The sequence below is a fragment of the Haematobia irritans genome, chromosome 2 (assembly GCF_050003625.1).
Source record: "Haematobia irritans isolate KBUSLIRL chromosome 2, ASM5000362v1, whole genome shotgun sequence".
Taxonomy (NCBI): domain Eukaryota; kingdom Metazoa; phylum Arthropoda; class Insecta; order Diptera; family Muscidae; genus Haematobia; species Haematobia irritans.
This window is the reverse complement of record NC_134398.1, coordinates 60,361,779-60,505,957: the sequence shown is the minus strand read 5'-3', so window position 1 is coordinate 60,505,957 and position 144,179 is coordinate 60,361,779. Positions and strand designations below refer to the sequence as shown.

The 144,179-nt window shown below is 34.2% G+C and overlaps 6 protein-coding genes, 6 long non-coding RNA genes and 4 other non-coding genes across 17 annotated transcripts; 10 read left to right on the top strand and 6 right to left on the bottom strand.

The window, feature by feature from the left end:
* The first annotated feature begins 22,507 nt into the window (after positions 1-22,507).
* LOC142227576 (uncharacterized) lies at positions 22,508-23,009 on the top strand. Its single transcript, XR_012719910.1, has 2 exons — positions 22,508-22,738; positions 22,796-23,009. It is a non-coding gene; the product is annotated as an uncharacterized LOC142227576 (long non-coding RNA).
* A 20,747-nt stretch (positions 23,010-43,756) lies between these two features.
* LOC142227574 (uncharacterized) lies at positions 43,757-44,403 on the top strand. Its single transcript, XR_012719909.1, has 2 exons — positions 43,757-43,800; positions 43,866-44,403. It is a non-coding gene; the product is annotated as an uncharacterized LOC142227574 (long non-coding RNA).
* Positions 44,404-53,648: 9,245 nt separating this feature from the next.
* Positions 53,649-54,909, top strand: LOC142227573 (uncharacterized). Its single transcript, XR_012719908.1, has 2 exons — positions 53,649-54,000; positions 54,505-54,909. It is a non-coding gene; the product is annotated as an uncharacterized LOC142227573 (long non-coding RNA).
* A 1,844-nt stretch (positions 54,910-56,753) lies between these two features.
* Positions 56,754-63,190, bottom strand: LOC142224692 (uncharacterized). The gene is made up of 3 exons (XR_012719189.1): positions 63,054-63,190; positions 62,400-62,987; positions 56,754-56,971 (listed from the first exon to the last, which is right to left on the bottom strand). It is a non-coding gene; the product is annotated as an uncharacterized LOC142224692 (long non-coding RNA).
* Positions 63,191-68,560: 5,370 nt separating this feature from the next.
* Positions 68,561-73,139, bottom strand: LOC142224689 (transcription factor grauzone-like). The gene is made up of 4 exons (XM_075294472.1): positions 72,948-73,139; positions 69,355-70,280; positions 68,904-69,285; positions 68,561-68,851 (listed from the first exon to the last, which is right to left on the bottom strand). The coding sequence occupies exons 1-4, from the start codon at positions 73,068-73,070 to the stop codon at positions 68,615-68,617; spliced, it is 1,668 nt and encodes a 555-aa protein (XP_075150587.1). The 5' UTR covers positions 73,071-73,139; the 3' UTR covers positions 68,561-68,614.
* An 845-nt stretch (positions 73,140-73,984) lies between these two features.
* LOC142224686 (uncharacterized) lies at positions 73,985-76,305 on the bottom strand. Its single transcript, XR_012719188.1, has 5 exons — positions 75,716-76,305; positions 75,546-75,651; positions 74,975-75,480; positions 74,546-74,909; positions 73,985-74,481 (listed from the first exon to the last, which is right to left on the bottom strand). It is a non-coding gene; the product is annotated as an uncharacterized LOC142224686 (long non-coding RNA).
* A 16,449-nt stretch (positions 76,306-92,754) lies between these two features.
* On the bottom strand, positions 92,755-96,084 carry LOC142224688 (uncharacterized). Of its 2 annotated transcripts, none has more exons than XM_075294470.1 (4): positions 95,877-96,084; positions 93,549-94,495; positions 93,098-93,479; positions 92,755-93,045 (listed from the first exon to the last, which is right to left on the bottom strand). In XM_075294470.1, exons 1-4 carry the CDS (start codon positions 95,997-95,999, stop codon positions 92,809-92,811), a joined length of 1,689 nt encoding a protein of 562 aa, XP_075150585.1. In that variant the 5' UTR covers positions 96,000-96,084; the 3' UTR covers positions 92,755-92,808. The 2 variants fall into 2 exon arrangements, with proteins under 2 accessions (XP_075150585.1, XP_075150586.1); XM_075294471.1 differs by lacking the exon at positions 95,877-96,084 and adding an exon at positions 94,714-94,939.
* A 3,753-nt stretch (positions 96,085-99,837) lies between these two features.
* Positions 99,838-101,245, bottom strand: Tap42 (immunoglobulin binding protein Tap42). The gene is made up of 3 exons (XM_075294460.1): positions 101,034-101,245; positions 100,759-100,967; positions 99,838-100,701 (listed from the first exon to the last, which is right to left on the bottom strand). The coding sequence occupies exons 1-3, from the start codon at positions 101,160-101,162 to the stop codon at positions 99,903-99,905; spliced, it is 1,137 nt and encodes a 378-aa protein (XP_075150575.1). The 5' UTR covers positions 101,163-101,245; the 3' UTR covers positions 99,838-99,902.
* A 326-nt stretch (positions 101,246-101,571) lies between these two features.
* Positions 101,572-102,447, top strand: Ankrd49 (ankyrin repeat domain-containing protein 49). Its single transcript, XM_075294461.1, has 2 exons — positions 101,572-101,813; positions 101,876-102,447. The coding sequence occupies exons 1-2, from the start codon at positions 101,678-101,680 to the stop codon at positions 102,385-102,387; spliced, it is 648 nt and encodes a 215-aa protein (XP_075150576.1). The 5' UTR covers positions 101,572-101,677; the 3' UTR covers positions 102,388-102,447.
* On the bottom strand, positions 102,388-103,307 carry DCTN5-p25 (Dynactin 5, p25 subunit). The gene is made up of 3 exons (XM_075294462.1): positions 103,085-103,307; positions 102,730-103,029; positions 102,388-102,676 (listed from the first exon to the last, which is right to left on the bottom strand). Exons 1-3 carry the CDS (start codon positions 103,130-103,132, stop codon positions 102,458-102,460), a joined length of 567 nt encoding a protein of 188 aa, XP_075150577.1. The 5' UTR covers positions 103,133-103,307; the 3' UTR covers positions 102,388-102,457.
* A 1,033-nt stretch (positions 103,308-104,340) lies between these two features.
* On the top strand, positions 104,341-104,832 carry LOC142227606 (uncharacterized). Its single transcript, XR_012719923.1, has 2 exons — positions 104,341-104,561; positions 104,619-104,832. It is a non-coding gene; the product is annotated as an uncharacterized LOC142227606 (long non-coding RNA).
* A 2,667-nt stretch (positions 104,833-107,499) lies between these two features.
* Positions 107,500-115,351, top strand: LOC142224586 (uncharacterized). The gene is made up of 4 exons (XM_075294369.1): positions 107,500-107,949; positions 111,916-112,495; positions 113,215-113,333; positions 115,295-115,351. Exons 2-4 carry the CDS (start codon positions 112,153-112,155, stop codon positions 115,349-115,351), a joined length of 519 nt encoding a protein of 172 aa, XP_075150484.1. The 5' UTR covers positions 107,500-107,949; positions 111,916-112,152.
* Positions 115,352-125,914: 10,563 nt separating this feature from the next.
* On the top strand, positions 125,915-126,042 carry TRNAL-CAA (transfer RNA leucine (anticodon CAA)). The gene is made up of 2 exons: positions 125,915-125,952; positions 125,998-126,042. It is a non-coding gene; the product is annotated as a tRNA-Leu (tRNA).
* Positions 126,043-128,178: 2,136 nt separating this feature from the next.
* TRNAL-CAA (transfer RNA leucine (anticodon CAA)) lies at positions 128,179-128,302 on the top strand. Its single transcript has 2 exons — positions 128,179-128,216; positions 128,258-128,302. It is a non-coding gene; the product is annotated as a tRNA-Leu (tRNA).
* A 182-nt stretch (positions 128,303-128,484) lies between these two features.
* Positions 128,485-128,610, top strand: TRNAL-CAA (transfer RNA leucine (anticodon CAA)). The gene is made up of 2 exons: positions 128,485-128,522; positions 128,566-128,610. It is a non-coding gene; the product is annotated as a tRNA-Leu (tRNA).
* Positions 128,611-128,781: 171 nt separating this feature from the next.
* On the top strand, positions 128,782-128,907 carry TRNAL-CAA (transfer RNA leucine (anticodon CAA)). Its single transcript has 2 exons — positions 128,782-128,819; positions 128,863-128,907. It is a non-coding gene; the product is annotated as a tRNA-Leu (tRNA).
* Positions 128,908-144,179: the final 15,272 nt, after the last annotated feature.

The window sequence follows — 144,179 nt, the reverse complement described above, 5'->3', positions numbered from 1 at the left end:
AAAAGACAGTTTATTATCAATGATAACACCTAAACATTTCATGTTATCTACAAAAGTAATTCTTGTGCCACGTATCATGACTGATATATCAACGCTTTCACATCTTCCAAAAAACATAGCTCTTGTCTTGTCAACATTAACAGACAAGGCGTTGGAACTCATCCATGTCTCTATCCTGTCCGTTGTGGATTTCAGTATATGCTCCATCATTTTAATGGAAATGGGCCTGTAAGATTCGAGATTCTCTGCATTCTTTTTCCTAATAGGTATTATTTTTGCACTTTTCCACAGTACTGGAAAAGTTGAAGTGGTAATGATAGTGTTTAAAAGATGTAGGACATAGTCAGATATATAATGAAAAATTATTCTCAGAAAGCGCATTGTAAACCCATCGCTGCCAACAGCATTTGATTCAATCTTATCGAATGCATCAATCATATCACATCGATCAGCAATCCTAGGTTAGGTTAAAGTGGCAGCCCGATTAAGTTTCAGGCTCACTTAGACTATTCAGTCCATTGTGATCCCACATTCAACTAAAAGTACCTATTACATATGGGCACTTCTAGTTTTAATTACTGAACCTTCTCTATTATTTTCTATTGTTGAACCAACCAGATTGTTCCAAAAACATTACGAGACTGCTTAAGTTAACGTTTTCCAGGTCCGCCAGTAATCTAAAGCTATATGCTCCTAAAATTCGCTTACGCCTTACACAAAATGCAGGACACTCACATAAGAGGTGTTTAATTGATTCCTTTTCATCCGCATCATGACAGCTCAGACAGTAGTCATTATTTTTTTTGCAAATTCGCCATCAGGCAGCGACCCGTTATAGCAGATATCAGGGGTGATATCTGACGTCTTGAGAACACTAGCATATCTAGTGTGCGGTTCAAGTTTAAATGGGACCATATTTGCTTAGTGTCGTTGCAATTCTCCCATCACACATTTGCCATCATGACAGCCTTCTCACGCAGTAAGAGTTTGCGTTGCGTTGAGAGATTTGCGGCAGTTGATGGCCGTTTTCGAATTAAGGAACACAGAGTCCAAGGATTTTTTTGCAGGTTGACTGTCTTTATTATTATTATTTATTGCATCGACATTAGCATCCAGAATGTCATTAGTAGCAGAACTAATGCCATTCTTATTCAAAATTGACCATATGTCCTTATTTGTCTTATTCTCAAATACCTTGCCATGATAAGACCTCTTAACTTTCCTAATTGCATTCTTGGCCCGGTTTCTGCATTTGCAATAAATCTTCCAGTTCTCCTCACTTCTGTTAGAGATAAAGGCTCTATAAGCTAAATCACGTATGGACAGCTGATAATCCACTTCTGGGGTACTGAACCAACTGTTTTTTGATGCCATCGACACGTATTTTTTTCTAACAGGAATTTTCGAATGAATGTATTGCAGGCAACTATGCGCAGCTGCTCATCAACATCAGAAGTGTTATATATGGCCCCCAAATCACACACAGAGATAGCTTCTAACAGATCCTCATGACCAATGCCATCGTAGTCATAATATTCATAGACTTGACGCCTTGACGGAAAAGGGATTGCTAGATAGATAAAAATGAAGGAATGTTGAGAAATACCAACAATCCTAAATTGCTTTAATGCTTTTATTAACTCAGGGTTCGATAAAAGGAAATAGTCGATTACAGACGCTGAATTATGTGCAATATCGTAGTGCGTTGGGAGAGAATTATGAAATATTGATAGATTTTATCTCGCACCTCTCGTTCCTCATTGCATTCGATTTATAGACGTCATGTAGGTTCATGTTGAAATCCCCCATGATTACTAAATCAGTGTATCTAACCACTAAGTCTGCAATTTCGTGCTCAAAAACATTAACGTCCCCCCTAGGTAGGTAAACTACACCAACTAGAACCTTTCTAGCATCAAGAGTCAGTTTAACAAAAAGACATTCTGAAATCCCAAAACTACTGCCAACGAAGATCTTATATCTGATTTGTTTAGAAATATAAATTACTACACCACCCCCTCTAGCGATCGGACGATCACTACGCAAACAAGTATACCGCGGAATATCAATAAGCTTTTTTGAAATATATGGGTTGAGCAATGTCTCGGTAATTCCAATTACATCAAGATAGTTTGCCATCTGAAACGTTTTTAATTTCACCTAATTTCGTTGAATTTCCAATTGGTTTAAAACTTTGGCAATTAAAATGCCCAATGTTTAAATTTCGCTTCATATTAAAGAGTTGTGACTTAAGAAAAGAATTATCATGAACAACATTTGCATTATTCATAGAATTTTCCTCAGAAATTATCTCATGGGAGTTCTTGAAAAATTCACTAAATCTTGATTGTATAAATAACCTATTAAAATTAACAATTTTATTATAAACTACTAAATACAAATATATTATCTGTAGTGTGGCAACGCTTTTGCAAAGAACTCATCCCGCGGATCTAATAGCTCTGCACATTGGTTGATATCCAGAACTTGGACTGAGCCGTCAAGCCCAGTAACGACACCCTCACAAAAAATCGCTTCTGTAACATATACTCCCAAACATATTTTGCTTCAAACATATACATTTTTGGGTATTGCCCAAACATTTATATGTTTGATCTCTACCAATATATAATATGTTTGAAAGCATATTGGTCTAAACAATATATGTTTGGGTAGTCTAAGTTCCAAACATTTTGTATTTTTGCATCCAAATTCAATAATGTTGTCTTCTAAAAAACAATATGTTATTATGTGAACATATAATATGTTTGGAAGCATTTTGTACCCAAAAATATTATATGCTTAAAAAAAAATTCTCCCAAATAATATTGTGCTCAGAATTTTATTTATTTATTTATTTATTTACTATCATAATGAATTATGAAAATAAACAGGTAATATAGGTGCTAACAACATAGGTTTTCGACCTGAATGCTCAAAATTTTGTTTCTGCCTAATTGTATATTCCCCCACATCTTTCTCACTTCCACGAGATTTTTTAGTTCTTAGCACCTTTTTCTGTAATACAAACATTGTAGAAGAAATTATTCAATTTTATGATTTTTATTTTATTTTAATTTTACCTTTTGCCGGACGAGGATTCGAACAGCGGACAACACAGTTTGTAAGGATCAAAGAAGTAGCTGATCAATTGCCCAAGGAAAAATAAAATGTTAATTTTGTAATAACAAGCAACAACCACCAACTTAATTCAATATCGCTCCCTGTTAAATAGCGCTCCAAGCTACTAAACACATATATGTTTATAGGCTATTTCTAAATTAATATATGTTTGCATCCAAGCATATTATATTTACAAACATTTTATGTCCCAAACATAATATGTTCTAATATATTAACATATATGTCCCAAACATGTTTATGAACATTATATGCTTGCACTCAAAAATATTGTGTTTAAAAATTTGTGTTCCAAACATATAATGTTTATAGCCAAACATATGCAAAACAGTCCTTTTCATCCGTGTAGAGAGTACTTTTTACTCTCTCATTTTACATATTAAAAGCAATGAAAGGGAATTAGGTATATGTGTGCAAATATAACCATAGCGATGGGAGGATAGATGAATATAAATATAACGCTAGAAGAAAAAAGAAATGTTAATGCTACCGAATATGTTCGCAAATCATTCATATGCCTACAAGCTAAACTTAAGGAAATTGCACAGTTGTACCAGGAATATAACCACATTCCACATTAGAAAAGGTTCACTGGAAAAGAACACCAAAAAAATTAAACAGAAATTTAACAAAAACATCCAATTTCAAAAACTTATTAAACAGCAATTATTAATAAAAATTTTGCAAAGAAAATTAGAACACAAAAAAACCAAAAATTATTTTTTAAAATGATCTAATGAAAATAACACCCAGAAAAATTTAAGAGAAATTAAAAAAAATATATTCACCCATCTTTTTCAGGAAAATTAAAAAGCGCTACGTTGTTTTAAAATTCAATGATATTCACGACAACACCACCACCGTGGAGCCACCGTGATGCAATGGTTAGCATGCCCACCTTGCATACACAAGGTCGTGGGTTCGAATCCTGCAACGACCGAACACCAAAAAGTTTTTCAGCGGTGGATTATCCCACCTCAGTAATGCTGGTGACATTTCTGAGGGTTTCAAAACTGCTCTAATTGGTTTCACTGCAATGTGGAACGCCGTTCGGACTCGGCTATAAAAAGGAGGTCCCTTGTCATTGAGCTTAACATGGAATCGGGCAGTGATAAAAGAGAAGTTCACCACTGTGATATCACAATGGACTGAATAGTCTAAGTGAGCCTGATACATCGGGCTGCCACATAACCTAACCTAACCTACGGACAACATATAAAATTATATAGCATTCTAAAATTAACCAAAATTTTCCTTCCTCGTCGGGTAGTTGTTTTCTGAGTGCACTCATTTCTTTTTTAAAGATTCGGTCTCGTCATAGCTGAATAAGGAGGTTGAATCACGGTAACAAAAACAACAAATTTCAATATGTTGTTTACAATTTTAAGAAGTCAAAATCAGCTGATAAAAGAATCGTATGGCATTGGTAAAAGTGGCAATTATTTATTCTTTCAATTGTCCTGAAAAAATAATTCAAATCCAGAGAAAAATAAAGGTTCAAATTTAATTGCGTCACCTATGAGTGATTGTGAAGTGTATAATTCATCCGAGGAACGCCGATATGAGACAAATAAGACTATAATACCCACCAAAGTTAAGAATGAAAGTCAGTCAAATGGATCTTCGCCATCTATTAACAAAACCAGTTTATGATGCAGTTTAACAACGGATGTGCTTGGTATTTTGGGTCTGGAATATGTTATCAAGATACTCAAGTCATCTTTGAACAATTCTCCAGCTATGAATGCGCGAGTTTGATTGAGATGAATTTGCTATGCAGTGTCATTTGGAGAGCTGCAATCACCATAAACATATGATTTTGACAACTTAAAATTTTGTCGAAATAAAAAAATTGTAATCATATGGGCCCATGATTTAACCTTCTTGTTCAGCCATGGTACATGCGTTTTTTTGCGTGAAGTATTTTAAAATCATTTTCTGTGCTTTAGGATTTATTCATTTATATAATCAGATTTGAAATCTCGTAATCGACCATTGTTCTAACTTAGCAGAATTATTTGTGTATAACTACAATAAATATATTTAAATCTAAACTTATTTCTATCTGGGCTAAGGATTTCAACATATATCGCACCAGTCTTATGGAACCAAAAGACGCATGACCTTATTAAATCATTTTGAGACAAATAAATTCTTTTTGAGTAAGTTGATATATTAACATACATGAATTAATTTTGAATTCCTCCTTCACTGAATCGCAAGGAGTTGAATATCCTTTCGAAATCTTCTTGCTGATGGATGCATCACATGTGAATATACATAATCGTAGATTTGACTCATATTGAATGCGAAAGGTCTGACGTTTTTATGCCCTCAGAAGTGCTGATGACATCTCCCTTATGACATGGTATTCTTATAACAAACAGGTAGTTTTCAACTTCTTTGCAAATTTTGTTCACAACGCCCTCACTTAAATTCTATTGAGACTAGGACATGAACATCTATTGCGGCGCTGTAAAAATAATCCGCTGTCTGCAATTTCCTGTTGGAAACTAGTCACTTGTTAACTTCAAAGCGACACTGTTCCTAATGAGTGAGGAGCGCTCATTTTACGGTAAGTAAGTAAAAGCGAATTGGTGTCTCGCCAACAATGGATTGTGCCATTATCATTAGAGGTTAATTTCATACACCTATGTAGTCCGTATTTGAGACATTAGAATATGATATGTGGTTCCTTTTTGGATTCCGTGATTTGAGATGGATTTTAGTGTTTGAAGCAGGAACCTTACCAAATTAAAATACACAGCAAACATTTTTAAACTTAGTGTCAATAATTACTCATTAGACACTTCGAGATGGTGCTTTTTAGAAAGAATTGTATTAAACCTCTTTAGAAATAGTGTATTTCTTTATATGTGCCGCTTATATGGGGAAAGGAAATTAAAACAGTGAAAAATACATACAATTTATACACTTTTTAGAGGTTACAGCAATAGTGAATAATAATGCATTTCATTGTTCATTTATTTATGTACAACGGCTTCAAAACAAGTCGAGACAGTACACACAAAAAAATGATTCTGATTCAATTAGAAATTAATTGATCCAATTAATTTTTTAATTGGAATGTCTTCAATCACAGAAATGATGATAAATTAAAAATTTTTGTGATTGATTTTTGTTTCAATTAAAAAAATTGTTGAATCAAATAAATTTTTAATTGACTACTTTTTAAAACTCAATTAAGAATTTAATTGGCAAAATTTTCGTGAATTTTTTTTCTGTGTAAAATGAAAATTTTTAAAAAGTTTAGTTCTTTTTTATTAATATGGAGATCAAGAGGAGTTGGCGGAAACATAAATGTAAACATTAAATAAGGTACAATATTATTCGTTAATAAAAATATACACATTCATTTATGTATTTTGAATGTAATCAAAAAGGTGGATTGGAAAAATTATTGCTTAGGATTGAAAAATAATGTACTTTTAAATGGTCATAGATAGAAAACTATTAATGTTTATACTCGCTTTCTTACAAAAAAGTTATGATATTAGTAAGAATACAATTTTGTTAAGAGAAAATGCTTCCAAGCATATCGTACTTATTCCAAACTTATTATATATTCACATACATTATAATATTTGGGCCATATGCACAAATACATATATGTGCTTCCTGCAAAATATTTTTTAATAATATATATGAGAGAATCGATATATAAATGGGATGATATATTAAAAAAATAAATATATGCACAATTAAAAAATAATAATATGCACAAATACATATATGTTCTTCCTGCAAAATAGGTTTGAATAATATATATGAGAGAATCGATATATAAATGGGATGATATATCAAAAAAAAAAAACTATAAAAACAAAAAATTATAAATGGGTCTTAAATAATATCAAATTTCTGGCAAATTGTGGCTCTTCGGTGGATCGGTCTATATAGGGTTAGGTTAGGTGGCAGCCCAATGTATCAGGCTCACTTAGACTATTCAGTCTATTGTGATACCACAGTGGTGAACTTCTCTCTTATCACAACGGACTGAATAGTCTAAGTGAGCCTGATACATGACCTTGTCTTCCGAGTTTGAATATAAATTTAACTGTATCAATTAATTTTTTAATAACTTACTTAATTAACATTATGTTTCTATCTGTATTAAAAAGTTAATTGTATCAATTAATTTACTAATTAAAAAATTGTCAACTTCAATCAACTTTTTAATTGGAAATAATCTGGTGATATTTTTTCTGAGTAGGAAAAACAAAAATTTCGGTGAAAGAACTGTATGTTTTTATCACATTATAGGTACAAGCATAAAATGTTCATAAACTAGTATAACATACCAATAGTTGTTGAATTTCACGGCACTTCTGTATGTATTTCATGTTTTATCCTTAAGACACATGTATTAAGTTAGCAGTATCGGGCGAAAATAGTAATTTGTTCATGGTTAGTTTTCCTTAATATTTCAAAGAAATATTAATATTTCAAGAAAAAAACTTGATATACGAGGGCAGTTCGGAAACTTCTTAGCCTAGCACAAAAAGCGCGCTATAAACAGAAAAAAGTTAAGTGTTTTGGAAACTTCCATCTCTGTTATGAACACATGTTAAATTTTGTTTCGACCTGGCAACTCCTTCATATAGAAACAGGTGTTCAAAAAAGACGCATCCGCAATTTTTTTACAATGGAAAAATTAGAAATGAGAGCTCTCATTAAATATTTACATAAAAAATGTTTATCGGGAGAAGTGCTCCTTCATATGCAACAGTAAAAAATTGGGTTGCTGAATTTAAACGTGGTCGTACAAGCATTGAAGATGAACCACGTAGTGGACGTCCAAAAACAGCAACAACAACAGAAATTGTAGCCAAAGTGCATGATATGGTATTAAATGATTGACGAATAAAAGTGCGTGAAATTGCTAATATCATGGGCATCTCAAATGAACGAGTCCATTTAATTTTGCATTAAGAACTATAGATGAAAAAGCTTTCTGCAAGATGGGTGCAGCATTTGTTAACAGTCGATCAAAAACGCATAAGAATGAACATTTCTCAAGCTTATTTGGATCGTTTTAAGCGAAATAAAATGGATTTTAAGTATCGTTTCATAACTGTTGATGAGACATGGATACACCACTATACTCCAGAGACAAAAGAACAATCCAAACAATGGACTGAAGCTGGAGGAAGTGCCCCAAAGAAGGCAAAAACAATTCAATCGGCTGGTAAGGTTATGGCAAGGGTTTTTTGGGACTTCAAAGGTATTTTATTGATTGACTATCTGCAAAAGGGCAAAACAATAAATTCAGAGTACTATGTACAAATTCGAGAAAAACGTCCTGGCTTACAATACAAAAAAAAATATTTTTCATTAAGACAACGCACTAACGCACAATAGCGTTTTAACAATGGCTAAAATCAACTAATTAAAGTACGAGTTGCTTGACCACCCACCTTATTCTCCTGATTTAGCTCCCAGTGACTTTTACTTGTTCGCAAATATAAAAAAATTGCTTGCTGGCAAGTGTTTTACAAATGAAGATGGAATTACAGTTGTAAACCACTATTTTGAAGACCTTGAGGAAAAATATTCTAATCAAGGGATAGAATTGCTAGAAAAGCGTTGGACTAAGTGTATTGAAGTTTCCGGAGATTATATTGAAAAATAAAAATATTTTTGAAAAACTAACTATTATCTTTCATTGATAGGCTAAGAAGTTTTCGAACCGCCCTCGTACATGGATGAAAACTTGGCGTCATTTCCCTTTCAAGTTATAGTAAAATATGTCAAATACATATAATTTATTCTGTTTTTACTAATTCATTTTTTGTTTTAGCTGATAAACTCGAACTTAATACCCTTCTTTATCCCTGCCAGCATTTCAATGTTCCATTTCATCCTCATCGCTACCACAGACTCGTAAGTGACACTGCAACAATCGTCAACTGTGATAGTATTTTGCCATCACTATTCGCATGAAAGTATTTTGCCATCACTATTGTTACAAGAGTCATTTTATATTTTGTGAAACACCAAGCGCAACTGGCTTATTATAATTTATTTCAATGAAAACGAAAATAAAGTGCTGAAAACATAGTTATTACGGTTAAAATTGTGAAAAGTAAATTGGTGAACAATTTTTGACTTTCCAAATGGAATAAAGTGATAGTTTTCCAAATATTTTTCCAGACACGCTGCCTCCATTGGGAATAAAAGTACTGGCTGATAGACGCTACAACATTTAACTTACAACTTGTAAGTCAACATCAATCTCTTATTAATGCATAAAAATGTGTTAAATGTGATGTGATAGTCGTATAAATGTTATATTTATGAGAATTTATAAACGTTTCATAAAATTAATAAACATCTAAACAATCGTGTTTTACTTGACCACAATGATTCTTTAACAACTATCTTAAAATGCACTTTGTCTGATTGTTTGAAGGGGCTCTTATTGGCGTCTTTCTAAATGTATCCAGAAGGGCTCCTAATAATTGCACTCATGCGATACTTTTTGTAGTAACTTAGCGTGGTACAACTTCTCAATAGTGACGGCGCTTTTCCGAGGAGTTTTGGATATCGTATACGACTGTTTTCGAGGTAGTGGGGATTCTCAGAAGCGCCCCCAAATTCAAAAAATGTTGGCAGGGATGTTATAGTTTTCCCTATAGGGAAAACTACAACACTCAATAAAGTGAACCCTGCAGGGCATTAAAGCCAATTTAACTCTATTTAACACGTCATTCACATTACACATCCAAAATTCGTTTTAACGGGATTTCAACGGGATTTCCCTTATAAAAAAGGGATTTCAAACCCACTTTCAGTAGATTTCCAACCTACTGTGAATGGGCTCGAAATCTATTATTATCATAGACCAATTAAAATAGACACATACTTTGATAATTCACCATGGTTTTGTTTATTTGCAGTGCGCAGTCATTCCACTCAATTCATAGACCTTGGTCTATGCTCAATTGCGCAGCCAAGTGATTCAATTTCTTTTTGGAAAACGAGAATTACCGTACAAATCAGCCAATTCGCATTACAAAAATGGTGTGGATGGATAAAATTTTATAAGTTTTTAAAATATTTTGTCTTTCATCAAGTGAACAAAGGTAAGAAAACAAAAATAAAGCCAAATTAAAAAATCACTCAATTGCAGACCAAAAAGAGCCCTCTACGGTGTGCAGACAAACTACAGCGCTGTGAATTCACTTGAGGTGTCTTATATTTCCTTGGTCTATGGTTATTATGTTTTAGCAAAAATTTGCAATATGAAAAAGTTTATTACAAACATATGTTTTTATTTGTATTCCAACACAATCAAATTTAACTGCCTGTTCATGGAATTTTCGTTCGCCTCTTGACGAACGATTCGTAAAAAATCCCATATTGATATTTCGAAAACCAGAGTCTGTGGAATACCAATTGTTTCGGTGTTCGATAGTAAATCATTAATAATGAGTTAACGACAAAATCCAGCATTTTCTAGCAAATATATCTAAAGTTATTTTAGTTTCAATCTAGACGAACGATTCGTCTCGAGTCGATTGTGTGTTTCATGAACAGGCAGTAAAACTTTTTGCTGCAAGCAAACAAATGGAATTAATTATTTGGGTTCTTAAAAAATGTGAAACATAAAATATTTGCACAATACTAACAATTTTTTGTTTGAACAAATTTTGAAAATATATATGCTTGAAGCAGAATATGTTACAAAGGCGATTTTTATTTAGAATTAGAGATATGGACATCAATACTGGATGCCCGTTCATGGTTCATATGGGCCGTACTACCTTCCGACTTATGGTACTATCCAGGGATCCGGAGCGGTCCATTTTTTTCGCTCCGCTCCGCTCCCGCTCCGGAGAAAAAAAAACCGCTCCGCTCCGTGAAAAAAAAATCGTTCCGCTCCGCTCCGCTCCTCTTCGAGAAGATTATAGTACAAACATTGTATTATTTGTTCAATTGAGTTTTATTTTATTTAGAAAAATCGGGCGGTACATATATGGGAGCTATAGCTAAATCTGAACCGATTTCGATGATTTTTTGCACATATAGTTAGTGCTATAGAAGATTACATTTCGCCACCTTTGAGTAAGATCGGTTGATAAATAAGGGTTTATGACCTAATTTGACAAAATCGGGCGATACATATATATGGGACCTATATCTAAATCTGAACCGATTTCGATGAAATTTTCAGACTGAAAGGGTGATACAGAAGATTATTTTGTGCTAAATTTGACGACGATCGGTTAGTAAAAAAAGTGCAAAGTGACCCCATTTGTCGAAATCGGGCAATACATATATATGGGAGCTATATCTAAATTTGATCCGATTTCTTCCAAATTCAATAACGTTCGTCCTTGTGCCCAAAAAAACTCCCAGTACCAAATTTCATCAAAATCGGTTAATAATTGCGACCGAAATCCTGTGAACAACAAATACATGGACAGACGGACGAATGGACGGACGGACGCCAAGCGCTAGATCGACTCGGGAGGTGATTCTGAGTCGATCGGTATATATTTTATGGGGTCTAAAATCAATATTTCTTGTAGGCACATTTTTTGGCAGATCAAACTTGTTATACCCTAACCACTATGTGGTTTAGGGTATAATGACTTTAAAACAATGTGTTGAAATATTTTATTAATTTTGAAGATTTTTTCAGAAATATTAAATCCATTTTGACTTCATTAAAGGAAGCATTCTAGGAAGCATATGTTAATTTTTCATTTTTTTAGATTTTTTTCGTCAGTTGTTATCAAAATCCTTTAAAAACGAGTTAACGAGTTATTTTTTTTTCCATATTAAGACTCGACTTCCAGTAGAAATTATGCTATGTTTCAAGTAAAAAGCGTCTTTAAAATAAAGTGTTGAAAAACATGTCTTATTTTTTAACGATTTTTTGCTTTGTAGGCAAGATGCAAAAAGGAAACAAATTTAAAGACAATTTTATTAATTTTAAAGAATTTTTCTTAATTTTCAAGTCACGTTGACCTTACCTCAAAAATTTTATCTTTCATGTTATGATACACATTTTTAAGTAAAATCACTTAATTATAAGGACATTACAACTTCATTCAAAAGTTTATTGCCTTTTGGACAAGAAAACAAGTATATACAGCACTAAGTTCGGCCGGGCCGAACCTTAAATACCCACCACCATGAACCAAATATTAGGGTTTCCTTTGAAATTTTAGGAAGGCTTGAGGACTTGAGGACACTTCCCGAAGATAAATTTAAAGATTTCACCTATGAGGACTATATCAGATTCTGGATTTATAAGAACCATTTTTGTTTGAGTTTTAGAGGAATCATTAACATCTCTTGTAAGTGTGCAAGAAAATTATAAAATAGCGTCTTGATTTGAAATCTTAAATATGTAGAAGTAAAATCTGGAAATTTTACATTGAGTTTCAAGCAATTCAAGTGAAGACGGTCTATATGGAGGCATTACCAAATGGACCGAGCCTAAAATACCAGAATATTTACAATTTCAGGCAAATCAGATAAAAATTACGGTTTCTAGAAACCCAAGGAGTTAAATCGGGAGATCGTTCTTATGGGGGATATACTAAAACATGGACCGCTACTCACCGTTTTCGGCACACCTCTTTATGACCCGAAAATACGTCTAGATTTCCAATTTCAGGCAAATAGGATAAAAACTTCGGATTCTAGAAGCCCAAGAAGTAAAATCGGGAAATCGGTCTATATGGGGGCTATACCAAAATATGGACCGATACTCACCATTTTTGGCACACCTCTTTATGGTCCGAAAATACCCCTAGATTTCCAATTTCAGACAAATTGGATAAAAAATACGCTTTCTATAAGCCCAAGACCCCAAATCGGGAGGTCGTTTTATATGGGGACCATACCAAAACATGGACCGATACTCACAATTTTTGGCACACGTATTTGTGGTCCTACAATACCTCTAGATTTCCAATTTCAGGTAAATTGAATAAAAACTGCGGTTTCTATAAGCCCAAGAAGTAAAATCGGGAGATCGGTCTATATGGGGGCTATACCAAAATATGGACCGTATTTGTGGTCCTACAATACCTCTAGATTTCCAATTTCAGGTAAATTGAATAAAAACTGCGGTTTCTATAAGCCCAAGAAGTAAAATCGGGAGATCGGTCTATATGGGGGCTATACCAAAACATGGACCGATACTCACCATTTTTGGCACACCTCTTTACGGTCATAAAATACCTCCAGATTTCAAATTTCAGGCAAATTGGATAAAAAATACGATTTATATAAGCCCAAGACCCCAAATCGGGAGGTCGGTTTATATGGGGACTATATCAAAACCTGGACCGATATAACCCATCTTCGAATTTGACCCGCCTGCGGACAAAAGACGAGGTTGTGCAAAATTTCAGCACGATTGCTTCATTATTGAAGACTGTAGCGTGATTACAACAGACAGACAGACGGACATCGTTATATCGTCTTAGAATTTCTCCCTGATCAAGAATATATATACTTTACATAGTCGGAAATCGATATTTCGATGTGTTACAAACGGAATGACAAACGTATTATACCCCCGTCACCATTCTAAGGTGATGGGTATAAAAAACTTTATTTTAGAGAAATGCGTCTTCCATGTTAAGCAAAATTTGCATTCTTATTCTAAGGACATGGAATCTTTGACTTCACGACAATATTTTTTTCAGTGTAGAAAACTAAAAAATTGAATATAAATAAGATCGTTTAATTGCATTTATTTGACGTTCATTACAAACATCTTTGTAGTAATACGGGATGAAATTGATCGAAAGTACTGTTGTTACTTTTACAACACATACTACATATATATTTTGACATTTGCCTTTTTTGAAAACAATTACTAAAAAACACGTTGTGTTTTCCCCAATGTACGTACGTACAAAAATACATATCGTACATTTTAAACGTTTACTCACACTACGCTAAGTACTAGCTAAATTTGAAATTACCTACACAGTGTAATTTCAAAGTTACACATTTCATTCAAGTAATATTTTATTCGGAGCGGAGCGGTTTTTCATTTGGAAACCGCTCCGCTCCGGATTTTAGAAATGCCGCTCCCGCTCCGCTCCCGCTCCGGCAAAAAAGGGCTTGCTCCGCTCCGCTCCGGATCCCTGGTACTATCCATTAGCTCCGTCAATACATAACTCGTATAATCTACTTCGATTCTTTCCCATCCATTGTACTTAAATTAAAAAAAAAATTGTACTTAAAATTTTTTACATCGAATATTTGTATATTTTGAAATTCATTGGCTAAGTTATGGTTTAACAAAAATGTTTTACATTTTATAACAGAAATTAACTACGTTTGGTCTCTGAAGAAGTTTAGAACTCTCCAAAAGTATTCATATCACATCACTTCTTGGTCGTCACTGAGAAGTTTAGAACTCTCCAAAAGTATCCATATCACATCGCCTCTTGGTCTTCATTACTCCTCTTCTCGGTCTTCACGACAACAGCTTACAAAGTTAGGAGCCGCATGGCCTTGTTAATAAATTTATATTCATGTTTCTTCTTCGCTTTCTGGGATTTTTCGCACAAATTCTTCTTGAAAGCAGCTTCTTCATCACACCCATCTTTGCACATAGCTTTAGCTTCAATTTGTTCACCAATTGTTGTAGATGACAGTATGTCGATGGTTGGCTCTTGGACTTTTCCAAGTTTCTTCTTTTTGATAAGAGAAAGTAATCGAGATTTCAAAGATTTGCTTTTAGAATAAGAAACCATCTTCGAACGTGGATATAATGGAGGTATATTCTCATATAAATGACTGGCAGAAATATTCTCATTGACAAATATTCCAGAATCGACAGAATCCGATGTGCTGCTATTATCTGAATTCAAATTCAAATTGCTGTAAACAGCTGTACTTTGTCCTTGCACTGGAAGACCAAAATAAATGTCATCACAAATATTTTCCGATGAAGATGAGATATCGCTAAAACTGCATAATTCATCATCATGTATGCTGCTGCAGGTTGAGGAATCCAAACATGTCACTTGACGTTTTTTCTGCTTGATTTGTGGACTTTTCGTAGCTTTTTGGGGTTTCTGTTTACGCTTGGATTGTTCCAAGCGGGTAATGGTTTCCAGGCTGTCGACAAACATCTGCAGGTCATAGGGCGAAAATTGTGATGTATTTACTCCAATTTCAGATTTCTTCTCTTCAGCAAATGTTATTGAAGATTTTACATTCATTTCGTATATGTGGATATTGTCGTAAATTCCAGACATTTTACAAAATTTCTACGTTGTTATCCTTCAAATGCTTTCACAACAGTGATGTTCTCTTTCTGATATTCCATACCTTAAATAGCTTGACTGCAAGAGCAGGTATTTTCTCTCAAGACGTATCTTAGATTGGCACCCCATCATATAAGACTTGCTAATCCTTACCTCCTGTTGTGTACTCATCATTTCCTACCTGTCTCCTTAGGTGAATTAACTTATGGCAGTAAGAAATTTGACCCTATTGTAGATTTGTACAGGTACTTTACCACATTTTATAACTACGGTAATTCCCACCTGTGGTTTGATGGTACCATGAAATGTTGTTACTCGAATTCTGGGAAATATCCAAAAAATCAAATGGAAAATTTCAGAGGTTTGCAAAATTTTAAGATAATCATATTAGACTTGGCTAACGCGACAAATGTTTATGTAAATGGTCATCATGCGATTCAAATTTAAAAGAAACATGACGACAGACTTTCAGATTACCGACAAAGATTCAAACGTTAACAGAAGACACGTGTCACATTAGGTGTGATTTCAGACTGTGCCCGTTTAGCGTTTGATAGGACGTGACTTAAACACAATTTCGAATGTTATCTCCCATAATCGAACCAGCAAATTGAAAACACATTGTGTTGGCCTGTTCATGTTAAATTTTTGTCAAATCAAAGAGGCTGCGGCGACATACATACACTTGAGGATTTGCAGACATCTGTTACACTTTCACCACCTAGGTAATTCTAAAATCGTTGCACTAGGCGGCCTTTTCTTCTTAATTTGTCTGTATGTCGCTACGTCTGTATGTTTTCTTTTAGGGAATGTCAATATGAGTTTATTGAAAGATTATAATCGTTGAAACGACCCAAATATGTCGCGATTGGTTGAGTCTAGCCAATATATACATTTATGAATGTACACTGGCGGTTTAACGATTCAGGATGACAAAATTACAATTTTGATCAGCTATATTTCAAAATATTTCATTCAATTCACCAATGCTTAGAAATAATTAGTTACTTAAAAACAATAAATATCTGTTACCAATGCAAAGTTTTCACGATTACTCAGAATACAGTTTTTTCTGATTAAATCACGTAATTGATTGATCCAACTTATTAGAAATAAGCAAGTAAGGGGTGTCTAAAGTCAGGCTGGCCGTGTATGCACTATGAACATATGAATTCGTATATTTTTAAAAATTTATGGACTCTTTCATGAAATAGATGTACGGTTGCGTATTACGTTACTAAATTTTTAATAATTCGCATGGATTCTTTCATAAAATTAATGAAACTTTACATAATATATCCAAAAATACGGGGTTGAAAATACGGGGGGAGAAATGGTTGATTGCAATTCGATCATTACAATAAGGAGATGATAACAGTAACGTATTTTTTGTTACAAGAACAATTTTTTAATTATTTCTCCCATTATATATCCAATACAACTGTAAAACAGTTCACAATATCAAATAGGAATTCCCATAACTATTCAATTGGTTACAATAACCAATGCCGATCAATTTCGTTTTATGTTGTTGAGCTAACCACCAGCATAGTGCGACCTACAGCATGGGAATCAACAAATGGTTGAGTATACTAAAAGAATTTTAGTTCAATCATGGGACGCACGTAAGGTAGTTGTTGCAACAAGTAAATAGTAGGTTAGGTTAGGTTAAAGTGGCAGCCCGATTAAATTTCAGGTTCACTTAGACTATTCAGTCCATTGTGATACCACATTTAACTAAAAGTACCTATTACATATGGGCACTTCTAGTCTTAACCACTGAACCTTCTCTATTATTTACTTTTGTGGAACCAACCAGATTGCTCCAAAAACATTAACAAACTGCTTAAGTTAACGTTTTCCAGGTCCGCCAGTAATCTATATGCTCCTAAAATTCGCTTCGCAGTTCCCCGGTATGTTCCTATGGCCAGTCACCCATATTAGGTGAATATTGTACTGCTCAGCCATCTCGTTGAGAGATTTGCGGCAGTCTATGACCGTTTTCGAGTTAAGGAACACAGAGTCCAAGGATTTTATTGCAGGTTGACTGTCTGAGTATATATTAATGCCAATATTTGTTGGAACATTACTTCTCAGCCAATTCACCACCTCTCTTATTGCCAATATTTCAGCCTGAAAAACACTACAGTGATTAGGTAATCTTTTCGCTATTCGAATTTCCAGATCTATAGAATACAATCCGAACCCCACTTGTCCATTCAATTTCGAGCCATCAGTATAGAAATCTATATAAATAGTAATATCAACAATGACAATTTAGATGGTATGATGCTAAAAAATTTACAAAACGGGGAACAGCGTCACTAAATTTACTTTTTAATAGTCCGCAATAAATTGAATAATAATGTTCGCATTACCAAGTGTAGAATTTGGCTTAAGGTAAGTATAGTATCGACTTTGTAAAAACATAATATTATAAAAGATTCCATAAAAATTTCAGCTTCATACACCAACATACACAAATACTTTTTACGGAAAGCGAGCTTTTTTATTGTATTAAGCACATAGGACGAGTCAACGGCGGTTCTAAGTCGATCTATATTTATATCTAGCGGCTTAGGAGGGAAATTTCTGGCAAGTATATATTGAAGTAGGTTCTGTAGTTTGACCACATAATAACAATCTAATAACCATCTGTCATTGGTGTACAAAAGTATCCCATAAAAATAGACAAACATTATTTCATCCCTTTGTAAATTGATCTCACATACAGATCAAAATCCTTTGATGTTAGCACCCTTTGTATTTATTTTCGTAGTTTATTATGATTGTAAATCGTGTAATGAATTAATAAAATCTCAATATAATCTGCCCTTTCTAATTATACAATTATTTTTCGAGCTTTATGGACAGATAGATTAAGGAACATGGTTAATAGAACCATTGAAAAGAAAACGCCAGATACAAATCTATACACGCCTGGACTGTACATGTTTCGGTTCGGGCGAATGAACCTTTCCACAGCCTTTAGTATAGATCTGGCTGGGAGAGATAACTCAATTTTGGACCCTTTATGCTAACTCCTTATGGAGAAAACATTTGGGAAATTTCCTCTTACAAATTGAATCATTCATTTAATATTGGAATTTGGTTAGGATAATAATAAAGAACATCGAGAGCGGTTGCACCAACAAACCAAACAATTAACATGAGATTGCGACAACCAATGCAAAGTTGATCCAACATACTACCATGCAGTTACAATTGCCAAATGTTAGTTGTGCTGACAGATATCATTGATAGTTAATGGAACCACCTGTTTTCGGTTGGCAAATAATTCGGTTGAGACAACGAATTTGTTTTCTGGGTGTATGTATACAATGTAAGCATATACTACAAGACAAAAAACCAAACATAACGTTTTTTAAGGCAGCACGTGGCTTTGATGTGTTTGGTTTTTTAAGTTCAGTTTGAGGCGCCGTCGCGATTCGAAGATTATTTATGGCCGAAAAAGGTTGACGAAATATGTTATTAATTAACTGGAAGCGTTGGTGTTCATATTTATATGTAAGTAATATAACATATTCTAAAATATTTTTAATAAATGGGTTCATACATTTTGACAAATTATGCAGGCATTAAGAATTAGGGGAAAAAGTCGAAAAGAAAAGTTACATATAATGAATGCATGATGTTTTTAGTATATTATGTAAAAATACACATTTTTTAATGTCAAAAATTATTTATAATATTAAAATTTTCATTAACGTTATACACCCAAAAAATTTTGTTACTCATAATAGCAAAAATGTTTGCTAAAACAGCAGTTTTTGTTTGCTGAAAAAGGGACAGCAGTAGCATGTAGTTGTTTCAGCAAACATTCGTTAGTTGAAACAGCAAACATTTTTTACAGCTACAATAGCAAACAAATGCTGCTGAATTAGCAAACGTGTTTGCTAAAAGTTTTTGACAAACATCGCTGCTAAAGGCCGGTACTCTGTTCGGTTTTCGCGTTGAAACTCCATACAAAACCAAAAAATGCGAAAAATTTGCGAATTTTTTTCCATTTGTGATACTTTGTTTTTTCGTGTTGAAAAACCGACGTTTATAGCACGGCGCCATTTGCAATGTGAATTAAGAAATTATTTATTTATTAAAAACTATTTGTGCGGGTTTATAAATCAAACACGGACCATATTTTTGTTCCGAAACTATACAAAGGATGAAAGGAATAGCAGATCAATTGCCCAAGGAAAAATAAAATGTTATTTTGTAAAAACAAGCAACAACCACCAACTTAATCCAATTACGCTCCCTGTAAAATAGCGCTCCAAGCTACCTAAAAAAACGCCGCTTTCTATGTGCGAAATAATGGTTTCCATAAAAATTTTTCGCAAGAATGAACATAGTACCGGCCTTAAAGTAGCAAACTGCGTTAGTTGAAATAGCTAACATTTTTACTGCTATAACAACTACAAATGTTTGTTGTCCCAGCAACAATATGTTGAAATGAAACCCGTAAATCATTTAATACTATAATTTCTACATTTATTAAATGTGTGAAATACATTGAATTCCGTCAATGTATTGGAAGTTGAGTTGGATTGTTGTCCAGGATTTATTTACTTTGTTTTTCTTCTTTGGCCTTATACACGCGGATAAAACTTTACAATGTTAAGACAATCTGTAATGAAAAGTAAAAAAAAATAGTAATTACGCTAGTTTACACTAAAATTTACATTTGATGAGAGTTTGCTTTTTATGTATTTTCAACTCCTGAATTCGAAAATAGAGGTTAAAAATTTTGTAATAAAGCGGTTTCTGAGATATCCTTATATTTTTATAAGGATATCTCAGAAACATGACATAACAAAAATTTTTTTTTGTAAACTATTTTTATTTATAGGAATTATATTGAACGATGTCATCAAAGTTGACCAATAGTATAGGTGCTTTTAGCAAAAAATCAAATTGATTCATACTAAAAGCATACATTATTTTCTTAAGGCCGTGGCATTATTTTGCTAAACTAGCAACGTTGTAATGTTATCCTGGTTTTAATACTCACATTTAAGGTGAACTTTGCCAATTGTGGCGGCCCGTTATTTTAGGCTCCCTTTGAGTATTGAGTCCATTATTATACAGCAGTGTTGAACTTCTTTCTTGTCACTGAGTGCTTCCCGATTCTATGTTTAGGTCAAAGACAAGGAATCTCCTTTTTATAGCCGAGCCTGAACACCATTTCCGATTTTTAGAGTAGCTTTGAAACACTCAGAAATGTCACTAGCATATGGTGTTTGATCGAAACTAGGATTGAATCCATAACCGTTTGTCTGCACAGCGGGTATGAACCATTGTACGACGGATTTACTTTATTATACCCACCACCATAGAATGGTGTCATTCCGTTTGTAACACATCGAAATATCGATTTCCGACTATATAAAGTATATATATTCTTGATCAGGGAAAAATTCTAAGACGATATAACGATGTCCGTCTGTTGTAATCACGCTACAGTCTTCAATAATGAAGCAATCGTGCTGAAATTTTGCACAAACTCGTCTTTTGTCTGCAGGCAGGTCAAGTTCGAAGATGGGCTATATCGGTCCAGGTTTTGATATAGTCCCCATATAAACCGACCTCCCGATTTGGGGTCTTGGGCTTATAGAAATCGTAGTTTTTATCCAATTTGCCTGAAATTTGAAATCTAGAGGTATTTTATGACCATAAAGAAGTGTGCCAAAAATGGTGAGTATCGGTCCATGTTTTGGTATAGCCCCCATATAGACCGATCTCCCGATTTTACTTCTTGGGCTTATAGAAACCGCAGTTTTTATTCAATTTACCTGAAATTGGAAATCTAAAGGTATTGTAGGACCACAAATACGTGTGCCAAAAATTGTGAGTATCGGTCCATATTTTGGTATAGCCCCCATATAGACCGATCTCCCGATTTTACTTCTTGGGCTTCTGGGTACTGATCATGAAAATAGCTTGAAACTCAATGTAAAATTTCCAGATTTTACTTCTACAGATTTAAGATTTCAAATCAAGACGTTATTTTATAATTTTCTTGCACACTTACAAGAGATGTTAATGATTCCTCTAAAACTCAAACAAAAATGGTTCTCATAGGTGAAATCTTTAAATTTATCTTCGGGAAGTGTCCTCAAGTCCTCAAGCCCTCCTGAAATTTCAAAGGAAACCCTAATATTTGGTTCATGGTGCTGGGGATTTAAGATTCGGCCCGGCCGAACTTAGTGCTGTATATACTTGTTTTTTTAATAAAATCACTATGTACAACAATAAAGCAGTTTTAAAGCAGTTTTAAAGCAGTTTTCTTCGAAATTGGAAATTTGGTCCGCTTGAGGGAATTTTGGTCCGATTATGGAAAAATGTTGGTCCAAAATAAAAATTCGTTGTGGCAACGCTGATATGGGCACCAGGATTGCCATATCTAGACCCAATGAAAAAATCCCCCTTTCTTATAAAGTATTTCCTTTTAGAGAAAATATGTCAGAATTTATGATAAGTGATTCAACAATTATCTCTAAGATGTTCTATTTGTTTTTAAAATCTGAAATTTTGTTCCTCAGAAAAGAAAACTCTTCGGTCAGAATGGTACACCCATAGAAAAATTATTACCATACGGGTTCAAATCGATACCGAACGTTATTGATAGTTAGCCAACCCCGTATGGTACAATATCAATATGGAACGGTACAGGCGGTAAACAAATGATGAAAGTACCTTACGGTATTATTAAAGTACAAATATGGTATTGAAAAAAATACCTAAGCGGTATTAATATTTATACCATAAAGGTATTGATGTATAAACAGCGCGGTATTACCAAATAATACAAAAACGGTGTTGGGTTTATTACAATCGCGGTATTTATTGTTGTAATACATATTTAGATTATTAAAACACACGTAACAAATACTTTTTTTATGAATTTAAATACTGTTTTTAAGGCATTTAATACATATCATATGTACATGCACCTCATAATTTTTCCATGAAAAGCTTTTCTACCAATTAAGTTATATCCCATCGCAGGCACTGCAACCATCAATTTGTGTGGTGGGGAAAGATTGATTGTGTATGCCACTTATGCATCTACCCTGCCAGCATTTCAAAGTTCCATTTCAACCTCATCGTTACCACAGACTCGTAAATGTCACTTCAACCATCATGAAAAGGTACATCAAAAAGTACATGCAAGTAATTTGCCATCCCTACTGTTAAAAAAGCCATTTTTTTTGTGAAACGCCAAGCGCAACCAGCTTGTTATATTTTAATTAAATAAAAACGAATATAAAGTTCTGAAAACATAGATTATACGCTTAAAATTGTGAAAGGTATATTGGTGAACAATTTGGTGATTTTCCAAATGGAATAAAGTGATTGTTTTTCAGATATTTTACAGACACGCTGCCTCCATGGAATAAAAACACTGGTTGATAGACGCAGCAACATGTAACTCACTACTTGTAACTCAACATAATCATTAATGCCAAAAATTATGTTAAATGTAATGTGATAGTGGTACAAATGTTATATTTTTAAGAATTTGTAAATGTTTAATCAAATTAATAAATATCTAAACAAACGTGTTTTACTCGACCACAATGATTCTTTTACAACTATCTTAAAATGCACTTTTTCTGATTGTTTGGAGGGTCCCTTATTGGCGTCGTTCTAAATTGATCTATAAAGGCACCTAATAATTGCACTCATGCGAAACATTTTTGTAGTAACTTGGCGTGGTACAACTTCTCAATAGTGACGGCGCTTTTCCGACGAGTTTTTGATGTCGTATATGATTGTTTTCGACGTAGTGGGGATTCTCAAAAGAGTCCCCAAATTCAAAAAATGTTGGCAGGGTAATGAAAGAATGCTTGCATTAGTAAATATTAATAATGATAAAAATACTACACTTAGCTATAACATACTTCACTATATTCACACAATTTTTTTGTCGTAATAATTTTTCGTTTGCATTATGTGAAAAAAACAAACTACCAAGGCGACCAACTAGTTTTCAGCAACGGCTACATATCGTTATCGTTTGATAGTTAATACCATAATAATACCGGATGGTAATAATTTGATCTAAAGCGGTATCGAAATTAAATGGTAACGTAAGTCAACCTATTAATTCCAAACAGTAATGGCAAATTTTTTCTACCAGTGTAGTTACAACCTCCTAGTGCCTCTTATTTTGTAACATTTTGTCGACTACGTTTCGGGAGGAGACACGACCGATCTCGTTCTCTCCATTGGCTACATTTGAAAAAAGTGTGTTCTGCATCGTGGACAATCTCCTCTTTCTCGTATAGACACGTATATTTACGAAAATAGCCGTGGCCTGATAGCATCTGGTTTATGTAACCTCTCTCTGTGTTCCTCAACTCGAACACGGCATTCTCTGTGTTCCTCAACTCGAACACGGCAATCGACTGCCGCAAATCTCTCAATGAGATGGCTGAGCAATACAATATTCACCTAATATGGGTGCCTGGCCATAGGAACATACCGGGGAACTGCGTCGAAAATCAATTCACAACCCTCTTGTTTATAAGCTCATCGTAGATGGAGCATTTTCTTTTCTAAAATAGTAATTTTTTAAATTCGATTTTAATTTGTTTTCTGTTTCTACTTCTTTTGAAAAAAAAACATGATATAAAATGCTGCCCGTTATTACTTTTTTAATACAATTAAAAAAAACAATCACTTTCTTAGATTGATAATGTTTACGTTATCTCAATTTACATTTTAATAAAATTATAAAATAAGTCCAATTAGAAATAAAGGGTGATTCTTTTGAGGTTAGGATTTTCATGCATTAGTATTTGACAGATCACGTGGGATTTCAGACATGGTGTCAAAGAGAAAGATGCTCAGTATGCTTTGACATTTCATCATGAATAGACTTACGATCTGCCACAACATCGAATTTTCAGTGAATGGGCCCTAGAAAAGTTGGCAGAAAATCCGCTTTTTTATCGACAAATTTTGTTCAGCGATGAGGCTCATTTCTGGTTGAATGGCTACGTAAATAAGCAAAATTGCCGCATTTGGAGTGAAGAGCAACCAGAAGCCGTTCAAGAACTGCCCATGCATCCCGAAAAATGCACTGTTTGGTGTGGTTTGTACGCTGGTGGAATCATTGGACCGTATTTTTTCAAAGATGCTGTTGGACGCAACGTTACGGTGAATGGCGATCGCTATCGTTCGATGCTAACAAACTTTTTGTTGCCAAAAATGGAAGAACTGAACTTGGTTGACATGTGGTTTCAACAAGATGGCGCTACATGCCACACAGCTCGCGATTCTATGGCCATTTTGAGGGAAAACTTCGGAGAACAATTCATCTCAAGAAATGGACCGGTAAGTTGGCCACCAAGATCATGCGATTTGACGCCTTTAGACTATTTTTTGTGGGGCTACGTCAAGTCTAAAGTCTACAGAAATAAGCCAGCAACTATTCCAGCTTCACCACTGTGGTATCACAATGGACTGAATAGTCTAAGTGAGCCTGATACATCGGGCTGCCACATAACCTAACCTAACCTAACTATTCCAGCTTTGGAAGACAACATTTCCGAAGAAATTCGGGCTATTCCGGCCGAAATGCTCGAAAAAGTTGCCCAAAATTGGACTTTCCGAATGGACCACCTAAGACGCAGCCGCGGTCAACATTTAAATGAAATTATCTTCAAAAAGTAAATGTCATGGACCAATCTAACGTTTCAAATAAAGAACCGATGAGATTTTGCAAATTTTATGCGTTTTTTTTTTTTTTAAAAAGTTATCAAGCTCTTAACAAATCACCCTTTATTACTGAACGTTTGTTAATTGATGCATTTACTCAAAACCCAACAAAAAATCCATTATAATTATAACCTAACCTATCTGGGTTATGTAACCCAGATGCTATCAGGCACCGTGGTGCAATGGTTAGCGTGCCCGCCTTGCATACACAAGGTCGTGGGTTCGATTCCTGCTTCGACCGAACACCAAGAAGTTTTTCAGCGGTGTATTATCCCACCTCGGTAATGCTGGTGACATTTCTGAGGGTGTCAAAGCTTCTCTAAGTGGTTTCACTGCAATGTGAAACGCCGTTCGGACTCGGCTATAAAAAGGAGGTCCCTTGTCATTGAGCTTAACATGGAATCGGGCAACACTCAGTGATAAGAGAGAAGTTCACCAATGTGGTATCACAATGGACTGAATAGTCTAAGTGAGCCTGATACATCGGGCTGCCATCTAACCTAACCTAACCTATATATAACTATATGTAGGCAGTAGCGTAGCTAGACAATTTCCCTAGGGGGGGGGGCTATAGCCCCCCTAGCTAAAAATTAATAGACTGAAGTTATAGATTCACTTAACCCTCTAATGCCCAATCCTGCCTTTAGATGGGCTTCGTTATATGAGGAAGCCTTTAGTAAAACACTCCTTAAGCCAACAAAACTGGGTAAAATAAAAAGAAAATTTCGTTAAAACTGTTCAAGAGGCTTTGCAGCATATACTGAATTTTACCGTATAAATTTTTCTTGTGTCGTTTTCTTGAGTTTGTATCGTTAACATTGAGTTTTAGTCAGCTGGCAAAAAAATTGGGGCATTAGAGGGTTAATATTTTATTTTATAAAAAGGAACATAACTAGACAATTAATTTATAATAAAGCAACTAATAGTTCCATAATTTTTCCCAGCACAAGAAATTGGAAGTTGTTCTAAAGACACAATTTTATGGTAAAAGCACTTCCAAAAATGTCCTCATTAAGATGCTGATTGTTTTTGCTATGCAGGAAGTTTTTAAATCCAATTTCTATAACTTTTTTAATGGGTATTTTTTTCTAGAAATATCGATAATTTTTGGAAATGTTCGAGGTCAAACGTTTCGGTGTAAGAATGCATTAAACAAATAAAAATTATTTATTTGGAAAAATATCACACAAACTTTTAATTCACATTCAAAACACTGAATCAGATCACACCCTAAAAAGTGATTCAAATTCAGTGCAACAGCTGTTGAAATGGTGGACATCCGTCCTATTTAAATTCATAACTTCTGCGCCAATTTTCCACCACTTCCGGATCCAAATATAACATTTTCACTACTTTTTTGGTAACGCTTTTTTGCTGGATATATAAAAACAATGGAACATCGTAAATAGGTTTTCAAATTCTGGGGGGGGATAAAATTTTTCTGGAGGGGTCTAAGCCCCCTGCCCAGAGGCCTTCCTAAGCTTATGTATGTAGGAGTTATATATAACTACTTCAGATGAAATAATTTACTGGTAATTTTATAAGAGTTCGTACGATTGAAATGAAGTTCCCGATTATAATTATAATGGATTTTTTGTTGGGTTTTGAGTAAATGCATCAATTAAAAAATGTTCAGTAATATTTCTAATTGTACTTATTTTATAATTTTATTAAAATGTAAATTAAGATAATTAATATTTTAATTAAAAACGTAAACATTATCAATCTATGAATGTGATTGAAAACTGTTTTTTTATACCCTCCATCATAGGATGGGGGTATATTAAATTTGTCATTCCGTTTGTAACACATCGAAATATTGCTCTAAGACCCCATAAAGTATATATATTCTGGGTCGTGGTGAAATTCTGAGTCGATCTAAGCATGTCCGTCCGTCCGTCTGTTGAAATCACGCTAACTTCCGAACGAAACAAGCTATCGACTTGAAACTTGGCACAAGTAGTTGTTATCGATGTAGGTCGGATTGTATTGAAATGCGCCATATCGGTCCACTTTTACGTATAGCCCCCATATAAAGGGACCCTCAGATTTGGCTTGTGGAGTCTCTAACAGAATCATATTTCATCCGATCCGGCTGAAATTTGGTACATGGTGTTGGTATATGGTCTCTAACAATCATGCAAAAATTGGTCCATATCGGTCCTTAATTATATATAGCCCCCATATAAACCGATCCCCAGATTTGGCTTGTGGAGCCTCAAAGAGAAGCAAATTTCATCCGATCCGGCTGAAATTCGGTACATGATGTTGGTATATGGTCTCTAACAACCATGCAAAAATTGGTCCACATCGGTCCATAATTATATATAGACCCCATATAACCCGATCTCCAGATTTGGCTTGCGAAGCGTCAAAGAGAAGCAAATTGCATCCGATCCGTCTGAAATTTGGTACATGATATTGGTATATGGTCTCTAACAACCATGCAAAAATTGGTCCACATCGGTTCATAATTATATATAGCCCCCATACAAACCGATCCCCATATTTGGCTTGCGAAGTCTCCAAGAGAAGCAAATTTCATCCAATCCGGTTGTAATTTGGAACATAGTGTTAGTATATGATCTTTAACAACCGTGCCAGAATTTGTCCATATCGGTCCATAATTATATATAGCCCCCATATAAAACATTCTCCAGATTTGACCTCCGGAGCCTCTTGGAGGAGCAAAATTCATCCGATCCGGTTCAAATTAGTATATGGTCGCTAACAACCATACCAAAATTGGTCCAATCACACAAAAATTGGTCCATATCGGTTCATAATCATGGTTGCCACTAGAGCCAAAATAATCTACCAAAATTTTATTTCTATAGAAAATTTTGTCAAAATTTTATTTCTAGAGAAAATTTTGTTAAAATTTTATTCGGTTCATAATAAAATGTTCATCATTGTCAAAATTTTATTTCTATAGAAAATTTTATCAAAATTTTATTTCTATAGAAAATTTTGTTCAAATTTGATTCGGTTCATAATAATGGTTGCCACTCGAGCCAAAAATAATCTACCAAGATTTTATTTCTATAGAACATTTTGTCAAAAGTTTATTTCTATAGAAAATTTTGTTAAAATTTTATTTCTGTAGAAATTTTTGTCAAAATTTTCTTTCTAAAGAAAATTTTGTCAAAATTTTTATTTCTATAGAAAATTTTGTGAAAATTTTATTTCTATAGAAAATTTTGTTAAAATTTTATTTCTGTAGAAAATTTTGTCAAAATTTTATGTCTACTTTGTCAAACTGAATTATATACGTATTGGATCGATCTTTTTTGATTTAATATATACCACGTATGGACTTACATACAATTTAGAAGATGGTGTTAGGAGGTTTTAAGATACCTTGCCATCGGCAAGCGTTACCGCAACTTAAGTAATTCGATTGTGGATGGCAGTATTTAAATGAAGTTTCTACGCAATCCATGATGGAGGGTACATAAGCTTCGGCCTGGCCGAATTTACGGCCGTACATACTTGTTTTTTTTTTTTTTTTAATTTTATTAAAAAAGTAATAACGGGCAGCATTTTATATCATGTTTTTTTTTTCAAAAGAAGTAGAAACAGAAAACAAATTAAAATCGAATTTAAAAAATTACTATTTTAGAAAAGAAAATGCTCCATCTACGATGAGCTTATAAACAAGAGGGTTGTGAATTGGTTTTAGACGCAGTTCCCCGGTATGTTCCTATGGCCATCTCATTGAGAGATTTGCGGCAGTCGATTGCCGTGTTCGAGTTGAGGAACACAGAGTCCAAGGATTTTATTGCAGGTTAACTGTCTGAGTATATATTAATGTCCACATTTTTTGATTTTAGACGTCTATTCCTTTCTTGTTGTAAACCACGAAAAGGAATATAGTCACCTCAAACATTCGAGCCTGTTCCTATATCGCTTTCGTTAGGTGTCACACTTAAGAGGTCTTCTTGAATACACAGACCTGAAAATGTACACGAATATGTTTTCTGTGTAGGGCAAGTGTACAGCTATCGTATGCAAAGTTAAAACATTTTTAAGACAAATAAATATATGGCAAAAAATATGATTTAAAAAACCCGACTAAATTTGAACAACTGGTGCATATCTTTTGGGGTGCACTCGTAAAAAAAAGACTGCTGTTAATAACAAACACTGACTGCTATTTTTCAGCAAGATACTGCTTTTTTAGCAGCATAATAAAGAATATGAACTTTGTGAAAAGTTTCTTTGGGGTATTCCCCAAAGTAATCAAATTTGCATGAAGAGGTATAATTTTATACTGTTTTTTCTAGAACTTACTACCCACCTTCAAATCTAAGAAAAGCACGGGTTCGTTAAATTTAAACCACATACCTTAAGTGATTGTCCCTGGGTTTTGTTGATCGTCATGGCAAATGCTTACCTAATAGTAAATTGCAGTCTTTTGAAATCAGTTGGGATAACTGGAATGCGGGGAATGAGGTTATCGTTTCCTTTATAATTTCCTGTTATAATTGTTCCCTCTATTAAATTATTATGCAGCTTTTTAACTGCTAGTCGGGTTCCGGTGCAAAGGCGAGGTGGGTCAATATTCCTCAGCAAAATTATTGGAACACCTACCTTAAGTTTCAATATATGAGGCGGGAATCCGGGTAAATCCAATCAGTTTAGAAATTCAACAGGATAGTTGACTATGTCATCTTCAAATGTAATTGTATCTATTGATTTATAAGTAGGTTATGTTAAGGTTAGGTTAAAGTGGCAGCCCGATTAAGATTTAGGCTCACGTAGACTATTCAGTCCATTGTGATACCACATTAACTAAAAGTACCTATTACATATGGGCACTTCTAGTTTTAACCGCTGAACCTTCCTGATTATTTTTCGTTGTTGAACCAACCAGATTGTTCCAAAAACATTAGCAGACTGCTTAAGTTAACGTTATCCAGATCCGCCAGTAATCTGAAGCTATATGCTCCTAAAAGTTGCTTGCGCTTTACACAAAATGCAAAACACTCACACAGAGTCACACAGAGGTGTTTAATTGATTCCTTTTCCTCCGCATCATGACAGCTCATACAATAGTCATTATACTTCGCGCCTATAGTTTTTGCAAAATGGCCTATCAGGCAGCGACCCGTTATAGCAGATATCAGGAGTGATATCTGACGTCTCGAGAACACTAGCATATCTAGTGTGCGGTTTAAGTTTAAATGGGGCCATATTTGCTTGGTGTCGTTACAGCCCTTGCAATTCTCCCGTCGAACATTTGCCATCATAACAGCCTTCTCACGCAGCATGAGCTTGCAGGTAGCCAGGGGCATACCAACAGATTCTAGTTCCCCTGGAATATGTAAGGTAGTCCCTAGCCTTGCCAACTCATCTGCTTCGCAGTTCCCCGGTATGTTCCTATGACCAGGCACCCATATTAGGTGAATATTGTATTGCTCAGCCATCTCATTGAGAGATTTGCGGAAGTCGATGGCCGTGTTCGAGTTAAGGAACACAGAGTCCAAGGATTTTATTGCAGGTTGACTGTCTGAGTATTTATTATCTCTACATTTTTTGGAACACTTCTCAGCCAATCCGCCACCTCTCTTATTGCTAATATTTCAGCCTGAAAAACTCTACAGTGATTAGGTAATCTTTTCGCTATTCGAAGTTCCAGATCATTAGAATATACTCCGAAACCCAATTGTCCATCCAAATTGGAGCCATCAGTGTACAAATCTATATATTCTTTATTCCCCGGGGTCTGTGTGCACCACGTCTCACTGTTGGGGATTAGAGTCTCAAACTTTTTGTCGAAAAGTGGACTCGCCAAAGTGTAATCCACTACGTTAGGCACATCTGGCATTATTTTGAGGACCGAACTGTGACCGTAACTTTTTTCCGACCACAGCGATAGCTCGCGCAACCGCACAGCCGTTGTTGCAGCTGACTGTTTGGCCAAAATGTCTAAAGGCAATAGATGCAGTATGACATTAAGGGAGTTTGTTCCTGTCTTGCTGAATGCACCTGAGATACACAAACACGCCATACGCTGAACTTTGTCTAAACTTGTCGGCTGGTGAAGTGCCGGCCACCAGACTACAACACCATATAGCATTGTAGGTCTAACCACTGCCGTGTATAGCCAAGGCACAATTTTTGGTTTTAGTCCCCACTTTTTCCCTATTGCCTTTTTGCACGAGTATAAAGCTATTGTTGCTTTCCTCGCCCTTTCTTCATTATTAAGCTTAAAGTTCAGCTTCCTGTCCAAAATAACGCCAAGGTATTTTGCACACTCACTAAAGGGAATTTCAATACCCCCTAAGGAAATGGGCCTAAACGTGGGAGTTTTGCGATCTTTGCAGTACATGACTAGTTCTGTCTTAGCAGGATTTACCCCAAGACCATTATCTTTCGCCCATTTCTCAGTCATCCGGAGGGCTCTCTGTATAATACCTCCAACTGTTGATGGGAATTTTCCCCTGACTGCTAGCGCCACATCATCTGCGTATGCCACCACTTGCATCCTTTCTTTTTCTAGGGAAACCAGAAGGTCGTTTATAGCAACATTCCAAAGAAGAGGTGATACAACTCCCGCTTTAGGTATGAAAACGACTTTTGTTTCCCTCCACTTTCCTGGAATATATGATAAGTTGATACATCCTTTATATATCGCCGACAACCAGGGGATAATTTTGTCAGTCACTGCTTGTAACTCCGCCGGAGTAATTCCATCAGGTCCGGGGGATTTGAATGGTCCAAAGCTGTTTAACGCCCATCTTATTCTAGATTCCGATACAATTTCCGCGATAGGACACGACCGCTGAGCCACTGTGACACCGCCAGAACCTGATTTCCAGGAAAATGTGTGACCAATAGTACCTCCAGCGTCTCCTCACTGGGCGTTGTCCAAATGCCCTCCGATGTTTTTATGAAACCTGGAGCGGAGTTGGTGGATGCTAGAACCTTCCGTAGTCTGGAAGCCTCGGACGTATTCTCAATACTGCTGCAGTAATCATTCCAAGAGTTATGCTGAGCATTTCTCAGTTCTCACTTGTATCCTCTCAGATTCTTCTTGTAAGCGTCCCAATCCTCAGGGGCTCTAGTGGACTTTGCCTTGTTAACCCTTTCACTACTGATGTCCACTTAGAAGGACATTCGAAAAAGACACCAAATTCTATTTTCCCACTTAGTTTCGATTTATTTCTCGATGTTATTTTAAAGTAGAGGCTTACATCTAAATAAGCTATAAATATTGTCCATATTGGTGAGGTCTAAAATACATTTTTATAAACTACTTTAACAAGAAACGAAAAATACGAAAATTCGAGACCATTTTTGTACTGCATGTTTCTAGTAAATGGACATTTATACAAAAACTATAGCTGATATTTTTACGGGTTCTTTTTTGTATTTTTTTCTCACACTTTGAAATATATTATAGGCCAAATGACGCTTATTTTCGTAAGGCCATTTGGTCACAATTCAAGAATCAAGTTTTCAGAACAAGCTCATATAGCTCTTGAAGTAATTGAGGTAGGTTTTCAAAATGACAATTTTTGTTCTACATGCTGTTAGTACAAGTAAAAATAGAAGAAATATAAAAGTTTTTATCATTAGGTTTATTTCGGTAGTGAAAAGGTTAAAGAGCTTCATGAAGGATTTCCTCATATTACTTAATTCCGTAGACCACCATGGTGGTCGATTTTTCCCCCTTCCCAATAAACACAAGCATTGGAGAAACGCTTATATTCAATACGCTTTCAAACATTATTTTAAAGAATTACCTTAGAATTCAATTTGAGAAATTGTTGAGAAAATCGCGTTCTCAACAAAAAACAGACATTACCCTCAACAGTAGAATTCAACACGTTAGCAACAATTTCTCAACATATTTGCAACAACTTTTCAAACTAATTTTTATTTTAATGCTTCAAACCTATTGGAAAATTTGTTGAAGACAAGAAATTTGAAAGACCATTTGAAGTAATCCGCCCACTGCGTGTTCGATATCTTGCACATTTCTCATATTTGTCTCTGTTATTTCCGGTATCATCATATTGAACGATTCCCTATACCTATTCCAGTCAGCTTTCCTAACATTTGGCGGAAATATGGTGTTGGTGGTATGAACATCAAATTTGAAACTGATGTAGCGATGATCTGAGAAGCTGTGTTCACTTCAAACCTGCCACTCAGATATCATTTCATTCAGTTCTTGCGAGGCCAAGGTGATGTCCAAAACCTCTTGCCTGTTTTTAGTGACAAAGGTTGGGGCATGTCCCTTGTTGCAAACTACCAGATTAGTACGCAAAATAAACTCTATTAGCGACTCTCCCCTTGCATTAGTATCACTACTTCCCCATATACTATGATGCTCATTCGCATCGCATCCCATAATGAGTTCCGTCTTTGTTTTCAGTGACTCCTCAACTAAGGTCTTAACGGCACATGGAGGCATCTCCCTGTCATGTCCCATGTAGACCGAAGATACCCAATATTTGCATTTGGCTATTTCTAAATTGGCAACGACAGTGTCATAAACATATGGTTCTTGAATAAGAACTATGTCTATGTCCCCTTTCATCAGGAGAACTTTTAAGGCAGCACATGCAGCCTTACAATGATGAAGATTTATCTGGAGGATCCGTAGGACCATCGAGATTTTCAACAACCGTCACATCAGCCGCTTCAATTGAGTCATTAAGATCATCTCGGTGACTCTCGCTATAACCATAGGTTCAACTTTGGTGAGTTCTCACGCATACGGTATCTATCCATGTCTTCAACTTTGGTATCTCCCTCGACTTCGCAAGAGGATCCGCTTACTTCTGATTCTGACAGAGGGTTGTCCATTTCTGAATCCTTTAGCTGATCACCTGTGAGTAGACGACAGAAAGAGCATTCTCAATTGCCCCCATTTTTGCTTTGGAACCATACCGTCCAATGCTCCTTTATTAATGATAGCCATCACAAGGCTGTCTTTAGCAACTGAGGCAAACGATCTTTGATCCCTTTTGGAGGATTGCAGCTCATCCGGCGATCGTTCCCTTTTTCCAGTCTCAAGAATTCCTTGAGCCCATTTTAAGGAATCGCTTTGTTTAGCCGACAGCGTGCTTGGGTGCTTCTTTAGGATAAACAAAGCATTTCTGCGTTCCTTGAATCTCTTTCATGAGGGATTGCCTCCTTTTGATGTCGTTACCTTAGAAAAAGTTCGACTTGTCAGAGTGTCGCCACCCGTCGACCCGTCTACAGGTCGACTAATTGGGCATAACTCTTGGTCATTGCCCAGATTTATAACTCCAGTCGATACCCGTCCACTGGGCCCTGAAGTTAGCAATCCAGTGGATGACTTTGAATTTCGCTGCATGATGGCTTAATATCCCACCACACATGAAATTCTTAGTAGGTACCTATTACGATGAGTTTATCCGCTATTGAAAAAACACGTCCGTTTCGTTCGACGGTTGAATAGGTATTTTTATAAGTAATAACACCTCCAGGAATTTTTTGCAAAACTTTGCTGTTGGTAATATTAACATCGACATTTTTCGCCGCTAGTATTGCTCTTGTAAAAAATCTTGATTTTTTTAGTTAGTTTGAACATACGCTTGTTATTAGATCTTCTAATGATTCCACCATTTTGCAAAAATGTGGAGGAAATGATATGCAGTTCGTTGAGGGTTCCATAGGAATTTTCCCATTGCCTACATTTAAAATCGCTTTTTTAAAATTGAGCAGCAGAGGCATCATTTTGAAGTTGAAACCTTATATTTGTTGTCAATCGCAAAAATTTAACGTGTCCCCAGAGAAATGAGGATTTCAGGCATTCGTCGCAGGAGTTGATCGGGGAACTACTGGCAATGTCTGGCGAAAGTCGCCTGCTAGTAACAAAAGCGCTATCCCAAATATTTGCCCATTGCTTCTGAAGTCTTTTGATGTCATATCCAGGGCCTCCAATGAATTTTTATGGGCCATATTTTACACTCATCCCACACAATTATCTTGCAAGGTTGTAGGACTTTCCCCATAGAAGAATCTTTCCGTATGTTACTTGTATGAGTTTCGGTAAATTGAATGTTTAGAGGTACTTTGAGTGCAGAATGTGCTGTTCTACCGCCATCCAGAAGTATTGCTGCAATTCCAGAAGATGCTATGCCCAAAGCAATATAGCCTTCAGCACGAATTTTCGCGAGAATAAGAGATATCAAAAAAATTTTTCCAGCGCCACCAGGAGTCAGCCAAATTAATATATAAGCATGGGGAAGGCCTCGCTTCTGCCGTTCAACGGAGTACATCCAATATCTCGTTTCACCAAAAAGGTTTAGGTTAGGTTAAGGGCACCTTATACGGTGGGATGAACCCTGCGACACAACACGTTGCGGCGACAAATCCGATAGTATAAGGTCGTGTTCGGCTGTCGCGGGAACGTGTTGGCATAAAATCAAAACAACTTTGATTTTTTCTGGTTGGGTGGTACAAATCATTATGTGTAAGGGGATGTTCGACAAACATTATCAAAGACAAATTTATTTCTACATTAAAAACAGGCATTTCTGCAATGAAATTAATGATGGATCGCCAATTCTGGTTGAAAATTAAAGAAATATATAAATCTAAACCAGTATTGTGGCAAAAACGTGGAAAAATTCCATTTCCAATCAATGGGAAACCAGGCGACAAGTATTTTGAAATTCATCAAGTAATTTAATAATATATTAAATGTGGATTACTTCAGGAATCATTGCTTTGACACATGTACCAGGATTTTTTTTTATTATTTCTTCCATTTTTTCAGTAAAAAATAGTTTCACCCATAAATTTTCGTACAACTTCATTGTTTGTTTATGCTTCTTCTTATTTTTTCATGTTGTCATCACATTTGTTCGTGCAGTGTAAAGGCCGGTATGCACCTCTAGCGAAAAATTTCATTCCCATAAGAAATGCATTGCTATTTATGCTAACGAAATTTTCGGTAGCGTTCAATTTCGTAAGCTGGTACGCACCTCTAATGAAAATAACAGGGTTGTCAAAAGCATATTTTGGCAGCAAACGTTTAATTTATTACAATCATTGTGTGCGTAAAAGTTTTAAAAGGTCTGTAAATAATAAACAATTTATTTGAGGAATATTTGGAACATATATTAACAATTTTTAAAAGCGATTAGCTGGTTTAAAATTTGTGTACACAGCCCTGATTTTTTGTTGTAGACTTAAATAATTTTTTGCTACCGAAAATTTCGCTAGAGGTGCATACCGGCCTTAAGGGCAAAACTTGAACGAACACACAACAAATAGACGAACCTCTGTCGGAGTGTTTATCCGACCGTCTAAGGACCGCTTTAGGTGGCAGCCCGATGTTACAGACTCACCTAGACTATTCAGTCCATTGTGATACCACATTGGTGAACTTCTCTCTTAAATGTTATGAACAAATCTGGACGGCCATAACATCTAACATACGTCTTGCAATCCTGAGGATATTCGTTGTATCAGGCTCACTTAGACTATTCCCCTGCCAACATTTTTTGAATTTGGGGGCGCTTCAGAGAATCCCCACTACGTCGAAAACAGTCGTATACGATATCCAAAACTCCTCGGAAAAGCGCCGTCACTATTGAGAAGTTGTACCACGCCAAGTTACTACAAAAAAGTATCGCATGAGTGTAATTATTAGGAGCCCTTCTCGATACATTTAGAAGGACGCCAATAAGAGCCCCTTCAAACAATCAGACAAAGTGCATTTTAAGGTAGTTGTAAAAGAATCATTGTGGTCAAGTACAACACGATTGTTTGGATGTTTATTAATTTTATGAAACATTTATAAATTCTCATAAATATAACATTTATACGGCTATCACATCACATTTAACACATTTTTATGCATTAATAAGAGATTGATGTTGAGTTACAAGTTGTAAGTTAAATGTTGTAGCGTCTATCATCCAGTACTTTTATTCCCAATGGAGGCAGCGTGTCTGGAAAAATATTTGGAAAACTATCACTTTATTCCATTTGGAAAGTCAAAAATTGTTCACCAATTTACTTTTCACAATTTTAACCGTAATAACTATGTTTTCAGCACTTTATTTTCGTTTTCATTGAAATAAATTATAATAAGCCAGTTGCGCTTGGTGTTTCACAAAATATAAAATGGCTCTTGTAACAATAGTGATGGCAAATACTTTCATGCGAATAGTGATGGCAAAATACTATCACAGTTGGGGATTGTTGCAGTGTCACTTACGAGTCTGTGGTAGCGATGAGGATGAAATGGAACATTGAAATGCTGGCAGGGTCAGTCCATTGTGATACCACATTGGTGAACTTCTCTCTTATCACTGAGTGCTGCCCTCCTTTTTATAGCCGAGTCCGAACGGCGTTCCATATTGCAGTGAAACCACTTAGAGAAGCTTTGAAACCCTCAGAAATGTCACCAGCATTACTGAGGTGGGATAATCCACCGCTGAAAAACTGTTTGGTGTTCGGTCGAAGCAGGAATCGAACCCACGACCTTGTGTATGCAAGGCGGGCATGCAATGGTACCACGGTGGCTCCCTCGCAATATGGTTGATCGAAGTCTTTGTGATTGGATTCTGATTTCGTGTTTTTAATGTGTTTCTGCTAGAGGTGTGCACGTGAGTAATATTTTGCTCACACTCATGACGGAAAAATCTTATTCACGCACACTCACGCACCATATTTTTTGGTAGGACTCACGCTCATGCACGCTCACGAAAAGAATATTTGTACTTACGCACGAAAATCTTTTAAATGTCGTGACTCACGAAAAATATCGTGACTCACGAAAAATGTCGTGACTCGCGAAAAACCGCGTGACTCACGAAAAATTTTATGAGTAATTTACCTACAGAACCTCACTGAAAACATGAGTATGATTAAAATCGAGAGCGTTATAAAACTTTTAACACTTAGGATATCACAACAATTTTAAATGAATTCAACTCCTAAGCATTTTATGTTCGTAAGCGGGACTATTTTCGTGAGCGTGTTTTTCCGTAATTCGTTACTCTCGAAGGGCAAAAAGCACCAAAAATATAGTACAAATTCTAACATACCACCTCCCTCCACAAACACTACTAAAGCCAGCTAAAATTCAATTCTCTACTAAAAAAAATAACTTCCAAAGATGTATTATAGAACTTTTATGTATTGATTTGAAGCATTTTTAATTTTATTAAATTATGAACCTCTATTCAAGTGTACACCTTGATCAGTTCCTTTCATCCAATTCATTTCGATCAGTAATGTCTTTCAAATTGCAAAATATTTTTTTTTTTTTTTTAGTGGAGAAAACCTTTTTTTGACATTAAATTTGGAAATATTAATATTTAGTTATGAGTGCTTTTGTGAACTTACTACAAACGTTTTTACACTCAGAAAATTTAACGTCCTAACTACAAGTAAATTCCATAATATTGAGTAGTTCAAAATTTTACTCACTGTTAGTTAAATTTAACTATTGATGAACAAAGTTAACTCAGTGGAAGTATATTGAACTTACGGCCATTACCAGCAAAATGGTTAAGAACTCCCAATGAGTTCGTAAATGGACTGAAGCAAATATAATAACAGGGAATACGAATTTTCTCGAACGTACGAAGAAGTTTCTCAGCGTTACTGAACTTTTACTGTGCAATACTACGAAGTCTAGTTGGACACGAAATTTCCATTTTTAGTATAAATAAACTAACGATGAATGTCAATTCTAACTACCGTTGAGTGAATCTACTTCTAGGCAAAAGTTTGTCTCCGAAACATGTGCTGGTGTGGTGTTTCTAAAAATAGACACCCTTGACTGTATGTGTTAATGAATACATGCAGCCAAGCAAGAAAAGAATAATCAAAATCACATTTAGTTGTTGATAAGTGTAAGAGCTAAGTGGCCCAGTGGATTAGTGTGTTTAGTTAGAAAAATGATGGTACGCGGTTAGATCCTCCGTCCGGACAAAAGGTAAAATTTTATAAAACGATAAAAATAAAATCTGATAAATGATTCTAAAGGATTTGTACCACCACAGAAGAGTAAGTGATTTGTACTAATATAATATGACACGTAGAAATTGGGATCCTTCCCCTTGAGGTCTCCTTGCTCCAAGTCACCAGGTGGTCTAGAAAATGCGAAATATTATTTTTTCCGTTTTCAAAAAATGTATTATTTAGTTAATTTTTTACTTCTGAACAGTTAAATTTGAACTTGACAAAAGTTAAAACAAATTACTAACGTATAGGAAAATGTTGAACTTACTTTTACTTACTCTTTAGCGACATACGAAGTTCAATATTAACACTGGTTAGTTAAAAATAACTCGCTAATGGGTTCACTCTTCTCTGAGTGTAATGATATCTTTATCAAGTTCAGAAATTCGAAATACCAATGATTTAAAAAAGAATCAAATCCACCAGTAAGTGATTAAGCCATGCAGGAAAAAAAGAGTATCAATGTTCTTTCTATACTGATATATAAAAACCATTTCAGGAATTGTGTTGAGGTTATCTCTATCACTAAAATGAACATACTCCATCGAAAAACCGACGAAAAAGGGGGTTTAATACCCATCAAAAACTCTCATTAACCGGTAATGTTGTTGGCAAGTCTAATTAAAAAGTATTAACCACTTATTAATTGGCATCGATCCGGATTACATTACGTATGTCGTAGTAGGAAAGTACTTCACCCCCTGGATACCTTCGACCATGAAATAAATAGTGTATAAAGAGTTATTCATTATAACTCATCGCAATGTAACACAATGAGTTATGAGAGTTTTACTTTCGGTAATGTTAATTGTAATGAGTTGTAGTTTTTGCTGGTAGGTTCGCAATAGAAGAGCCATGTTTTATGGCGGTTTCAATTGGTAACAAGTATATACGGCCGTAAGTTCGGCCAGGCCGAATCTTATGTACCCTCCACCATGGATTGCGTAGGAACTTCTACTAAAGGCTGTCATCCACAATCGAATTACTTGGGTTGCGATAACACTTGCCGATGACAAGGTATCGCAAAACTTTTTAACACTGTCTTCTAAATTGTAAGTTAGTCCATAAGGGGTATATATTAAACAAAAAACAAAAGGCCGATTAAATACGTATATAATTCAGTTTGACAAAATTTTCTATAGAAATAAAATTTTGACAAAATTTTCTATAGAAATAAAAACTTGACAAAATTTTCTATAGAAATAAAATGTTGACAAAATTTTCTATGGAAGTAAAATGTTGACAAAATTTTCTATAGAAATAAAATGTTGACAAAATTGTCTATAGAAATAAAATGTTGACAAAATTTTCTACAGAAATAATTTTTTTACAAAATTTTCTATAGAAATAAAATTTTGACAAAATTTTCTATAGAAATAAAATGTTGACAAACATTGCTATAGAAATAAACTTTTTACAAAACTTTCTATAGAAATGAAATTTTGACAAAACTTTCTATAGTAATAAAATTTGACAATTTTTACATGGGTGTTAGAGGCCATATACTAACGAAATGTACCAAATTTCAACCGCATCGGATGACTTTTGCTCCTCCAAGAGGCTCCGGAGGTCAAATCTGGGGATCGGTTTATATGGGAGCTATATATAATTATGGACCGATATGGACCAATTTTTGCATGGTTGATAGAGACCATATACTAACACCACGTACTAAATTTCAATTGGATTGGATGAATTTTGCTCATCCAAGAGGCTCCAGAGTTCAAATCTGGGGATCGGTTTATATGGGAGCTATATATAATTATGTACCGATATGGACCAATTTTTGCATGCTTGTTAGAGACCGTATACTAACATCAGGTACCCAATTTCAAACGGATCGGATGAATTTTGCCCCTCCAAGAGGCTCCGGAGGTCAAATCTGGGGATCGGTTTATATGGGAGCTATGTATAATTATGGACCGATATGGACCAGTTTTTGCATGGTTGTTAGAGACCATATACTAACACCACGTACCAAATTTCAATCGGGTAGGATGAAGTTTGCTCCTCCAAGAGGCTCCGGAGGTCAAATCTGGGGATCGGTTTATATGGGAGCTATATATATTTATGGACCGATATGGACCAATTTTTGCATGGTTCTTAGAGACCGTATACTAACATCAGGTACCAAATTTCAACTGGATCGGATGAATTTTGCCCATCCAAGAGGCTCCGGAGGTCAAATCTGGGGATCGGTTTATATGGGGGCTATATATAATTATGGACCGATATGGACCAATTTTTGCATGATTGTTAGAGACCGTATACTTAGACCACGTACCAAATTTCAACCGGATCGGATGAATTTTGCTGCTCCGGAAGGCTCCGCAAGCCAAATTTGGGGATCGGTTTATATGGGGGCTATACGTAAACGTGGGCCGATATGGCCCATTTTCAATACCATCCGACCTACATCAATAACAACTACTTGTGCCAAGTTTCAAGTGGATAGCTAGTTTCGTTCGGAAGTTAGCGTGATTTCCACAGACGGACGGACAGCCGGACAGACGGACAGACGGACGGACGGACGGACATGCTTAGATCGACTCAGAATTTCACCACGACCCAGAATATATATACTTTATGGGGTCTTAGAGCAATATTTCGATGTGTTACAAACGGAATGACAAAGTTAATATACCCCCATCCTATGGTGGAGGGTATAAAAAAGGTGGAACATTCTCGAAATTGATTGCAAATATGAAGGACACTGACATAGCTTTAGCGTCCTGTATTCCTCAGAATATTATGAATTAACAATAACTTTGCTAGGGGTTTATATACCGAGATATGACGATTTCGAATGTTCTCTCTAATTGGCCTACAACCTTCTAGATTAATCTACTACTATCTGGTACGCGCATATTTATCGGCTTATGTTCATTCCCAACAAACACAAGGATGAGTATTTTTCACATGTAACCATATCAATTTGATAGTGAATCCCATATTCAACATTAATTCAGATGGCCTTGCAAATTGATTGCCTTCAACAAATTTTCCAATAGGGTTGAAGCATTAAAATGAAATTTAGTTTGAAAAGTTGTTGGTAATATGTTGAGAATTCTACTGTTGAGGGTAATGTCTGTTTTTTGTTGAGAACGCGATTTTCTCAACAATTTCTCAAATCGAATTTTAAGGTAATTCTTTGAAAAAATGTTTGAAACCGTATTGAATAAAGGGTGATTCTTTTGAGGTTAGGATTTTCATGCATTAGTATTTGACAGATCACGTGGGATTTCAGACATGGTGTCAAAGAGAAAGATGCTCAGTATGCTTTGACATTTCATCATGAATAGACTTACTAACGAGCCACAACGTCGAATTTTCAGTGAATGGGCCCTAGAAAAGTTGGCAGAAAATCCGCTTTTTTATCGACAAATTTTGTTCAGCGATGAGGCTCATTTCTGGTTGAATGGCTACGTAAATAAGCAAAATTGCCGCATTTGGAGTGAAGAGCAACCAGAAGCCGTTCAAGAACTGCCCATGCATCCCGAAAAATGCACTGTTTGGTGTGGTTTGTACGCTGGTGGAATCATTGGACCGTATTTTTTCAAAGATGCTGTTGGACGCAACGTTACGGTGAATGGCGATCGCTATCGTTCGATGCTAACAAACTTTTTGTTGCCAAAAATGGAAGAACTGAACTTGGTTGACATGTGGTTTCAACAAGATGGCGCTACATGCCACACAGCTCGCGATTCTATGGCCATTTTGAGGGAAAACTTCGGAGAACAATTCATCTCAAGAAATGGACCGGTAAGTTGGCCACCAAGATCATGCGATTTGACGCCTTTAGACTATTTTTTGTGGGGCTACGTCAAGTCTAAAGTCTACAGAAATAAGCCAGCAACTATTCCAGCTTTGGAAGACAACATTTCCGAAGAAATTCGGGCTATTCCGGCCGAAATGCTCGAAAAAGTTGCCCAAAATTGGACTTTCCGAATGGACCACCTAAGACGCAGCCGCGGTCAACATTTAAATGAAATTATCTTCAAAAAGTAAATGTCATGGACCAATCTAACGTTTCAAATAAAGAACCGATGAGATTTTGCAAATTTTATGCGTTTTTTTTTTAAAAAAAAGTTATCAAGCTCTTAACAAATCACCCTTTATAAGCATTTCTCCAATGCTTGTTCACATTCAACATTGGGTTGTCTTGGCTATCTACCCAATAAACACAGGATGAGCGTTTTTCAAATGCAACAACTTTTCAGTTTGAGGGTAAATATAATTTTCAACATAAATTCAACTTGACTTGAAATAGCTCATCTTCAATACATCTTCAAATTGTTTGCGAATTACTTCCAATTTGTCAAAATGTTGACGAAATCTTTGAAAAGGTGTTGAAGATAATATGAGAAAACTTTGACAAAACACTACCCTAAAATGCAACGAAAAAACCATGTGGTTTTCAATACTTATTTGTGCAACGAAGTTCGTGGTCAATTGCAAGAAATAAAAAAATGGAAAATTTTAGACAAATAACCAAATAGTTTATAAAAATAGGTAAGTGAAAATAAAAAATGAAATAAAACTTTAAGGAAGTCACTAAATGTATATCTCCTTGCAGAAAACTAAAATTATGGATTCTACGTTCTTGAAAACATTAAAAAGCTGACCATTGAAAAATGGTGGACAATTAACTGGAACTGCTTCAAATAGTTTATAATAATTGGTACGTCAATATGAAAAATTAAATCAACACTTTAAAGAAGTCACTAAATTTAAATCTATTTGCAGAAAACTAAAATCTTTGGATGCTACATTCTTGCAAACAATAAGAAGCTGACCAATGAAAAATGAGTGGCTTATCACAAGAAAAAGTTTCCAGAAACATTACAAGTGCAACCAATTAAAATTGTTAAAAACAATAAATTGTTGAAATCAACAACTTCTGGATGAAAATGTGCATCACATCGTCAGTTTAATTCATATGCTATTATAAGTTTAAAATGGATATTTTGTGAATTCCTTCTGCTGGAAATCAATTCTAACACGCGGTCCAGTACGTTCCTAATTTCAAATTGCCCGCATGTTAATAAATTTTAATGCTGTTTTATGACACCAAAAGGAAGGAAATCGAATTATCAATGCAAAAGTGTTTACTAATAATGTTTAAGATATTTAAAGTTTTGTTGTTTTTTTTTTGTTCTTATTTGTTGATATGTTTAATAAGATTATTATTTATCATTTGTTATTGTAGTGTATTATGTAGTGTAGTGTATTATTATATATTTTATTTTGATAAAAATAAATAAATTATACAAAATTCATAGAATTTTGGCTTTGACTTTCAATTTGAAGTGGGGATATCATTCATACAAATTTAGGTTGAAAAGTATTTGCAACGATGTTAATTTTGAATTTGACTCGCATCGAAAATTGTTTGACAAATTATTGAGTAGCGATGCATTTCAATTTGAGGATAACACTTGAGATATTATTGCTAATGTGTTGAATTTCACTGTTGAGGGTAATGTCTGTTGTTTGTTGAGAACGCGATTTTCTCAACAACTTCTCAACTTGAATATTACCCTAATCCTTTGAAAAAATGTTTGAAAAATTGTTGAAATTTAGCATTTTTCAAACGTTTGTGTTTATTGGGTAGAACTTTCTATCGGGCGTTATTGTGAATGTGATATGACACACATACTTTGGCTTATGCTAGAGTAGGCTTATGCTAATAATCTAGTGCATTCTACTATCTGGTAGATGTCGTGCAGGCATAACATAAGTGATTATGGTCATATTACTACAATTATTTATAAGTAAAACAAAAGGCGTTACTTTTACAATGAACGATTGGAAAACTAAGAACACAAAAGATGTTTAGGAAAATACTAGAAAATAAAGAAATGACTCTTAACAAGTTATGACGTAATTTTATCGTTACAATTTGAAATTTAAATTAACGGAAACTAATTTAAATAAACTTAAATCTAGAAATATCACATTCGTAACAATATATATGCTTTCTGTTTTCAAGAGTCAGTAATAAATTTGTGCTAAAGGAGAAAAGCTTTTTATTACTAAAATATTTTTTGCGAAACGAAAACACCGTTAGTCTTCTCCATAATGCGGCCTTTTTCGGAAACACAATTTTGCGCTACATGTACTGCACAACACATTCAAGATTCATGTGTCCCGCACAAATATAAAGTGTGGTTAAATTGTAAGGGCCGATGTTGAATGTGAGCCACACCTAAACGCCAAGTTTTTTTCCGAATTTTATTTGACATTTCTCTATTTCAGACTTACTCAATTTGAACCGTGGAGAGATACACAATCCAACAACGTGTTAAATGCTTTCAAGAAATGGCAACAGCGGATGATCAATTTTCGAAGAAAATCATCTTCAGTGATGAGGCACATTTTCACATCAGTGGATTCGTCAATAAACAGAATTGCCGCATTTGGGCGAATGAGAATCCAAGAGTGATTGTCGAAAAACCAATGCACCCACAAAGAGTGACTGTGTGGTGCGGTTTATGGGCTGGCGGCATCATCGGGCCGTATTTTTTCCAAAATGAGTCCGGTCAGGCAGTTACTGTGAATGGTGTTCGCTATCGTGAGATGATAACGAACTTTTTATGGTCCGAATTGGAAGATATGGATGTGGACGATATGTGGTTTCAGCAGGACGGTGCCACTTGCCACACAGCTAACGAAACAATAGCTCTTTTGCGCATCAAATTCAATGGCCGCGTTATCTCACGTAATGGCGATGTCAATTGGCCGCCAAGATCATGGGATTTGACACCGTTGGACTTTTTTCTTTGGGATTATTTGAAAGAAAAGGTATACGTCGATAAGCCAGCAACAATTCAAGAGCTATGGGATGAGATAATTCGGCACATTAACGGCATAGAACCTCCATTATGCCTCAGCGTCGTCGACAATTTGGACCATCGGATGAAGGTGTGCCACCGAGGTCGCGGCGCCCATTTGGCCGATATTTTGTTCCATACATAATTGAGCTATACCAATATATCACAATGAAATAAAATTACAATAATTTCCTAAATAGTTTGTGTTTTATTCAAAATCAACATCGGCCCTTGAAATTTTAACCACCCTTTACTTTAGATACTTTAGAAGATGGGAAATTGGCCTACGTCACACCAAATGTTGCATTGACGGTTGTAGTTCCATACATGTTTGTAATTTTTATAATTTTTATAAGTTAGTGCATATGTTTGTAACACCCAGAAGGAGGCGAGATAGACACATGGTGTCTTTGGCAATAATGCCTAGGGTGGATCCCTGAGTCGATATAACCATGTCCGTCCGTCCGTCTGTCTGTGAACACATTTTTGTGATCAAAGTCTAGGCCGCAATTTAAGTCCAATCGCCTTCAAATTTGGCACATGTTCCTAATTTGGGTCAGAATAGAACCCTATTGATTTTGGAAGAAATCGTTTCAGATTAGATATAGCCCCTATATATATCTTTCGCCCGATATGCACTAATATGGACCCAGCAGCCAGAGTTTTATACCGATTTGCTTGAAATTTTGTACAAACATAACACTTAGTCGTATAGTCAAGTGTGCAAATTTGATTGAAATTGGTTCAGATTTAGATATAGCTCCCATATATATCTTTCGCCCGATATGGACTTATATGGCCCCAGAAGCCAGAGTTTTGGCCCAATTTGGTTGAAATTTTGCACACGGAGTAGATTTGGCATTGTAGCTATGGGTGCCAAATTTGGTGGAAATCGATTCAGATTTAGATATAGCACCCACATATATCTTTCGCCCGATATGCACTTATATGGACCCAGAAGCCAGAGTTTTATCCCGATTAGCTTGAAATTTTACACAAGGAGTACAATTGGTAGTATAGTGATGTGTGCCAAATTTGATTGAAATCGGTTCAGATTTAGATATAGCTTCCATATATATTTTTCGCCCGATATGGACTTATATGGCCCCAGAAGCCAGAGATATTATTGCTAATGTGTTGAATTTCACTGTTGAGGGTAATGTCTGTTTTTTGTTGAGAACGCGATTTTCTCAACAATTTCTCAACTTGAATATTACCCTAATCCTTTGAAAAAATGTTTGAAAAATTGTTGAAATTTAGCATTTTTCAAACGTTTGTGTTTATTGGGTAGAACTTTCTATCGGGCGTTATTGTGAATGTGATATGACACACATACTTTGGCTTATGCTAGAGTAGGCTTATGCTAATAATCTAGTGCATTCTACTATCTGGTAGATGTCGTGCAGGCATAACATAAGTGATTATGGGTCATATTACTACAATTATTTATAAGTAAAACAAAAGGCGTTACTTTTACAATGAACGATTGGAAAACTAAGAACACAAAAGATGTTTAGGAAAATACTAGAAAATAAAGAAATGACTCTTAACAAGTTATGACGTAATTTTATCGTTACAATTTGAAATTTAAATTAACGGAAACTAATTTAAATAAACTTAAATCTAGAAATATCACATTCGTAACAATATATATGCTTTCTGTTTTCAAGAGTCAGTAATAAATTTGTGCTAAAGGAGAAAAGCTTTTTATTACTAAAATATTTTTTGCGAAACGAAAACACCGTTAGTCTTCTCCATAATGCGGCCTTTTTCGGAAACACAATTTTGCGCTACATGTACTGCACAACACATTCAAGATTCATGTGTCCCGCACAAATATAAAGTGTGGTTAAATTGTAAGGGCCGATGTTGAATGTGAACCACACCTAAACGCCAAGTTTTTTTCCGAATTTTATTTGACATTTCTCTATTTCAGACTTACTCAATTTGAACCGTGGAGAGATACACAATCCAACAACGTGTTAAATGGTTTCAAGAAATGGCAACAGCGGATGATCAATTTTCGAAGAAAATCATCTTCAGTAATGAGGCACATTTTCACATCAGTGGATTCGTCAATAAACAGAATTGCCGCATTTGGGCGAATGAGAATCCAAGAGTGATTGTCGAAAAACCAATGCACCCACAAAGAGTGACTGTGTGGTGCGGTTTATGGGCTGGCGGCATCATCGGGCCGTATTTTTTCCAAAATGAGTCCGGTCAGGCAGTTACTGTGAATGGTGTTCGCTATCGTGAGATGATAACGAACTTTTTATGGTCCGAATTGGAAGATATGGATGTGGACGATATGTGGTTTCAGCAGGACGGTGCCACTTGCCACACAGCTAACGAAACAATAGCTCTTTTGCGCATCAAATTCAATGGCCGCGTTATCTCACGTAATGGCGATGTCAATTGGCCGCCAAGATCATGGGATTTGACACCGTTGGACTTTTTTCTTTGGGATTATTTGAAAGAAAAGGTATACGTCGATAAGCCAGCAACAATTCAAGAGCTATGGGATGAGATAATTCGGCACATTAACGGCATAGAACCTCCATTATGCCTCAGCGTCGTCGACAATTTGGACCATCGGATGAAGGTGTGCCACCGAGGTCGCGGCGCCCATTTGGCCGATATTTTGTTCCATACATAATTGAGCTATACCAATATATCACAATGAAATAAAATTACAATAATTTCCTAAATAGTTTGTGTTTTATTCAAAATCAACATCGGCCCTTGAAATTTTAACCACCCTTTACTTTAGATACTTTAGAAGATGGGAAATTGGCCTACGTCACACCAAATGTTGCATTGACGGTTGTAGTTCCATACATGTTTGTAATTTTTATAATTTTTATAAGTTAGTGCATATGTTTGTAACACCCAGAAGGAGGCGAGATAGACACATGGTGTCTTTGGCAATAATGCCTAGGGTGGATCCCTGAGTCGATATAACCATGTCCGTCCGTCCGTCTGTCTGTGAACACATTTTTGTGATCAAAGTCTAGGCCGCAATTTAAGTCCAATCGCCTTCAAATTTGGCACATGTTCCTAATTTGGGTCAGAATAGAACCCTATTGATTTTGGAAGAAATCGTTTCAGATTAGATATAGCCCCTATATATATCTTTCGCCCGATATGCACTAATATGGACCCAGCAGCCAGAGTTTTATACCGATTTGCTTGAAATTTTGTACAAACATAACACTTAGTCGTATAGTCAAGTGTGCAAATTTGATTGAAATTGGTTCAGATTTAGATATAGCTCCCATATATATCTTTCGCCCGATATGGACTTATATGGCCCCAGAAGCCAGAGTTTTGGCCCAATTTGGTTGAAATTTTGCACACGGAGTAGATTTGGCATTGTAGCTATGGGTGCCAAATTTGGTGGAAATCGATTCAGATTTAGATATAGCACCCACATATATCTTTCGCCCGATATGCACTTATATGGACCCAGAAGCCAGAGTTTTATCCCGATTAGCTTGAAATTTTACACAAGGAGTACAATTGGTAGTATAGTGATGTGTGCCAAATTTGATTGAAATCGGTTCAGATTTAGATATAGCTTCCATATATATTTTTCGCCCGATATGGACTTATATGGCCCCAGAAGCCAGAGATATTATTGCTAATGTGTTGAATTTCACTGTTGAGGGTAATGTCTGTTTTTTGTTGAGAACGCGATTTTCTCAACAATTTCTCAACTTGAATATTACCCTAATCCTTTGAAAAAATGTTTGAAAAATTGTTGAAATTTAGCATTTTTCAAACGTTTGTGTTTATTGGGTAGAACTTTCTATCGGGCGTTATTGTGAATGTGATATGACACACATACTTTGGCTTATGCTAGAGTAGGCTTATGCTAATAATCTAGTGCATTCTACTATCTGGTAGATGTCGTGCAGGCATAACATAAGTGATTATGGGTCATATTACTACAATTATTTATAAGTAAAACAAAAGGCGTTACTTTTACAATGAACGATTGGAAAACTAAGAACACAAAAGATGTTTAGGAAAATACTAGAAAATAAAGAAATGACTCTTAACAAGTTATGACGTAATTTTATCGTTACAATTTGAAATTTAAATTAACGGAAACTAATTTAAATAAACTTAAATCTAGAAATATCACATTCGTAACAATATATATGCTTTCTGTTTTCAAGAGTCAGTAATAAATTTGTGCTAAAGGAGAAAAGCTTTTTATTACTAAAATATTTTTTGCGAAACGAAAACACCGTTAGTCTTCTCCATAATGCGGCCTTTTTCGGAAACACAATTTTGCGCTACATGTACTGCACAACACATTCAAGATTCATGTGTCCCGCACAAATATAAAGTGTGGTTAAATTGTAAGGGCCGATGTTGAATGTGAACCACACCTAAACGCCAAGTTTTTTTCCGAATTTTATTTGACATTTCTCTATTTCAGACTTACTCAATTTGAACCGTGGAGAGATACACAATCCAACAACGTGTTAAATGGTTTCAAGAAATGGCAACAGCGGATGATCAATTTTCGAAGAAAATCATCTTCAGTAATGAGGCACATTTTCACATCAGTGGATTCGTCAATAAACAGAATTGCCGCATTTGGGCGAATGAGAATCCAAGAGTGATTGTCGAAAAACCAATGCACCCACAAAGAGTGACTGTGTGGTGCGGTTTATGGGCTGGCGGCATCATCGGGCCGTATTTTTTCCAAAATGAGTCCGGTCAGGCAGTTACTGTGAATGGTGTTCGCTATCGTGAGATGATAACGAACTTTTTATGGTCCGAATTGGAAGATATGGATGTGGACGATATGTGGTTTCAGCAGGACGGTGCCACTTGCCACACAGCTAACGAAACAATAGCTCTTTTGCGCATCAAATTCAATGGCCGCGTTATCTCACGTAATGGCGATGTCAATTGGCCGCCAAGATCATGGGATTTGACACCGTTGGACTTTTTTCTTTGGGATTATTTGAAAGAAAAGGTATACGTCGATAAGCCAGCAACAATTCAAGAGCTATGGGATGAGATAATTCGGCACATTAACGGCATAGAACCTCCATTATGCCTCAGCGTCGTCGACAATTTGGACCATCGGATGAAGGTGTGCCACCGAGGTCGCGGCGCCCATTTGGCCGATATTTTGTTCCATACATAATTGAGCTATACCAATATATCACAATGAAATAAAATTACAATAATTTCCTAAATAGTTTGTGTTTTATTCAAAATCAACATCGGCCCTTGAAATTTTAACCACCCTTTACTTTAGATACTTTAGAAGATGGGAAATTGGCCTACGTCACACCAAATGTTGCATTGACGGTTGTAGTTCCATACATGTTTGTAATTTTTATAATTTTTATAAGTTAGTGCATATGTTTGTAACACCCAGAAGGAGGCGAGATAGACACATGGTGTCTTTGGCAATAATGCCTAGGGTGGATCCCTGAGTCGATATAACCATGTCCGTCCGTCCGTCTGTCTGTGAACACATTTTTGTGATCAAAGTCTAGGCCGCAATTTAAGTCCAATCGCCTTCAAATTTGGCACATGTTCCTAATTTGGGTCAGAATAGAACCCTATTGATTTTGGAAGAAATCGTTTCAGATTAGATATAGCCCCTATATATATCTTTCGCCCGATATGCACTAATATGGACCCAGCAGCCAGAGTTTTATACCGATTTGCTTGAAATTTTGTACAAACATAACACTTAGTCGTATAGTCAAGTGTGCAAATTTGATTGAAATTGGTTCAGATTTAGATATAGCTCCCATATATATCTTTCGCCCGATATGGACTTATATGGCCCCAGAAGCCAGAGTTTTGGCCCAATTTGGTTGAAATTTTGCACACGGAGTAGATTTGGCATTGTAGCTATGGGTGCCAAATTTGGTGGAAATCGATTCAGATTTAGATATAGCACCCACATATATCTTTCGCCCGATATGCACTTATATGGACCCAGAAGCCAGAGTTTTATCCCGATTAGCTTGAAATTTTACACAAGGAGTACAATTGGTAGTATAGTGATGTGTGCCAAATTTGATTGAAATCGGTTCAGATTTAGATATAGCTTCCATATATATTTTTCGCCCGATATGGACTTATATGGCCCCAGAAGCCAGAGTTTTGGCCCAATTTGGTTGAAATTTTGCACTAGGAGTACAATTAGTAATATAGTCATGTGTGCCAAATTTGATTGAAATCGGTTCAGATTTAGATATAGCTCCCACATATATGTTTTTCTGATTTCGAAAAAAATGGTCAAAATACCAACATTTTCCTTGTTAAATCGCTACTGCTTAGTCGAAAAGTTGTAAAAATGACTCTAATTTTCCTAAACTTTTAATACATACATATCGAGCGATAAATCATAAATAAACTTTTGCGAAGTTTCCTTAAGAGTGCTTCAGATTTAAATGTTTCCCATATTTTTTACTATCATTGTGTTCCACCCTAGTGCATTAGCCGACTTAAATTTTGAGTCTATAGATTTTGTAGAAGTCTATCAAATTCTGTCCAGATCGAGTGATATTTAAATGTGTGTATTTGGGACAAACCTTTATATATAGCACCCAACACATTTGACGGATGTGATACGGTATCGAAATTTTAGATCTACAAAGTGGTGCAGGGTATAATATAGTCGGCCCCGCCCGACTTTAGACTTCCCTTACTTGTTTTATTTGTGTTTTATTTTGTTAAATGAACAACTTAATTTTCTTAAAGAAACAATGTTAAATTTTAGGCAAACAACAAAATAATTACATTTTCTCGTTTAGGAAATTTATTTCCTGCACTTAATTTATTTTTATTTGCAGTTTAAGTCATCCAATACACTTAGTGGGTTCTTGCTTAGTAGCATTGCTTTGTTTAATTAAAGGGTGATTCTTTTGAGGTTAGGATTTTCATGCATTAGTATTTGACAGATCACGTGGGATTTCAGACATGGTGTCAAAGAGAAAGATGCTCAGTATGCTTTGACATTTCATCATGAATAGACTTACTAACGAGCCACAACGTCGAATTTTCAGTGAATGGGCCCTAGAAAAGTTGGCAGAAAATCCGCTTTTTTATCGACAAATTTTGTTCAGCGATGAGGCTCATTTCTGGTTGAATGGCTACGTAAATAAGCAAAATTGCCGCATTTGGAGTGAAGAGCAACCAGAAGCCGTTCAAGAACTGCCCATGCATCCCGAAAAATGCACTGTTTGGTGTGGTTTGTACGCTGGTGGAATCATTGGACCGTATTTTTTCAAAGATGCTGTTGGACGCAACGTTACGGTGAATGGCGATCGCTATCGTTCGATGCTAACAAACTTTTTGTTGCCAAAAATGGAAGAACTGAACTTGGTTGACATGTGGTTTCAACAAGATGGCGCTACATGCCACACAGCTCGCGATTCTATGGCCATTTTGAGGGAAAACTTCGGAGAACAATTCATCTCAAGAAATGGACCGGTAAGTTGGCCACCAAGATCATGCGATTTGACGCCTTTAGACTATTTTTTGTGGGGCTACGTCAAGTCTAAAGTCTACAGAAATAAGCCAGCAACTATTCCAGCTTTGGAAGACAACATTTCCGAAGAAATTCGGGCTATTCCGGCCGAAATGCTCGAAAAAGTTGCCCAAAGTTGGACTTTCCGAATGGACCACCTAAGACGCAGCCGCGGTTGTGACATCTGCCCATTTTCGAACGTTTAATTTGCTATTCATTCTGTGTTCTCGCTACATTTTTTATTGCCAGTTAACGACAAATGTGTATTTTTCCATTGAACGATAAATCGCATGGTGTCGGGCTGTTCAATGTCAGCTGTTGTGTGACGGCGATAACATGTTAAGCCTCCGGACTACCGAAAGGTGAGCTTTGGAAGGGGGAGCTTGGGCCAATTCATACATGTGTCATTCATAAAACGTGCTTTTGAGTAGCGACATCTTATATTAACAAATAGTGTCTGCAAAAAGTTCAAATTGAGTCTCCACATTTTTTATATGGAAAAGTCTTTTGAATTTTTTTTTGATATAATATAAAGGTAAATATAAAATAGTTATTTATTAAATAATTTAGGAAATAAATTAACTATATTTTTGACATTCCACGGGAAATGTAGCAGACGTAAATGTGTAGAGATCGTATGGGAAATTGTTACATGAATTAAACCAATGGTGATACTAAAATGATTTGTAATAATTAACTAATTTTGTGTATATTTGACTATTGACAGAAGATGTGGTATAAATAACACAGATAAGTTTACAAAATCGATTAATAGTCTACGTTTTTTTGTACATTAATAAGTGTTGATGGATATTGCATCAAATTGGTTAAATACATGTGGCAAATCGTTTGGGGCATCTCCCCAAATATATTTTCTATGGGATTTCAAAAATTACAAGGAGTGAAATCCGATAAAAATTATATAGAATTTTAGAGAAAATATAATTTCACTACGATCTCAGCATTTAAGGGTTGTATTTTCATAACTTTGTCTGTAGTTTCATCTTAGGTTGATAATTCGTTTATTTTATTCGAATAGGACAAATGAATAGGAAACCACGCCATCTTCACACCAGCATGTACCCCACGTGTTGAAGTGACGAAAACACGTGGAGGCAGATTTCAGAATTAGATGGCTGGCAAGTCGCTCGAAAGCTCCACTGGTAAATTGAGCTTGGAAATAACAGAAGCTTTTTTGATACATGCAGGTTTTGTGATAAATGCTGTTAAATTGTATGAAAGAAAAATAAGGTAAAGAAAACTAACATATTTTAAGGCTGAACAAAAAAAAAAATCAAACAACTTTAGTCCTGTGTCCTATTGTTCCATTAACTTCGTAGTGCTCTCATATATGGAAATTCTTGGAGACAGACGCGGCCATAATTGTTTCCATATATTGAAAGCACTACAACATATTTGTTGTCTGTGCTGTTAAAAAAAAGTACTTACCACTTAATAATCGTATATTTTAAAAATCACAACTGAGATACCAAAAAAAGAATAACTAAAACTATATACTAAAATTAAAACTACTATATACATGAAGGATATACTGAAATTCTAAACAAAAAAAGGAAAGATTTACTAAACTACTATTCTATTTTAAATTACTTTAAAATATTTTTTTTTTATATATGAGTCATGCAAAAAAAAAATATGTATACAATTTGTCAAATAAAACATTTGGTTAAAATATACAACTATACATGAAATTTACAAAATCAAAAACAAAAAAATATAGATATAGATATAAAATATGTTATAAGATTAATTTTTTTTTTTGTCTAATTAAAAAAAAAATATATATATATATATAAAAAAATCTCAATGTAAAATTGTCTAAAATTGTGTATAATAAATATGATTCTTTTAGGCCTAAATTAAAAATATTAAAACAATAATCGATCATTGAATACTCTATTGAACAAAACACATAAAATTATTTGTTGCTATTTAAAAAAAAAAAAATAATTTAACACAATTAATAAACCAATTTAAAATCCATAATTTTCATTCTAATTTGTTTATAAATATGATTTTTGGCAAATTTAATAAAGTCATCTTTATAACAGAATTCTTTTTAAAGTAAATCTCAAAAATAAATAGTCAACAAAATAATAAAAACGATAAATAGTAACAATAAATATATATCCATTCATATATTTAAACAAAAATTTTAAACAATTACATTAATATTAATAATGTAAAATGTTTGAATATTGTTAAATTATATGAAAAACTATTCAAAAATAAACTAATATTATTTATGTAATTAAAAATAAAAGATGTTATAATTATTAATTTGTTTATATTTCATTATAAATACTTATACTGATTTAATAAAAATTGTATTAATGTGAAAAGTAGAGAAATCAACATGTGTTTAGTATAAATACTAAAAGGCTGAAAATGTAACAGTGGGTTAGAGATAGACTAATTCATGTTTGGGGTATTTTCATAAATATGGCATGGAAAATACCAAGGATGACTGTGAAGTCATACGGGGTGGGCAGCCATTCGAGACAATATCACCTTGGTCTCAGTCGTTGGCCGAAATTTAAACAGACGATTGAATTTAAAAAAATATCGTAACGGTCAAAAGGAAAAAAGGCATCCAATCCCGATTCATTTACATATCATTATTTGGTTGTTTTCATTTAGAGTGGCAGTTATATTTTTGAATTTTGAATTTATATGGTACTAAAAGTAATTTGTATGTCCTCAGCGGAAGAAGAACCTGCCCGTCCGGCGAGCTAAGCCGCAGCCTATGACAATAGTACCATTTCCGCAAATACACACAGAGGCATTACAAATTTGGCGCCCGGCAACATGGAGCTGATTTGATGTCTTGACATCTGAGATATTATGTTTTGCTTTCATGTATGTATGCACATCAGGTATCCCAGCTCTGTCAATCAATTTTGGCAACCATCAAAATCATCCATCTCAGAATGTAGAATATCAATAACCAAACGCACTATATGAGAACATATCTTCGGAACGGTATCCCGGAAGGTACGCTGCTAGTACCATGCTGTGTCGTAACGATTCTCAAGTATTTTCGAATATTGAGCGAATCAAAAAAAAAAAAGTTTTTAATCATATTTGAATATTATAAGAAATCATAATTTGTTTGAGCTACATAGCTTTATATTTATTCGTTTCTATAAATATTAAATATGGACTAAGAATTTGTTGAACAATTTTAATTATTCCACCCATATATTTGGAACCTTTTACATCTTTTGAAGTAAAAACCTCGCCATTTAAAAAGAAAGAAACACCTCGTTTTTAAATTCGACTGAATTTACTTTATGTTTTTTTATTGAAACAGGAAAGATAATATTAATTACAATTTGTTTGCTTATAAATAAAAATTTCTAATAATAGTTAGAAAGACTTAATTGCTATGGGCATGCGATAGAATTGTATTAAATTTCGGCCTACCAATCTATCTCAACCAATAACTGCTTACAGAATTCAGCCAGTAATAACCTGAAACGAAACTAACAAAATTTATTAATAATTTTGCAATTAAACTTGACAAAACAACTAAAACACTATCATCTATATGTACTAAATATTATATACAAAAAAAAAAAACTAATTTACTAATACTACATGTTATATGTTTTTCCATTATTTCACACCATATATAACAACAATCAAATTTATATACTTTGTTTTACGTCTTTTCATCTAAACGAATATCCATATCATAATATTAATTTGCTTAATAACATTTATACAAAACTCTGCTATACATAAAAAAATCTATTCATTTGAATTATTACCAATTGAATTAGTTTTATCAAGGGCATAATACGAAAAAATTTTGAAAATTCATCATGAATACCAATAGAGCACCATCTCGATCATCAAATCGTATTGCGGCTAGAAATAATCGTTTAGCTCAGGGATTAAATAATATCGCGCCCACAAACTTGAATTCGACAAATAATATCACGGCTAGAAACACTAGTTTAGCTCAGGAATTGGCACACTTGACGGACCATGTTAACAACTACTCTACGAGTAATACTCAGAATTCAAATTCGAATTCAATATCTGACTTGAACAGGACTGTCATTTCGCAAAACGGTATAAATCCTCTTATGTCGTTGAGACTTCCCCGAGAACTTGGGCCACGAACTACTTCTTCCCCAGAGACATCTAACCATATTTCTACCCCTGAATACAACAGCATTGCTGCACAAGAAATAAGAAGAGAGTTCTCGAGAATGTCTAGACAGGAACAAAGGCTTCCTACGGTGAACGAACGAGCAGATCAAGAGGCCACGGATAATGACGTCGGAGCTAATTTGCGCAATTATGTAGATGCATCAGTTGGAGCTGTTCAGGCGCAAATAATGAGATCTATCGAACAAAGTTTAGCGGTGATGATTCCACAAGCTATACGAAATTCATTAGATTCTCATTTAAATAGCACGATTGCGGATAATTCCAATAATAGAATGGACAATGGCAATGGATCTTTCATACAACAACCTCATTTAAATAACCATTCAAATCAACGGATCAATACTAGCCAAAATCAACCACCATCACAGCTATTTCTACCAAACCACCATCAACAACCTTATCAACAAATACCTAACCAACGACAATCACAGGCTAATTTACACCATCAGGGACCAACACAATACGTCAATCAAAATCTAGCCTTGGGATATAAACCAATGACTCCATTACAGCTACAAAAGTGGGGTATAAAATTTGATGGGTCGTCGAAATCAGTTAGTGTAGAGGATTTCGTTTTTAGGGCTGAATCCCTTAGAATGGATTATAATTGTCCATGGGATATTTTTGTCAAGGGATTTCACCATTTATTGACGGGTCGAGCATATGACTGGATCTGGGAATTTCGCCAACAAAATCCTTTTTGCCACTGGGACCATTTAAAGTACCATTTGGTCAAAAAGTTTCGAAATTTTGAAAGCGATTTCGAGATTCAGAGACGTATAATGGATAGGCGTCAGTTGCCATCCGAAACTGCCGATACATTTATCTCGGAAATAATAAAGTTGAAAAACCAAATGCGCATTCAAATCCAGGAATATGAAATTGTCAGGATTATAAAAGACAATTTGAAAGAAGGTCTCGTTCAGCTAATTTACCCCAAGAATATCGAAACTATAGATGAGCTCTTAGAGGAGTGTAAAAGAGCTGAAAGAAGCATTGCTAAAAGGATTTCTTATCGCCAACAGCAACAACAAAATAATTTCAAACGTATACACGAAGTGGACTACAATGATATTGAACAACAGGAATATTTTCAAGAAGTTGAAGAAATTCAACGAGCAACAGCTTCAACAAGACAGCTTGTCTGCTGGAACTGTAAAACAGCAGGCCATACTTTCATAGACTGCCCGATGGAGCAAAGAAACATTTTTTGTTTCAAATGTGGGTTCGATGGAGTCACATCACCCAAATGCCCCAAATGCGCGGGAAACTTCAAAAGGAACATGCAGGCGACTGGGACAACATGTTCGCAACAAGGTCAAACCCAGTAAGAGACGCTGCTGTACAAACTGCAAATCTACAAGAACCTTCCATAAACATTACACCCAAAATTTTGGATAGAACAGAACAAGAAAACGATTACAGAAATTTGAAAACTATTGTACCATATGAGGAGAGATTAGAAAACTACAATGAAATCCGTAAGAGAATTTTCAAGAATTTCATCCCTCACAGCAAAAAGATAATTAAAGCCAGGACAAATCATGCCAAACGAAAACGAGAAAGGAAAGAGATCGCATCCACACATCTTGCCACGGACAATGACATTAGACCCTACCTGAATGTAAAATTAAATGGTGTTGAATACAGAGGACTAATGGACAGTGGTGCATCCATATGTTGTCTGGGAAAGGATTGTATAGAGAACGTAAAAAAGATGAATGTACCTGTTCTAAATTTCAAATCATTTATTCAAACTGCAAGTGGTGATAATCGTCAGATAATAGGGAAAGTGAAATTGACTATCGAATGTGGAGATACGAAACGGGACGAAATATTTTATTTGGTTCCGAGTTTGAAACAGACTCTAATACTTGGTTATAACATATGGAGTGAACTTGGTATCAGGATCAAGATGGGAAATGTATCTGTGGATGAAATCGAGATACCTGAACAGCTTAAAATGCATGAGTTAGATGGTGAACAGACTGTGAGACTAGAAAATGCAAAACTTTCATTTCGATGCTATACTAAATTTGGATTAGGCAAAACTAATCTCGAAAAGCACAGCATTGATGTTGGTAATTCACCGCCGAGGAAAATGAGGTATTTTCCTGTCAGTCCGGCTGTTCAAAAACTCATGTATAATGAACTGGACAGAATGTTGGAACTTGACGTGATTGAGGTGGCTCAAAACGCGGACTGGAATAACCGTGTTACATTGGTAATAAAACCCAATAAAAATCGGTTATGTCTTGATGCTAGGGAGCTAAATAAGGTAACGCGAAAAGACGCTTATCCGTTACCGAATATTGACGGATTGCTTGCAAGACTAGGTGACACACACTACATTTCAGCCATAGATCTAAAGGACGCATTTTGGCAAATTCCCCTGGAGGAATCTAGCCGGCCATTGACTGCATTCACAGTCCAAGGAAGGCCACATTATCAATTCAAAGTAATGCCCTTCGGACTGTGTAATGCAGCCCAACGAATGTGTCGACTGATGGACAAGGTGATTCCTTCAGAGTTAAAGGACCGGGTATTTGTGTACCTTGATGATTTATTGGTTGTATCATCTAATTTTGACACGCATATCGATATTCTCAATATTGTGGGCAATAGGTTAACAGCGGCTGGACTGACCATTAACATGGAAAAGTCTAAGTTCTGTTACAAGGAATTAAAGTATCTAGGATATATAGTAGGAGCAGGAAAACTGAAGCCTGATCCGAGTAAGATAGAGGCGATAGTGAATATAAGGCCGCCTAGAAATCAGAAGGATGTCCGAAAATTTCTTGGTACAGTCGGATGGTACCGTCGGTTTATCCACGACTTTTCTTCCTTGTCAGCACCTCTCACGGATACGTTAAAGAAATCTCCGAAATTCAATTTGACCCCTGAAGCTTTAAAATCCTTTGAGCAATTAAAACTACGTTTAGTGTCAAGTCCTTTATTAACGAGCCCAGATTTCACTAAGCCATTTTTTGTGCAATGTGATGCTTCTAATGTTGGAATTGGGGCTGTTCTTTTTCAAAAAGATGAAGAAGATGGCGAACACCCAATAGAATATTTTTCAAAGAAGCTGAACAATGCACAAAAAAATTACTCAACAACTGAGAAAGAATGCCTAGCTGTGTTATTGGCCATTGAACGATTCAGGCAATACATTGAACTCATGGAGTTCACTGTTATTACCGATCATTCTAGCCTGCAATGGTTAATGCGGCAACACGACCTAAACGGTAGACTTGCTCGATGGAGTTTAAAACTCCAAGGATATAAATTCACGATTGAACACCGAAAAGGTTCAAAGAATATTGTGCCAGACATGTTGTCCAGGCTGAATATGGATGAGATTGTTCATCACCATAGAGGTATATTGAATTTCAACTCGAATGAATTTAAAGACCAGAAGTATTTAACACTCATAGACACCATTGAACAGAATAAGGATCGATTACCTGACTTGAGAGTTACTGATGGGATTATTTATAAAAGGGTAAAATTCAACAACGACAATGTAGACAACGAAAACGAATGCTGGAAGATATGGTTACCGGACAAATTGACAAAGGAAACAATTAGAAAGGCACACGAGGATAATACATCGCATGGAGGAATTGCGAAAACATTACATAATATCAGACAATTCTTTTATTGGCCGTCCATGGCAATTCATACCAGTGATTATGTGAGACAATGCGATACATGCAAGGAAATTAAAAATCCTAAACAAGTCCTGAGACCACCAATGGGGAATGAAGTGAAGACACAGAGACCTTTTCAGAAAATATATATTGACTTTCTTGGTCCTTACCCAAGAACAAAATCAGGAAAGGCTTTTATCTTCATTGTCTTAGATCATAAAACTAAATTCGTTTTATTGAAATCGATGCCTAAGGCAACAGTTAATTTGGTTAATAAATTCATTCTCGAAGAAGTTTTTCATAAATTTGGAGTGCCGGAGATAATACACTCCGACAACGGCAAACAGTTTGTTTCAGAATCGTTTCAGGATTTACTTAAACTATTTGGCGTTAGACATGTTCGCACGCCAATACATGCACCACAGGCTAACGCGAGTGAAAGAGTAAACCAAACCATATTGAGTACTATAAGAAGTTACCTGAAGGATGATCAAACCCGATGGGATGAAAAACTCTCGAAAATTGAATGCACATTAAGATCAACTGTACACTCTTCAACAGGTACAACTCCTTACTTTGCTCTCTATGGTTACAATATGATAACTCATGCGGACGCATACACGATTTTGAGAAAATTGAATTCGATAACAGAAGGCGAAACGCTTATTCTACCTAAGTCTGACCAGATGCAGCTCATACATAAACGCTTGAAGGAAAAGATGCACGAGGCTTATGAGAGAAATGTCAAATATTATAATCGTAGAAGTCGCAATGTGGTATATAAACCAGGTCAAGAGGTATTCAGAAAAAACTTTGTGCAAAGCAATTTTGCAAAAGGCATTAATGCAAAACTATGCAAACAGTGGCTGAAATGCCGAGTGCGAAAGGCAATTGGAAATAGCCAATACGAAATTGAAAATTTGAAAGGCGACCTAATCGGCATTATACATGCACAACACTTACGACAATAAAAGCATTGCCCTGGACAATTTACTACATGATTCTAGTTAAACCACGTACAACTACTTAATTCTAGTTAAACTACTTATTTCTACTTTAAACTATATCGTCGAGATCTCACCATATTGTAATGTTTGCTGCAGCTTAAATTGTAACATTGTTGTTAAATATTACGTTCGCACGTATTATCATTAAATTTCCTATCATCGTATGCGATCTTCCATTTTTGACGGCAATCAAGAACCTATAAAAAAGAAAGAAAGACTTTAGTATTGTAGATATAAAGGAAAACCTGTAAGAAAAAAAAAGAAACAAAATTAGTAACTATAGAAACAAACTATTTCACATTGAACTTATCTTTAACATCAACAGTTATCCGATAGGATTTTGCTCAAAATGAGTGCAATTTGTAAATGTCCACATTTTAAGGTATTCAGGATTTGATTTTTTATTCGCCACCTCTATACATGAATTTGCCATCATCACCGGCGTGCATACATTTTACGCCAATGAACGAACTCGAAAAGGCAAAAGTCATTGTTCCTAATGATTCAATTACACTGCCATAGAGTTCATTCATAAATGCAGTGTTTTGTAAAATGGATACTTTTGTCCACGCAATCACACATCATAAAACGGATAGCCTGTATATTATTCCAATTGAATCCCTTTTTGTCCATAAATTTGTTTGTGTCATATACAATTTGACCTGTAAAAATAAGAAAGATATTTATTTCGTAAACATGTTTGTAATCACAAACACACATTCATTTACCTGTTCAAATTCTTTTCCAATTTTTCACCCAATTAAATATTGTACAATGTTTTTTTTGTACCTGTACATGGACAATGTTTGTAATGCTGCTTTTCCAAAATTTGAAAAACATTTTCATCATGTCATCGCAGGTATATACAGCTGCATAACACAATTTTTATGACACATTCCATAATCATTACATTTACACAGGCACCGGTGAACCAAAATGTTGTTGGCTGATTATGCATTTGCCAGAAATGGATATGCAAACACTTCATTGCAGCGTTTCCCTTTTGACCATAAATTTGCCAGCTTGTGCGATTCTATTTGCAATTTGTGTTGGATAAAACCTCGGTGTACCATATATGAAAATGACGAAAGAAAAATGAATGAGATAATCAGATCTGTATGAATATTATGGGAATCCAATGTTTTACCTGTGGCTATTCTTTTATATACATTCAAATTTGTGGCGATGTTTGCTTACAGGAGCCATTTATATTCATCATCACAAAATAGTTAGCAGCACGGGGATACGTAGTTATTTCGGCGAACGTTTACCATCAACTTCAAATGGTTTTTATTTTGTATTCACGAATAATTGAAGGCAAATATTTAAATTACAAATTTCTTAACAGAGAGAAGTGGTCTCGGTGTTATGTTTGTTTACATTTTGTTTTTGTGCATATGCCAACATTTGGGTACTACACAAAAAGGAACGTACAACGCGTACAGCTGACAGAGTTGTCGTGTCATAAATTATTGGCCATATTTTCTTATTTTATTTTATTTTCCCAGCTCTTTTCAGCTACACAGGCTTCGTGAAAAGAGTTGGCTTTGTGACATCTGCCCATTTTCGAACGTTTAATTTGCTATTCATTCTGTGTTCTCGCTACATTTTTTATTGCCAGTTAACGACAAATGTGTATTTTTCCATTGAACGATAAATCGCATGGTGTCGGGCTGTTCAATGTCAGCTGTTGTGTGACGGCGATAACATGTTAAGCCTCCGGACTACCGAAAGGTGAGCTTTGGAAGGGGGAGCTTGGGCCAATTCATACATGTGTCATTCATAAAACGTGCTTTTGAGTAGCGACATCTTATATTAACAAATAGTGTCTGCAAAAAGTTCAAATTGAGTCTCCACATTTTTTATATGGAAAAGTCTTTTGAATTTTTTTTTGATATAATATAAAGGTAAATATAAAATAGTTATTTATTAAATAATTTAGGAAATAAATTAACTATATTTTTGACATTCCACGGGAAATGTAGCAGACGTAAATGTGTAGAGATCGTATGGGAAATTGTTACATGAATTAAACCAATGGTGATACTAAAATGATTTGTAATAATTAACTAATTTTGTGTATATTTGACTATTGACAGAAGATGTGGTATAAATAACACAGATAAGTTTACAAAATCGATTAATAGTCTACGTTTTTTTGTACATTAATAAGTGTTGATGGATATTGCATCAAATTGGTTAAATACATGTGGCAAATCGTTTGGGGCATCTCCCCAAATATATTTTCTATGGGATTTCAAAAATTACAAGGAGTGAAATCCGATAAAAATTATATAGAATTTTAGAGAAAATATAATTTCACTACGATCTCAGCATTTAAGGGTTGTATTTTCATAACTTTGTCTGTAGTTTCATCTTAGGTTGATAATTCGTTTATTTTATTCGAATAGGACAAATGAATAGGAAACCACGCCATCTTCACACCAGCATGTACCCCACGTGTTGAAGTGACGAAAACACGTGGAGGCAGATTTCAGAATTAGATGGCTGGCAAGTCGCTCGAAAGCTCCACTGGTAAATTGAGCTTGGAAATAACAGAAGCTTTTTTGATACATGCAGGTTTTGTGATAAATGCTGTTAAATTGTATGAAAGAAAAATAAGGTAAAGAAAACTAACATATTTTAAGGCTGAACAAAAAAAAAATCAAACAACTTTAGTCCTGTGTCCTATTGTTCCATTAACTTCGTAGTGCTCTCATATATGGAAATTCTTGGAGACAGACGCGGCCATAATTGTTTCCATATATTGAAAGCACTACAACATATTTGTTGTCTGTGCTGTTAAAAAAAAGTACTTACCACTTAATAATCGTATATTTTAAAAATCACAACTGAGATACCAAAAAAAGAATAACTAAAACTATATACTAAAATTAAAACTACTATATACATGAAGGATATACTGAAATTCTAAACAAAAAAAGGAAAGATTTACTAAACTACTATTCTATTTTAAATTACTTTAAAATATTTTTTTTTTATATATGAGTCATGCAAAAAAAAAATATGTATACAATTTGTCAAATAAAACATTTGGTTAAAATATACAACTATACATGAAATTTACAAAATCAAAAACAAAAAAATATAGATATAGATATAAAATATGTTATAAGATTAATTTTTTTTTTTGTCTAATTAAAAAAAAAATATATATATATATATAAAAAAATCTCAATGTAAAATTGTCTAAAATTGTGTATAATAAATATGATTCTTTTAGGCCTAAATTAAAAATATTAAAACAATAATCGATCATTGAATACTCTATTGAACAAAACACATAAAATTATTTGTTGCTATTTAAAAAAAAAAAAATAATTTAACACAATTAATAAACCAATTTAAAATCCATAATTTTCATTCTAATTTGTTTATAAATATGATTTTTGGCAAATTTAATAAAGTCATCTTTATAACAGAATTCTTTTTAAAGTAAATCTCAAAAATAAATAGTCAACAAAATAATAAAAACGATAAATAGTAACAATAAATATATATCCATTCATATATTTAAACAAAAATTTTAAACAATTACATTAATATTAATAATGTAAAATGTTTGAATATTGTTAAATTATATGAAAAACTATTCAAAAATAAACTAATATTATTTATGTAATTAAAAATAAAAGATGTTATAATTATTAATTTGTTTATATTTCATTATAAATACTTATACTGATTTAATAAAAATTGTATTAATGTGAAAAGTAGAGAAATCAACATGTGTTTAGTATAAATACTAAAAGGCTGAAAATGTAACAGTGGGTTAGAGATAGACTAATTCATGTTTGGGGTATTTTCATAAATATGGCATGGAAAATACCAAGGATGACTGTGAAGTCATACGGGGTGGGCAGCCATTCGAGACAATATCACCTTGGTCTCAGTCGTTGGCCGAAATTTAAACAGACGATTGAATTTAAAAAAATATCGTAACGGTCAAAAGGAAAAAAGGCATCCAATCCCGATTCATTTACATATCATTATTTGGTTGTTTTCATTTAGAGTGGCAGTTATATTTTTGAATTTTGAATTTATATGGTACTAAAAGTAATTTGTATGTCCTCAGCGGAAGAAGAACCTGCCCGTCCGGCGAGCTAAGCCGCAGCCTATGACAATAGTACCATTTCCGCAAATACACACAGAGGCATTACACGGTCAACATTTAAATGAAATTATCTTCAAAAAGTAAATGTCATGGACCAATCTAACGTTTCAAATAAAGAACCGATGAGATTTTGCAAATTTTATGCGTTTTTTTTTTTTAAAAGTTATCAAGCTCTTAACAAATCACCCTTTATAAGAAAGTTTCATAACTAAATATTCAAAACTGTACATAAAAATGCAATTTCAAATTCTTATAAATAATTTAAGATATTAACATATTTCAATTTTGCACGAAAAATAATTTCTTAGCAAAAATTATATTACACTCATAGAAAAAAGTCTGCTAAAAACAGCAGTCGATGTCTGCTGTTATATTTTTGTACTTCAGGACCTAATGAACAACAAATTATAAAATTTTTAGGTTAAAAAATTTTCCTCAAAGCATATTTAAAAACCAAAAGTAGTTTTTGGTATATTTTTGCACTGTAATATACTCACAAGCTCCTAAATACGATCAGCAAACATTTTGTTTGCTGTTATGCCTCAATTCGATAAATATTCAGATTTTTGGTCAAATAAAGGGTGATTCTTTTGAGGTTAGGATTTTCATGCATTAGTATTTGACAGATCACGTGGGATTTCAGACATGGTGTCAAAGAGAAAGATGCTCAGTATGCTTTGACATTTCATCATGAATAGACTTACTAACGAGCAACGCTTGCAAATCATTGAATTTTATTACCAAAATCAGTGTTCGGTTCGAAATGTGTTTCGCGCTTTACGTCCGATTTATGGTCTACATAATCGACCAAGTGAGCAAACAATTAATGCGATTGTGACCAAGTTTCGCACTCAGTTTACTTTATAGGACATTAAACCAACCACACGAATGCGTACAGTGCGTACAGAAGAGAATATTGCGTCTGTTTCTGAGAGTGTTGCTGAAGACCGTGAAATGTCGATTCGTCGCCGTTCGCAGCAATTGGGTTTGTGTTATTCGACCACATGGAAGATTTTACGCAAAGATCTTGGTGTAAAACCGTATAAAATACAGCTCGTGCAAGAACTGAAGCCGAACGATCTGCCACAACGTCGAATTTTCAGTGAATGGGCCCTGGAAAAGTTGGCAGAAAATCCGCTTTTTTATCGACAAATTTTGTTCAGCGATGAGGCTCATTTCTGGTTGAATGGCTACGTAAATAAGCAAAATTGCCGCATTTGGAGTGAAGAGCAACCAGAAGCCGTTCAAGAACTGCCCATGCATCCCGAAAAATGCACTGTTTGGTGTGGTTTGTACGCTGGTGGAATCATTGGACCGTATTTTTTCAAAGATGCTGTTGGACGCAACGTTACGGTGAATGGCGATCGCTATCGTTCGATGCTAACAAACTTTTTGTTGCCAAAAATGGAAGAACTGAACTTGGTTGACATGTGGTTTCAACAAGATGGCGCTACATGCCACACAGCTCGCGATTCTATGGCCATTTTGAGGGTAAACTTCGGAGAACAATTCATCTCAAAAATGGACCGGTAAGTTGGCCACCAAGATCATGCGATTTGACGCCTTTAGACTATTTTTTGTGGGGCTACGTCAAGTCTAAAGTCTACAGAAATAAGCCAGCAACTATTCCAGCTTTGGAAGACAACATTTCCGAAGAAATTCGGGCTATTCCGGCCGAAATGCTCGAAAAAGTTGCCCAAAATTGGACTTTCCGAATGGACCACCTAAGACGCAGCCGCGGTCAACATTTAAATGAAATTATCTTCAAAAAGTAAATGTCATGGACCAATCTAACGTTTCAAATAAAGAACCGATGAGATTTTGCAAATTTTATGCGTTTTTTTTTTTTTAAAGTTATCAAGCTCTTAACAAATCACCCTTTACTATAGATATTCATAAAATATTGTTTTAATTATGTTAAAATAATATAAGTCAGATGACATTTTTATATGTTTCAGCCAAAATAAAACATGTTTTGCTGTAATGTAATGTAAAAAATGGCAGAAAATGTTTGCTATTTCAGCAAACTGTTACTGCTGTCCCTTTTTCAGCAGACTTTCTGCCGTTTTAGCAGACTTTTCTGCTGTCCCTACTAACAAATTTCTTTGGGTGTAAACATTTCTTTGTAGTTTATTAGTGAACACTCAAAATATACTACATTTGTATTTGATCTAAATCCATTGGTAATATTTGCGATTGAGAATTATCATCTCTAGATATACGTGTAAAATTCTGTGGTAAATTTCCGGAATATTTTTTTCGTCGCGCTTCCTCCCATTCAACAGGATGAGCTATTTTTCTATGTTGATGCATATTACCATTGGAATTGAACTCTTTTGGACACCATGGACATCGGTGAAGCGGCGTTCCTGTGTGTATAGACATGTGGGACTGAAAAACAAACGTATTAACTAAATTCAGTATATTTATTCTACTTACAAACCTTAAAATTATCAGCTCTTTTAAATTCTTTTTCACATATCGTACATTTAAACCGATATCCCATTTCGTGTGCTTCTCGAACATGTTTATTTAAAGCCCGTAAACTCGGAGAAATTTTCGAACATATATGACACTTATGTTCGCGGTTGTCCGTAGGATGTTTTGCTTCCATATGGTTTTTCAAGGTTTGTTGATTTGTCAATATCATCCCACATTGATCACATTTCGCCGTTTTGACGGGTAAAATTCCCTCATGTCTCTCCATGTGACGTTTAAATGTATTCGAATCCGGCATAATTTGACCACAAATCTCACAAACTCTTGCATAGGTATTAAGATGCACAGCCTTTTGATGTTGTGTAAGAGTGTATTCATTTGCATAGCTAAGTGAATAAAAATAATAAACTTTATTTTTGTTTTCATTCATATGTTACATAAATAATCATACTTACAATTTTCCACAGTCATTGCATGGAAATTTCTTTTCAGATTTTGGCAAATGTGTTAATTTATGTTTATCAAGTTTGTGTTTTAGTACAAATTTTTTGTCACACATATCGCAACAGAATTTTTTCTCATCATGCATCTTTTTTATATGACCAATCAGACATATTCTCTTTGTAAATACTTTACCGCAAAGATCACACTTGAAATACTCCGGATTTAGATGATAATTAATATGATCGACCAGCAATATACGACTATAAAATTTATTTCCGCAACATAAGGCATATCCCTCCTCATTGTGTTCCTTACTGTAATGCTGACACAAGAATCGGAAACGCTCAAATGATTCTTGGCATTTATCGCACGTCATTTTGAAATGCTCTTGCAAGAATTTATCGTACTCAACGCGATTCATTTTTGGAAGATTTGATGGCTTGCGAGAACTACTTCTACTGGAGGATGCGTCTTTTGTTTTTGGTGTTTTTTTGTCTTTGGCCAATTTGGCCCTACAATTTCTTCGTTTCACTGTATTTCCTTTATTACTTATTTTCGCTTTAGAGTTTGTAGTTTCTCTGCGAATTAGGGGCAAATTATCATCCCGGCTATCGCCGCTATCAGCAAAAAATGGAGGATCATGATGATCGTCTAATATATCTACGGAATTTCCATCACTATCATTAAATTCTTGTTCTTCATTTTCTTGTTTTATTTCCACTGGAGCTTCCAATTTTTGACCAATAACGATTTCTGGTTCCAGCAATGTTTTCAAAAAAACATCATTTGGTTTTTCTTCATTCAATGGATCATCCTCATATTTCAACTTAAGTTTCCTTTTATTCTGGATGTCTTCCACGCGAGTGTAGAATTCGTGGAAACCATTTAGTTCTGCCCAACACGAAAGACATATGCACGATTTCCCCACAGAAAGTTCCTGGTAATAAAAAAATGTGATATTAAAATATATACATGCAATTGAAAGTAATTAATATTTTTATACCCTTCACCACTACTGTGGTACAGGGTATAATAAGTTTGTGCATTTGTATGTAACGCCAAGAAGGAGTAATCATAGACCAACCTTTTAGTATACGGATCGGCTTAGAATTAAATTCTGAGTCGATTTAGCGATGTCCGTCTGTCTGTCTGTCTGTCCGTCCGTCTGTCTGTCCGTCTGTCTGTCTGTCTGTCTGTTGATGTATTTTTGTGTGCAAAGTAGAGCTCGCAGTTTTAGTCCGATTGTCCTAAAATTTGGTATAGTGTCCTGTTTCGGCTCAAAGACGATCCCTATTGATTTTGGAAAAAATCGGTTCAGATTTAGATATAGCTGCCATATATATTTTTCACCGATCTGGTCATAATTGGCGTGTATATCAACCGATCTTCCTCAAATTACGTACATCCGAATATTTTATGAGTCTCGAAAAACTTGCAAAATATCAGCAAAATCGGTTCAGATTTAGATATAGCTCCCATATATAGCTTTCGCCCGATTTACACTCATTTGCCCACAGAGGCCAATTTTTTGCTCCGATTTAGTTGAAATTTTGCATAGGGAGTAGAATTAGCGTTGTAACTATGCGTGCTAAATTTGCTTGAAATCGGTTCAGATTTGGATATATCTCCCATATAAAGCTTTCGCCCGATTTACACTCATATGACCACAGAGGCCAATTTTTAACTCCGATTTAGTTTTGCACAGGGAGTAGAATTAGCATTGTAGCTATGCGTGCCAAATTTGGTTGAAATCGGTTCAGATTTAGATATAGCTCCCATATATATGTTTTTCTGATTTCGACAAAAATGGTCAAAATACCAACATTTTCCTTGTAAAATCGTCACTGCTTAGTCGAAAAGTTGTAAAAATGACTCTAATTTTCCTAAACTTCTAATACATATATATCGAGCGATAAATCATAAATAAACTTTTTCGAAGTTTCCTTAAAATTGCTTCAGATTTAAACGTTTCCCATATTTTTTTTACTAACATTGGTTCCACCCTAGTGCATTAGCCGACTTAAATTTTGAGTCTATAGATTTTGTAGAAGTCTATCAAATTCTTCCAGATTGAGTGATATTTGAATGTATGTATTTGGGACAAACCTTTATATATAGCCCCCAACACATTTGACGGATGTGATATGGTATCGAAAATTTAGATCTACAAAGTGGTGCAGGGTATAATATAGTCGGCCCCGCCCGACTTTAGACTTTCCTTACTGGTTTAATAATATATTTGAAAATAAAGCAAAATCAAAGATATTTAGAAACAGCAGAAAAATCGGGAAAAACTCTGCTGAATGGGTCACTGTTTTTAATATAAATTTATCTGCTATTTGCTAAACCCAATATCCAAATAAACATGTTAGACTCGACTGCTGAAAACAGCATAGTGTGTATTTATCCAATGCTGTCATTTGTACATTTTATTTAAACTATAAAAAAATTAAATTGGGACGAACATTATGTAGCAGTTAATAAAGATATTTTTAGAGATCTTGGACAGCGATTGTGTTTTTAACCACTTTAACTAATTATTAAAATTACGTACTACCAATTGTGGTCAAGTTGCTCAATTACGCATAGATTAACATCAAAACGATTTTCATTGATGATTTCATCCTTGATTTCAACTTCTCTATACCTGTTGACTAAGGAAACCTTTACGGTAACATTAAAATGAAATCAAGATGGACCGAATAGTATGAGAAGTTCAAGGGATATTTAAGTATTATTTCAATTTAGGAATACATCAAAAATAAAGTACGTATTCATAACGAATATTTTGCAGTTTCTGAAAAATCTGCAGATGACTGTTTTAGACTGGAAATCAATTTTCTGGAAAAACTTGTGCATAATGTCCCCTAACTTTTGTCCATTTTTGAGAGGTGTCCAGGTATGAGAGATTAATTTTAATATGTTAATATAGGGAACGTCCGTATATCTATCTCGGGGATAGACAACCACCAGCCAGGAACGTAAGGGTCCATAGTCACCTTCTAGAGCGCGAGATCCAGCTTTGCCAAATATAGCCACTACATCAGGCATCATACCAAACAGATCTGAAAAGGATTCAGGATAACTAGTTACCTATAGAACTAATAATCGTCCTTCCAGGTTATCGGTGGTATAGTGGTGATAATGGAGTTCTTTTTTATTCCTACTGAAGGAAGATGCCCAAAACTCCACATAGGATTGTCTACCAGCCATACCGCACACTCATCTCTTAAGATTATTTGAGAGACAGTTATCCCTAAAAGCGTTTATGAAGCTGGAATGTTGGAAGTGAACTCACACACAGCAGTATCTATGATCCTGCCTACATTTTATGTGGAAAGCTAAATTGATTACGGAATCTTTGGCAAAGGGAAAATTAGATCAATGGACCACTTCACTCAATATCCCAACGGACAGAATAGTCGTTCCCCACAGCTGTCGGTTCCACATAGCAGGGTCGAAGTAAGAAATCTCTCCTTATCTAATGACTGACAAAATTTTGTAGTACATTTCGTGTTGCCTAAATCTAAACACTGTTTGAATCGATTAATAGTTAATTAATTTTGCATGCACAATATTAGAACACAAGCTGTTAAATACTTACAAAACTCCACAAATGCTTATCTATAATACTCTTAATATTATACTCCAGCCATTCAGTTGAATCTGCCAATATACACTTCGTCAATTCTTCCTTATCGGTTTGCAAACATATCAAACACTCCATGCTTTTTTGTTTGGCGGATATTTTGGAATAAAAATGACAGTATGTGCCCTAACCAATCCGTTCCTTCATCTTTGCTGTCGATAATTTTTGTAGTCAAATTTCAAATCGATTTTCATACAAATTAATCGATAACGTAACAACCCCAATACCCACCCAGCCATGGTATTTCATTGAGTTTGAATTTCACATTTTTGTTTTCCAACTGAAAAATACGAACGTAGTACTAGCCTTTATACATATGTTTAAACATATGCTGACATTTTTTAAGCACATGGTAAAATATATGTATAAAGATTTTTTTCGCATTGAAATTTTCGCGGTTACTTTATTAATTTTTTTTTATTTATAGTTATTGTAAAAATAACCAAGCCTTTAGGCCAATATAAAATGGTTATAAAAAAAAACTACAAAAGTAACTTTAAATATATAAAAAATTGACCAAAACTAACAAAATAAAAATTAGAATAAGAACTAGCAATAATAAATTATAAAAGAGGAGAAAAAAGAATTAGTAAAGATACATGTTTTTTTTAATTAGAAAAAAATAAAATAAAAAAAACTATTTTAGTGAAGTAATTCTTGTGCCACCCCAATAAACACAAACGTTTGAAAAATACTAAAATTCAATAATTTTTCAAACATTTTTTCAAAGGATTAGGGTAACATTCAAGTTGAGAAATTGTTGAGAAAATCGCGTTCTCAACAAAAAACAGACATTACCCTCAACAGTAAAATTCAACACAATAGCAATAATTTCTCAATTGTAATCCTCAAATTGAAATGCATCGCTACTCAATAATTTCTCAAACAGTTTTCAATGTGATAAAAATAAAAAATTAGCATTGTTGCGAATACTTTCAAACCACAATTTGTATGAAAGTCAATCCTAGTTCTAACTGAAAGTCAATACTAAATTTCTAGAGATTTTGTAAATTTTATTATTTTTTTCGTTAACAAATATAATAATCTTAAAAATAACACTAATAATATATAAAAATAATAATATAATACCAATAAAAATGTAATTATCTTATTAAACGTATTAATAAATAAAACTATGAATACAACTTTAAATATCTTAAACATTTTTACATGTATAATTCCATTTCCTCCATAATGTTGGTGTCAAATAACTATTAATTAATATCCTGGCAATTTGAAATAATTACTATCGAGGAACTTGCTGGCTTGTGTGTTAGAATAGATTCCAGCAAGAGGAAATCACAAAATATCAAACTGATGACGGGATGTAAATTGATGTAATGCACATTTTCATCCAGAAGTTCTTGATATAGGAATTGTTGCACTTTGTTTTAATTGGTTGCACCTTGTAAGTTTTCTGAAAACTTTTCTTTGTTGTTCCCTTCATCGGTTTTTCATCAAGAATATACCATCCAATGATTTTAGTTTTCTGCAAAACAATCGAGTTTTGTGATTTCCATTATGTTTTCATTTCACTTTTTATTTTGACTTACCAATTTGTATTTCTTCCAACTGACCACGTACTTCGTGTTTTCCTCAAGAACGTTGGTTTTACAAAATTGTTGTTATTAAAATGCTGGCAATTTTCAGGAACTTGATGACTAGATAATTGGAATAAATTTCCAGCAATTTCAATTCACAAAATAACAAATTAAACCGATGATGCGATGTAAATTAAACTATCGATGTGATGCGAATTATCATCCAGTAGTTGTTGATATGGAAAAGAATAAATACCAAGTTTTTTTGGTTGCACTTTGATTTATGGAAACTTTCTCTTCTCGATAAGCCACTATCATTTTTCATCGGCCAGTCTCTTAATGTGTCCAAGAATCAGCATCCAAATATTTTAGTTGTCTGCAAAGAGATTTGATTTTAGTGACTTCCTTAAAGTTTTCATTTCGTGTTTTAATTTTACTTACCAATTATTATAAGCAAATTTCAATTGATTATTAAAAAATTTCCACATTTTTTTATTTCTTCCACGAACTTTGTTGTCCAAAGTAGTGTTGAAAACCATGTGGTTTTTTCGTCAACAAATAAGAACAAAAAAAACAAACAACAAAACTTTAAATATCTTAAATATAGTAAACACTTTTGCATTGATAATTCGATTTCCTTCCTTTTATTAACATGCGAGCAATTTGAAATTAGGAACGTACTGGACCGCGTGTGAGAATTGATTTTCAGCAGAAGGAATTCACAAACTATCCATTTTAAACTGACAATAGCATATGAATTAAACTGATGATGTGATGCACATTTTCATCCAGAAGTTGTTGATTTCAACAATTTGTTGTTTTTAACAATTTTAATTGGTTGCACTTGTAATGTTTCTGGAAACTTTTTCTTGTCGATAAGCCACTCAATTTTCATTGGTCAGCTTCTTATTGTTTGCAAGAATGTAGCATCCAAGGATTTTAGTTTTCTGCAAAGAGATTTAAATTTAGTGACTTCTTTAAAGTGCTGATTTAGTTTTTCGTATTGACGTACCAATTATTATAAACTATTTGAAGCAGTTCCAGTTAATTGTCCACCTTTTTTTCATTGTTCAGCTTTTTAATGTTTTCAAGAACGTAGAATCCATAATTTTAGTTTTCTGCAAAGAGATATACATTTAGTGACTTCCTTAAAGTTTTATTTCATTTTTTATTTTCACTTACCTATTTTTATATACTATTTGGTTATTTGTCTAAAATTTTCCATTTTTTTTATTTCTTGCAATTGACCACGAACTTCGTTGCACAAATAAGTATTGAAAACCACATGGTTTTTTCGTTGCATTTTAGGGTAGTGTTTTGTCAAAGTTTTCTCATATCATATTCAACACCTTTTCAAAGATTTCGTCAACATTTTGGCAAATTGGAAGTAATTCGCAAACAATTTGAAGATGTATTGCAGATGAGCTATTTCAAGTCAAGTTGAATTTATGTTGAAAATTATATTTACCCTCAAACTGAAAAGTTGTTCCATTTGAAAAACGCTCATTCTATGTTTAGGCCGGTATGCACCTCTAGCGAAATTTTCGGTAGCAAAAAGTCTACAACAAAAAAACAGGGCTGTGTACACAAATTTTAAACCAGCTAATCGCTTTTAAAAATTGTTAATATATGTTCCAAATATTCCCCAAATAAATTGTTTATTATTTACAGACCTTTTAAAACTTTTACGCACACAATGATTGTAATAAATTAAATGTTTGCTGCCAAAATATGCTTTTGACAACCCTGTTATTTTCATTAGAGGTGCGTACCAGCTTACGAAATTGAACGCTACCGAAAATTTCGTTAGCATAAATAGCAATGCATTTCTTATGGGAATGAAATTTTTCGCTAGAAGTGCATACCGGCCTTTTATTTGGGACGTATCATGACTGATATATCAACGCTTTCACATTTTCCAAATAACATAGCTCTTGTCTTGTCAACATTAACAGACAAGGCGTTGGAACTCATCCATGACTCTATCCTGTCTAAAGGCAATAGATGCAGTATGACATTAAGGGAGTTTGTTCCTGTCTTGCTGAATGCACCTGAGATACACAAACACGCCATACGCTGAACTTTGTCTAAACTTGTCGGCTGGTGAAGTGCCGGCCACCAGACTACAACACCATATAGCATTATAGGTCTAACCACTGCCGTGTATAGCCAAGGCACAATTTTTGGTTTTAGTCCCCACTTTTTCCCTATTGCCTTTTTGCACGAGTATAAAGCTATTGTTGCTTTCCTCGCCCTTTCTTCATTATTAAGCTTAAAGTTCAGCTTCCTGTCCAAAATAACGCCAAGGTATTTTGCACACTCACTAAAGGGAATTTCAATACCCCCTAAGGAAATGGGCCTAAACGTGGGAGTTTTGCGATCTTTGCAGTACATGACTAGTTCTGTCTTAGCAGGATTTACCCCAAGACCATTATCTTTCGCCCATTTCTCAGTCATCCGGAGGGCTCTCTGTATAATACCTCCAACTGTTGATGGGAATTTTCCCCTGACTGCTAGCGCCACATCATCTGCGTATGCCACCACTTGTATCCTTTCTTTTTCTAGGGAAACCAGAAGGTCGTTTATAGCAACATTCCAAAGAAGAGGTGATACAACTCCCGCTTTAGGTATGAAAACGACTTTTGTTTCCCTCCACTTTCCTGGAATATATGATAAGTTGATACATCCTTTATATATCGCCGACAACCAGGGGATAATTTTGTCAGTCACTGCTTGTAACTCCGCCGGAGTAATTCCATCAGGTCCGGGGGATTTGAATGGTCCAAAGCTGTTTAACGCCCATCTTATTCTAGATTCCGATACAATTTCCGCGATAGGACACGACCGCTGAGCCACTGTGACACCGCCAGAACCTGATTTCCAGGAAAATGTGTGACCAATAGTACCTCCAGCGTCTCCTCACTGGGCGTTGTCCAAATGCCCTCCGATGTTTTTATGAAACCTGGAGCGGAGTTGGTGGATGCTAGAACCTTCCGTAGTCTGGAAGCCTCGGACGTATTCTCAATACTGCTGCAGTAATCATTCCAAGAGTTATGCTGAGCATTTCTCAGTTCTCACTTGTATCCTCTCAGATTCTTCTTGTAAGCGTCCCAATCCTCAGGGGCTCTAGTGGACTTTGCCTTGTTAACCCTTTCACTACTGATGTCCACTTAGAAGGACATTCGAAAAAGACACCAAATTCTATTTTCCCACTTAGTTTCGATTTATTTCTCGATGTTATTTTAAAGTAGAGGCTTACATCTAAATAAGCTATAAATATTGTCCATATTGGTGAGGTCTAAAATACATTTTTATAAACTACTTTAACAAGAAACGAAAAATACGAAAATTCGAGACCATTTTTGTACTGCATGTTTCTAGTAAATGGACATTTATACAAAAATTATAGCTGATATTTTTACGGGTTCTTTTTTGTATTTTTTTCTCACACTTTGAAATATATTATAGGCCAAATGACGCTTATTTTCGTAAGGCCATTTGGTCACAATTCAAGAATCAAGTTTTCAGAACAAGCTCATATAGCTCTTGAAGTAATTGAGGTAGGTTTTCAAAATGACAATTTTTGTTCTACATGCTGTTAGTACAAGTAAAAATAGAAGAAATATAAAAGTTTTTATCATTAGGTTTATTTCGGTAGTGAAAAGGTTAAAGAGCTTCCTGAAGGATTTCCTCATATTACTTAATTCCGTAGACCACCATGGTGGTCGATTTTTCCCCCTTCCCAATAAACACAAGCATTGGAGAAACGCTTATATTCAATACGCTTTCAAACATTATTTTAAAGAATTACCTTAGAATTCAATTTGAGAAATTGTTGAGAAAATCGCGTTCTCAACAAAAAACAGACATTACCCTCAACAGTAGAATTCAACACGTTAGCAACAATTTCTCAACATATTTGCAACAACTTTTCAAACTAATTTTTATTTTAATGCTTCAAACCTATTGGAAAATTTGTTGAAGGCAAGAAATTTGAAAGGCCATTTGAATTAATGTTGAAGATGGGATTCACTATCAAATTGATATGGTGTTACATGTGAAAAATACTCATCCTTGTGTTTGTTGGGTTGGCTTCCCTCTAGGGCATGCAGCTTTCAGTAAGATGTTGAAGGCCTTAGTAATCCGCCCACTGCGTGTTCGATATCTTGCACATTTCTCATATTTGTCTCTGTTATTTCCGGTATCATCATATTTAACGATTCCCTATACCTATTCCAGTCAGCTTTCCTAACATTTGGCGGAAATATGGTCTTGGTGGTATGAACATCAAATTTGAAACTGATGTAGCGATGATCTGAGAAGCTGTGTTCACTTCAAACCTGCCACTCAGATATCATTTCATTCAGTTCTTGCGAGGCCAAGGTGATGTCCAAAACCTCTTGCCTGTTTTTAGTGACAAAGGTTGGGGCATCTCCCTTGTTGCAAACTACCAGATTAGTACGCAAAATAAACTCTATTAGCGACTCTCCCCTTGCATTAGTATCACTTCTTCCCCATATACTATGATGCTCATTCGCATCGCATCCCATAATGAGTTTCGTCTTTGTTTTCAGTGACTCCTCAACTAAGGTCTTAACGGCACATGGAGGCATCTCCCTGTCATGTCCCATGTAGACCGAAGATACCCAATATTTGCATTTGGCTATTTCTAAATTGGCAACGACAGTGTCTGCATTGCACATTGAAGGAAGCAGAAACAAGTTAAGCTCGTTTTTAGCAATTATACAGGCTCGATTTACATCATTACCAGTATACTGCAATAGTTTGAACTCCGGAGTACTTAATTCACATATTTTGTTTCTATAAACATATGGTTCTTGAATAAGAACTATGTCTATGTCCCCTTTCATCAGGAGAACTTTTAAGGCAGCACATGCAGCCTTACAATGATGAAGATTTATCTGGAGGATCCGTAGGACCATCGAGATTTTCAACAACCGTCACATCAGCCGCTTCAATTGAGTCATCAAGATCATCTCGGTGGCTCTCGCTATAACCATAGGTTTGGTGAGTTCTGAGGCAGTAGAAACCTCCTCACGCATACGGTATCTATCCATGTCTTCAACTTTGGTATCTCCCTCGACTTTGCAAGAGGATCCGCTTACTTCTGATTCAGACAGAGGCTTATCCATTTCTGAATCCTTTAGCTGATCACCTGTGAGTAGACTACAGAAAGAGCATTCTCAATTTCCCCCATTTTGGCTTTGGAACCATACCGTCCAATGCTCCTTTATTAATGATAGCCATCACAAGGCTGTCTTTAGCAACTGAGGCAAACGATCTTTGATCCCTTTTGGAGGATTGCAGCTCATCCGGCGATCGTTCCCTTTTTCCAGTCTCAAGAATTCCTTGAGCCCATTTTAAGGAATCGCTTTGTTTAGCCGACAGCGTGCTTGGGTCGACTGATCCTAACTTCTTTAGGATAAACAAAGCATTTCTGCGTTCCTTGAATCTCTTTCGTGAGGGATTACCTCCTTTTGATGTCGTTACCTTAGAAAAAGTTCGACTTGTTAGAGTGTCGCCACCCGTCGACCCGTCTACAGGTCGACTAATCGGGCCTAACTCTTGGTCATTGCCCAGATTTATAACTCCAGTCGATACCCGTCCACTGGGCCGTCCACTGGGCGCTACATGATGGCTTAATATCCCACCACACATGAAATTCTTAGTAGGTACCTATTACGATGAGTTTATCCGCTATTAAAAAAACACGTCCGTTCCGTTCGACGGTTGAATAGGTATTTTTTATAAGTAATAACACCTCCAGGAATTCTTTGCAAAATTTTGCTGTTGGTAATATTAACATCGACATTTTCGCCGCTAGTAATGCTCGCTCTTGTAAAAAATCTTGATTTTTTAGTTAGTTTGAACATACGCTTGTTATTAGATCTTCTAATGATTCCACCATTTTGCAAAAATGTGGAGGAAATGATATGCAGTTCGTTGAGGGTTCCATAGAAATTTTCCCATTGCCTACATTTTAAACCGCTTTTTAAAATTGAGCAGCAGAGGCATCATTTTGAAGTCGAAACCTTATATTTGTTGTCAATCGCAAAAATTTAACGTGTCCCCAGAGAAATGAGGATTTCAGGCATTCATCTGCAGGAGTCGATCGGGGAACTACTGGCAATGTCTGGCGAAAGTCGCCTGCTAGTAACAAAAGCGCTATCCCAAATATTTGCCCATTGCTTCTGAAGTCTTTTGATGTCATATCCAGGGCCTCCAATGAAATTTTATGGGCCATATTTTACACTCATTCCACACAATTATCTTGCAAGGTTGTAGGACTTTCCCCATAGAAGAATCTTTCCGTATGTTACTTGTATGAGTTTTGGTAAATTGAATGTTTAGAGGTACTTTTCAATTGCTGCAATTCCAGAAGATGCTATGCCCAAAGCAATATTGCCTTCAGCACGAATTTTCGCGAGAATAAGAGATATCAAAAAATTTTTTCCAGCGCCACCAGGAGTCAGCCAAATTAATATATAAGCATGGGGAAGGCCTCGCTTCTGCCGTTCAACGGAGTACATCCAACATCTCGTTTCACCAAAAACGTTTAGGTTAGGTTAGGTGGCAGCCCGATGTATCAGACTCACCTAGACTATTCAGTCCATTGTGATACCACATTGGTGAACTTCTCTCTTAAATGTTATGGACAAATCTGGACGGCCATAACATCTAACATACGTCTTGCAATCCTGAGCATATTCATTGTATCAGGCTCACTTAGACTATTCAGTCCATTGTGATACCACATTGGTGAACTTCTCTCTTATCACTGAGTGCTGCCCGATTCCATGTTAAGCTCAATGACAAAGGACCTCCTTTTTATAGCCGAGTCCGAACGGCGTTCCACATTGCAGTGAAACCACTTAGAGAAGCTTTGAAACCCTCAGAAATGTCACCAGCATTACTGAGGTGGGATAATCCACCGCTGAAAAACTGTTTGGTGTTCGGTCGAAGCAGGAATCGAACCCACGACCTTGTGTATGCAAGGCGGGCATGCAATGGTACCACGGTGGCTCCCTCGCAATATGGTTGATCGAAGTGTTTGTGATTGGATTCTGATTTCGTGTTTTTAATGTGTTTCTGCTAGAGGTGTGCACGTGAGTAATATTTTGCTCACACTCACGACGGAAAAATCTTATTCACGCACACTCACGCACGATATTTTTTGGTAGGACTCATGCTCACGAAAAGAATATTTGTACTCACGCACACTCACGCACGAAAATCTTTTAAATGTCGTGACTCACGAAAAATATCGTGACTCACGAAAAAGGTCGTGACTCGCGAAAAACCGCGTGACTCACGAAAAATTTTATGAGTAATTTACCTACAGAACCTGACTGAAAACATGAGTATGATTAAAATCGAGAGCGTTATAAAACTTTTAACACTTAGGATATCACAAAAATTATAATGTTCGTAAGCGGGATTATTTTCGTGAGTGTGTTTTTCCGTAATTCGTTACTCTCGAAGAGCAAAAAGCACCAAAAATATAGTACAAATTCTAACATACCACCTCCCTCCACAAACACTACTAAAGCCAGCTAAAATTCAATGCTCTACTAAAAAAAAATAACTTCCAAAGATGTATTATAGAACTTTTATGTATTGATTTGAAGCATTTTTAATTTTATTAAATTATGAACCTCTATTCAAGTGTACACCTTGATCAGTTCCTTTCATCCAATTCATTTCGATCATTAATGTCTTTCAAATTGCAAAATATTTTTTTTTTTCAGTGGAGAAAACCTTTTTTTGACATTAAATTTGGAAATATTAATATTTAGTTATGAGTGCTTTTGTGAACTTACTACAAACGTTTTTACACTCAGAAAATTTAACGTCCTAACTACAAGTAAATTCCATAATATTGAGTAGTTCAAAATTTTACTCACTGTTAGTTAAATTTAACTATTGATGAACAAAGTGGTTAAGAAATCCCAATGAGTTCGTAAATGGACTGAAGCAAATATAATAACAGCGAATACGAATTTTCTCGAACGTACGAAGAAGTTTCTCAGCGTTACTGAACTTTTACTGTGCAATACTACGAAGTCTAGTTGGACACAAAATTTCCATTTTTAGTATAAATAAACTAACGATGAATGTCAATTCTAACTACCGTAGAGTGAATCTACTTCTAGACAAAAGTTCGTCTCCGAAACATGTGCTGGTGTGGTGTTTCTAAGAATAGACACCCTTGACTGTATGTGTTAATGAATACATGCAGCCAAGCAAGAAAAGAATAATCAAAGTCACATTTAGTTGTTGATAAGTGTAAGAGCTAAGTGGCCCAGTGGATGGTGTGTTTAGTTAGAAAAATGATGATACGCGGTTCGATCCTCCGTCCGGACAAAAGGTAAAATTTTATAAAACGATAAAAATAAAATCTAATAAATGATTCTAAAGGATTTGTACCACCACAGAAGAGTAAGTGATTTGTACTAATATAATATGACATGTAGAAATTGGGATCCTTCCCCTTGAGGTCTCCTTGCTCCAAGTCACCAGGTGGTCTAGGAAATCCGGAATATTATTTTTTTCGTTTTCAAAAAATGTATTATTTAGTTAATTTTTTACTTCTGAACAGTTAAATTTGAACTTGACAAAAGTTAAAACAAATTACTAACGTATAGGAAAATGTTGAACTTACTATGGGTACATGCTTCTTTAGCGACATACGAAATTCAATATTAACACTGGTTAGTTAAAAATAACTCGCAAATGGGTTCACTCTTCTCTGAGTGTAATGATATCTTTATCAAGTTCAGAAATTCGAAATACCAATGATTTAAAAAAGAACCAAATCCACCGGTAAGTGATTAAGCCATGCAGGAAAAAAAGAGTATAAATGTTCTTTCTATACTGATATAAAAACCATTTCAGGAATTGTGTTGAGGTTATCTCTATCACTAAAATGAAAATACTCCATCGAAAAACCAACGATAAAGGGGGTTTAATACCCATCAAAAACTCTCATTAACCGGTAATGTTGTTGGCAAGTCTAATTAAAAAGTATTAACCACTTATTAATTGGCATCGATCCGGATTACATTACGTATGTCGTAGTAGGAAAGTACTTCACCCCCTGGATACCTTCGACCATGAAATAAATAGTGTATAAAGAGTTATTCATTATAACTCATCGCAATGTAACACAATGAGTTATGAGAGTTTTACTTTCGGTAATATTAATTGTAATGAGTTGTAGTTTTTGCTGGGTAGGTTCGCAATAGAAGAGTCATGTTTTATGGCGGTTTCAATTGGTAAAAAAGGTGGAACATTCTCGAAATTGATTGCAAATATGAAGGACACTGACATAGCTTTAGCGTCCTGTATTCCTCAGAATATTATGAATTAACAATAACTTTGCTAGGGGTTTATATACCGAGATATGACGATTTCCAATGTTCTCGCTAATTGGCCTACAACCTGCTAGATTAATCTACTACTATCTGGTACGCGCATATTTATCGGCTTATGTTCATTGTCTTGGCTATCTAGAACTTTCTATCGGGCGTTATTGTGCAGGTGATATGGCACACATACTTTGGCTTATGCTAAAGTAGGCTTATGCTAATAATCTAGTGCATTCTACTATCTGGTAGATGTCGTGCAGGCATACCATAAGTGATTATGGTCATATTACTACAATTATAAAGAAAACAAAAGGCGTTACTTTTACAATGAACGATTGGAAAACTAAGAACACAAAGATGTTTAGGATAATACTAGAAAATAAAGAAATGATTCTTAACAAGTTATGACGTAATTTTATCGTTACAATTTGAAATTTAAATTAACGGAAACTAATTTAAATAAACTTAAATCTAGAAATATCACATTCGTAACAATATATATGCTTTCTGTTTTCAAGAGTCAGTAATAAATTTGTGCTAAAGGAGAAAAGCTTTTTATTACTAAAATATTTTTTGCGAAACGAAAACACCGTTAGTCTTCTCCATAATGCGGCCTTTTTCGGAAACACAATTTTGCGCTACATGTACTGCACAACACATTCAAGAGTCATGTGTCCCGCACAAATATACTTTAGATACTTTAGAAGATGGGAAATTGGCCTACGTCACACCAAATGTTGCATTGACGGTGGTAGTTCCATACATGTTTGTAATTTTTATACCCTGCGCCACACTGTGGAATAGGGTATTATAAGTTAGTGCATATGTTTGTAACACCCAGAAGGAGACGAGATAGACACATGGTGTGTTTGGCAATAATGCCTAGGGTGGATCCCTGAGTCGATATAACCATGTCCGTCTGTCCGTCTGTCCGTCCGTCTGTGTGTGAACACATTTTTGTGATCAAAGTCTAGGCCGCAATTTAAGTCCAATCGCCTTCAAATTTGGCACATGTTCCATATTTGGGTCAGAATAGAACCCTATTGATTTTGGAAGAAATCGGTTCAGATTTAGATATAGCCATTAGCGTAGCTAGACAATTTTCCTAGGGGGGGCTATAGCCCCCCTAGCTAAAACTTTATAGACTGAACTTATAGGTTCAACTAATGTTTTATTTCATAAAATTGAATAAAAAATAGACATCAAAATAACTCGACAATCAATTTATAATAAAGCAACTGAAAGTACCCTACGGGGAAATTGGTGCAAATTGCCACTGACGGACCTATCACAGAACTGGTGCTCCATTTAGTTGCAATTTTCACATTTATTGAAATAAAATTATCAGAATAACCTTTTGTTCGACGTATTTCAAAAGTTTTTTTTCATTTCGGGTTCGATTAGGAGCCCAAATTGAAAGAGATTTCTAAGAGTTTGTCCGAGACTGGTTCCTGAGGACCTGTTTATGGGTTTGCTCCTGCTAAATTGTCCCAGGACGTGTCCTTTGGGATGAGTCCAAGACGCGTCCTAAAATGTAAGTTTACTCCGTCAATGACAAACCCATGTTAAAGTGGACGGTCCCTTCCATACGTTTTGATCAGAACTGGGACTGGTCCATACACACCAGGGACTAGTCCTGTACCAGTTCTGAGGTTGATCCATTTCCCGTAGGGTAGTTCCACACTTTTCCCAGCAAAAAATTGGGAGTTGTTCTAAAGGCACAACTTTAAAAGCACTTCCAAAAATGTCTTCACAAAGAAGTTAACTACTTTAACTACACAGGAAGTTTTTTATTCATTTTTTTTATATTTTAATGCGTAATTTTTTGTTTTCTTTTTTCAAATAGTTTAAAAAAGAGTAAGAATAAATAAAATGGTACAAATTATTCAAATTTTGCCACAAAAATGCTAAATCCATTATAGAAAAATCGATATTTGAAAATATTCGAGGGAAAACGTTTCAAACAAGCGGTAGAATGCATTAAAAACCATAAAGTATAAAAATTATTTATTTGGGAAAATATCACAAAATTTTTAATTCACATTCAAAACACTGAATTCGGATCACACCTTAAGAAGTGATGCAAACTCATTGAAACAGTTGTTGAAACGGCGGACATTCGTTCATATTACATTCATCGCTTCTCCGCCAATTTTGTACCATTCCATTTGTACCATTGCAGCATTATTAAGATATTAATTTATGAAAGAATAGTTTTAATATCAATTACTATTTTTTATTCAACTAAATCATAAGTTCAACCACAGCTTTATTTCATAAATATCAGACTTTTACCACAACCCAAGTAATTCGATTGTGCATGAAAGTCTTTAGTGGAACTTTGTGCGTTGTACGAGTATATACTTATTTAATTTTTATAAAAATGTAAAATCGTAAAAAGGTTTTCAAATTCTGGGGGGGCTAAATTTTTCTGGGGGTCTAAGCCCCCTCCCCAGACGCATTCCTACGCTTATGGATATAGCCCCCATATATATCTTTCGCCCTAATATGGACCCAGCAGCCAGAGGTTTATACCGATTTGCTTTAATTTTTGTACAAACATAACAATTAGTCGTATAGTCAAGTGTTCAAAATTTTATTGAAATCGGTTCAGATTTATATATAACTCCCATATATATCTTTCGCCCGATATGGACTTATATGGCACCAGAAGCCAGATTTTTGGTCGAATTTGGTTGAAATTTTGCACTTCAATTAGTAGTATAGTCAAGTGTGCAAAATTTGATTGAAATCGGTTCAGATTTAGATATAGCTCCCATATATATCTTTCGCCCGATATGGACTAATATGGTCCTAAAAGCCAGAGTTTTGGCCCAATTTGGTTGAAATTTTGCACAGGGAGTAGATTTAGCATTGTAGCTATGCGTGCTAAATTTGGTTGAAATCGATTCAGATTTAGATATAGCTTCCATATATATCTTTCGCCCGATATGCACTTATATGGACCCAGAAGCCAGAGTTTTATCCCGATTAGCTTGAAATTTTGCACAAGGAGTACAATTGGTAGTATAGTCATGTGTGCCAAATTTGATTTAGATATAGCTCCCATATATATCATTCGCCCGATTTACCCTCATATGACCACAGAAGCCAATTTTTTGCTCCGATTTAGTTGAAATTTTGCACAGGGTGTAGAATTAGCATTGTAGCTATGCGTGCCAAATTTGGTTGAAATCGGTTCAGATTTAGATATAGCTCCCATATATATGTTTTTCTGATTTCGACAAAAATGGTCAAAATACCAACATTTTCCTTGTAAAATCGCCACTGCTTAGTCGAACAGTTGTAAAAATGACTCTAATTTTCCTAAACTTCTAATACATATATATCGAGCGATAAATGATAAATAAACTTTTGCGAAGTTTCCTTAAGAATGCTTCAGATTTAAATGTTTCCCATATTTTTTACTATCATTGTGTTCCACCCTAGTGCATTAGCCGACTTAAATTTTGAGTCTATAGATTTTGTAGAAGTCTATCAAATTCTGTCCAGATCGAGTGATATTTAAATGTATGTATTTGGGACAAACCTCTATATATAGCATCCAACACATTTGACGGATGTGATACGGTATCGAAATTTTAGATCTACAAAGTGGTGCAGGGTATAATATAGTCGGCCCCGCCCGACTTTAGACTTTCCTTACTTGTTTTTTACTAAAATTGTGTTCCACCCTAGTGCATTCGCCAACTTAAATTTTGAGTCTATAGATTTTGTAAAAGTATATCAAATTCTGTCCAAATCGAGTGATATTTAAATGTATGTATTTGGGACAAACCTTTGTATATAGCACCTAACACAATTGACGGATGTGATATGGTATCGAAAATTTAGATCTGCAAAGTGGTGCAGGGTATAATATAGTCGGCCCCGACCGACTTTAGACTTTCCTTACTTGTTTTATTTGTTTTTATTTTGTTAAATGAACAACTTAATTTTCTTAAAGAAACAATGTTAAATTTTAGGCAAACAACAAAAAAATTACATTTTCTCGTTTATGGAAATTTTATTCCTGCACTTAATTTATTTTTATTTGAAGTTTAAGTCATCCCATACACTTAGTGGGTTCTTGCTTAGTAGCATTGCTTTGTTTAATTATAAGAAAGTCTCATAACTAAATATTCAAAACTGTACATAAAAATGCAATTTCAAATTCTTATAAATAATTTAAGATATTAACATATTTCAATTTTGCACGAAAAATAATTTCTTAGCAAAAATTATATTACACTCATAGTAAAAAGCAGTCGATGTCTGCTGTTATATTTTTGTACTTCAGGATCTAATGAACAACAAATTATACAATTTTTAGGTTATAAATGTTTCCTCAAAGCATATTTAAGAACCAAAAGTAGTTTTTAGTATATTTTTGCACTGTAATATACTTACAAGCTCCTAAATAGATCAGCAAACATTTTGTTTGCTGTTATGCCTCAATTCGATAAATATTCAGATTTTTGGTCAAATACTATAGATATTCATAAAATATTGTTTTAATTATGTTAAAATAATATATGTCAGTTGACATTTTTATATGTTTCAGCCAAAATAAAAAATGTTTTGCTGTAATCGAGCTTAAAAAATAGCAGAAAATGTTTGCTATTTCAGCAAACAGTTACTGCTGTCCCTTTTTCAGCAGACTTTCTGCTGTTTTAGCAGACATTTCTGCTGTCCCTACTAACAAATTTCTTTGGGTGTAAACATTTCTTTATAGTTTATTAGTGAACACTCAAAATATACTACATTTGTATTTGATCTAAATCCATTGGTAATATTTGCGATTGAGAATTATCATCTCTAGACATACGTGTAAAATTCTGTGGTAAATTTCCGGAATATTTTTTTCGTCGCGCTTCCTCCCATTCAACAGGATGAGCTTTCTTTCTATGTTGATGCATATTACCATTGGAATTGAACTCTTTTGGACACCATGGACATCGGTGAAGCGGCGTTCCTGTGTGTATAGACATGTGGGACTGAAAAATGCCTAGGGTGGATCCCTGAGTCGATATAACCATGTCCGTCTGTCCGTCTGTCCGTCCGTCTGTGTGTGAACACATTTTTGTGATCAAAGTCTAGGCCGCAATTTAAGTCCAATCGCCTTCAAATTTGGCACATGTTCCATATTTGGGTCAGAATAGAACCCTATTGATTTTGGAAGAAATCGGTTCAGATTTAGATATAGCCATTAGCGTAGCTAGACAATTTTCCTAGGGGGGGCTATAGCCCCCCTAGCTAAAACTTTATAGACTGAACTTATAGGTTCAACTAATGTTTTATTTCATAAAATTGAATAAAAAATAGACATCAAAATAACTCGACAATCAATTTATAATAAAGCAACTGAAAGTACCCTACGGGGAAATTGGTGCAAATTGCCACTGACGGACCTATCACAGAACTGGTGCTCCATTTAGTTGCAATTTTCACATTTATTGAAATAAAATTATCAGAATAACCTTTTGTTCGACGTATTTCAAAAGTTTTTTTTCATTTCGGGTTCGATTAGGAGCCCAAATTGAAAGAGATTTCTAAGAGTTTGTCCGAGACTGGTTCCTGAGGACCTGTTTATGGGTTTGCTCCTGCTAAATTGTCCCAGGACGTGTCCTTTGGGATGAGTCCAAGACGCGTCCTAAAATGTAAGTTTACTCCGTCAATGACAAACCCATGTTAAAGTGGACGGTCCCTTCCATACGTTTTGATCAGAACTGGGACTGGTCCATACACACCAGGGACTAGTCCTGTACCAGTTCTGAGGTTGATCCATTTCCCGTAGGGTAGTTCCACACTTTTCCCAGCAAAAAATTGGGAGTTGTTCTAAAGGCACAACTTTAAAAGCACTTCCAAAAATGTCTTCACAAAGAAGTTAACTACTTTAACTACACAGGAAGTTTTTTATTCATTTTTTTTATATTTTAATGCGTAATTTTTTGTTTTCTTTTTTCAAATAGTTTAAAAAAGAGTAAGAATAAATAAAATGGTACAAATTATTCAAATTTTGCCACAAAAATGCTAAATCCATTATAGAAAAATCGATATTTGAAAATATTCGAGGGAAAACGTTTCAAACAAGCGTTAGAATGCATTAAAAACCATAAAGTATAAAAATTATTTATTTGGGAAAATATCACAAAATTTTTAATTCACATTCAAAACACTGAATTCGGATCACACCTTAAGAAGTGATGCAAACTCATTGAAACAGTTGTTGAAACGGCGGACATTCGTTCATATTACATTCATCGCTTCTCCGCCAATTTTGTACCATTCCATTTGTACCATTGCAGCATTATTAAGATATTAATTTATGAAAGAATAGTTTTAATATCAATTACTATTTTTTATTCAACTAAATCATAAGTTCAACCACAGCTTTATTTCATAAATATCAGACTTTTACCACAACCCAAGTAATTCGATTGTGCATGAAAGTCTTTAGTGGAACTTTGTGCGTTGTACGAGTATATACTTATTTAATTTTTATAAAAATGTAAAATCGTAAAAAGGTTTTCAAATTCTGGGGGGGCTAAATTTTTCTGGGGGTCTAAGCCCCCTCCCCAGACGCATTCCTACGCTTATGGATATAGCCCCCATATATATCTTTCGCCCTAATATGGACCCAGCAGCCAGAGGTTTATACCGATTTGCTTTAATTTTTGTACAAACATAACAATTAGTCGTATAGTCAAGTGTTCAAAATTTTATTGAAATCGGTTCAGATTTATATATAACTCCCATATATATCTTTCGCCCGATATGGACTTATATGGCACCAGAAGCCAGATTTTTGGTCGAATTTGGTTGAAATTTTGCACTTCAATTAGTAGTATAGTCAAGTGTGCAAAATTTGATTGAAATCGGTTCAGATTTAGATATAGCTCCCATATATATCTTTCGCCCGATATGGACTAATATGGTCCTAAAAGCCAGAGTTTTGGCCCAATTTGGTTGAAATTTTGCACAGGGAGTAGATTTAGCATTGTAGCTATGCGTGCTAAATTTGGTTGAAATCGATTCAGATTTAGATATAGCTTCCATATATATCTTTCGCCCGATATGCACTTATATGGACCCAGAAGCCAGAGTTTTATCCCGATTAGCTTGAAATTTTGCACAAGGAGTACAATTGGTAGTATAGTCATGTGTGCCAAATTTGATTTAGATATAGCTCCCATATATATCTTTCGCCCGATTTACCCTCATATGACCACAGAAGCCAATTTTTTGCTCCGATTTAGTTGAAATTTTGCACAGGGTGTAGAATTAGCATTGTAGCTATGCGTGCCAAATTTGGTTGAAATCGGTTCAGATTTAGATATAGCTCCCATATATATGTTTTTCTGATTTCGACAAAAATGGTCAAAATACCAACATTTTCCTTGTAAAATCGCCACTGCTTAGTCGAACAGTTGTAAAAATGACTCTAATTTTCCTAAACTTCTAATACATATATATCGAGCGATAAATGATAAATAAACTTTTGCGAAGTTTCCTTAAGAATGCTTCAGATTTAAATGTTTCCCATATTTTTTACTATCATTGTGTTCCACCCTAGTGCATTAGCCGACTTAAATTTTGAGTCTATAGATTTTGTAGAAGTCTATCAAATTCTGTCCAGATCGAGTGATATTTAAATGTATGTATTTGGGACAAACCTCTATATATAGCATCCAACACATTTGACGGATGTGATACGGTATCGAAATTTTAGATCTACAAAGTGGTGCAGGGTATAATATAGTCGGCCCCGCCCGACTTTAGACTTTCCTTACTTGTTTTTTACTAAAATTGTGTTCCACCCTAGTGCATTCGCCAACTTAAATTTTGAGTCTATAGATTTTGTAAAAGTATATCAAATTCTGTCCAAATCGAGTGATATTTAAATGTATGTATTTGGGACAAACCTTTGTATATAGCACCTAACACAATTGACGGATGTGATATGGTATCGAAAATTTAGATCTGCAAAGTGGTGCAGGGTATAATATAGTCGGCCCCGACCGACTTTAGACTTTCCTTACTTGTTTTATTTGTTTTTATTTTGTTAAATGAACAACTTAATTTTCTTAAAGAAACAATGTTAAATTTTAGGCAAACAACAAAAAAATTACATTTTCTCGTTTATGGAAATTTTATTCCTGCACTTAATTTATTTTTATTTGAAGTTTAAGTCATCCCATACACTTAGTGGGTTCTTGCTTAGTAGCATTGCTTTGTTTAATTATAAGAAAGTCTCATAACTAAATATTCAAAACTGTACATAAAAATGCAATTTCAAATTCTTATAAATAATTTAAGATATTAACATATTTCAATTTTGCACGAAAAATAATTTCTTAGCAAAAATTATATTACACTCATAGTAAAAAGCAGTCGATGTCTGCTGTTATATTTTTGTACTTCAGGATCTAATGAACAACAAATTATACAATTTTTAGGTTATAAATGTTTCCTCAAAGCATATTTAAGAACCAAAAGTAGTTTTTAGTATATTTTTGCACTGTAATATACTTACAAGCTCCTAAATAGATCAGCAAACATTTTGTTTGCTGTTATGCCTCAATTCGATAAATATTCAGATTTTTGGTCAAATACTATAGATATTCATAAAATATTGTTTTAATTATGTTAAAATAATATATGTCAGTTGACATTTTTATATGTTTCAGCCAAAATAAAAAATGTTTTGCTGTAATCGAGCTTAAAAAATAGCAGAAAATGTTTGCTATTTCAGCAAACAGTTACTGCTGTCCCTTTTTCAGCAGACTTTCTGCTGTTTTAGCAGACATTTCTGCTGTCCCTACTAACAAATTTCTTTGGGTGTAAACATTTCTTTATAGTTTATTAGTGAACACTCAAAATATACTACATTTGTATTTGATCTAAATCCATTGGTAATATTTGCGATTGAGAATTATCATCTCTAGACATACGTGTAAAATTCTGTGGTAAATTTCCGGAATATTTTTTTCGTCGCGCTTCCTCCCATTCAACAGGATGAGCTTTCTTTCTATGTTGATGCATATTACCATTGGAATTGAACTCTTTTGGACACCATGGACATCGGTGAAGCGGCGTTCCTGTGTGTATAGACATGTGGGACTGAAAAACAAACGTATTAACTAAATTCAGTATATTTATTCTCCTTACAAACCTTAAAATTATCAGCTCTTTTAAATTCTTTTTCACATATCGTACATTTAAACCGATATCCCATTTCGTGTGCTTCTCTAACATGTTTATTTAAAGCCCGTAAACTCGGAGAAATTTTCGAACATATATGACACTTATGTTCGCGTTTGTCCGTAGGATGTTTTGCTTCCATATGCTTTTTCAATGTTTGTTGATTTGTCAATATCATCCCACATTGATCACATTTCGCCGTTTTGACGGGTAAAATTCCCTCATGTCTCTCCATGTGACGTTTAAATGTATTCGAATCCGGCATAATTTGACCACAAATCTCACAAACTCTTGCATAGGTATTAAGATGCACAGCCTTTTGATGTTGTGTAAGAGTGTATTCATTTGCATAGCTAAGTGAATAAAAATAACAAACTTTATTTTTGTTTTCATTCATATGTTACATAAATAAGCGTACTTACAATTTTCCACAGTCATTGCATGGAAATTTCTTTTCAGATTTTGGCAAATGTGTTAATTTATGTTTATCAAGAGAGTGTTTTTGTACAAATTTTTTGTCACACATATCGCAACAGAATGTTTTCTCATCGTGCATCTTTATGTGACTAATCAGATATTTTCTCTTTGTAAATACTTTACCGCAAATATTGCACTTGAAATACTCCGGGTTTAGATGATAATTAATATGATCGACCAGCGATTTGCGATTGTAAAATTTGTTTCCACAACATAACGCATATCCCTCTTCATTGTGCTCTTTAGTGTAATGCTGACACAAGAATCGGAAACGTTCAAATGATTCTTGGCATTTATCACATGTAATTTTGAAATGTTCTTGCAAGAATTTATCGTACTCCGCGGGATTCATTTTTGGAAGATTTGATGGCTTACGAGAACTACTTCTGCTGGAGGGTACGTCTTTTGTTTTTGGTGTTTTTTCGTCTTTGGCCATTTTGGCCCTACAACTTCTTTGTTTTGTTGTATTTTGGTCATTACTTATTTCCCCTTTAGAGTTTGTAGTTTCTCTTCGAACTAAGAGCAAATTATCATCGCTATCATCGTCGATTTCGCAGCTATCGCCGCTATCAGCCACAAATGGAGGATCATGACTTTCATCCAGTACATCTGTGGAGTTTTCATCACTATCATTAAATTCATCTTGGGGTATATCAATAATTTGTTCTTCAATTTCTTGTTTTATTTCAATTGGAGTTTGACCAATAACAATTTCTGGTTCTAGATATGTTTTCATATCTTTTGGTTTTTCTTCATTCAAAGGATCATCCTCATATTCCAACTTTAGTTTTCTTTTATTATGGATGTCTTCCACGCGAGTGTAGAATTCGTGGAAACCATTTAGTTCTGCCCAACATGAAAGACATATGCACGATTTCCCTACAGAAAGTTCCTGGTAATAAAAAAATGTGTACAGTATAACATAAATAAATTATGTTAAATTTAATTTTTTTAGTTAATTGGCATAGAATAATTACATTTAGGAGTATATGTAGGTGAAGGTAATTAATAATTATAAACAATATTTTTAAAAATAAAATTATAATCTACAAATCTTTGTTTTTAATTACATATTGTGTTAATAATCACTTTAATTCATAAATTACCCACTATGAATTGTGATAGGCCTGCCGTATTGCACATAGCTTAACACTAAAACTTTTTTCATTGAGTATTTCAGAATCGTAAAAATATCTGTAGGTGTTGCCAAGGACAAACTTTAACAGTGACATTAAAATTGAATTGGGTAATACTCATTAATATGCAGATGAAAGATGTAGTTTTAAAATGTTTATAATGACATGCATGCCAACAAATTGTGGTATGTAGATGAAATATTTGCCAAAGAACTTTGCTTATGTTTTAAAAGATGAACAAAAAAGAAATAAATTGATATTTAAAGCATCAACATCCAGTACGAGGAAGCTACATACGTCACGTGCTGCAGAATCTGTTCCACCACCTTGGAGTGGTAACCGTTTCCAATTCGATGCCAAGTTTCCTCATCGTTTGGAGATTTCACCATTGGGTGGCACTAATACTGCGAGGTTGTGGCAGATAATTCAATGAAGAGATAACCATATGGCTCCTAGGCATTTGGAATCATCTCCTAATATTTTCCTTATGTTATTTCACGCTATTTTTATGACCAACACCGATTATTGGACATGGGAATGCTCCGATCACATGTTTGTATGAAGCTTTGGTTCACTTCTTAAATTCAATATATGAAATTTTTTTCGATTTGGGGCAAGAAAGAAGTACTTAAGCGTATGTAGGAAATCACCTCCTCACAATATTTGACACTCTACCTGGTATGACTATGACACAATCGTCCTCATGGGTTACCAGGTGGACATATACTGGAGCACTCTCCATGTAAAAGATAAAAATGAAGCAAACAGTGCTCCAGCTTATGTGAGCCTTGTTTATTCCTCATTGAGAATAGGTTTTGCCACGAAATGACAAGATTATTTGGGAAACAGATATTCCTAAAAGTTTGTAAAGTTGCGGCATTGTTTACTTTTTAATGTTGGGAGTTAATTAACACACAGTGGCTCTCAACTCCTGCCTACATGTATTGTGCAAAGCGAAACAGCAAAACTGCTTACAGAATCTTTGGTATACGGGAAAGTAGAGCAATGGATCACGTTACCTGTCCTAGTTCAATTACTAAATTTCCTATTTAAAATCCCTAAGACTGCGATCAACAGTTTGTTCTTTCAAATTAATTTTGCATGCACATTATTAGAACATAGCTGGTAAACACTTACAAAACTCCACAAATGCTTATCTATAATACTCTTAATATTATACTCCAGCCATTCATTTGAATCTACCAATATACATTTGGTTAATTCTTCCCTATCAGTTTGCAAACATATCAAACATTCCATGTTTTTGTTTGCCGGATATTTTGGAGTAAAAGTGACAGTTGTGTCCTAGCGAAGCAGTTTCTTCATTGACTATTGAGACCTATGGATAATTTAGCTGTTGTTAATTTTGCAGTCAATTTTTTTCGATTTTCCTTCAAATTAATCGATAACATACACCCCAATATCCACCAAGCAAGGGTATCGCGGTAACTTTTTTTTAAGGTGGGTGTTAAGTTTATTAGCCGCTAACAAATCGGTAGTTTACTGAAATTGTTGTCTGTTGATCCGAATAAGATTTTAAACCCACATCAGTCAAATGTTAAAAGATTATGCAATAACATTTGTAAATAAGTAGCCCTTTTCATATCTGACCGACGCGGAGATCGCAATCTATATTTTAGTTATTGTTTCTTAATTAAACAGACCATGAGATTTGCATACACTAATACCCTGTTTCTGTATGTCGAACGACAACCCAGTCGACTGAAAAGCAGTCACTCGAATTCGAATCAATTTGGGTTTCTCTATTTTTGAAAGTTCATATTGTTTGTATGAGAGTACATTGATTATCACAAACGAGTATTTTCAAATTTTTGGCTTGAGAATTGATTCAAATTCCAAAATTGTTTTTACTTTTTTCTTGACACTTATTGTATATGTTCGTTTGTTACTCGACAACTAAATATGAAGGGAGCAACTCTAGTTTAGCTATACCTCGAAAAAAAAGTTGATAGAGAGTTAAATTTGACATCGAAATAAACAGTAAACGGTTGGCGGTCGTAACCGGTTAAAGGCCGGTATGCACCTCTAGCGAAAAATTTCATTCCCATAAGAAATGCATTGCTATTTATGCTAACGAAATTTTCGGTAGCGTTCAATTTCGTAAGCTGGTACGCACCTCTAATGAAAATAACAGGGTTGTCAAAAGCATATTTTGGCAGCAAACATTTAATTTATTACAATCATTGTGTGCGTAAAAGTTTTAAAAGGTCTGTAAATAATAAATAATTTATTTGAGGAATATTTGGAACATATATTAACAATTTTTAAAAGCGATTAGCTGGTTTAACATTTGTGTAAACAGCCCTGTTTTTTTGTTGTAGACTTAAATAAATTTTTGCTACCGAAAATTTCGCTAGAGGTGCATACCGGCCTTAACCGGTTATTCGAGCCTAAAGTGTAACCAAATAATCGTTAATAAAAACCGGTTTTAGTGAACCGAACTTTGAAATATACATCACTAAAAAGCTAAAGGTAAGACCTTTCAAATAAGGCACGACTCGAGTTTATCCGGTTATCAGTTTAGTTTTTAGATGAAAAAATATGTGTTTTTGAACCGTTTTTTTGACAAAACCGGCTTTTAATCCAAAAACGCTTGATGTAAATGTGCAAAATAACTAACTGCATTGTGTATCTAACACTTCTACCTATCCGTTAAAGCCAATATCTCTGCTATAAGGTAAGTACTATGTTCGCTTTTCGCGTTGAAATTTTCGCGGTTACTTTATTAAAACAGTTCAATATAAAGCAGATAAATTAACTAAATTGATGTGCAATTTCTTGTTCCTCTAGATTTCGGCTAGACTTTACAGAAATATGTCTGTTTTCATTTATAATTTTGATTATTTGAGGAAAAGTAATCGCGAAAATAAAGTGATTTTCAACTCGAAAACCGAACATAGTACACACCTATAACCGGAGATATTTGCTGGTGAATTTAAATGTAGCCGTGAAATTAGAATTTTGCAAAAAAAATATATTCAATTTTATTTCAAAGTTGTTGAATGAATGAAAAAAGATCCGGTTTAAAACGGGTTATGGGAAAGTACACGAAATATGAAAAGTGCCGTCATAACATTAGCTGTGGCGTTAAATGCAACCATGCGCTTCAAAAATTAATTGTTTGTGAAGATCCATTAATATAAACTATTAAAAATTTTCATTTGTTTTATTTTTGTTATCAAATGTGAATTAATGTGAACGTCTAATTTTGAAACCTGTTAACATTTGTAATTGTAACGCCCATTTTCATGAAGCTCAGTTAGTGCTCCGTTAACTAACGAACTTTTAAACCGTATCATGGAAATAGCTGGCGTCTTGCCTATATATTCCAAATGCCGGTTAGGAACTTAACTGCCGAAGATATTTGGGATTTACTTTCTGTTAACTGGCAGTTAAAGCCTAACGAAGCTACATGCAAATGGCCGTAAAAGTGGAAAAGAGCCTCAGGCGAAAATTTTTCTTTTCAAACCGGATATATTTTTTCTTGACACCTATTGTATATGTTCGTTTGTTACTCGACAACAAAATATGAAGTGACTTGACTGTCGACATAGAGAAACCCAAATATTTTCTTTTTCATTTGAAACACTCTCGTTCGACATACAGAAACAGGTTATAAATCTCTATATTTGTTCTGGACCCCCCAAATCTCATGTAACAAAGTCCAAAGAAAATAAAAACAAAATATTTAGAAAAATTACAAATAAATAGCTATGGAAATTTTATTTACAATATGGTGTCTTCGATAGTCGCATGCCTATATTATCTAAAACAAAGCCTGATTATATATAAGTTTCTTATTTAAGGAAAAATGTAATTTTTTGAGATAAGTGATCGGTCGGTTGTTCATTTCATAATAAAATAGAAAGTATGCCATTAATAATGAAAAGTAATCTCATTGCTAGGACAACAGATATTTATAGTTGTTATAGTAGAAAATGTTCAGATATTTCAAGTAATGCAGTTTGCAAATACAGCAGTGGTGTTTGGCTAAAGCTTTTAGCAAAACGTTTGCTAATTCAGTAGTATTTGTTTGCTATTTCAGCAAAGAAAAGTGTTTGCTGTTTCAACTAGCGGATGTTTCCTGAAACAACTACATGCTACTGCTTTCCCTATTTCAGTAAACAAAAACTGCTGTTTTAGCCAAGTTTTTTTGCATTTATGAATTACAAATTTTTTGAGTGTATAAAAGGACAGTAAAAGCTTCCCAGACTATAAGTGGCGACGACACTAAGATTAATGACCCAAGAATCATCAACTAAGATTAATGACCCAAGAAACAATTTTAATCTAAAGCCAGGAGTTTGGAAAATTTTGTCACAAGCCCCATTACGCAAAAGGAACCACAATATATCTTCAGTGGATAAAAAAAACCTGATATGTCGACTTCAGAAATAGTGAAATTTTAATTGTTTTTCTATGAAAAAAAGAATGGCTAAGATGTGTTAATGGAACATTGGTGCAAAATAAAATCAAAGATTGACCTTGAAAGCTTTTTATTACACAATAAATGCAATCAAGAGTCAACACGTTTGCTAGTAAATGTAATGTTCTACTGTGCCAACAAAAATTTTCGCGTTTAGCAAAATTTTCAAATTGAAACCCCGATTTTGTGTAGTGTCATAAGGAGCATTTTAGAGATTAACGTAATAAATGAAAAATTGCACTTTATAATTTCAATTGTTTTTTTCTTTATCTCTTTATTTTCATAGTTCTTTTCGCACTTTTAATTTTGATATTCAACTTTGTAACACGAGCTGGTATAGAGTAGTGTAGATAAATATCGTTCTTTTTCTTGTTCTACATACACAGTAAAATCAAAATTTCAAAAGGAGGAATCGCCCCTTCCTACAATGGACCTATAATTCGAATACACTGTCTCATGGACACATTTATTTTATAAATTCTCACTATGCGAACCTTTGTCATTGATCTAAACATACGATTGGGTAGCACTCATTAATAAGAGGAAGTTCACCATATCTCACCTTTTTCCTTAATATTGTTTTAATTGTCTAAGGCCTCCTTTTAATATTCTCATACCTAGATAGTGCTCAAGAAATTAAACGCTGAAAGATACATTAAAGTTGATATTAATTTATTGCTTTTTAATTTTAAACGATAAATATTTTAAGTCATTCATTAACTTCGATTGTATCGATTACCATCACCTCGCCTAACAACATCTCTATATTCATCCATTCGTCGCATTCTTGCTAAATTTTCAGGATCATCGTTCTCTACTTTATCCTCCATTTCGGCCTTTTCTGCTTCCTCTTTCTCCTCGGGATCTTGAGCTGCAGCCATAGCTTTTTCTTGGTTAATACGTGCCATTTTTTCTTCGTCAGGGAAAATGCCCTCACGTACACGCTGTGAATAAAATTCATCAACAGACATAACGGGCAAACTTGGATAACCCATACCAAAAACAGCCTTTTGTGTGGCATCTTTAGTTATAATGAAAGGTTGCATTGGTTTTGGCTTTGGAGCAGTACCATGGTGATGGTGATGATTATGCGAATGGCTGCCACTAGCTGCTGTGGCTATAGCATGTGGTGGAAGTGCAAAATCATCCATTCGTGTTGTACCAAATTCGGCCATACGTTGTTTTCTCATTTCAACTACACCCATCTCTAATTTGATGTCTTCCAATTCTTCATTGGCATCCATAATACTCTTTTGTATAAACTTTAGGAAGAAATCCCTTTTTATTTCATCGTCGGCTGTTTCACTGCGGACAGCATCTTTCATCTTTTTAATTTGTTGCTCAAGCTCCTTCTTACGTTTGAACTGGGCTATTTTATTGTTGCGCGAAATAGCAGAGGCCACAAGTTGTTGTGTAGTGTCAATACAACCTGTTCCTTGGCTACTACTAGTGTCTGAGGTATCCTTCTTTGGCCCATCACACAGCTCATAGTCCTGGCATCGTTGAATGAAATCCCTAGAAAATATATAAATTCTGTAGAATTTGTTTCATTTTTAAACTTTAAATAATTACTTGAAATAAACTTCTGCCAATCGTAACACCTCTTCCCTATCACGCTTATGAGATTTCAATGCGAGTTTGCCCAAGAAATAGGGCAGTAGCAAATATTGCAAGGAATCCGTTGGTACTTCATCAATGAATTCATTGGAGCTGAACATACCTATCTGACTCACTATAGTGGTGGTTTTTTCAAAATTGCTAATTGCATCTTTAACTTTGTTCTAAGCAATTAGAATAAATTATATTTCTTTAAGAAGGGATACATTATGTTTCTACTAAAAACTTACCTGATACTCCGCACTGTTTGTATCGATAGTGGTTTCATCCAAAAACTCATAAATATTCCAACCATCTAGGAAAATATCGAGCAATTTTCGGTCACCACCTTCAACGTTTGCGTCTTGTCCTTCGCTCATTTTTGTTTATATATGCCCAAATATTATCCGCAATTTCACAACAAACCGTCTTGCAGCGCAATAAACAATAAATTGACTAATTATGCTTCACAACGTCTAGTAAACGTATTGTAATGTGTTAGTTGTTTACTTTTATTAAGTGTGCTTTGTTGCATTTTCTGAAAAATATGCTAGTGTTACCAACGACTCCTATTCTCACCACCAATAATTCCTTCGTCTTCTTGTTATTATCATTCATATCTTTACCCAAATCTAAATCTACGTTCATATTATGCTCGAAATCTCGAAATTTCAAATAATTTTTTTTTATTTAAAAAGCTAGATTTTATATATCAAAAAGGAGTTTTCAAGCATAATGCCGTGTAATGTAGTTTAGGCAACACTGGACGTAACACGACACGACAAGTTTACGATTTTATAATCAAGCCGGAATATTTCAGAATATTCGCGATAAAAACAAACCTATTTGAAAAGAAAACATATTGATTATTTGCTAGTGACTTGTTTTGAACAAAATGGGAGATTATGATTCAGATGATGAACAATCCCAATTGGAAAAACTAAGATATGCAAAAGTACCACGGGGAATGCATGTGAGTGGGTGGGATGATGATGCCGACGAGTTGATTGAAGAGGATAAAAATCCTCAAGGTAAGAAATGCTGTACTTTGAAATATTTATGAAAATTGAATATATTGACTTTAATACTACAGCCACCTTGGAACGTATGATTCTATGGGCTGTAAATGAAAAGAAGCTGGACGAAATTAGAGAAATTTTGCGACTAGATCCTGAAACAGTCGCTTCAGTGGACGAAGATGGTTATACTCCTTTACATCGGGCAGCTTACAATAATTATGTAGATATAGCTAAGCTTTTGTTGCAATATAAAGCCGATCCAAATGCAAAAACAAAATTGGGCTGGACACCTTTACATTCTGCTTGCAAATGGAGTCATGCTGAGAGCGTTTCCCTCCTACTGCAGCATGGAGCCGATGTCAATGCCCAATCAGATGGACAACAAACACCACTACATGTAGCCGCAACAGTATCTAATTGTCGTAATACAGCCACACTGCTCTTGATGGATCCAAATATTAATGCTAAATCTTTGAACAATTCTGAAGAGACTGCAGAGGAAATTGCTCTTCGTACAGGACTAACTACTCCCATATTTGAAATGGGTCACGAAGCTTATGATATAGAAACCGGACTAATAGATTAGTTAAGATTAAGTCAAAGTGTTTTATTTTGAACAAATAAATTAGAAAAATATAGAACTCTATTTATAAATTCTAACTCGCTTGGGGGATACGTACAAAATGTTCATAAAATGATTTGGTGAAATCAACCATTTGATCTTGCATTGCAGCTGGCACGAAATTTGGATTTCCCTGACCACCCTCAATGGTGCCTTTAGCTGTGAAACGCATATAACTACCAACAGTCGTTTCGGGAGGCAGAACGGCACCATCTTCAATAATGCAACAGTCTTTTAGTACACATCTTCTTCCCTAAAAAGAAGTACTATTGATTCAATTCACTCTATATTCACAATTTTACTTACAATAACTGCATTCTTGCCAATATACACGAAGGAACCTATAACTGCGGCCGAGACTACAGCATCTTCTCCAATGTATACGTGGTCTCCAATGTGCATGGGGAAAAACGCAATTCCTTTACTGAACTGCTTACATGGCGGACGAATTACTGCATTCTTGCTAATAACACAGTAACGACCTGTCCGTACATTAGCCAAATCGCCTCGTATTATCGAACCGCTTTGTACAATCACTTTGCCATTCAATACAATATTCTGGGACCCGCAAAGCACAGTCTGGCGACTTACTTTATTCCCGGAAGCCTAAAAAAGAAATTTTGTTATTTGATGAGCTCATCAATGAGTGTTTGGCCTATACCGTTTCGACATATTCGTCTTTGCTATAGTAAGTGTTGGCTATTTCCATTATCTTGCTTCAGTTGAATGGTAAGTAGAAGTCCAACTTAATTATGGGGTTTATAAAATTGTGAATAATAATTTAATATTTATTTGCTAGTCGGTATTAATGAGTTTGTTTATATGATGAAACATATGTTTTTGATTCAATCTGAATTATTAGTAGCTCAATGTATTTTGACTAATTAGAGTCGTAACACATACACTACGAATGGGGTGTATGTGATGGTATCCCATTTTCAGTTACTGATACGTCGGCAGTAACTGAAAATGGGATACCATCGCGTAATTGAAATGATTTGTATTGCGTTGCCAAACTGTGAACATACCCTGCCAGCATTTCAATGTTCCATTTCATCCTCATCGCTACCACAGACTCGTAAGTGACACTGCAACAATCGCCAACTGTGATAGTATTTTGCCATCACTATTCGCATGAAAGTATTTTGCGGTCACTATTGTTACAAGAGTCATTTTATATGTTGTGAAACACCAAGAACAACTAGCTTCTTATAATTTATTTGAATAAAAATGATAATGAATTGCTGAACACATAGTTATTTCGCTTAAAATTGTGAAAGGTATATTGGTGAACAATTTTTGACTTTCCAAATGGAATAAAGTGATAGTTTTTCAAATATTTTTCCAGACACGCTGCCTCCATTGGGAATAAAAGCACTGGCTGATAGACGCTACAACATGTAACTTGCAACTTGTAACCCAACATCAATCTTTTATTAATGCATAAAAATTTGTTAAATGTGATGTGATAGTCGTATAAATGTTATATTTATGAGAATTTATAAATGTTTAATAAAATTAATAAACATCTAAACAATCGTGTTTTACTTGACCACAATGATTCTTTTACAACTATCTTAAAATGCACTTTGTCTGATTGTTTGAAGGGGCTCTTATTGGCGTCCTTCTAAATGTATCCAGAAGGGCACCTAATAATTGCACTCATGCGATTCTTTTTTGCAGTAACTTGGCGTGGTACAACTTCTCAATAGTGACGGCGCTTTTCCGAGGAGTTTTGGATATCGTATACGACTGTTTTCGACGTAGTGGGGATTCTCAGAAGCTCCACCAAAATTAAAAATGTTGGCAGGGCTGAGTCTATAGGTGAGTATTAAGTTTGAGTTTAGCCGCTAAAATCGCTAAAGTGAAAACTAAATCAGTAAGACAAATGCATGAAATTACCCTGCCAGCATTTCAAAGTTCCATTTCAACCTCATCGTTACCACAGACTCGTAAATATCACTTCAACCATCATGAAAAGGTACATCAAAAAGTACATGCAAGTAATTTGCCATCCCTACTGTAAAAAAGCCATTTTTTTGTGAAACGCCAAGCGCAACCAGCTTGTTATATTTTAATTAAATAAAAACGAAAATAAAGTTCTGAAAACATAGATTATACGCTTAAAATTGTGAAAGGTATATTGGTGAACAATTTGGTGATTTTCCAAATGGAATAAAGTGTTTGTTTTTCAGATATTTTACAGACACGCTGCCTCCATGGAATAAAAACACTGGTTGATAGACGCAGCAACATGTAACTCGCTACTTGTAACTCAACATCATCATTAATGCCAAAAATTATGTTAAATGTAATGTGATAGTGGTATAAATGTTATATTTTTAAGAATTTGTAAATGTTTAATCAAATTAATAAATATCTAAACAAACGTGTTTTACTCGACCACAATGATTCTTTTACAACTATCTTAAAATGCACTTTTTCTGATTGTTTGGAGGGTCCCTTATTGGCGTCGTTCTCAATTGATCTATAAAGGCACCTAATAATTGCACTCATGCGAAACATTTTTGTAGTAACTTGGCGTGGTACAACTTCTCAATAGTGACGGCGCTTTTCCGACGTGTTTTTGATGTCGTATATGATTGTTTTCGACGTAGTGGGGATTCTCAAAAGAGTCCCCAAATTCAAAAAATGTTGGCAGGGTATACATATTTGTTGCAAATTTTATTATAACTTGATGGGGAAAAGGCCAAAGCAAATTTTCACAAAGTTTGTATTCCTTAAAATGGATTATTAAAGAGAAGTAATGGTGAACAAATTACGTTTTTAGCGGCTAAACTCGATCTTAATACCCACCTTATTGTCAAAAATATTTCATATTATTGTATTTCTCCCAACTGACCACGTATTTCGTGACACAAAATGAATTGAAAACCACAAAATTCGATTTCCTCAAGAACTTTGGTGTTACAAAATTGTTATAAAACTCACTAAAACTCGGGTAATTTGCAGGGAACGTGCTAGCCAGAGAGTTAGAATACATTTCCAGCAATATGAATTCACAAAATAGCAAATTCAACCGATGATGCGATGTAAATTAAAATATCGATGTGACGCGAAATATCATCCAGTAGTTGTTGATATGGGAAAGCATAAATACCAAGTTTAATTGGTTGCACTTTGATTTATAGAAACTTTCTCTTTTCGATAAAGGTGAGTACTAAGTTCGAGTTTAGCCCCTAAGGGTAGGTACTATGTTCGGTTTTCGAGTTGAAAACCACTTTATTTTTGCGATTACTTTTCCTTAAATAATCAAAATTATAAATGAAAACAAACTTATTCCTGTAAAGTTTTGCCTAAAACTAGTGGAACAAGAAACTACGCATCAATTGAGTTAATTTGTCTGCTTTATATTGAACTGTCTTAATAAAGTAACCACGAAAAATTCAACGCGAAAAGCGAACATAGTACTTACCTTAACGTGAAAACTAAATCAGTAAAAAAGGCATACAATTATGCATACTTGTTATAATTTTTATTATAACTTGATAGCGACCCTGCCAACATTTTTTGAATTTGGGGACTCTTTTGAGAATCCCCACTACGTCGAAAACAATCATATACGACATCAAAAACTCGTCGGAAAAGCGCCGTCACTATTGAGAAGTTGTACCACGCCAAGTTACTACAAAAATGTTTCGCATGAGTGCAATTATTAGGTGCCTTTATAGATCAATTTAGAACGACGCCAATAAGGGACCCTCCAAACAATCAGAAAAAGTGCATTTTAAGATAGTTGTAAAAGAATCATTGTGGTCGAGTAAAACACGTTTGTTTAGATATTTATTAATTTGATTAAACATTTACAAATTCTTAAAAATATAACATTTATACCACTATCACATTACATTTAACATAATTTTTTGGCATTAATGATGATGTTGAGTTACAAGTAGCGAGTTACATGTTGCTGCGTCTATCAACCAGTGTTTTTATTCCATGGAGGCAGCGTGTCTGTAAAATATTTGAAAAATAATCACTTTATTCCATTAGGAAAATCACCAAATTGTTCACCAATATACCTTTCACAATTTTAAGCGTATAATCTATGTTTTCAGAACTTTATTTTCGTTTTTATTTAATTAAAATATAACAAGCTGGTTGCGCTTGGCGTTTCACAAAAAAATGGCTTTTTTAACAGTAGGGATGGCAAATTACTTGCATGTACTTTTTGATGTACCTTTTCATGATGGTTGAAGTGACATTTACGAGTCTGTGGTAACGATGAGGTTGAAATGGAACTTTGAAATGCTGGCAGGGGAATGGCCCAAAGCAAATTTTCATATAGATTGTATTCCTAAAAATTGATTATTAAAGAAAAGTAATCGTGAAAAAGTGACGATTTTAGCGGCTAAACTCGAACTTAATACCCACCTTAAGCCACTATAATTTTTCATCGATCAGCCTCTTAATGTTTCCAAAAATGCAGCATCCAAAGATTTTAGTTGTCTGCAAAGAGATTTGAGTTTAGTTATTTCCTTCACATTTCCATTTCGTGTTTTATTTTTCTTGTCAATTATTATAAAATATTTTGATTAATTTCAGTTGATTATCAAAAAATTTTCACATTTTTTATTTCTTCCACGAACTTTGTTGCACAAAGTGGTATTGAAAACCAAGTTGTTTTTTGTTGCATTTCAAGGTAGTGTTTTTTCAAAGTTTTCTCCAATTATCTTCAACCCATTTTCAAAGTCAACATTTTGGCGGTTTGGAAGTAATTCGCAAACAATTTGAAAATGTATTGAAAATTACCTGTTTCAAGTCAAATTGAATTTATGTTGCAAATAATATATTTACCCTCAAACTGAAAAGGTGTTGCATTTGAAAAACGCTCACCCTGTGTTTATTGGGATACGTTATATTTTGCTGGTGAAGTGCACGAACAGGCCCACAACGATAATCTTTGAATTCTCGGAGATATTCAATCGATTTGTACATTTTCACACTTCTTTTGGTACAATTTAACATTATTCAGTTCCCATCGCTGTTATCGAAAATGGTACGTGCTTTATCGAATTTTGCCAAAGTGATTAGTTTATCGGACGGAACTATGTGGATATGTTGACGTTTTTGTCGCGGAAAGTTGCAATAACAAGAGTACGCATTGATTAAAAAATATATAAAACAAAATAAGAAAAATGCGTTAAGTGTACGGCTTTAACCGTGAAGAGTGTGATGATATTAGTGTTCGATTTCTTACGAAAATATCAATTAAAATATTTTTTGTGTTTCTGTGTGTAATGGAATGTTTCCAAAATCAATGTGTTATTAATAAATGTTGTAATCGCTGTAAATCAACTAAGTAAATGGAAGAAATAAGTGTTATAGAAATAAGCAATCAAATTGGATAAAAAATTCATCTACGAATAACCAAACATAAACAAAACCAAACATAAACAAAGAAGAAGAAGATGTGAGAAAGTGTATGTGTACAAATGTGTCAAATTCATGTGTGTGAGGCAAACAGTGGAAAAAGCATTGCAACTACACAAATAAATATTAAAAGTAATTACTCTTTTTTTAGTATGTATTCGACTGACTAGTGTTTGGAATTCTTCCAAAAACTTGGCAGGGTAGAATGATATTACATATTTACTAATTACGCCAGTGATCCATGCATCTCAAGATGAAAGATGTATCGATATTTGACTTCTGTATAGAAATTCAGAAATACGTATGAATTCTCCCATTACAACAAGTTATTCATGGTTTACATTAATGGGATTGTTTAATATTCTTGTTAGAATACCTTCATCTATAGTAAAAACAGGCTTTAACTTATAGCATGTGCCTTCGAATATTATTTCAATGTCTAATTTGAAAAATATAAATTTTTTTCTAACATTTTTCTTAAAAAGTTTAAAAGTCTATTAAGATAATCATATTAATTGTTTTGATCCATAGGCCATTATCCATAATATACCAGCGGTAGTCCAAGTTGTGTACCATGTTTTGGGCAGTTTTCCATAGTTTTAGACTTTATTATTATAAATTATACAAGTAAATGTAATAAGTCGGCCTCGATATATAAATGGGAGCTATGATATATCCAAATTTAAAGCAAATCAAGGTAAAACTCTGGCTTCTGCATAAGCGTAGGAAGGTCTCTGGGTAGGGGGCTTAGACCCCCCCCCCCCAGAATTTGAAAACCTATTTACGATTTTCCATTGTTTTTTTATATAAAATTAAACAAGTAAAGTTGCACTAAAGACTTTCATGCACAATTAAATTGCTGGGGTTGTGGTAGCAGTTACCGATGGCAATAATATTTTTATTTCTTAACATTGTCTCTAAATTGTTAGTTAGTTTCTTTATTATAAGTGAATGCTTGAAGTCTGATATTTATGAAATAAAGCTGTGGTTGAACTTATGTTTATGTTTCTATGTTTGTTTAGTCTGATTTTTAGTCAATTTAATAAAAAAAGTAGTAATTGTTATTAAAACTATTCTTTCATAAATGTATTTGTTAATAATGCTGCAAAAAGCGTCCCTAAAAATTAGTGAAAAAGTTCTTTTTGGGTCTGGGAGTGGTGCAAAATTGGCGGAGAAGCGATGACTGTAAAATGAACTTGTCATAGGACAAATGTCCTCCTCCATTTCAACAGCAGTTGCACTGAATTTGCATCACTTCTTAAGGTCCCATCCGAATTCAGTGTTTCGAATGTGAATTAAAAAAATTTGTGATAAATTTTATAATTTTTAATGCACTCTAATGCTTTTCTGAAACGTTTGCCCTGGAATATTTTCAAAAATTTTCTTTTTTTCTAGAATGGATGTAGCATTCTAGAATGAATAATTTGTACCATTTTATTAATTCTTTTTAACCTATTTGAAAAAATACAAATTCCCGTTGAAGTATGAAAAAACGAGCTATAAAATACTGAATTAAAAAACTTCCTGTGTAGCTAAAATAATTAACTTCTTTGTGAGGACATTTTTGGAAGTGCATTTAAATTTGTGCATTTAGAACAACTCCCAATTTTTTTGCTGGGAAAAGTGTGGAACTACTCTTAGTTGATTTAATATTAATATTAATTGTCTAGTTATCTTGATGTGTGATTTTTATTCATTATTTGATTCATTTTTATAAAACTAATTTTTATAAAGTTAAATTTGAGCTAGGGGAGCCCTAGGAAAATTGTCTAGCTACACTAATGGTCCGATAATCACCATTTTCGGCACATATCTTTATTTTCCTTGAATACCTCTGGATTTCCAATTTCAGGCAAATTGGGTAAAAACTACGGATTCTAGAAGCCCAAGAAGTAAAATCGGGAGATCGGTCTATATGGTGGCTATATCAAAACATGGACTGGTACTCACCATTTTCGACACATGTCTTTATGGTCCTAGAATACCTCTAGATTTCAAATTTCAGGCAAATTGGATAAAAATTACGGATTCTAGAAGCCCAAGAAGTAAGATCGGGAGATCGGTCTATATGGGAACTATATCAAACCATAGACCGATACTCACCATTTTCGGCACACCTCTTTAAGGCCTAGAATACCTCTAGATTTCCGATTTCTAGAAGACAAAGAAGTAAAATCGGGAGATCGGTCTATATGGTGGCTATATCAAAACATGGACGGAACTCACCATTTTCGGCACACGTCTTTAGCGTCTTAGAGTACCTCTAGATTTCAAATTTCAGGTAAATTGGATTAAAACTACGGATTCTAGAAGCCCAAGAAGTAAAATCGGGAGATCGGTCTATATGGGGGCTATATCAAAACATGGACCGATACACCCCATTTTCGGCACACCTCTTTATGGTCCTAGAATACCTCTAGTTTTCCAATTTCAGGCAAATAGGATAGAAAATACACTTTCTAGACGCCCAAGAAGCAAAATCGGGAAATCGGTCCATATTGCGGCTATACCAAAACATGAACCAATAGGCACCATTTTCGGTACACTTTTTGATGGTCCTAAAATACCTCTAGATTTCCAATTTCAGGCAAATTGGTCAAAAACTACATTTTTTATAAGCTCAATACCCCAAATCGGGAGGTCGGTTTATATGGGGACTATATCAAAACTTGGACCGATATAGCCCATCTTCGAACTTGACCTGCCTGCAAACAAAAGACGAAAAAGACGAAGGACGATAGCGCCATTATTGACGGCTGTAGCGTGATTACAACAAACGGACAGACAGACGGGCAGACGTACAGACGGACATGCTTACATCGTCTTAGAATTTCTCCCTGATTAAGAATTTATATACTTTATATAGACCGAAATCGATATTTCGATGTGTTACAAACGGAATGACAAACTTGTACCTCTGTCACCATTCTATGATGGTGGATATAAAAATATAGCTAAGACCGCCCGGTTACACATGAACCGATCTTTCGATTTGGTTTCATGAGCGCTTAGGTTAGTTCTTTTTGTCAAAGGTCTACCATTTTTTGCCATCCTGAAATTTTCATACGATTTGCCAGAATTTGGGATCCCTAAAGAAATATGCTAATATGAAGTACATAAAAGCCCCAAATTCCTTTGGGCTACAAAGTCAAATTAGTGTTTTTTTGTTAATATGGTCTAATTTTTTATTTATTTATTAAAAAAAACATTACATAAAATAAATTTACCTAATATATAAAAGAGGTGCCGGGCTTTAGTATTAAAAAGAAGTAATTAAGACTGCAATGTAACGAACTCGGGCTTATATATCATTGGCAATGTAAATTTCTAATTTTGGTTAGGACACAAATATCATAATTTTAAATGGCCTGTTTTACTTCTTAAACTTCTTGAAGCCAAATTATTTGCTTAAAATTTCATATTTTAATTTATTGAACAATTTTCAAATATAGATTTCTTTTAGGCGTTAAATGTGAACTACATATCTCTTTTACTACATAAATGAATAGGACAATTTATATCGGTCCATTTTAGGTGCCCCCAATACAGAATATATTATTAAAATGGAAATTAGTTTTATTATCCGCAGTCCCAATCGAGTCTCTTGCTGGAATCCTTCGCAATCGAGCAAAATTTGCTCTACTCCACAGTGGCTTAAAGTGATCCACAGTTTTGGTGAGGTAGAATGCGCTAACAAAAAAACTATAATTCAATGGTTTATGTAGATATATAGTAGTCCAAGGAATGACGAGATCGTCTAATGTCCATGGTCTTTAGTGGAGTAAATATTCACAATCTACATGTTGCCCATACACCTTAATATCATATGACTATTGCACAATGTATAACTGTCTTATATCTGTTATGTCACTGGCTTATGGCTTATGGAGAATTGAGTAAATTTACAGGTAGTTAAATAAAACAATTTCGACAATTTTCCAAAGAATTAAACATGTAGAACAATACATCAGTATCTACTGGTTATTTACTTTTTCAAACTGGGATTTTTACTACTTTCCTTGCCATTGTTTATTTATAAAAAAATTAGAAAGCAATCTCTGAACGTATATTACAATATATTTATTATTTTTTTTTCAGATTTCGTGAATCTTCTGTGTGTGCCCAAATCAAGTAAAGGATATCTTTTTTTTTTTCCAAATTTTAAGCTTTTAACATGACGATTTTTTAAATTATGTAAATGTAAATGTGTGAAAAAAATTTATAAAAAAGAAAAGAAATATATTGTAAGTCCAACTCGTCGTTATTGATTCAATAGTGTTCTGTTTAAAGTGCATATTGCTATACAGCCTAACAAAATCATAAAGATTTTTCGCCATGAATAATTATCAAAATCAAACACCACCAACGGTGTTGAGAAATCATCATCAACATCATCACCAACAGCACCATAATAATCCTCATTTCTCATCATCGTCAACTTCAACTACGGTGCAACCGCATCATTTTACGACACCTGCTATACCACATCTCCAACCAGTGCCATTATCGGCACCACCGCAACCTTTAATTAGTAACTCATTGGCAATACGACAAGAAATCCAGCGATTTGAAAGTGTACATCCATCGATTTATGCCATCTATGACTTGATCGATTTACTTCCCATAACTGATGCCCAGATAGCTCAACAAATAAGAGATCATGTTGTCTGTATTGAAGGTAAGAAAAAAATATTTCATTTGTTTGTATTTTTTTATTATTTCTTTTTTCACTCACTTTTCCTGAAATTTTACACATTAGGACTTCTTGAATTATTATTGCAAGAATGGCTTTTCAAAGCAAAAAAAAATGTATAATTTTGTTATAAATTTGTCTTATATAAAAACGTCTTTGTACCCAATGCTCTTATATAAACATTTTTTATTTACTAATTAAATTTAGTATTATTTATAAATAGATCATCACAAAACACTAGTCTTGGGACTTGGATTCCCAATACCAGTATAATGTCATTCGATAATTCTAGGTTTTTATATAAAAGAATTTTCATTGAATTTGCAAAAAATTAAGCATTCCAATAATGAATTATTTAATCCTTGTTTAATTATTAATATTTTTTATTTTTATAGGGATTTCTTGTTAATTTTTATCCATATCAAGACACTCTGCAACTAAGAGGAAATGTGTCCAGAGCGGGCACGTGATTCATGTCATGTGACCCTGGTTTGCAGAGATGGGCTGCTATCAATTCTGCATAAGTAGATGTTGACGCGGCTGCATTGATCTTAGTTGGAACAATATTGCAATTGCCGTGGGAGATCAAGTTCCAAAGCAAGAGTCCCTCCCGTTCTTGATGGTAAAAGTCGACCCGATTTTGCTTTCATCCACAATATTCCAATGATTCCACTTTCAAGTTCTAGTTTCTATTTATTTTTCAGTTTCACATACGAAACGTATAAAAAAATTAGAGTATGTGATTTATGATGCAAAGACATCCCCAGAAAATGAATTGGATGGTTATGGCCAAAACACTCCAAAACTCCGTCGTAGTTTTGAGGTTAGCGTTCTGATAAAACTTCATGTTCTTCCATCGCCTTTTGCTTATCTGTATCACCACTACTTGCTTAATACACTAAAAAAAAGTTTACGTGACTTCATAGATTTTGACCTCTCCTTAGGGAATTTGGTATTGATTTCTAGTCAAAAATGCTGCTTCTTTTATATAAAGAAATTTTTTTTAAGGAGCTTTCTAGCTTTAGATCTAAGCTCTTTACAATTCAAATTAGGAAATTTCGACAAATTTGTATATAAGATTTTGTCAAAATTTTATTTCTATTGAAAATTGAATTACCTCTTAGTTGGAGAGGAAAATCTACCAAAACATCAAGAATTCTACCAAACTACTAAACAGTAAAAAATCTACCATTTTTGGTAGAATTCTACCTACTGTGTTAACCTATTTTTTTAAGATTTTTCATCTTTAATCCATAGATTCAATATCTCAGTTAATTTAGAGACTATTTCTTTCACCCATAAACGTTTTTCTTTAATTTAATTCAAATTTACTTTTATACAATGGCATAGAATTTTAACTGAGAGAAGCAAATATCAAATATTCGTGTCCAAAATTTTGAAGAAACCAATACTTGAGCAAAAATTATAAAATTAATTAAAAATTCTTTATTCGAAAGAAATTTTTCTTTAATGTTGTGTAAATTTTTCTTTAATGTTGTGTAAATTTTTCTTTAATGTTGTGTAAATTGCGTATTCTAAAATTTAGGATGTATTATCTTTTATATTACGTCAATATTTTTTTTCAGTGTAAGTAGTTAGTCACATATTTGTTTTGATCTTATATGTAGCAATTGGTACATAGTTGTTGAAAAAAGATTATTTCATCATTACTTCTGAACCGTTAAAACCATATTTTCATGTTGCTGCTGCTAGAGCATGATCATAGACATAATTTCCGTAAATCATCACTTTCTGATACAAAATTCGACATTTTTAACACGATGAAGAAATATGATGTTGTCTGTTCAATGGCTTGATGTGTACTAAATATTTTTCGCTGATGACATAGCAAACAAAAAAAAATAAGGGTAAAGGTTCACTATCGCAACATTTGTGTCTTGACGCTCACTTCATAACGGTATACCTGATATATGGAGGCTGTATTTAATTATCGACCGATTCCTGTGGTTGATAGCAAATTTCCTTATAAGTAGTCAACAGAGTCAAGTGGCCTCGTTCTTACTGATTTTTTGACCGCGTTTGTTAGGTTTAATAGGATGCATTCCCTAATTTCAGATCGACAACATAAAACTACATTTAAATGGTTCACATATCTGGTAAAATCTTATATGGACCAGTATGTACCAATTGGTACATGGTTATTGAATAATGGATAATGTCGTCAAGTGCCGAATTGCAAGCAGGTGAAAAATTCGACGCCAGGGGAGAAGTTATTTCTGGCGATACGTTCAAATATAACTAATGAACGATGTACACTAACTTGAGATATTCATTCATTGGTAGAATAAACAATACGCTTTCTGGCTAATGTCGAATATGGGGATAGGTTTATATGGGGGCAAAATTTAATTAACCTACAAACTTTCGAAAGCTGGTTACAACGTTAAAAGTGTAAACGGCAAACATTCGCTTTCTAAAATTAGAAATATAAAGCAGTCGAACCTTTTAAAAATTAAATATAATTTATAAATTAGGCAATGTAAACATTACGGCCGCTGTATTAGTAAATAAATAAAGCTAGACATTTTGATTTGATTTGAGAACTTTCGAAAAAATTTAATAATTTCATCATGCTTCATTTCACCTGTATTTTAACATTGAATGAAACACTTTGTTTTTATCTATTTATTATTTTACCTTGTAAAACTTAAATGAGAACAAAGCGATGCAAAAAAGTTTGACATTGCTTATTATATGTCGTTGGTATATGCATGTATCCACAGACTAATGGTTTTTATGTTTTCTGATGATAAATGAGTTAAGCGAGCTTTATTCAATGAAAGGGCAAAGCCAAATGAGCTAGAATTCAATAATGTCTGATAGGAAAATCAAACAATCGTGACAGTATTTAAGGTGTGCATATTCGGGACGAACACTTAACTTCCGTTGCATCCGCTGTCCATTTATGCATGCATCGCCTCAATTCAATATAGGTTTTCAAATTGGCTGACGCAGGTGCTTTCAGCACACATGCATCTACCATTATTTGTACAGTTTTATTTGCATTTTCTCCGGGTGAAGATGATACACGATGTATTGTGGTTTGAATTTTTAAATAGCTGCTAACGAGTAACAAAAAAATCTTATTTAATTTCGCACTCCTGTAAAAGGGTCGGGGGACCCCATCAACAGTACAATGAATTGATAGGGTTGACTGTAAAATGAAAATTGCTAAATTAGAAGGTAGAGAAGAGATATGCTAAAATTCGTTTGCTAAATGATTTGTAGTATTTTCTTTATTGCTAAAAACTACGAAGTATCCTGGCGGCTTTTAAATCTTTTTTATATAAATAAAAAAGAGGTACTAAGTAGCATCTCACAGTGCGATTATTGTACTTGAATTCAATGCCAATTTACAAAACTTATACAACTGTTTAATAGCGTTTAGTACGTAATACATATTTGGAACAATTGATCTATTATAGATAACATTATGAAGCTTTAAAATGAATATTATAGACGACCAAAATCTTCTCTCAGTTTTCAGTCTTATTAAAAGCTATAATTCGTTACTGAAACCTTTAAAATTTCCATTTGAACTTGTCTAAACGGTATGTGATAACTATGTTAACCTGGTCAATACCAATATCCTTAACATATGAGGTTAAATAACAGAAGTGACCTGATCCCACGGACTCGTAATGTAAAAATTGCAAATTTATACCTGTCAGCAGAAATTATTCAAAATGGTATGTGATGCGCAGCATTCAAATTGGATTTCAGTAATTTTTTTATTGCTTATGGATTGCAAAAGTAATTTGCATTTGTTTATTTGGTATGCTCGTGAACGTTTTCGGGTAAAAACAAAAATTACATTATTAATCATTTCGATTCCCGTCAATGTGGAGTATTTTCTCTTAGTTTGAAGAACGCTCAAACAAAATTGAATCAAACAATAATAAAATGGTAGGAAAATATTTTTTAGTACGAAATGTTTTTTCTTTATATAGTGTGATATGCACAGAAATTAGTTGGAAAAATGATGATTTTCTTACTACACTTACGGCCATTTTCACATAATGGAGGATTTTAAATGTCAGTTAACAAACAAATTTTATTTTATTTTTATTTCCATTTATTTAAGCAATTCAAAGCATTTACAGGGCCAATTTAACGAATTACAATGCACCACTCTAACTTTTGAAATTATATTCATTGCGGGGTAATTTTAACTCAATTTGTTGCCATGTGAATACATAAGCGGGACAATGTACATATCCTTGATACAGTTTAGAAGTTGATTAGCTAACCTTGCTCTAACATAGCTTCTTGGAAATGGGAGTTAATATTTGTTTCAAGTAGCTTCCTCTGTCAGTAAACAAACTAGCGTGTTATAATTGGAGGATAGTCGAAGACCGATTAAAACAATTACTTAATTAAATTTTAAAAAATATGGATTTTTTTTTTAAATTTTCACCAATTTGAGATAAATAATTTGTAAAAGTTTCCAGTGGCAGCACCAACCACAAGTAGCTTCCTCTGTCAGTAAACAAACTAGCGTGTTATAATTGGAGGATAGTCGAAGACCGATTAAAACAATTACTTAATTAAATTTTAAAAAATATGGATTTTTTTTAATTTTCACCAATTTGAGATAAATAATTTGTAAAAGTTTCCAGTGGCAGCACCAACCACATCATACCACTGAAATTTACGTTGAAGTTAAGCTGTCTTTGTATCGCTAAATTTCTTTTTCCACCCAACCAAACAATTTAGGCTTCATATCCTTACACTATCAATCATTCAAAGAAATCTATAAGAGAAAATTTGGAAGTTTTCACCCCTGAGACTTTTTTGTCTCAGTTGTCAATTAGTGAAAATTTTTTCATTCGCAAAGAACATGGAAAGCAAGCCAACGTATCATAATCATGTATGGCCCTCTATCTATTGATGTAAATTTTTCTGTTCTTGAAGGATTTGTGGCTGGTGTTGATGTTCAAATATTCTTTGCAGGCATTTGGGCTGTCATTAGTGCAATTGGACATTTGTATTTTGAAATCCTGTTTTCATGGCTGCCAATCGAAAAGGTTATTTTTTATGGATTCCCCTTTGAGAGTATAACTGGATTTGGTATCAACCCCCGTAAATGCTATGCCAAAGTGAAAATTGGATATGGCGATTATGAGGAAAGTTTTCCAAGAGTGGGGTTGAACTACTGGAGATTTTGTTTTATATTTTCAAAAAACACTTTAAGCTTTTTGATTTAAATCACAACACTAAACAAGTTCAACATAATGGCATTGGTATAATTTTTTCCTTGATTATTGCTCCAACAACTCATACATATAGCGTTTTTCTATTTACTTTTATATATTTATTCATTGTTAAGTTACTATTAAAATTGGTAACTTACGGCCATTTTCATGTAGCTCCGTTAGGCTTTAACTGCCAGTTAACAGAAAGTAAATTGCAAATATCTTCTCTCCGGTTAACTTTAACTGAAAAATTTTCGTCAGTTATGTTCCTAACTGGCCTATGGAATATAAAGGCAAGATTACAGCTTCGTCTATAATACGGTTTAAAAGTTGGTTAGTTAACGGAACACTAACGGAGCTTTATGAAAATGGGGGTTAAAAAGTTAGATAGCTGTGACAACTAAGGTCTTAAGCTCGCAAGGTGTATTTATTTTATTTTTATTTATTTTTTATTTATTTATTCATTTATTTTAGTAATACTAAGTCTTAAAGGCCGACATTATTATATGTGGATATTCTATATTTTATAAATAATTATACAATGAAGTATTTTTAAAAACATTTTACTTATGCTGTTTAATATACGATCTCAAGTGGATCGCAATTGTGAAAAATTGTGCTTCTAATGAGATCAAATTATTGGCACACTACTCTCTATTTCCCTAAAGCCAATTCAACTTTATTTTAGTTCATGGAATTATTATGATTGGAGAAAGTTTCTTTTATTCTAATAATTTTTTGCGTACGTTACTTTTTTGAACTAAAAAACTGAAAAAATTATATACAAATGAAGCATAAAGACTTACTAAATTTGTATTTCTCACAAAATAGTTGATTATTTCTTTACTACAAATGCGTCCATCATGAACTTCGTATGTCACTAAAGACATTCTTGCAATTTTGAACTCCAATTTTTTCCTTCAAACTACAAAATTTTCTTTAACAAGTGATAAAAAAAATTATGTCTAATAAATTTTCTTGAATTTGTCGAAAAATATTTACTTATTTTTGTGATATCGGCGTGATGCCAGCGTTTGTAATACTGTTTAGTTAAAATTTTCTAAAAATAATGTAAAATTTCTAAAATTAAACAAAATTTTTCTTCCTTGTGGGTTCATTATTTTTTCAGTGCAGTAGCATGAAAGACGTTCCAGTAGTAATGCATACAGCGTTTCCTCTGTAATGCACTTTCTGACAAACGACAACAGCCTTTATCCCCAAAAATTTAACATTGAAGGTATTTATACGGTCATTGATTTTTACATCCCCGTTAAGTTCTTTAGAATTTGGAGATATATTTATTTGGGATGAAAAAACTTCATTAGGTTGAGGAAAATTTAGAAGTTAAAAATGGCAGGAGCAAATTCAGATTTTAAATCAGTTCCTAACGAAATTTCATAAACATAAAAAAAGCAAATTGAAATTGCGGAAGAATTCGATTAAATTTTAAACAGGTGTATTTTTAATTGCTAATTAATTTTGGCATTGATACTATAATTTTGCCAAATGTATCAATTTCCAAAAAAATTTGGTATATGGTGTTTTTTAGCACAAGGACGGATACTATTGAATTTGGAAAAAATCGGTTCAAATTTAGACATAGCTGCCCATATAAAATTTGGCACAAAATAGACTATTTCACCACCCTCTAAGTGTGCCAAATTTCGAAATCGGTTCAGATTTAGGTATATGTTAGCTCCCATATATATGTATCGCCCGATTTTCCCAAATTTGGATATAAACCCTTATTTATAAACTGATCTTACTCAAATTTAGCACTAGTTAACCTTCCGTGGTATCAACCAAACCTGCAACATAGCATCTAAATCGGTTCAGATTTAAACATATGTATCGCCCGATTATTCCAAATTTGAATATAATACTCATATTTATTAATCAATGTTACTCAAACTTGTACCCCCTTATGTTCTTAAATATGGGAATGCGGTTTATCTCCCAAGCCTATATCAATTATACCCCACAAATTCTTAGGGTTACTAATTCAGTACGTGTGGTTTAGGGTATGATATAGTCGGCTCCGCTCGACATTCTACTTTATTCACTTGTTTGTTATTGAAAGTTAATACAATTTGAACTCAAATAGAACAATTTTATTCTCGTTAATACAACTGAAAAAAACTGATAGTTCCTTTAAAAAATTTGAAGCAATTGGTTCAAACGCATGCCAAAACAATAAAACGATTTTCGATAATTAATATTTGTTTTTGTTCTCTAATCGCGAAATATAAAAGGCAATCATTGTATAACTATGTTTTCACTTCATATGCAATTGTTAAAAATTCAGCCAAAATTCATTGTTTATTTAAATAGAATATCTTTATATGATTAAACAATCCATATTTTATTCTGTGCCATATCGCAGAAAAAAATTTGTAATATGCTTTCGCTCTTATGAATCCTCAGTGAAAAACTTGTTTTTCTTTCTCTCTCGCTCCTATGTCAGATTTCTTCTATACTACAGCTTGTAGGCATTCATTGAAGGCTCATTTCTCCCAGATTTATGTTGTTTTTGTTCTCGCTGTTTTGTTATTGTATTGTGGCGAAATTCGAGATGAGTTTTGCCGACATTGTATTTGATGAGGTCGGTGGACAGACTTCTGGGTATGCATTTACAATTTTGTTTGAAATTCGAAATTCACAACGGCATGTGTAGCATCGCGACCGCAATGCTGCTATGTCATATCATCAGGCTTTGGAATTATTATTTAAGACTTTTACAACATTGTTGTATTCAACACCCTTTTTAATGAAATCTCTTTTTTCGATAGGAGGAGAATAAACAAAAACCTTAAAAACCGGATTGGGAATTTGTTCGGCATTAACTGAACCTTAATAAAGGTTGCTGTGTTGTCGACATATGTATGTGATAGTTTAGGTTAGATTTTTGTTGAAAACAAAATCGAAAAAGTAAACAAAACATGACTTCAAAGCATGCCACACTGCTGGCTGGAACAGTGTTCTGAGAGCAAACTGGTTTTTAGTGATGCTTGTAATGATCTTATTACTATAAGTAAAAAAAAAAAACAACAAATAAAAGAAAGTACTTTAAGTAAAATCACATAACAGCTAAAAGAAATTCATTTGAGAAAGGTTTTTTACTTTAAAGATAAATCTACCCTCAGAAGAAAGCCAACGGCATTTTACACTCAAAAAAAAGTGAACTCTCTATTTCACTAAAGCCATATTAACTTTATATTAGTTCATAGAATCATTATGTTTGGAAAAAGTTTATATTAGTCAAATAATTTTTTGCGTATGTTAGTTAAATGAACTAAAAAACGGGAAAAAGTTGTACACAAATAAAGCATAAAGATTTCCTAATTTCGTATTTCTTACAAAATAGTTCATTATTTCTTTAAATTTGTAAATTTTACCAAAAATATGTCCATCATGAACTTCGTATGTCACTAAAGACATTCTTGCAATTTTGAACTCCAAGATTTCTCTTAAAACTACAAAATTTTCTTTAACTACTGAAAAAATTTAGTTATGTCTAATAAATTTTCTTGAATTTGTCGAAAAATATTTACTTATTTTTGCCATATCGGAGTGATGCCAGCGCTTGTAATACCGTTTAGTTAAAATTTTCTAAAAAAGTTCCAAATTTTCTAAAATTAATCGAAAGTTATCTTTCCTGGTGGGTTCACTGTTTTTTCAGTGTATATAGCCGTTTTAACTTTATTTTAGTTCATGAAATTTAGTTGAAAAAACTTTGCCAGAAGTAAGAACATTTTCTTTATTTTAATTAGGTTTTGCTTACTTTAATGACATATAGTAAAAAATTGTATACTAAATTCAAAAATCGCCCAAAATAATTATTATTTTTCTAAAATAATTAGTAAGTTTCTCAATAATAAGTAAAGTTTCTAAAATATGTAAACCTTTTTAATGAAGTTTTAAATGATTTTACTGCACAGAAAAATATCACCCATGTATATATTTCCTATAAACAAGTTGATTGAAGTTGAAAAATGTTCCAATTAATAAATTAATTGGTTAATTGATACAATTAACTATTTGATCATGATCAAGATAAGTCAATGATCAAACATTTTTAATGAAACAATTAACTTTTTAATCGAACTCGGAAGACTAAGTCATATGGATTTTTTTTTATTTGTTATCAAAAATTTTTTTTCAAACCATAAATTTTTTTATCAAACTAAAAACTCTAAGCCAGATAAGAAAGTAATTTCAAATAGTCAATCAATATCAATTAAAAATTTAATTGAATCAATTAATAAAAATTAATTATTTTTTTAATCAAGTATTTTTTTATGCCCAATTAAACCTGTGATAAAATTAATTGATTTCATTAGCAAATTTCAATTAATTATACCCTGCGCCACACTGTGGAACAGGGTATTATAAGTTAGTGCATAGACACATGGTGTCTTTGGCAATAATGCTCAGGGTGGGTCCCTGAGTCGATATAACCATGTCAGTCTGTCCGTCCGTCCGTCCGTCTGTCTGTGAACACATTTTTGTGATCAAAGTCTAGGTCGCAATTTAAGTCCAATCGCCTTCAAATTTGGCACATGTTCCTAATTTGGGTCAGAATAGAACCCTATTGATTTTGGAAGAAATCGGTTCAGATTTAGATATAGCTCCCATATATATCTTTCGCCCGATATGGACTAATATGGACCCAGCAGCCAGAGTTTTATTCCGATTTGCTTGAAATTTTGTACAAACATAACACTTAGTCGTATAGTTAAGTGTGCAAAATTTGATTGAAATCGGTTCAGATTTAGATATAGCTCCCATATATATCTTTCGCCCGATATGGATTTATATGGCCCAGAAGCCAGATTTTTGGCCGAATTTGGTTGAAATTTTGCACTAGAAGTACAATTAGTAAAGGGTGATTTGTTAAGAGCTTGATAACTTTTTTTAAAAAAAAAACGCATAAAATTTGCAAAATCTCATCGGTTCTTTATTTGAAACGTTAGATTGGTTCATGACATTTACTTTTTGAAGATAATTTCATTTAAATGTTGACCGCGGCTGCGTCTTAGGTGGTCCATTCGGAAAGTCCAATTTTGGGCAACTTTTTCGAGCATTTCGGCCGGAATAGCCCGAATTTCTTCGGAAATGTTGTCTTCCAAAGCTGGAATAGTTGCTGGCTTATTTCTGTAGACTTTAGACTTGACGTAGCCCCACAAAAAATAGTCTAAAGGCGTCAAATCGCATGATCTTGGTGGCCAACTTACCGGTCCATTTCTTGAGATGAATTGTTCTCCGAAGTTTTCCCTCAAAATGGCCATAGAATCGCGAGCTGTGTGGCATGTAGCGCCATCTTGTTGAAACCACATGTCAACCAAGTTCAGTTCTTCCATTTTTGGCAACAAAAAGTTTGTTAGCATCGAACGATAGCGATCGCCATTCACCGTAACGTTGCGTCCAACAGCATCTTTGAAAAAATACGGTCCAATGATTCCACCAGCGTACAAACCACACCAAACAGTGCATTTTTCGGGATGCATGGGCAGTTCTTGAACGGCTTCTGGTTGCTCTTCACTCCAAATGCGGCAATTTTGCTTATTTACGTAGCTATTCAACCAGAAATGAGCCTCATCGCTGAACAAAATTTGTCGATAAAAAAGCGCGAAACACATTTCGAACCGAACACTGATTTTGGTAATAAAATTCAATGATTTGCAAGCGTTGCTCGTTAGTAAGTCTATTCATGATGAAATGTCAAAGCATACTGAGCATCTTTCTCTTTGACACCATGTCTGAAATCCCACGTGATCTGTCAAATACTAATGCATGAAAATCCTAACCTCAAAAGAATCACCCTTTAGTATAGTCAATTGTGCAAAAGTTGATTGAAATCGGTTCAGATTTAGATATAGCTCCCATATATATCTTTCGCCCGATATGGACTAATATGGTCCTAAAAGCCAGAGTTTTGGCCCAATTTGGTTGAAATCGATTCAGATTTAGATATAGCTCCCATATATATCTTTCGCCCGATATGCACTTATATGGACCCAGAAGCCAGAGTTTTATCCCGATTAGCTTGAAATTTTGCACAAGGAGTACAATTGGTAGTATAGGAGTACAATTAGTAATATAGTCATGTGTGCCAAATTTGATTGAAATCGGTTCAGATTTAGATATAGCTCCCATATATATGTTTTTCTGATTTCGACAAAAATGGTCAAAATACCAAAATTTTCCTTGTTAAATCGCCACTGCTTAGTCGAGAAGTTGTAAAAATGACTCTAATTTTCCTAAACTTCTAATACATATATATCGAGCTATAAATCATAAATAAACTTTTGCGAAGTTTCCTTAAAATTGCTTCAGATTTAAATGTTTCCCATATTTTTTTTACTAAAATTGTGTTCCACCCTAGTGCATTAGCCAACTTAAATTTTGAGTCTATAGATTTTGTAAAAGTCTATCAAATTCTGTCCAAATCGAGTGATATTTAAATGTATGTATTTGGGACAAACCTTTATATATAGCACCCAACACATTTGACGGATGTGATATGGCATCGAAAATTTAGATCTACAAAGTGGTGCAGGGTATAATATAGTCGGCCCCGCCCGACTTCAGACTTTCCTTACTTGTTTTTTAATTGATTCAGTTAAAAATTTAATTGATGTTGATTGCAAAACTCAATTAATTTTGTTAATTAAAAAGTAACTATTTTCAATTACTTTCTGAATTGGCTTAGAGTTTTTATTTGGATTAATTAATAATTGATTGTTTGAAATATATTTTTAATTAAAAATTTAAAAAAAATATTCATTACATTTTTTTAACTGACTTAGTCTTCCGAATTTGATTAAAAAGTTAATTGTATAAATTAATTTTTTAATTAAAAATTTTAAAATTTTTAATGATTGGCTTAATTAACTTAATGTTTCTATCTTGATTAAAAAGTTAATTGTATCAATTAATTTATTAATTGAAAAAATTTTCAAGTTCAATTAACTTTTTAATTGGAAATATTTTGGTGATATTTTTTCTGTATGAAAACATTCCACTTAAAAAATTAATTAATCAATTTCGTTATGGTATTTTTTTTTTTTGAGTGCACTTAAGAAAGCCAATTTAACGTTTTTTTTTTGTTCATGGAAATTATAAATGTTTCAGTTAAAATTTCTCAAATATGATATAGTTTCCTTCACTTTATTAAATGTTTGTGTACTTTAGTTAAATGAACTGAAGAAGAGAAAAAAGTTATACACAAATAAAGCATAAAGATTTACCAGATTCGTATTTCCCACAAAACATTTCAGAATTTCCTGAAATTCGTAAATTTTACGAGAAATGAGTGCATCTTGAAATTCGTATGGCACTAAAGACATTTTTGCAATATTTAATTCAATTTTTTCCTTCAAAATACGAAATTTTCTTCAACATATGAAAAAACTACAGTGAAACCTCTCGGAAGTGGACACCCATGGTCGCCTAAATTTTGTCCACATTTAGGAGGTGTCCGAGTTTCAGAGTGTTCACGTTTGAGAGGATTCACTGTAATTAGCCCTAATAATTTTCTTGAATGTCACAAAAAAACAAAAAAAAAAAATTACAATGTCTACAAGTTATCCAAGATTTTCTTCACTGGTGATTCGATTTTTTTGTGAGTATGTATTTATTATAAATATTTCTACGTACGGAAACCTTTTTTTTCAGTGTACTACAACCTATTACTAAAATTTAAATTTACAAACTTTATCTCTTGAGTTTATTGTAACAATATTAATATATTTCAATAAATATTTAATTGCTTTTTAAACGTCATTCATGTTATCTGTGAAAAAAAACTAATTACTGTTAAGAAAACTAAGTGCGTACTAATCAATCAATCATCAATACAACAATTTTACTTTGATTTACACTTTCACTGTCTGAAGTAGTTATGGCGGCCATTTACCCATATTCAAGTTCGTACATTTATCGTATTTCAACACATTTCAGTATTCTAGAGATTCATTCATACCAGCCGCTATTATCAAACACAATTCTCTTGCTTTCTATAGTCGTCAGCAAAGTAGTACCCACATGAAGGCACACATTTAACAAAAATAAAAAAAAAATAAAAAAACAATATGCTATTCTGGGAATGCTATAAATAACCATGTAGTAGTATACATTCGGCTGTGACTGAATTTGTATTTATTGCTGTCTAACATATTAACAGCAAGTCAGGATGGCCGAGCGGTCTAAGGCGCCAGACTCAAGTGTGAAAACTTGTTCTGTTCAAACAGAATTCGTACAGTATGAGCGTTCTGGTCCTCTCTGAGGGCGTGGGTTCAAATCCCACTCCTGACAAAATAATTTTTTTTATTATTTTTATTGTTTTTTTTTATTTTTTATTTTATGTTTATAAATTTTGTGAAATATGCTTTGAATATGTAATATTTCCAAAGAATTTTAAGTCATATTCATATTTTATAGCTGTAACTCAGAGTACATGACATTGACAAAAAATTATATCATAATTTATTTATATTTTCAGGTAATTACTTTATGTGCTAATAATCAAAAGATATCGTAAGTATATAAATTTATTTAAGTTTGGAATGTGTTTTGGAGACAACCAGCATTTGTTTTTCTAATTTGTTATATTGATTTAGTTGGCAATTTTTAAGAAATTTAAGCTGAACCATGGGGTGTCGATTTTCGAGATATACACTAAAAAAAGTGAACCTTCTATTTCACTAAACCCACTTTAATTTTAATTTAGTTCATGTAATTATTATGGTTGGAGAAAGTTTACTTTTGTCTAATAATTTTTTGCGTACGTTAGTTAAATTAACTAAAAATGGGAAAAAATTATACACAAATAAATCATAAAGATTTACTAAATTCGTACACACACAAAATATTTTAATCTTTCTTCAAATTTGTACATTTTACTACAAATGCGTCCATCTTGAATTTCGTATGGCACCAAAGAAAATCTTGCAATTTTGAACTCCAATTTTTTCCTTCAAACTACAAAATTTTCTTTAAAAGGCAAAAAAAAAAATTATTATGTCTAATAAATTTTCTTGAAATTGTCGAAAAATATTTACTTATTTTTGTGATATCGACGTGATGTCAGCGTTTGTAATACAGTTCAGTTAAAATTTTCAAAATTTTTTTGTGTATTTACACTCAAAAAAAAAGCGAACTCTCTATTTCACTAAGGCCAATTTAACTTTATTTTAATTCAGAGAAATATTATGTTTGGAGAAAGTTTTCTTTACTCTAATACTTTTTTGTGTACATTAGTTAAATTAACTAAACCCGAGAAAAAAATATACTCAAATGAAGCATAAATGCGTGTCTTCCACAAAATAGTTCAGAATTTCTTTAAATTTGTAAATTTTACCAAAAATGCGTCCATCGTGAACTTCGTATGTCACTTAAGATATTCTTGCAATTTTGAACTCCAAGTTTTTTCTTCAAACTACAAAGTTTTCTTCCTAGTGGGTTCACTGTTTTTTCAGTGTAATATTTCAATTCGACTGCACTGAACAAAACCATTAATGAGAAATATTATGTAACCTACATATGGAGACCAAACATTTTTCTTATGTAAAAATATTTTAATTAAAAAGATTTTAAAGTCGACATCAATATATCGATGTCTCCATTCCAAATTGAAGTTTACAGAAAACAAGTTCAAAGTTTTTTTTTGGAATTTCTCAAAAACCGTATAAAATATAAATTCACTTTTTCGGTCTTAAAATCATGTTTATTGTAGATTTTTTTTAGTATGTACAAATTCAAAATAGTGATAATAGAACATAGCAAAAAATGACTTAGACCAGTTTAGACCGAATAAAGCTTTTTGCCCTTTTTAGATTGGAAATTTTTAAAACTTTAGTCACAGGCTAACTTTTGATAGAATGCAATTCACATCAATCCGAATAAAAAAACAACGAACTCCATCAAAAAATGCTAAGTCGACTTAGCGTACTCTGGAACATCGACATCGATATAAAGTCCAAAATTAATTGTAGGGTTTGAAGTATTAATCTTCATATGAATTTAGACCTCCTTTTGATTTAAAGTAAAATCTGTTTCTAATGCCTTAAAATACAAAGTGATCAGGGTGTATAATAACTTTATTGTGCCTGAAAATTTACCATTCAGAAATTAATGAATGAAAATTTGCCTCAGAAAAAAACTGAACCAAAATTTCATTAGCCGATTTAGCTTTTTTGTTGATGTTGTTGAATATAGTTGCATTTTGTTAAATTTTGCCAATTGTTATGTTTGGGCTAAGGTCAACTTGACTTTAATAATTCATGTTATTTTTTCGGACATTTTTCACTTGAAATATGTTTGAGGTGAGCATACTCCTTCTCTGCATGTAAAAAAAAAATAATTATTTTATATTAGATTTTCACTATCATATAATTATTAAAAACACTTTCATTAACTCCTGCTGTAAACACAACACTTGAGCATCAATATGTCAGGATGGCCGAGCGGTCTAAGGCGCCAGACTCAAGTGTAGCAACTTGTTCTGTTCAACAGAATTCGTTAATGAGCGTTCTGGTCCTCTCTGAGGGCGTGGGTTCAAATCCCACTTCTGACAAACCATTTTTTTTAACTTAAAATATAAATTTAATAATATTTTTAAATTGAAATTCAATTAAAATATAAACCAAAAATTACAACATGAATCCTTGGAAAAATCTTTTTAGTTAAATATTTATATATTTATTTGTATATTTTTATTCAAAAGTACAAATGAAATATAACATCCCACCCCAATATGTCAGGATGGCCGAGCGGTCTAAGGCGCCAGACTCAAGTGTTACAACTTGTTCTGCTCCAGCAGAATTCGTATAATGAGCGTTCTGGTCCTCTCTGAGGGCGTGGGTTCAAATCCCACTTCTGACAAACAATTTTTTAATTTCAAATATAAATAAATTTCAACTATCAACATTTTAATCAAAATGTATCCAAGGAAAGAATGATACATTTAACAGTTTAAGAAAATATTTGTAGTTTTAGAAAAGAAACCATTGTTAATTGAAAAAAAAAAAAAAACAAAAACTTGAGTGCCTATGTGTCAGGATGGCCGAGCGGTCTAAGGCGCCAGACTCAAGTGTTAAAACTTGTTCTGTTATAACAGAATTTGTGAAGTGAGCGTTCTGGTCCTCTCTGAGGGCGTGGGTTCAAATCCCACTTCTGACAAGAATATTTTGAATCGATTTTTTAGTGTTTTATTCAGCTGTTTTGTATTTATGTATGTTATATGGTATACAATATTGAATTATTTTAAAAATAAAATATTGAAAAAACTTCCATGGGATTATTCTTCGAACGAATTTCGTTTATTTTCGATAAATTTCCAACAACGTTAACTGGGCATCTTCTTTTCAATCAATTGATTAATGATATCAAACAGATTATCTAATGGAAGACAAACTTATTCGATAATGATGATGATTAAATTATGTTTACAACAAAACTGATAGATATGGCCCGGGAGAAACATTTAACAATAAAAACTATTATTGTGAAATGCTTTAAGAAAATTAATGAAACTTCTTTATATCACACCACCACATTCAGCTACAAATCGACGGCATTAAAATTTTTCAAATTAAAATCCAATGAAAATTAATGGTTGAAAAATAAAATGTATAAATGATAGTAAAAAATTAACCACCTACAGTATTCAGCTGTAAAGATGAATGTGCCAAAGTATTTACCCAGTTTTACAGTCATGTTTCATAGTAGTAGTAGGTAACAGGCCTTAATTTTTTAGTTTAATTTTTGTTCCACGCATTTCATAATGCTCTTAAGATAAGTGCAATATGCTTTTAAATAAATCGAATGTAAATACTATTCACATACACTGAAAAAAATATGGCGGGGCCAAAGCATAGAAGACACATTTCTTTGATATAAAAAAGTTTACTTGGTTCCAAAGATGTTGACATTCACTTAATGATTTTGGTATTGATTACGAGCCAAAGATGCGGTTTCTTTAAATCTAGGATCAATAAAACCAAATTTAGGATACAGATATCATTCATGGAATTTTCATTCTCTTTTTGCGATATATTAATAAAGCTATTCTCGTACAAATTAATGCCAGTTTAAAAATCTAAATCATAACAGATACTTCAAAGTAAACACTTTTTTCTTAATGCAAAAAAAACATGTAAGGAAAGTCTAAAGACGGACGGGGCCGATTTTATAAGGAAAATGTGTGTATTTTGGCCATTTTCCCCCAAATCGGAAAAACATTTATATAGAAATCTGAACCGATTTCAACTAAATTTTGCGTCCATACTTAGTATGTTAATTCTACTCTCTGTGCAAAATTTCACGTAAATCTCACTACAACTTTGAACTATGTGGTCATATGACGGATAATCGGGCGAAATATATATATGGGATCTATATCTAAATCTGAACCGAAAATTTAGCACACTTGACTATACTACAAATTGTACTCTTAGTGCGTAAACTCTGGCTTCTGGGGTCATATAAGTTCATATCGGTCGAAAGATATATACACACAAAAACATTTTTTTTTGATTTCAATCACGAAAATCGCGGATTCAATAATTTTTTTAATTGAAATGTCTTCAATCACGAAAATTATAGTATCAATCACCCATTTTGATTGAAAACCAACACGATTTTCAATTAAAAATTTAATTGACTTTTGTTACGGAATCAATTAATTGTGTGATTGAATCAATTAAAAACGTGATTGATTTTTAACATAAAATTCAATCACAGTTTTAATTGAATCAAATAAAATTTTAATTAATTTCGCGACAAAAATCAATCAACTATTTGATTCATCCAATTAACTAATTAATTGAAATTGGCTATAAATTTCGATAAAAAAATTTATATATTGTGACCCAAAAATCGTATTTAGTTTTATTTGAAATAAAAGAAAATATGTGTTTCTTATAAAACCTATTTAATATTTTATTATTTTTTGAATTATGCTATAGACAAATAAATTTGGTTCTTGTTATTTGTGTTATATAACTTACAAATACAATTACTATCAATAACAACTATAGGGTGAAAAAATAAATTATATAAATCATTATCTTCCTTATAATAATAACCATGTTAGCATGTTCCTTCTAATATGTAAATGCGCCTAGATTTCCAATAAATCAGCAGCCTGTAAGCTAAATTAGTTTTTCCGAAAGTAAACAGGATAATTCGAATTTAATTTTGTTCAATTAAAAGTTAATTTTGTTAAACATTACCTGCATAGAATATCAAGTTCAATTCTTAGTTCCAAGTTGCAGATTCATAATATTCTTTTGCAGTTGCAGTCTTTTAGCATAAAAATATGTATTAAGGAGCTCGGTAATTTAATTTTCCTTTCCAAAATTTCCACACATTGAAATCGTCTATTAAAATTTGAATCAATCAAAGACAAAAATAATGGGAAAGCAATGTAACATTTGGTATTATATTGATGATACTTTGCAAATTCTGGAAATAGAAAAAAAAATATAAATGGAAAATACATATTTTTATTATTTTCGGATATTTTTCATATTTTTTAAATCCAAAAAAAAAATAACTTTTTTACCATTACATAATTCAGCTCATTAGTTTATATAACAGATATACTGCTCTCTACTTGGGTTCAAACTGAAAAAGACAGGTAAAACAAAAATGCAATTTAATGCCAACGCCACTTCGCAACTTCAAGGTGAATCTTCCAACAAACCCATACCGCTCTTGGTTTTAAGAAAACTAAGAGTGAAAAAAATTTATAATTTTAAAAGATCGATACGGTACCCACTTTTTTATTGCAAACATATTCTTATATATTTGATAAAATGATGGAGTTGATGGGATTGGTTGGTCAATTTCACGAAATAAAATTGGTCACTAAAAGAAATTGATAAAAATATATTATTTTAGTCCGTTTAATGTAAACAGGCTTCAATGGAAAACGGTATTCACATTTCAAAATTTCTTACCTTCAATAAACGTAGATTGTTTTCCATTTTTACAATACCACAAAACACAAACACAGGTAATTTCAAATGCGTTCCCTCATATATTTTTTTCAAACCTTTACCAAGTGGCCATTTGTCGTTGCACACTTTATTTATTTCAACCCTTTGCTATGATTTGTTGTTGCGTTCAAAATATTTATGCACACATTTTGAATGCAGTAGACAGAATGTCGCCAGTCATGTTTTTCAATTTACATGAAAAACAAAAACCCAACCGTTCGTTACAAGTTACTTCTATAGACTGATCTCTCCATCATACATTGTTGAATAAATTCCCATTCTCTTTTTCTCTTTTTGCTCTTTCCATTGCTCAAAATTATTCAATTTCAATAACAAAGGTGATTGGATCAATCCCATGTATAATTGAAAACGGAAAAATTTTCAATCACGTTTGTAATTGAAAATTATTTCCGAATTGATTATCACATTGATTGAATCAATTAATATTTTAATTGGAAACGTAACAAATATCAATCATTTTTTAATTGGTTTTTATTCGGATTTGATTAAATAATTAATTGAATCAATTAACATATTACTTGAATCCGTTTCCAAATTCAATTAAGTGTTTAATTGAAAAAATGTTGGTGATAATTTTTTGTGTGTATGGGAGCTATATCTGAATCTGAACCGATTTCAATCAAATTTGCGACACTTGACTATAGTACTAATTGTTCTCCTTTTGCAAAATTTTAAGCAAATCAGGGTAAAACTATGGCTTCTGGGTCCATATAAGTGCATATCGGTTGAAAGATATATATATAGAAGCTATATCTTAATCTGAACCAATTTCAAAATCAATAGGGTTCTATTCTGAACCAAAACAGAAACGTATGCTAAATTTGAAGTCGGTTGCACTAAAACTGCGACCTAGACTTTGATCACAAAAATGTGTTCACAGTAGAGGTGTGCACATGACACGAAATTGTCGTGACTCACGAAAATTTTCGTGATTCGTGCGTGAGCCACGCTCATGACAACAGTGTGAGTGTGCGTGAGCGTGATTAACAAACCAAAATGTCGTTCGTGAGCGTGAGTCACGAAAATAATATCTTCGTGAGTAACGAATTACACTCACGAAAATATTCCTGCTGACGAACATAAAACGGTTAAGAGTTAAATTCAATTATAATTTTAGTGACACCTGGGATGTTAGAGTTTAATAACACTCTCGATTTTAATAATGCTCATGTTTTCAGACACTTCGGTAAGGTAAATTAATCATAAAATTATTCGTGAGTCACGATATTTTTCGTGAGTCACGACGTTTTCGTGCGTGAGTAAAAATTTTCTTTTCGTGAGTGTGCGTGAGTCCTACCAAAAAAAATCGTGCGTGAGTGTGCGTGAGTATGATTTTTCAGTCGTGAGTGTGCGTGAGTGTAAGTAAACTATTACTCACGTGCACACCTCTAGTTCACAGACAGACGGCATGGCTAGATCGATTCAGGGACCCACCCTGAGCATTATTGCCAAAGACAATCATGTGTCTATTTCGTCTCCTTCTGCACGGATGAAAACGACTGTTTTTCATATGTTTGGCTATAAGCATTATATGTTTGGAACACAAATTTTTAAACACAATATTTTTGAGTGCAAGCATATAATGTTCATAAACTAGCATAACATGTTTGGGACATATATGTTAATATGTTAGAACATATTATGTTTGGGGCATAAAATGTTTGTAAATATAATACGCTTGGATGCAAACATATATTAATTTAGAAATAGCCTATAAACATATATGTGTTTAGTAGCTTGGAGCGCTATTTAACAGGGAGCGATATTGAATTAAGTTGGTGGTTGTTGCTTGTTATTACAAAATTAACATTTTATTTTTCCTTGGGCAATTGATCAGCTACTTCTTTGATCCTTACAAACTGTGTGGTCCGCTGTTCGAATCCCCGTCCGGCGAAAGGTAAAATTAAAATAAAAAAAAAATCATACAATTGAATAATTTCTTCTACAATGTTTGTATTACAGAAAAGGTGCTAAGAACTAAAAAATCTCGTGGAAGTGAGAAAGATGTGGGGGAATATACAATTGGGCAGAAACAAAATTTTGAGCATTCAGGTCGAAAACCTATGTTGTTAGCACCTATATTACCTGTTTATTTTCATAATTCATTATGATTGTAAATATATAAATAAATAAATAAAATTTTGAGCACAATATTGTTTGGGAGAATTTTTTTAAGCATATAATATTTTTGGGTGCAAAATGCTTCCAAACATATTATATGTTCACATAATAACATATTGTTTTTTGGAAGACAACATTATTGAATTTGGATGCAAAAATACAAAATGTTTGGAACTTAGACTACCCAAACATATATTGTTTAGACCAATATGCTTGCAAACATATTATATATTGGAAGAGATCAAACATATAAATGTTTGGGCAATACCCAAAAATATATATGCTTGAAGCAAAATATGTTTGGGAGTATATGTTACAGAAGCGATTTTTTGTGAGCGTGTGGGTGTAATAAAAAACATTTTTGAAGCAAAGATTATAAACTTCATTTCAATTAAAAAGTAAATTGCGCATCCTAAAATTAAAAAAAAATAAGTAAAGTAAGTATAAAATTAAAAAAAAAAAATCACAAACATTGCCACTATGAACGTACTAAAATAGCTTCTATAAAATAAATGTTTCTACCATATAATTTTTAGGATTTGTTCAAACAAAATATTATTGTTGTTGTTGTTGTAACAGTTTATTGTGATCTCATCCATTTCATGTTATACGCTTGGTACATCAGCTTGTTGGCAGATCAAGGAACTCTGCGACTAAGGTGGGGTGTGTCCAGAGTGATCTGGTAGTAAGTCGGGTTGGTTTGGCTGGGCAAGAGAAAAGATGACGCGTGTCGTGTGGCCCTTGGTTGCAAACTGGGCAAACGTCAGCTACGCTGCTATCAATCACCGATAAGTAGGAATTGAGGCGGCTGCACTTGCCTGATCTTAATTGGGCCAAAACTACCCTAGTCTGCCGTGGGAGGTCTCTTTCCTCCGGTGCTATGGGCGGTGGTCGGACTCCAAGAACAGGATTAACCTTGTAGCTTCTCACCGCTTCAGCTACAGTATCCTCATGAATCCTGTTCAAACCTGCCTGGTACGCTGCTTGATCTAGAGGCTCTCTTTTATAGCGCTGGATCTCGCGCTCTAGATTATGTATATCAACCCTTACGTTCCTGGGTGGTGGTTGTGTATCCATAAGATGGTGGTTTGGATGATTACTGCGATAACAACCCAGGAGATACTGCTTTGACAACATGTAAAGGGTGATTCTTTTGAGGTTAGGATTTTCATGCATTAGTATTTGACAGATCACGTGGGATTTCAGACATGGTGTCAAAGAGAAAGATGCTCAGTATGCTTTGACATTTCATCATGAATAGACTTACGAACGAGCAACGCTTGCAAATCATTGAATTTTATTACCTAGAAAAGTTGGCAGAAAATCCGCTTTTTTATCGACAAATTTTGTTCAGCGATGAGGCTCATTTCTGGTTGAATGGCTACGTAAATAAGCAAAATTGCCGCATTTGGAGTGAAGAGCAACCAGAAGCCGTTCAAGAACTGCCCATGCATCCCGAAAAATGCACTGTTTGGTGTGGTTTGTACGCTGGTGGAATCATTGGACCGTATTTTTTCAAAGATGCTGTTGGACGCAACGTTACGGTGAATGGCGATCGCTATCGTTCGATGCTAACAAACTTTTGGTTGCCAAAAATGGAAGAACTGAACTTGGTTGACATGTGGTTTCAACAAGATGGCGCTACATGCCACACAGCTCGCGATTCTATGGCCATTTTGAGGGAAAACTTCGGAGAACAATTCATCTCAAGAAATGGACCGGTAAGTTGGCCACCAAGATCATGCGATTTGACGCCTTTAGACTATTTTTTGTGGGGCTACGTCAAGTCTAAAGTCTACAGAAATAAGCCAGCAACTATTCCAGCTTTGGAAGACAACATTTCCGAAGAAATTCGGGCTATTCCGGCCGAAATGCTCGAAAAAGTTGCCCAAAATTGGACTTTCCGAATGGACCACCTAAGACGCAGCCGCGGTCAACATTTAAATGAAATTATCTTCAAAAAGTAAATGTCATGGACCAATCTAACGTTTCAAATAAAGAACCGATGAGATTTTGCAAATTTTAGGCGTTTTTTTTTTAAAAAAAGTTATCAAGCTCTTAACAAATCACCCTTTAGTTGTGTCTTCGCATAGGGATGATCTTTGTCTCCACATAAAGGTGATCCAGGGGTGTGCTGCGGAGACACCCAGTCGCAGTTCTAAGAGCAGCGTTCTGGCAGGTTTGTATGTTATTCCACTGCGTATCACTGGTCTGCGGTGTCCACACTGGCGCTGCATAGTTTACCACTGACCGGCCAATTGCCTTATAAGTAGTTAGCAAGGTTTCTTTGTCCGCACCCCAAGTACTGCCGGCAAGTGACTTGAGGACCTTGTTTCTACCAAGGGTGTGAAGATAAATTCGCGAGTTAAATTCGTGGTTTGTGTCTTGGCTAAGCAAAATTCAAATTTGTGGAACGAATTTAACGTTGTGGGACGAATTTAACTTGTGGATCGCATTCCAAAACACATTTTTTTCTTAAAAAGAGGAAATTTAGTGGTGGAAAAACTGGCAAACACTGTCAATTATTTAATATGTAAGAATACCAAACATTCGTAGTTTTATATCGTAGAAAAATTGAGCTATAAGAGATAACTCTACAGTCGCATAAAACAGTCAGTATATCCTTATGTAATGGTGGTGAATTGACCAGACAAAATGCCAGTGGAACATACCGACGAGGACAAAAAACCAAAATTAAAAAATCAAAAGTCTCATGTACAGTATTTGAGATATAGCGTCACCAGATATCGGCTATATATAGCCCAGATATTGGATTGCCCATATCTGGGAAACCGTTTTTGGTGAATTGACCAGACAAAATGCCAGTGGAACATACCGACGAGGACAAAAAACCAAAATTAAAAAATCAAAAGTCTCATGTACAGTATTTGAGATATAGCGTCACCAGATATCGGCTATATATAGCCCAGATATTGGCTCGCCCATATCTGGGAAACCGTTTTTGGTGAATTGACCAGACAAAATGCCAGTGGAACATACCGACGAGGACACAAAACCAAAATTAAAAAATCAAAAGTCTCATGTACAGTATTTGAGATATAGCGTCACCAGATATCGGCTATATATAACCCAGATATTGGATCGCCCATATCTGGGAAACCGTTTTTGGTGAATTGACCAGACAAAAAGCCAGTGGAACATACCGACGAGGACAAAAAACCAAAATTAAAAAATCGAAAGTCTCATGTACAGTATTTGAGATATAGCGTCACCAGATATCGGCTATATATAACCCAGATATTGGATCGCCCATATCTGGGAAACCGTTTTTGGTGAATTGACCAGACAAAATGCCAGTGGGACATACTAACGAGGATAAAAAACCAAAATTAAAATATCAAAAGTCTCATGTACAGTATTTGAGATATAGCGTCACCAGATATCGGCTATATATAGCCCAGATATTGGCTCGCCCATATCTGGGAAACCGTTTTTGGTGAATTGACCAGACAAAATGCCAGGGGAACATACCGACGAGGACAAAAAACCAAAATTAAAAAATCAAAAGTCTCATGTACAGTATTTGAGATATAGCGTCACCAGATATCGGCTATATATAGCCCAGATATTGGCTCGCCCATATCTGGGAAACCGTTTTTGGTGAATTGACCAGACAAAATGCCAGTGGAACATACCGACGAGGACAAAAAACCAAAATTAAAAAATCAAAAGTCTCATGTACAGTATTTGAGATATAGCGTCACCAGATATCGGCTATATATAGCCCAGATATTGGCTCGCCCATATCTGGGAAACCGTTTTTGGTGAATTGACCAGACAAAATGCCAGTGGAACATACCGACGAGGACAAAAAACCAAAACTAAAAAATCAAAAGTCTCATGTACAGTATTTGAGATATAGCGTCACCAGATATCGGCTATATATAGCCCAGATATTGGCTCGCCCATATCTGGGAAACCGTTATTGGTGAATTGACCAGACAAAATGCCAGTGGAACATACCGACGAGGACAAAATATCAAAAGTCTCATGTACAGTATTTGAGATATAGCGTCACCAGATATCGGCTATATATAACCCAGATATTGGCTCGCCCATATCTGGGAAACCGTTTTTGGTGAATTGACCAGACAAAATGCCAGTGGAACATACCGACGAGGACAAAAAACCAAAATTAAAAAATCAAAAGTCTCATGTACAGTATTTGAGATATAGCGTCACCAGATATCGGCTATATATAGCCCAGATATTCGATCGCCCATATCTGGGAAACCATTCGTGGTGAATTGACCGGACAAAATGCTAGTGGAACATACTGACGAGGACAAAAATCGAAATTTAAAAATCGTTCGGTGGCGCACAAATAGCTAGTGTTGCTGAATCACGAAAATAATTGTTTTAACTAATCAATTATTTTTCTATATATTTATATCAAAAACTCAATTAATTTTTTTAATTGATGCAGTTATTTATTTTGTTTAACCTCTACTCACATTTTAATTAATTTTTAGATTGATCAAATTATGATATTAAGTGACATTAATTGCAAATTACAGTTGACTTCTCAATTAATTCAATAATTAATCAATTGGTACGCCCTCAAAAATCAATTATCTGTTTTACTCGTAGTTGTAAACATATAATTGACTATATAACGTCATGCCGAAATATATTTTTATTTTTTGATTCCATAAAATAATCAAATGAATCATTTAATGTTTTATTTGATTTCCATTTCCAATTACTGTATACCATATATTTACAGTTGGATATATTTATTATACAAATTTTTACTGATCTTGAATGAAGAATAATTTTAAATTCGAGCATTTTGTTGAAGTGCAATGGGTTATGGATTGCATATTTAAATTTAAAAATCCACTATATCACCTACAACTTCATTATTTGGATGGGGTCGCCATTATTTTCTTCCACACTTTACCGCCGCACTTGTGCGTACTTCAAACATTGCGAAGTTTATACCTGCATGCAGAAATTTATGTCAGACACAATCCACATACTGCACAATATCGAATCTTGATGAAGTGCAATGGCTAATGCATAATTGCATATCGAAATTTCAAAATCCACTATTGTATACCATCAGTACGTTATGTTGGGTAGGATGGTCACTATTTTCTTCCACACTTTCTTACTATTTCCAAATGAACTTGGGCGTACTTGAAACCTTGTGAAGTTTTTACCTGCATGCATAAATTTATGTCAGATACAATCCACGTATTGGACGATAAGGAATTCGTTTGTGTTGTACACACAATGGTGACTTGTGTAAAAGCTATGTATAAACATCTGATCTACTCTTTCTCCCAGACAATATATGCACTACAACTTTGCTATAATGAAAACTGAAATGTGATGCGATATTATATATATTTAAAATTTCAAAACGTACAGATCAGAATTAATACATTCATTTTTAAAGTATAATGGCCGATATGAACGAAGTCATTAAACCCTTTTAGTAATGTTAGCGACACATCTGACTACTTCGCGTTCGGATCACGAATACAACACAAACCTTCAAAATGTGATAAAAAGAAAATTAGAATTTTTTAAAATTGGTACATTTTTGGTAGAATTTTTTGAAAATTATGTAGATTATTTTTAATTTTATGGCAACAGTGGTTCGGACTCGCTTGCTTTCTCTATAACCGAAAAACGATTTACATACATATGTTGGTTTATTACGCTGTTTAATGTCAACATTTATTTTGTGATATTTTTTAATTTTCATGTTAGTTTGCTTTATAAAAATTAGTTCCCTTTATCAAATTTTGTGATATTTGTTTGTTTCGCTTTTGCTGGCGAAAGAGTTGAGTTAACATGATGAATTGAAGAGTAGATTTTTCCTTACGAAGAACACACATTATTATGATAATTCATTGGTAAAATATTTCCGAATATTTACGGCGAAGATTTTGCGGAGAAAAAAGTGTAATTTATAACATTGTATTATATTTAGCGAACAAATAAATTTAATTTACATGAATATAGTAAACAAATTCCTAACAATTTCACTCACTAAGGTCGAAATTGGAAAGGTAAGTGTAAGAGTTAGCTACCGCAGACAATATCAATCAATGTGGGCTATATATAGCCGATATCTGGTGACGCTATATCTCAAATACTGTACATGAGACTTTCGATTTTTTAATTTTGGTTTTTTATCCTCGTTAGTATGTTCCACTGGCATTTTGTCTGGTCAATTCACCAAAAACGGTTTCCCAGATATGGGCGATCCAATATCTGGGTTATATATAGCCGATATCTGGTGACGCTATATCTCAAATACTGTACATGAGACTTTCGATTTTTTAATTTTGGTTTTTTGTCCTCGTCGGTATGTTCCACTGGCATTTTGTCTGGTCAATTCACCAAAAACGGTTTCCCAGATATGGGCAATCCAATATCTGGGCTATATATAGCCGATATCTGGTGACGCTATATCTCAAATACTGTACATGAGACTTTCGATTTTTTAATTTTGGTTTTTTGTCCTCGTCGGTATGTTCCACTGGCATTTTGTCTGGTCAATTCACCAAAAACGGTTTCCCAGATATGGGCAATCCAATATCTGGGCTATATATAGCCGATATCTGGTGACGCTATATCTCAAATACTGTACATGAGACTTTCGATTTTTTAATTTTGGTTTTTTGTCCTCGTCGGTATGTTCCACTGGCATTTTGTCTGGTCAATTCACCAAAAACGGTTTCCCAGATATGGGCGATCCAATATCTGGGTTATATATAGCCGATATCTGGTGACGCTATATCTCAAATACTGTACATGAGACTTTCGATTTTTTAGTTTTGGTTTTTTGTCCTCGTCGGTATGTTCCACTGGCATTTTGTCTGGTCAATTCACCAAAAACGGTTTCCAAGATATGGGCGATCCAATATCTGGGTTATATATAGCCGATATCTGGTGACGCTATATCTCAAATACTGTACATGAGACTTTTGATATTTTGTCCTCGTCGGTATGTTCCACTGGCATTTTGTCTGGTCAATTCACCAAAAACGGTTTCCCAGATATGGGCGAGCCAATATCTGGGCTATATATAGCCGATATCTGGTGACGCTATATCTCAAATACTGTACATGAGACTTTTGATTTTTTAGTTTTGGTTTTTTGTCCTCGTCGGTATGTTCCACTGGCATTTTGTCTGGTCAATTCACCAAAAACGGTTTCCCAGATATGGGCGAGCCAATATCTGGGCTATATATAGCCGATATCTGGTGACGCTATATCTCAAATACTGTACATGAGACTTTTGATTTTTTAATTTTGGTTTTTTGTCCTCGTCGGTATGTTCCACTGGCATTTTGTCTGGTCAATTCACCAAAAACGGTTTCCCAGATATGGGCGAGCCAATATCTGGGCTATATATAGCCGATATCTGGTGACGCTATATCTCAAATACTGTACATGAGACTTTTGATTTTTTAATTTTGGTTTTTTGTCCTCGTCGGTATGTTCCCCTGGCATTTTGTCTGGTCAATTCACCAAAAACGGTTTCCCAGATATGGGCGAGCCAATATCTGGGCTATATATAGCCGATATCTGGTGACGCTATATCTCAAATACTGTACATGAGACTTTTGATATTTTAATTTTGGTTTTTTATCCTCGTTAGTATGTCCCACTGGCATTTTGTCTGGTCAATTCACCAAAAACGGTTTCCCAGATATGGGCGATCCAATATCTGGGTTATATATAGCCGATATCTGGTGACGCTATATCTCAAATACTGTACATGAGACTTTTGATTTTTTAATTTTGGTTTTTTGTCCTCGTCGGTATGTTCCACTGGCATTTTGTCTGGTCAATTCACCAAAAACGGTTTCCCAGATATGGGCGAGCCAATATCTGGGCTATATATAGCCGATATCTGGTGACGCTATATCTCAAATACTGTACATGAGACTTTTGATTTTTTAATTTTGGTTTTTTGTCCTCGTCGGTATGTTCCACTGGCATTTTGTCTGGTCAATTCACCAAAAACGGTTTCCCAGATATGGGCAATCCAATATCTGGGCTATATATAGCCGATATCTGGTGACGCTATATCTCAAATACTGTACATGAGACTTTTGATTTTTTAATTTTGGTTTTTTGTCCTCGTCGGTATGTTCCACTGGCATTTTGTCTGGTTCAATTCACCACCATTACATAAGGATATACTGACTGTTTTATGCGACTGTAGAGTTATCTCTTATAGCTCAATTTTTCTACGATATAAAACTACGAATGTTTGGTATTCTTACATATTAAATAATTGACAGTGTTTGCCAGTTTTTCCACCACTAAATTTCCTCTTTTTAAGAAAAAAATGTGTTTTGGAATGCGATCCACAAGTTAAATTCGTCCCACAACGTTAAATTCGTTCCACAAATTTGAATTTTGCTTAGCCAAGACACAAACCACGAATTTAACTCGCGAATTTATCTTCACACCCTTGTTTCTACCACGGAGCTTATTACAAATTGCAGTGGCATGGGCAGATGACCTAAAAAGGCTGTCGAATGTGACCCCAAGAATCTTGGGGTAATTTGTGGTCGGAATTATTACTCCATCGACTCTGATATTCAACTGCCTGCGCACTTCTGCCGTCCATGTAGTAAATAGTGTGGCTGAGGATTTGGTGGGGGATATCCTCAAGTTTCTCGCAGTGAAATAACTGGTAAGATTAGCTATGTAGACGTTCAACCGATCGCAAATGTCATCAACATTGGGCCCAGATGCCAAGATTGTACAGTCATCCGCATATGATACAATCTCGACGCCGTCAGGAGGGGGTGGAATCGAGGACATGTAGAGGTTAAACAGTGCCGGAGATATCACCCCACCTTGGGGAACTCCCTGTTTAACTCTACGCGGTCTTGACTTTCTGCCCTTAATTCCACGTACGACTGGCGTCCACACATATAATTCAGCACCCAACGCTTCGCTCCTGCCGGTAGGGACGTATTCTCGATGTCCTCAAATAATGTGGCATGGTTGACCGTATCGAATGCTTTCGATAGGTCAAGCGCCACGAGGACCGTCCTATGACACGGTCTGGGCTGGTTAAGTCCCTTATTAATATGTGTCGAAATGGCATGTAAGGCTGTTGTCGTACTATGTACTAGAGGTGTGCACGTGACACGAAATTTTCGTGACTCACGAAAATTATCGTGACTCACGCGTGAGCCGTGAGTCACGATGGAGTCAATCTCGTGAGCGTGCGTGAGCGTGATCAAGCTGAAAATTTTCGTGCGTGAGCGTGAGTCACGAAAAAAAATTCTTCGTGAATGTGCGTGAGTAAAAATGTTTGATAATTACACTCACGAAAACAAAATCACGCTCACGATTTGAATCACGATAACTACTTTAATCACGCTCACGATTTAAATCACGCTCACGATTTTAATCACGCTCACGATTTGAATCACGCTCACGACTTGTATCACGCTCACGATTTGAATCACGCTCACGAGTTGAATCACGATCTCGATTTGAATCACGATCACGATGTCAATCGCATGGATTGTGTAATAGTTTTTTTTCATTTAAAATTAATTGATTAAAAAAGTAATGTTGAAGCGCTGGTTTTCGGTGCAAAGCCGAGTATAGTGCCGTTCCTTAAACAATAAAACCTTTTATAAAATATTGCTTTGTTTTTTTTTTTCTAACGAAAATGAGAAATATTGTCGAAAAAGTGTACCATAAAAAATTTGTAGATTAAATAAAATTCGATTAACGAGTAAAGTAGAAAGTCGGGCCGGGCCGACTACATCATACCCCAAATCACCACTACTGAATTAGTGAACATTGTTTGTAGGGTATCAATGATATAGGTTTGGGAAAACCACATCTCCAGATTTAATAACATTACTGGGTACATGGGAGTTTTATCATAATCTGAACAGATATGTCTGATATTAACATAGGAGTATAGTTGATTCTGAACCTACAGAGTTATTTAGTATGCTACTAATATTGAATCCTTTATTAAAAAAACTGGAAATCGCTCAATTAGTGTGGGTAATAAATTCAAATTTCTGAAAATAGGGTAATAGATTTATGTAATAGCTACATACAAGTCTCAATACGACCGGCTAATACATGTTTATTTGAAATTTGAGCAACATAGGTTAATAAATAAGAGTATTATGGTCAAATTTGGGAAAATCGATCTATGCATTTATATGGGAGCTATATCCATATATTGGTTGATACCACAGAGGGCTGCCTTGTGCTAAATTAGAGTAAGATCGGGTATTAGATAAGGCTACTATGGTTAGAAATAAAGTTACAAGG

Excerpts from the sequence above, each read along its gene's own strand:
- LOC142224689 (XM_075294472.1), bottom strand. The coding sequence starts at position 73,070 with ATGGAGTGTTTGATATGTTTGCAAACCGATAAGGAAGAATTGACGAAG. Across the intron at positions 70,281-72,947 it reads ATAAGCATTTGTGGAGTTTT|GAACTTTCTGTGGGGAAATC; the intron begins GTAAGTATTTAA and ends TTTTATTACCAG. Across the intron at positions 68,852-68,903 it reads AAAGAGCTGATAATTTTAAG|TCCCACATGTCTATACACAC; the intron begins GTTTGTAAGTAG and ends TTTGTTTTTCAG.
- Ankrd49 (XM_075294461.1), top strand. The coding sequence starts at position 101,678 with ATGGGAGATTATGATTCAGATGATGAACAATCCCAATTGGAAAAACTA. Across the intron at positions 101,814-101,875 it reads AGAGGATAAAAATCCTCAAG|CCACCTTGGAACGTATGATT; the intron begins GTAAGAAATGCT and ends TTAATACTACAG.
- DCTN5-p25 (XM_075294462.1), bottom strand. The coding sequence starts at position 103,132 with ATGGAAATAGCCAACACTTACTATAGCAAAGACGAATATGTCGAAACG. Across the intron at positions 103,030-103,084 it reads AAGACGAATATGTCGAAACG|GCTTCCGGGAATAAAGTAAG; the intron begins GTATAGGCCAAA and ends TTTCTTTTTTAG. Across the intron at positions 102,677-102,729 it reads TTGGCAAGAATGCAGTTATT|GGAAGAAGATGTGTACTAAA; the intron begins GTAAGTAAAATT and ends ACTTCTTTTTAG.
- LOC142224688 (XM_075294470.1), bottom strand. The coding sequence starts at position 95,999 with ATGGAATGTTTGATATGTTTGCAAACTGATAGGGAAGAATTAACCAAA. Across the intron at positions 94,496-95,876 it reads ATAAGCATTTGTGGAGTTTT|GAACTTTCTGTAGGGAAATC; the intron begins GTAAGTGTTTAC and ends TTTTATTACCAG. Across the intron at positions 93,046-93,097 it reads AAAGAGCTGATAATTTTAAG|TCCCACATGTCTATACACAC; the intron begins GTTTGTAAGGAG and ends TTTGTTTTTCAG.
- Tap42 (XM_075294460.1), bottom strand. The coding sequence starts at position 101,162 with ATGAGCGAAGGACAAGACGCAAACGTTGAAGGTGGTGACCGAAAATTG. Across the intron at positions 100,968-101,033 it reads CAAACAGTGCGGAGTATCAG|AACAAAGTTAAAGATGCAAT; the intron begins GTAAGTTTTTAG and ends CTAATTGCTTAG. Across the intron at positions 100,702-100,758 it reads TTGGCAGAAGTTTATTTCAA|GGATTTCATTCAACGATGCC; the intron begins GTAATTATTTAA and ends TATATTTTCTAG.
- LOC142224586 (XM_075294369.1), top strand. The coding sequence starts at position 112,153 with ATGAATAATTATCAAAATCAAACACCACCAACGGTGTTGAGAAATCAT. Across the intron at positions 112,496-113,214 it reads TCATGTTGTCTGTATTGAAG|TTTCACATACGAAACGTATA; the intron begins GTAAGAAAAAAA and ends TTTATTTTTCAG. Across the intron at positions 113,334-115,294 it reads AACTCCGTCGTAGTTTTGAG|CGAGCTTTATTCAATGAAAG; the intron begins GTTAGCGTTCTG and ends AAATGAGTTAAG.